This window comes from Syngnathoides biaculeatus, chromosome 16 (genome assembly GCF_019802595.1).
Source record: "Syngnathoides biaculeatus isolate LvHL_M chromosome 16, ASM1980259v1, whole genome shotgun sequence".
NCBI lineage: Eukaryota > Metazoa > Chordata > Actinopteri > Syngnathiformes > Syngnathidae > Syngnathoides > Syngnathoides biaculeatus.
The window spans coordinates 22483845-22624978 of NC_084655.1; the positions used below are offsets into that span (position 1 = coordinate 22483845).

The 141134-nt window shown below is 44.5% G+C and overlaps 8 protein-coding genes and 1 pseudogene across 20 annotated transcripts; 7 read left to right on the forward strand and 2 right to left on the reverse strand.

Moving 5' to 3' along the window:
- The first annotated feature begins 5723 nt into the window (after positions 1-5723).
- Positions 5724-14105, forward strand: notum1a (notum, palmitoleoyl-protein carboxylesterase a). Its single transcript, XM_061846285.1, has 11 exons — positions 5724-6466; positions 10407-10459; positions 10568-10663; positions 11732-11792; positions 11876-11934; positions 12020-12122; positions 12209-12400; positions 13101-13198; positions 13294-13441; positions 13533-13580; positions 13660-14105. The coding sequence occupies exons 1-11, from the start codon at positions 6108-6110 to the stop codon at positions 13961-13963; spliced, it is 1521 nt and encodes a 506-aa protein (XP_061702269.1). The 5' UTR covers positions 5724-6107; the 3' UTR covers positions 13964-14105.
- Positions 14106-17737: 3632 nt separating this feature from the next.
- LOC133514944 (myeloid-associated differentiation marker-like protein 2) lies at positions 17738-18649 on the forward strand. The gene has a single exon (XM_061847066.1). It carries the CDS (start codon positions 17738-17740, stop codon positions 18647-18649), a length of 912 nt encoding a protein of 303 aa, XP_061703050.1.
- Positions 18650-20939: 2290 nt separating this feature from the next.
- Positions 20940-26422, forward strand: LOC133514951 (pyrroline-5-carboxylate reductase 2-like). 4 transcript variants are annotated; one of them, XM_061847072.1, is made up of 8 exons: positions 20940-21020; positions 21721-21793; positions 21868-21938; positions 22048-22227; positions 22364-22585; positions 23244-23336; positions 24665-24828; positions 26155-26407. In XM_061847072.1, the coding sequence occupies exons 2-8, from the start codon at positions 21727-21729 to the stop codon at positions 26324-26326; spliced, it is 969 nt and encodes a 322-aa protein (XP_061703056.1). In that variant the 5' UTR covers positions 20940-21020; positions 21721-21726; the 3' UTR covers positions 26327-26407. The 4 variants fall into 4 exon arrangements, with proteins under 4 accessions (XP_061703056.1, XP_061703060.1, XP_061703059.1 ...); XM_061847076.1 differs by having other exon boundaries at positions 24665-24844; positions 26155-26294; XM_061847074.1 differs by having other exon boundaries at positions 20990-21020; positions 21705-21793.
- Positions 26423-27421: 999 nt separating this feature from the next.
- LOC133514952 (transcription factor MafG) lies at positions 27422-45598 on the forward strand. 2 transcript variants are annotated; one of them, XM_061847077.1, is made up of 3 exons: positions 27422-27573; positions 41838-41910; positions 42746-45598. In XM_061847077.1, the coding sequence occupies exons 2-3, from the start codon at positions 41875-41877 to the stop codon at positions 43199-43201; spliced, it is 492 nt and encodes a 163-aa protein (XP_061703061.1). In that variant the 5' UTR covers positions 27422-27573; positions 41838-41874; the 3' UTR covers positions 43202-45598. The 2 variants fall into 2 exon arrangements, with proteins under 2 accessions (XP_061703061.1, XP_061703062.1); XM_061847078.1 differs by lacking the exon at positions 27422-27573 and adding an exon at positions 27930-28100.
- On the reverse strand, positions 36387-36505 carry LOC133515150 (5S ribosomal RNA; annotated as a pseudogene).
- Positions 45599-54127: 8529 nt separating the features above from the next.
- On the forward strand, positions 54128-63126 carry LOC133514999 (ethanolamine-phosphate cytidylyltransferase-like). Of its 3 annotated transcripts, none has more exons than XM_061847182.1 (13): positions 54128-54348; positions 57014-57102; positions 57930-58091; positions 58171-58237; positions 58314-58398; positions 58470-58516; positions 58763-58911; positions 59833-59915; positions 60115-60192; positions 60268-60333; positions 60407-60472; positions 61655-61743; positions 61817-63126. In XM_061847182.1, exons 2-13 carry the CDS (start codon positions 57021-57023, stop codon positions 61905-61907), a joined length of 1065 nt encoding a protein of 354 aa, XP_061703166.1. In that variant the 5' UTR covers positions 54128-54348; positions 57014-57020; the 3' UTR covers positions 61908-63126. The 3 variants fall into 3 exon arrangements, with proteins under 3 accessions (XP_061703166.1, XP_061703164.1, XP_061703165.1); XM_061847180.1 differs by having other exon boundaries at positions 54129-54443; XM_061847181.1 differs by having other exon boundaries at positions 54130-54443; positions 58470-58517; positions 58779-58911.
- Positions 63127-63240: 114 nt separating this feature from the next.
- LOC133515000 (guanine nucleotide-binding protein G(o) subunit alpha-like) lies at positions 63241-74205 on the forward strand. Of its 4 annotated transcripts, XM_061847183.1 has the most exons (10): positions 63264-63454; positions 64704-64839; positions 64907-64998; positions 65980-66072; positions 66214-66374; positions 68428-68556; positions 71251-71380; positions 71446-71517; positions 72966-73053; positions 73946-74205. In XM_061847183.1, exons 1-10 carry the CDS (start codon positions 63416-63418, stop codon positions 74131-74133), a joined length of 1128 nt encoding a protein of 375 aa, XP_061703167.1. In that variant the 5' UTR covers positions 63264-63415; the 3' UTR covers positions 74134-74205. The 4 variants fall into 4 exon arrangements, with proteins under 4 accessions (XP_061703170.1, XP_061703167.1, XP_061703168.1 ...); XM_061847186.1 differs by lacking the exon at positions 64704-64839 and having other exon boundaries at positions 63241-63454; XM_061847184.1 differs by lacking the exon at positions 71446-71517.
- Positions 74206-74521: 316 nt separating this feature from the next.
- LOC133515001 (neuropeptide B-like) lies at positions 74522-76544 on the reverse strand. Its single transcript, XM_061847188.1, has 2 exons — positions 75609-76544; positions 74522-74885 (listed from the first exon to the last, which is right to left on the reverse strand). Exons 1-2 carry the CDS (start codon positions 75840-75842, stop codon positions 74757-74759), a joined length of 363 nt encoding a protein of 120 aa, XP_061703172.1. The 5' UTR covers positions 75843-76544; the 3' UTR covers positions 74522-74756.
- A 319-nt stretch (positions 76545-76863) lies between these two features.
- rnf213a (ring finger protein 213a) lies at positions 76864-115864 on the forward strand. Of its 4 annotated transcripts, none has more exons than XM_061847179.1 (67): positions 76864-77064; positions 78820-78937; positions 79710-79810; positions 80516-80926; positions 81004-81125; positions 81217-81378; positions 82668-82873; positions 82950-83239; positions 83325-83584; positions 83801-83983; positions 84070-84262; positions 84397-84452; positions 84543-84705; positions 84796-84945; positions 85473-85571; positions 85653-85775; positions 85926-86109; positions 87890-88063; positions 88148-88300; positions 88408-89027; positions 89370-89529; positions 89611-89828; positions 89933-90070; positions 90536-90706; positions 90942-92124; positions 92705-92886; positions 92961-93116; positions 93191-96748; positions 96831-96955; positions 97255-97371; positions 97441-97565; positions 97659-97781; positions 97856-97923; positions 98557-98713; positions 98788-98923; positions 99158-99343; positions 100528-100658; positions 100730-100887; positions 100971-101177; positions 101457-101644; positions 101712-101820; positions 101898-101998; positions 102095-102283; positions 102632-102798; positions 103393-103495; positions 103865-103979; positions 104916-105117; positions 105186-105385; positions 106335-106457; positions 106530-106640; positions 106726-106968; positions 107568-107649; positions 107747-107781; positions 107866-107966; positions 109013-109169; positions 109258-109432; positions 109730-109812; positions 109890-110141; positions 110466-110595; positions 111215-111298; positions 111373-111553; positions 111746-111947; positions 112949-113026; positions 113106-113303; positions 113413-113502; positions 113993-114171; positions 115435-115864. In XM_061847179.1, exons 2-67 carry the CDS (start codon positions 78841-78843, stop codon positions 115571-115573), a joined length of 15063 nt encoding a protein of 5020 aa, XP_061703163.1. In that variant the 5' UTR covers positions 76864-77064; positions 78820-78840; the 3' UTR covers positions 115574-115864. The 4 variants fall into 4 exon arrangements, 3 of the variants coding, with proteins under 3 accessions (XP_061703163.1, XP_061703161.1, XP_061703162.1); XM_061847177.1 differs by lacking the exon at positions 76864-77064 and adding an exon at positions 78581-78726; XM_061847178.1 differs by lacking the exon at positions 76864-77064 and adding an exon at positions 78581-78726 and having other exon boundaries at positions 81220-81378.
- The last annotated feature ends 25270 nt before the right edge of the window (positions 115865-141134 follow it).

A 141134-nucleotide genomic window follows, 5' to 3' on the forward strand; every position in this document is an offset into this window, starting at 1 on the left:
ACAGAGATCCCGCAAAATTGGCGGAACGGAGCCATAAGAGAAGACAATTACGGCATTTCAAATCAATCAATCAAGCACTGTGTGTACAAAATCTTTTTTTTTTTTACATGGATCCAAGCAAACTTTGTGTTGTCATAGCAAATCATCTGCCCGTAATCGGATTATTAGATGTGCGATGAGGACGTTTGTTGGCAAAGTCACTTTGTGCAAAAAGGGGCTAACGTACTTAAAGTCTACTTAAGAGGAAGTACAAATACTTGCATAGAAAAATAATCCTCGCCCCTCGGCACGGCTTCCTCTGGTTCTGCCTGGCGTGTTTCTTTTCACAAACGTTAATTTTCTCTCATTTTTGGGTCAGAAACTTTTTGGGAGGTGAAGTCAACCCGTGTCTTACTGCTGATTGCTAATGAATGGAAAAAGAAAAATGTTTTTTTCTGGTCAGGAATAGGGTATCGCTTTCTTTTAGGAGGTTCTGCGCTTATATTGTCACAGAACACAAATCCGGTGAGTCTTGAAAGATCGTTCGAAATGCTCCAAAACAGCTGGCAGTACGGGGAACTCAGCTTTGAAAATGCCCGGCAGCGAGCCAATTCCCGATCCTTAAATCAACAGAGCTTTTGTTTTGGTTCTAAATGTGAAGATCTGCTCAGTTCTGGGGTGGAGCTCGAAAACTGGGACTAACTCATCGGATTCAACACAAAGCTGTGACACAGCAGTTTTGTTTTGTTTTGTTTTGTTTTTTTTCCCCCCAAAATAACTGATTGACCTTAGTGTGTTTAACAAAGTCGAAGAATTTTCAAGTGGTCCTCGCGTCCTTGCATTTTTCTGCATATGCAACCCTCGGAGGAAAACTGCACTGTTAAGCGGCAACACCGGCTATTCTTCGTCCATGAACACCAAACAGCTGACCCTAATGCGAGCTGTCCGGTCTTGAAAGAGTTGGTTCCTATCAAATGGGGGAGGGGAGCGGGGGCATCATCTGCAACCAATAGCTGTGGCCCCATTTTACGAAATGAGAGCCTGCTCGACAGATGTCTCCTGCCTCACTTACTCTCCCGTACTCCCCATTTGCATGCACATCTTAGATGGCGCCTCTTGATTTCAATCGGGATCAAGGTCGTCCACAGACTCTCTGGCTAACGTCGGCGACATGTGGCGAGGGCACATGAAAGGAGCTCGACGGCGTGTTGACGCCGGGGAATCTCGGTACATGTTTGTTTTGGGTGGCTTTTGACAACAGCTTTCAACGTGAAATTAAGGGGACCTGCATCCGGAGTTCAGCCCCGAGGTGACGTTGAACAGAAGCTCAAAGTGTTCCCAAGAGCGGATGGCTTTTAAGTGCCAGAGCATTAGTAATAGATCAACGGCTTCTTAAAGGACAAGAACAAGAAAACAAGCTCGGCCTTTCCAAAACTGTGCGTCAGGGCCCAAAATGCTGGAACTATTTTATTTTATAAAGATGGGCTCATTTTCTTGGCAATGGTGTTTTGTTTTTTTTTTTTCTATTCATGTTTGCTATAATAAATGAATTTATTCTGTGTTCTAAAAGTTGGCGCATTATGGAAAACAACGTTTTAATTGTTTGTAAACACAACAGTTATGTCTCCGCTACCCTTCAATTAGACAACTGAGTCAATCTTTTCTGTGTCTGGTAATGAGCTGTTGTGAGTTTGGAGGGCTTGTGATGTAATAGTGGAAGCGAACGGACATAATCCTGCCTTCGCAGAGTTCCTCCGCCCATGACTTGGCATCTTCTCTGTGCAACGAGCTGCCAATTTTCAAGCACCGGTCAGAGCGCACTCGCTGGACCACAGCGATCCCCAATATAGTCCCAATTTGGCATTTGCAACTTCATCTTTGCGCGGCGTTTGCCCAGTTTGGTGAAGAAAAAGATGAGTCTGCGTAAATGTCTGGTTTTATCTGGGGCTTTCCTGCGTGTCACGGTCTGCACTCGCTTTTTTAAGACTCGGGGCCCAGCTAGCAAGCGCCTCAAACCTGCGTATGCACCTGTTGCCATTCCTACAACTGAATCAAAGCCCGTGTTCAACTAAAGATGCTCAGATTTTACACAAAGTACATTTATAATATCATGATTTCAGGGTATACAATTTTTGTGGTAGTTTTGCATGGTGTTGCACTGTGAGATTATTGTAACGTATGATGTCCTTTGGCTCAATAAAGGTTGGGAAACACCGATTCTGACACCTGGGAACTGTTAAGTGTTTTTAAATCCATTGAACGACAAGCCTTGTAACTTGTTAGCCTTCGGGTTCTGGAATTTGCATTCTTAATTGCACTTTCAGTGGCTAATCAGTGAAGAATTATCCAACCAAAAAATGACACACCAATGTTCTTTTGAATGACCGACTTCAGATGACATCCACTAATGATTTCTGAAAAATCTTTCAAGGACAAAATTTATCATGTACTTATCATAACTGCTCTCTACGACTTTATATCTTCTATCTTGGACTGAAAATCTGTCTTGGATCTGGATTATTAATTTCATTCTCAGTGGTCAAAAATCCATGCAGAGTCAACAGTTGAAATCTCGACGTTTTTTTGACTGCCTTCAGAGGTTATCATTTCATCATTTCTAAAGAACCGTTTAGTGATCACATTCACCACGTATGATATTTGTTTTTATGGGATCAAATCTTCCGTCTTGGAATGAAGGGTTTGTCTTGCATCGGGATTGAGCGGGATGGGAGATTACCACAATCCCCCACCTGCTTTGTCCCGTCCTGATTTTGTGTCGTTTGCGCTCTCGATTGAAAAGAATTTGAAACGCGCATGCTTTATGGATGGCGATCTCCGCTTTGTTCTCCGATTGAGGACCTCCACCTGTTTCTGATGATTTGAGCCAGAGCCTGTCCCTTTCAAGCGGCTGATCCCCCCCCCCCCCCGATCTCTTTGATGTAACTTGACCTAACAGTTCCAACTCGCCGCAGTCGACGGCCCGCGCCGGACGGACCGTCGATGACAACAGCATGTGCGCATCGACGCTAACAGGCGTACCGAGGCGGATGATGGAGGCGTGCGAGCGGAACCGGCGGGCTGCGGTGCATCGGGGCGGGGGGGGGCAACAGGCATCGGTCGCACGATCACCTCTGCCAGCGCGGTCTTAAACAGTAAAACCTGCGGATCTGCGAGGGGCACATGCAACTGATCGGGGATGAAAGAGTCGTGGCTTTGATTTTCACAGGAGGCCTGGCGTTGGGGCCGGGGGGCTCCGCGGATGCAGGGGGTGGTGGGGGGGGGGCGGTGGGAGAGGGCACGGGGGCACTTCTAAGGGACTGCAATCAGAACAGCTGGGTCATTTTCAAATGACCTAATTCCAGAATTAATCCCTGCCGACTTGTATGGTTACATTTGTGTCCACGGTACAACTAGAAAATGGGTGGGGGGGGGGGTGCTTAAAAAAGAACACGAGAATTACGGCAACCAGAGAGGCCTAACGCGAGGACTTCAAATTAGGTGCGCAGTCAACATTTTCTCAAGAATCGCACATTTTAGCGTTTCGGCAGAGAGCATTTTGTTGTAGCCTGAAATTGGCAAATTTTCAAAACAGTTCCCAGAGTACGTGCTGCACTTCCAAATGGCTACAGTGCATCTTCATGTAGACAACCAATATGGTCATTTTGGGAAAACATGATATTGTGCACCCAAAATCTCTGCTCTTTCTTGTGCGTATTTACTCGGCAACGGACACAGTGGACTACAGGCAGGAGCGGTTTTTCACAATAGGAAACCGGGGCAGTTGCCCTGGGTGGCGGTCATGTTTATGGACCATTGTAGATTGTCAAAAACTGACAAATCAGCTACTTTGCCAAGTTTTGCCACAAAGGCGCTTTTGAATACATCCTACTTCCACTGTTACGATTGATTTTGTTTTCCAGCTATTTATGTGGGATTAAAATCTTGCAAGCCAAATAATTTTGTCATTTTAACTGGTTTCTCGTGTTCAACGATATTTCCTGATACAAGCCCATCTCCACAAAGTCTTAAATCATTCTCTTCATATGCAACTGTCACTCACTTTGGTCAAAAGACGTTTGATCGCAGTGACTTTATGGTCGGCCATTTGTCTCAGGACGGTATCCATCTGCGAGTGATTTCAGGCTTACATTTTTGGGGGTGATGCGTGATAAAACGAGGGTCAAAGTGACTTGACTCAATCTGTGACAGAGTCTCTGCTTCTGTAGACCTGAGCACATGTTTGAATCTACAAAAGCATCCGTTTGAAGTTCCCCCACATCCATCCAAGCTGGCACACAATCACGAGTTCCTGAGTCACGGCAGAGCTGGAGCCTATCCCGTATGAATTTGGGTGAGTGACAGAATACATTCATAACTTAACCATTTACACTCACACTCCCACCGATGGGCAATTTAGAGCGATCGATGCACGTAGTATTCGGAAAGTTGGAGAAAGCTGGAGTACATGGAGAAAACCCACACGAGCATGGGGAGAATTTGGAACCAAGAACTTTTGAACTTTTTAAGTGTGTCGCTGTGATGGGGGAAAAAAAAAAAATCATAGAAAATGCGTGTCACACCTATGGGCAATTTAGAGTGTCCAATTAATGTTGCATGTTTTTGGCATGTGGGAGGAAACCTGAGTGCCCGGAGAAAACCCACACGCAGGCACGGGGAGAACATGCAAACTCCACACAGGTGGGTCCGGGATCGAAACCAGGACCTCAGAATTGTGAAGCCGACGGTTTCCAGCTGCTCCACTGTGCCGCCACCAACATATCAGCACAAGCAATACAAAACTAGCACGAGCACTGCAAACAAGTCCCTGCTGCGGTGCCGAGAAGTGGCCAGGGGCGGAAAAAGAGGTGGCCACCTCACTGAACCCCCACCCGCTCACCCCGACCTCACAGGGGTGTCAGGGATAATCATACCGCCAAAATAATACGTTCTCATCGGTTTGCAAAAGTTTGCATCACACTCCAAAAAATGTCCTCGAAAGTAAAGGTTGCTCAGGTAAGCGGACCCACCAGGAGGCGCCCGACGACATTCCCACGTTGTCCGACACTCGGGATGCTCTGCTCAGCTTGGAATCAACGTCACCCAGGAAACTCGGGAGGGAGGGGGGCGGGGGGGGGGGTCCGAAGACCGATGGCTGCTTTGATCTTTGGAAGCCCCCGTCTGGATCAAAAAAGAAAAACAAGTTTCCAAGTCACCACCATGAGAGTTCACCCTCTCTTTAAATCATGAAATGAATCTCACGTCGATGTGATATGAATCTGCATATGGCAAATAAGATGAGAATTGTTGCTTCATAAATTATTGTTGCAAGGGGGAAATTGACATTTTTGTCGGGATTTTGTTTTAAAGTATGCAAGGTTACACGATCAAGCAGAGTACACCAAACGTGAGTTGACAAACTTGAATTGTGATTTCATAAATTCATGTTGCAATGGGGAAAAAGGACACTTTGCCTGACTAAAATAACAATAAGATAATAATTAATAAGAATTAAAGACAGTCGCCTCCCCCTGTAAATGGCTAATGTTACTTTTACGTGATACAAATGTGCAAAAAAAAAAACAAAAAAAAAACACGTGTACTGTCACTTAATAAATTGATGTTGCATCGAGGAGATCCAAGTCAGAGGTGCCCCCCCCCCCCCGGCACTATTAATCTTACTTTATTGTAATGTGAATGTGCAGATGACAAACATGATGTTTATTGTCATGTCACACTAAATTGTTGCTGCAATGCGGAAATGAACATTCCAAGGCCAATAAAAAACACCACATCCAAAAAACATCGTGGATCAAAAGAAGCATGTGTAAAAAAAAAAAAAAAAAAAAAAATGAAAGGGTTGTGGTGGTTTTGGTGGGTGGGTGGGTGTTGTTCTGCCACGCTTGATCGTGTCCCGAGTCCTGCCCCGCCGCTGCTGATTGGCTGCACGCGCACCCAAGGGGGGAAAGTTTGAATAAAATACAAGAGCATGGCACCAGCGTCGAGTGGAACGTCTGTGAGGATTCCACGAGTGATCCAACAGGACTTCAAAGTAAAATTGTCTTCGGTCATTTCAAATTTCAAATTTAAAAAAAAAAAGGACACTCGCGTTAACGATCCGAGGAAAAAAGATGACAGCAGTCCGGGTCCCCTCATCGTTGCTGCCGCTGTTGGTTCCGCTCCTCCTGGTCGTGATGCAGTCCGGAGCCGGGCTGTGCGCGCGGAGGTTCCGCGGCGGCCGCAACCCGCAACCGCGACGCGCGCCGCCTCCTCCCACATACCGGGCGGCGAGCGGCAACCGGGGTGACGCCACCGAGAGCTTCCCACTGGATTTCACCGCCGTGGAGGAGAACATGGATAACTTCATGACGCAGGTCAAGAACCTGGCGCAGTCGCTGTACCCGTGCTCCGCGCAGAAGCTCGACCACGACATGAGGCTGCACTTTCTGGAGAACGCCTCGGTCACCTGCAACGACGGCAGCCACGCCGGGTACGTAAAAGCGAGACGATTTCAACTTCGCAAAAATGCCCAAGTGGTCAGTCAATGTGGTCGCCGGCAACGTGGCACTAAAACACTCGGACTCCCCAAAACGTTTTCCGGGTCACAGGTTGTCCCAAGAAAACAGATGCGACAAATACATTTTTAATCCACGTCTCTTGTTACGAATGATGTTATGTCGTTCTTGTCGCGAAAGAATTAGGTTTACGGTATATGTCTATCACAACCAACAGTGTTTGCCAAACTGTGGCTCGGGGCCCAAAATGGGTCCCGTTTCATTTTACCAAGTCACCTTCTCAAAGTGTGGTATTTTTATGATGGGCAAAGGCCTTCTTTTAAACTTGATGTCTGTGATGATAAATTCTTAAACACCTTCAGTGTTTGTGACCCTTAATTAGTAAAATTGGTCCACTTCCATTTTTATTCCGTTGCATTGTGAAATATTACCGGCGATTATAGTCTGTTGAAAAATTGGTTGCCTTTGTTGCTTATCATTAGGTTTATGACCAATGTAAAACAGGGTTTCCCAACCTGTGGATTGAGGGGCCAAAATGAGTCCATCTTTTGAATAGTAATCGGCTCAGGTCTTTTTGACCAAAGTTGTTGTTGTTGTTGTTCTTAAGTCGGCATGCCATGTCTGGCACGTTCCTTATCATTAGTGCATGCATATTCCAGTGTTGGGAATAATAAACCAATGCGACTGGACATTTGTTCGTAAAAACAAGAGCTACGACTGTATCAGTAGCAGACAGTATTGTCAAAAGAAAGTTTGCCAGGAATCCTTGGATAGTTCGGCCGTAGGCCTGTGGACCAGATATCGTGAGGCCAAAGATTGGCTGCATGACCACGAGAGAGAGCACGCATTACAATTGTTGAAAATGAAAAAAAAATAAAAAATAACAATGCGTGTGTGTGTGTGTGCAGTGGCGCTCCTAGCTTGAATGGCTGAATGTGATGGACCACCCGTGGCTGGTAACTGTTTGTTTATGCAGATGTTCTTCACAAAATAAATGACTGTGGACTATTTCAATCGGGCTTTTCACGATCACAATTTCTGGGGCCAACACTGATCAGCGAGTTTAAAAAAAAAAAACAAACAAAAACACAATAACCAATCACCGATCTGATCACAAGATGGAGCAATTAGTCAATTTAAATGACCTGTTCATTCAATACTAGTGTACGTAATTGCTCAAAACATATATATTTACAATAAATGTATCTTTGTTCATCTATCTATGCCAGCGAGGTACACCAAGCACATACAGCAACTAATGTATCTACTTTTTGTGACATTTGTTGGTGTATCGTGGGATTTTTCATTTGTAAAGTATGTGCATTGGCTCCAAAAAGATTCAAATTTATTGCTCTGGTCACATCTTTTTTTTTTTTTTTTTCCAACAGAATGGCAGCATGTTTACACAAAACCGCGAGTGCTAGCACTAGCTTGTTAGGCTATGTAACGTTTTGTTGCCTGCTTGCGAGCCGTATTGCATTAAAAAGTATGTGAACATACCTTTAGTAAGCGTTACACGAACGTCCTTCTCCTGTCCTGAGCACGGGTGACCACCAACCCCAAAGCCCCCCCGGCGCCATTTTCTTCTTACAATGCAGTCACGGTAATCCACTCGCGTTGTCATCGCCACGGTAACGAATGTATCCGAGCGCATTTGAGTTGACGAGAAAATCCAACGAAATGGGATGCGGTGGCATCGGAATACGAGATTTTATTGCAGTAGTCTGGCATTGTGCAATCGTGAAAGAACAAATTTGTCTTGTAGTCTGATCTGCGACATTCTGTGTCGTCGCTCCCATATCCTGCAAGCATGTTTTTTTTTAAAAGAACTTTATTGGCTGTCAGGTATTTTTACATTACTACATAAAAAGACATGAAAAAATATATAAATAATAAAATGTAAAAATAAACTAGCTTTTGGATTCAGATATAATGTGCACTACGGTAACGTTAAGTAAATGTCTTTAAGATCAATGATCGATTATGGGTGAGATGATTGTTATTTTATAGAATTGGGTTAAGTCAAATCAATTTATGATTAACATCCGTCCAACCGTTTACATCATAAACGTTAACTATCGCAGTGTTTCTGCCCCAAACCCAATGGGATCAAATAACCGTATCGCTCCTACGATGACCCGTATCGTATCGTTCCGCCCTCGAGGTAGCATTTTTTAATCAAATCGTTAACCTGTGCATGTAGATATGTATTGAAATTCCTTTGGGTCCGTCCCGCTTGTTCTTAAAAAGTTTATATTCCGCATTGGTGGGTCAGAATACAAGGCTTTCGGGTATTTTGGGTCAGTGGATGTTCTGGTTTTTGGCTCAAGAAGTATGGGACACTGGCCTTTTTTCGGTTTTGATCTTCGATCTCACTACTTGTCTATTTCGTGGAGCTTTCACACAAAAATCCAAAATGATTTCAATTCTAAAAACGGTTCATCCACGGAACTAAATGCATGATGACGTCACACATGTCTCTTTAAAGTAAAAAGCACTGGATTTTTTTTTTTTTTTTTAATTACAACTTTCTGTCTCGAGTAGGGAACTTTTTCCTATCAAGTGCCACTCTTTTTTTTTTTTTATGAATAAAACATTTTAAGTTTCATACAGAACTTGGGAAAATACGAGCATTTCTTTGTTAAATGTTATTTGCTTGGAAAAAAAAAAGTTTTAATTCTTCTTAGAATTGCATTGCAAGCCAGGTCAGATGCTCTCATTCCCCATAGACATAATCATAAACAAAGAAATTGTACTTCTCTTTAGTCAATGCTAAAATATATACAAAATTATAGCTAGCTGTCTTCATCGTGTACTTTTTTTGTCATTTGGAGATCCACGCTTTATATTTGAATTGTTACCAACATTATGATGAGTGTGATATTTACCGGACCGGAAAAACGATGTGCAGACATGACTAAAAAGAGTTGATGATATGTTGTCTACTCGTGGATTTAACAATAATAACTCTACGTAATTCCTCCTTTATCAGGAGTGCGGTAATGCTAAGCTCTTTAGAGACATAGCGGGAGTAACGGTACGGGGGGGGGGGGGGGGGTCGACAGCTTACTGGCAGATGGTCTTTTTTGGGGGGGCATTCAGCACTGTGGTGGTTCTCAGTTAAGATGCTAAACCCACCAGCTCACGTTTGCTGTCCAATCACATCATTTAGTACGTGTCGGTCGTATCGAGTGCTTGGACGTGAACAGCGCCGACTGCGGCTTACTACAATAGCGTAAAGTCATTCCACGCGGCCAAAATGTGACTCAGCATCCGAGCAAACAGATTTCTATGCAGTCACTGAAATGTGTTTGGCCGTCGCTGGTATTTAGTCACGGGTAGTTAACTGCTGCTGCCTCATTGACACACCCGTCCGTGATCGTCCTTCTGCTTTGCCCTCGAATTTGTCGCTATCTGCAATGGGACAGCATCGGTGTAAATATTGAGTGAGCTATCGTGCGATTAACGCAATCTAAAATACCAATCAGTGCTGTCATAGGTGATTTTGTGAGATCACCCCCGAAGAATGATGAGCTCAAAGAAACATCCTACTTGGTGTACCGGCATTTGGAGTGCGAACAGCACAGGGGAGATTGAGATAAGCAACTTCTGTAGTCTTCCGATGCAGTTTCCGTTTTGCCTTTGCTGCAGGCTGTTGTCACCTTTTTTGGGAAGACCATAATCAACAAAGCAACAGGACTCTAAAGTTCAGGATAAGAGTCTGACTGACTGACAACACAAACGGTGAAGGTATTGCCGCAGTTAGTTATCTCCCCTGAAGAATTGGAAAGCACACCATAGCAAGACTGGAATGTGTTTGTTTAAAGCATGTTGTCACACTGGCTGAAAATGAAAAGGTATCGTGTAACTAGAGATAGTACATGACAAAATGGTGTATTCTTGGATGTCCCTTAGGTACTACCTGAAAGAATCCAGAGGAAGCAGACGCTGGTTGATATTCTTGGAAGGTCAGTACAAAGAATGGATATCAATGAATCCATTTTCTAAACTGCTCAGTGAAATGTTTCTCATTTGAAAATAGTTCCATGCTGACTCTGTGTGCGCCCTCTGTACAGGCGGCTGGTACTGCTTCAACAAAGAGAACTGCGACAGCCGATATGAGACCATGAGGAGGCTGATGAGCTCGTCCAAGTGGCCTCAAACAAAAACAGGTCAGCGTCACCTCACTTGCCCGCTGTGTATAAGGTCATTGGATTGAAATCCCTGCCAAACTAATACCACCTGACTTCAGTCTCACAAAATGAAAAACACCTCATCCCAAAGACAGCAATGGTTTCTGCGAGCGCTGATCCAGTCCTGAATCCCTCGGGTTAAGGACTCACATGTTCGGAATGAATCGGGAATCACAACACCGAGGTCTCTGGCTAGCCTCTGCCAAGTAGCTACATATGGCAAGTTGAGCAAACTCACAGAAAAAGAGCAGCCTCGCTGGAAACAATGCAGGCCGCGAGGAGTCTATTCCATTGGTTCACTGACTCTAGGTGGCTGAAACATGGCTGACTTAGTGGAAGTCTACCAGTTCCTGGACTTGAGTTGGGAAAGTCAACAGAAGCGCAGTGGATTCCGATTCCATTGACTCAAGTTGCACGCCAACACTAACTCGAGTCAACTGGATCACTTTTGTCAGGCAGAGTAGCCCATTTTACCACCGCTAGTTCTCAGGTGGCATCCCCCAATGGAACGACAAAATTCAACTGTCCGTTGAATAGTGTAAAATCAATGGCCAAGGCATAGATCCAATTTTCAAGACCAATGTTGCTGTCTCAAGTGCTGCTATGAATAATGTCCTCAAAGAGAACCACGAGCCATCATTTGTTCACCAAAAAAAAAAAAAATAATCAGACCATGAATCTTATGGATCCCCCAAATTCCCCCGTTGGTCTACAAGAACCTTCATATGCACAGCACTAACTGCAATATGCAGAATTATACCCACGACAATTCTTCTCCCAGACCAACTTCAAGGTCATGTAGATTTCGCGTAAACCTGCTCACTATCAGTATAAACACGGGCCTTGCTTTGCTCTCGTGACTCTGAGTCAATCGCTTGTGTCTGCGGTAAAAGTCAACTTGGCGCCCACTGCTCCAAGAACGTGGATGCTACCGTCTTTCGTTGTGGTGTAATAACTATAATCCATGTGGTAATGATGATGAGGCGGAAGAGGATGTGTCTGGGAGTACCGGAATGCCTAATGATGCATGGTGATCTGTCTGCACAGGCACTGGGATTCTGTCTCCGCTGCCAGAGGAAAACCCTCACTGGTGGAATGCCAACATGGTGTAGGTTGACTCGTGTTTATTTATTCGTTTCTCAGCAATTATTTTCAATCACAGGGTTTGACTTGAACAGATTTTCTGTACAGGTACATCCCATACTGCTCCAGTGATGCGTGGAGTGGCGCCACCGCCAAAACAGAGCACAGTAAGTCATTGCTGGATAGTTTGAATCGTAGCACGGAAGGGAAACCAACTCCAAATTCCACGTGTTGCATCTGTGTGGTGAGCAGGTGGCTATGCATTTATGGGCTCGCTGATCATTCAAGAGGTTGTGAAAGCCTTGCTTAAAAAGGGTCTGGACAATGCCAAGGTTCTACTGCTGGCTGGGAGCAGGTATGTTCACAAGTTGAATGACAAACAAACGCGTGAACCTTCGAACTGGTGCCGCGTTGGCCAATATACGTCACATTTGCGTGCAGCGCTGGTGGTACGGGGGTGCTGCTGAACGTTGACCGCGTGTCAGAGCTCCTGGAGGGTCTGGGACACACTACGATTCAAGTGCGAGGCCTGGCGGACTCCGGATGGTTCCTGGACAACAAGCAATATGATTTTACAGACTGCTTGGATGCGGTCAGCTGTGCCCCCACCGAGACCATCAAGAGAGGCATCAAGTAGGCAGCTCGGCACTCACAATCCAGAGGCTATAAACTGCTGTCATGTTAAGCATCTTACACCAACTAGATCCAATACAAAGTGACTCGCAGCAGTGCTCATTTGAGTCCTCAATTTTCTGGAACTTAACAGTAACCCTCACAATATACTTGCAGTTCCACTTGAAGTGCTCATATTTCTGTTTTCATCTACTCTCCAGCTATTGTGAAATGAGCAGGAAGCCACCTGGATTCTAGTTTTTCCCAATCACTGATGAGGTTGGAAGGACTTCTAGAGATTGGTCCATGTGGTCCATAGCCAAGAACTAAACACGGAAAAGTCTGTTTCTTGGTCACGTGGCGCATTAGAATTTAGGCTTAGGAACAATCATTTAGAATCGAAAGCAAGATTGACAATAATCTATTTGGAAAAAAAAACCTCATCAAGATCAATATGTTACGTAGCTTCCTTGAAAACTGCATTACTTTGCAGAAAAGGACTGAGGGACCTGTACTGTCGAATTTGGACCGACACACTGTAAGATTACTTACTGTAAGCGCATCCTTAGCATTTTGTTCTATTTCATTTCTATTCACGGCGTTAATTATTAGCCATTTTTTTTTTGTTATGCTAGTTCGCCATCTGCTGGGTCGTATGGGGCACTGCCAGACATGGCCGTCATAAAATAGCACTGACCATTTTATTTGACCTAATCAACAGGTACTGGGGAGGAGTGGTACCAGAGAAATGCAAACAAGCCCATGAAGGAGAGGAGTGGAATTGTTTCTTTGGCTACAGAGTCTTCCCAACCATAAAAAGTATGCTTCAGCACCACAGAAACCACATTCTCTGATGAAGAGAAGCACGAATGATCAGTTTGGTTGAAATCTGCCCCTATCAAACCGGTCCCTAGGCCCAGTCTTTGTGGTCCAGTGGCTGTTCGACGAAGCCCAATTGACAGTGGACAACATTCAGTTGACGGGACAGCCGGTGCAGGAAGGCCAGTGGCGTTACATCCAAAATCTGGGCATTGAGCTAAGGAACACCCTGAAAGATGTACCGTAAGCTAACCTCAAGCGTTGAGGAGGAAAGGGGAACAACGTTGCCGACAGTTTTAACACTGAGGCTGACTGAAAATGTCTTTCATTTTAGGGCTATGTTCGCCCCAGCATGCCTCTCTCATGAAGTCATCACAAGAAAGTGAGTTTGAAGCTCCACTGAAGTATCCTTCGGTGGGCGTACTTTTGAGTTAACAGCGCCCTCTTGTGTCGTCTTCCAGCTACTGGACGGACGTGCAGGTCAAAGGTACTTCCTTGCCCCGGGCGCTGCACTGCTGGGACCGCAGCCTGCACGACAACAGGAACAACAAAGCCCCGCCCAAAGGCTGCCCCGTGCATTTGATCGACAGCTGCCCGTGGCCGCACTGCAACCCCACTTGCCCCACCATCCGAGACCAGTTCACGGGCCAAGAGATGAACGTCATCCAGTTCCTCATGCACATGGGCTTCGACGTGCAGAAGATGGCCCAGCAGCAGGGAATGGACCCCAGCAAGCTACTAGGGATGCTTAGCAGTGGGAGCTAAGGGCACTCGTATAAACAAAACAAGTAAACGAAAAAACACACTTAACAGTACCTTCAAGCTAAAGCCCAACCAGGGTTGTGGCTGGTCTCTCTGGCCAGTGTCTAGACCTGATACCTCCAACCAATCTCTGTCTACCTTACTCTTCTCTCTCTCTCTCTCCCCCCCCCCCCCCTTATGACACATTGCTTAATGTTGCACCTCAAAAAAGGAAAAAAAAAAAAAAAAAAAAAAGCTTACCGTATTTCCGCATATAGTGGCGGGGGAACTTTATGTACTCAAACACTATTATGCATTTACTTGTACAAATGCATTTTTGGAATAACATTAAACCATGTTGTTTGTATATTGCGCTTATTAACACAAAATGACAGTTTTGGAGAAATGCAGCATAAAAGTAAATAACCAAGGCAGGAGGTAGTAAGTCGAGTAGCTCCCCAAAATGGACGCTCGCAATATTGTGAGCAACTACGTGCCGGTTTCATGGCATCGACAGCTAATCAATGTCTCCAGATAGCTCAAGATAATCATTAATATTGTGCAGGGAACAAATATAAGTGGAAAAATGTTCTCTGCTTCGGTGCTGCTGTTTTGGTTAACCCCTGCATGAGCAGAGTTCGACGCTTATGAACTGAGACTTTTCACTGGCGTCTATTGGACTTTATTTGAGATGGATAATCTGATCTGGAGGGAGGGGGGTGGGGGGGGGGCGGCGTCAATTACAGGGACGGCCACTAGTTGAGGAAATACGGTATACTTGTCCCATAATCTCTCCCGAAAGACTCCCTACTGGTCAGAAACGATGGGGCCACATGCTGTAAAGACAACTACTCAAACTTGTAATCCAGGTACTGATGGACCTGGAGGCGTTTTCGAGACATTTTGTTGCGCTACACACATACACGCGTACCATAGTGCCGTTTAATCGAAAGTGTACCTCTTGCTAGTGGATCGTTCAAGATCCAAAGAGCGTTCTGTAAATTAGGCTCCCCGCTAGTTTTCCCAACCCTCAAATCAATGCAATGAGCATTTAAAGTGAGACAAATATTGTCTATTGTATATGTTTAGAGTATTTGTATAGGTTCTTTCACGATGTCAACTCCATGCTTATATTTCATATTAGAGATTACCTTTTAATATAATGGCAAAGCTCTATGGACTTGTGTTTTTCTAAGGACCTCTTTCCTCACACCAACCGCAGAAGGAACGCTATTACTAAATGTAATTTTATTCTGTAACATATTTTTAAACAGGAGAAACTCCAACTACGTTGATTATTTACATATTTATTTTGTTATGTAAATCATATTTATAAGTGCTATTTTTTCACAGAGAAGTGATTCTTTGTACAATTGTAAATACATGGATGTTTTTTCTTTCTTGTGTTGACTGCATGTCTTTGTATTAGACCTGAAAGAAAAGACACATTACATACGTACAAAGGGGAAAAAAATGTTCTGATACTTTTTTTTGATGATCAGTCTCAGTTTCCAATTTATTGCATACATCATCATTTTGTGTGTGTGTTTTTTAACCCCAGGATTGACAAACTTATAAATAAGTAAATGATAATGATAAGCTACGCAGGTGCATCTGATTGATGTAAAATCCAACATGCATCTACAGAAAAGACCGGACGGACGAAAATCTCGAAAAGAACTCGCGCTGTTAAATGCAGTTGGTGAACTGGTTTGAAAGTTCCAGTTTTTCAGGGGATTTGGCCCATTACCTAAGGTCGGAATTTAATAAACTCTGACGAGCTCCCAATTAGCTAAGTCGAAAGGCGAAGCTCTCAATTTACCAGTCGATCTACGTTCCTACCCTCACCTATAGGCATGAGCTGTAGGCCGCGACCAAAAGAACAAGATCCCAGATACAAGCGGCCGAAATGAGTTTCCTCCGCAGGGTGTCCGGGCTCTCCCTTAGAGATAGGCTGAGAAGCTCGGTCATCTGGGAGTGTCGAGCCGCTGCTCCTCCACATTGAGAGGAGCCAGATGAGGTGGCTGGGGCATCTGATCCGGACGCCTCCATGGTGAGGTGTTCCAGGCATGTCCCACAAGAAAGAGACCCTGGGGACGACCCAGGACACGCTGGAGAGACTGTGTCTCTCAGATGGCTTGGGAACGCCTCGAGATCCCTCCGGAAAAGTTGGAAGAAGTGGCTGGGGAAAGGGAAGTCTGGGTATCCTTGCTGAAGATACTTCCCCCGCGACCCGACCCGGAGAAACGGTACAAAATGGATGGATGGATGGATGGATGGATGGATGATGGATGGATGGATGGATGGATGGATGGATGGATGGATGGAGTTCCCAATTTGTGAGCTGTTAGCATATTAGCTTGGGTGCTTCACAGCTAATGTGTTCGTTTTCTGCAGCCTAGCAGTTCATAATGACCCCTTTGAGATACGGTGCTGGTATGCTAGCTGGTACAAAACTGCCTCTTTCAAACTTAGCCTCGCCAAAGAGTAAAGCAGTTGGTAGTATTTATTTATTTTAAAGGAATAGCTATCAGCAGACTAGCTAACCACCTTGTTAGGACGGTGGTGCTGGTGCTGTGTGTCACCAATTAGTTAAAATATAATCTCAGAACTACAGAGATGTAAGTTAATAAATAAAATGTATTCTCTTAACTGCACCTTTGCAACATTGTTTTCTTAACTTGACCAATTTGTGGTTCAGGTATACAAATATCTGTCAATATTTCATATGCAATGAAATACAATCCGATCATCTCCGAGTGTATCGTCCTCACATATTTAAGAAAGCTGTAGACAGGCCAGTATATGATCACAGGAATCCCAGGTACACAACGTATATTCCAAATCCTAGCATACAAGTATCAGTCGGGTTAAGTATTCTCAGTAACTACTAATTCGCGTTCACTTCCCAGCTCAAATCTAGCATTGCTTCTGTATAATTTTCCTGTTGGATCGTGTGTAATTGCCGTCTCTAATGGGCGTTTCAGCCTTCTGCCCTGTCATTACACGGAGTATAAATGCTGGTTTCTTATGGCAGGAGCTCTGACTCAGCCTCCCGAGAACGACAACTCCTCTACTGGCCACCACATGTAGCCTCCCACACCGCTGTGGAATATAGAGCTCCTATTTATAGCCCGAGCTGGGGGCCTGTAACCCTGGGCATGGCTGCAACTTTCATTTAAACAGCCATCTCGGAACAATCCACCACGACAGCCGGTCACACAAGAGAGCGACACGGGGACGAGGGAGGACGACCACATTTTGACACTTTTTCGATGGAGGGCTACAATGAAGACGCAAAAGAAGTTGACTGACAGGAGCATAAACAAGCGCACCTGTTGGCCGCTCGGGGCTATTGTTGGATGACCGATCCGTGGATATGACGTGAGGAAAGCTTGTGGAACACGACCGACCTTGTAATACGCTGGAGAACGTTTTAAAAGCGCAAGTAAAGAACGATTTCAATGACAGACCAGCACGATTTTCAAGTTTTGTTGTTGCTTTTTGTAACAGGACTGTCAACTTTATTGGTTACAGACATGATTAATACTAGATTACTACTAACCTAAAGATATTTATTCTCACGTCCTCATCGAGTTGCTTTAAGTTGTAGAATCTACCGTAAAGGGTTCTCAAGAGAGAAGCTGTAGTGTGAGCTCAGGAGGAGGGGGTGGGGGTGGGGGTGGGATACAGACCCTTGTAATTAAGGACCACGTTTAAAAAGCTACCAGGAAAGGAGCTGAGACTGTTTACATAAGAATTTTGACAGCGGTTACCGGTGGGTAACGTTTATACATAATGGATGCTCACGGTGGGCACTACCTCAACAAAGAAGCCGTGTTGTCACCTTTGGGTGCAGCCCGAATGTGCCAACTGCTTTTCGGCTCCACCATCATCGCCTTAGTGTCGCACAGTGCAGACTACAGCGCCACCTACGGGTACTACTGCATGTTCACATGGTGCTTCTGCTTTGCTGTGACGCTGGTGGTGTTCAGCCTGGACATAACGCGACTTCATGTCTGCGTACCCATCTCGTGGGACAACCTCACGGTGGCTTTCGCCATGCTGGCGACGCTCATGTACATCACGGCCTCCGTGGTGTACCCCGTCTACTTCCTGGAAATGGACTGCCCCAACGAGGGCTGCGAGGAGCAAGCCTACCGCATCGCCGTGACAGTCATCTCCAGCGTCTGCGTCTTCCCCTACGCTACAGAAGTGTTCATAACCCGGGCCAAACCGGGCGCTGTGGTGGGCTACATGGCAACTGTGTCTGGTCTACTCAAGGTGGTTCAGGGATTTGTGGCCTGCATTATTTTCGGAGCACTGGAAAATTACAGCGAGTATAACAACTACTTCGCCACAGAATACTGCGTGGTAGTGTACAGCCTTTGCTTCACAATCACTGTGCTGGTGGTCATACTGACAATATCTGGGAGGACATCTTCCCTGGGCTTCCCTTTTGACCGGTTCGTAGTCATCTACACCTTTATGGCGGTCATCTTCTACCTCAGCACGGCACTGGTGTGGCCAATCTTCAGCTTTGACAAGAAGTACAGCTCGACGACACGCCCGGAGAACTGTCCACGTGGAGAATGCCCGTGGGAGAGCAAGCTGGTGGTGGCCGTGTTCACCAACGTCAACCTGATCCTGTACTTCATTGACTTGATCTACTCACAGAGGATTCGCTTTGTCACCAACGCTGCTGTCTGAATTTTCCATTTTAGACATTTGTTAGGATCATTCTTTGAACCACGACAGGAACTCAGCAGAACTCGGCGTGACATCAACCTAAAGAACTTCAGCCAAAACCGCAAGGTATTTACAATACAGAGTCATCTGATCGCGATATCCAGCACAAAAAAATGATCTTGAGTTATTATCCAGGGGTGCGGGGTGTCTTAAGAGTGATTTTTCCTGCCCCGTATGCTCGGTAAACAGTGACGGCTGATAATCGTAAATGATAAACCTGCTTAATATTTCGGGAGGCAAATCCTCATGTGTGGTCAACAGGAAATTGGACTGAGGCAAAGACTCTGTGATAGTGACACGAAACGCAAATGGAGGAGCAACTGGTTATGCTGTTTGTATAATGTCTCACAAGTCACACATAGCCCAATTTTTTTCCATTTCAACATTGTAGGACCAGCAAGCACACAAGGATTTTTTTTTTTTTATTTTAGCACTTGCTGTCTCTACTGTTGTAAAATTGTTTCATGTTAAAAATCAGTATGTGTGTAAGCCCACTTACTTTTTTTTATCTTGGTAATGATTACAATATCAGTATTAATATTAAACGAATGGATCTACGCACTATGTATCTAACTGTTGAGCACATATCGCATACTTGTACACATATATTGATTTGACAGTTTGCACTGAGCATAGCCTTTGACTTTTTGGCTTCTGTTTCTGTTGTCCTTCTGCCAAACGTTAATATTAGCATCATTTTTCTATTATCCACTGAATGTTTTGTAATTTTGAATGCAATAGTTTTCCTCTGGATTAATTTGTTTAGTTATACAGTGTTACAATATTTAAAGAGCAATTTCCTTCTCTGTTGGATATTGATGAATACCAATAAATTACTGAAGTAGATTTTGACACTTTTTAGAGGGCAGATCGAAAGATTGATAAACAACTTAAATATATCTGATTCTGAAGAGTTTGTGGCAATAGGAAACGTGAAAAATCTGTTCCAGGGTCTGTCTTAAAACCGATGTGAACTCTCCTGTCGTACAAGTTACCTGCTACACATAACAAAAATAAAAACCAAAACTACTCACATTTTGAAGAGGCCTTACAAAACATCAAAAGGCGATTGTAAAGAAAGACAATCTCTTAGTATTGCTGGAATCGCTTATTGTTTGGTGTATGTAAAATAAGTGTATTTACATTATTTAAACTACTTTGCTGGTGCAATTTATAGTACTAACAAGAAAGATGCTGCTTTATGTTGCAAAAAGTTCCACTTTGGGTTCTATATTTATTAACATAACATCAGGAAGCCGCTTCAAAAGGGACAGACTGGAAACCAAAGCTCCATAATCAGGTTTGTGGAAAACATTGTCTCTCAGGGAGGTATAAAATCTTTTTTTTTTCCAAGTGTCTTTGAGTAATTTAGTTAAACATAAAGGTTACCCTGATAATTAAGGTCCACCATAAAACACGCTAGATACACGTGTGCCATTCATCTGGCCAAAAGGAAAGTCAATGAATTGACCCGTGACTCAGTGATCATGTTAACTTTGTCTAAATTTCCACCATATCTATTTTTAATTCTATTTCCCTGTTGAAATGTAAATTAAAGCCAGCTTTCCAACGTCCTTTCGAGCAGTTTACCTCCCGCAAGATCTTACCCAACTGACACTTTACACAATTAAACAACAGCAAGAGGGAATAAGGCTAAAATTCAAGTCTGTTCGTGTTTTCTAAATTACTTTGTCTTAGTCAAATAACAGAATGATTTGTTTCCTAATTGTGCCATCACAGTTTTTACCACCCAGATGTATGTGAGGTCAGGTGAAAAGGTCAATTTTCGAACCCGAAACAATTGAAAATAGTTAATAAAATAAATATAAATAACAATTTGGATCCTTTGTTGACATTTTAAATAGTTCCTTGCTATTAAGGACTTAATAAGAATACAGTATTACGGTTAGCGACATTACGTTTTGCTAACTCCAATCATAACTAACTTTGCTAGCCCATTCTGAGGCATAAATGTTACTTTATTTACAGCTGATACGGTTTATTGACTTCCATATTTGCTTTGTAGCGCAGGACTCTGCTGCGATTCCCACATTCCACCAGCAGATGTTCGCATCGCTCTGGCCGGCCGGCATTTTCTTTCCCCGCCTGGGGCACAAACTGATGCAACCGGTTGACGCCTTCAAATTAGCCCGCCCACAACTTGTCGTTTGCGGCGACGTCATTGGTTGTTTCGGTTTGCGTTCGAGAAGCGTGCGCGGGTATTGGCCGTCGTACCCGTCAGTCAAAAGTTTCGCCCTCAGGTACAACAACAAAGCGAGAACGACGTGGAAAGTACTGCAATACTTCGGAGGTACATTTTATCTTTATATCGGTAAGTTTCTGCCTTTTCTATAAGTGTACTGTATTTCGGTATTTGGTAGTGTTGCTGCAAGTGACATGTTTAGGAACGATTAGCTGAGATGATCTTGTTATTCTTCAGAAAAAGCTAAACTGTACAAAACTAAATAGTATTATTATGTATACTTATATTTACTTTTTTTTTGCTAGGGATGTAATACTTGTGTATTTTATGGCTTTTTTATAAAACAACTATAATATTTAGAAAACTTTTTTTTACACATTTTAATATTTTTCTAGCCTGAATATTTTTCACCTTTAAAATGTAAATACATACTCTCCATTTTATTTCCAATATGCGATCATATTTACATCTATGTTTTTGTAATTTAACTTTCATAAACTATATTGGTCCAAGGGCTGTTTCGAGAGGCGTTAGAACACGGGTGTCAAACTCGTGGCCCGGGTGCCAGATCTGGCCCGGCACATGATTTTACGTGGCCCGCGAAGCCAAATGTAGAGTGTCAATTTCTGTAATTCTTGTAAAAATATGTAACAAAATTTCCAATTGTCATATACCATAAATGATAAAGTTGTCAAGTCAGTGGTACAGACAATGCGGCTATCTGATTGGCTATTATTGTAGGAGTGATTGACAGGTCCGTTTACAATCGTTGGCCAAAATACCAAATTCTCAAGTGGATTTGCTCATTTCCAGTGGTGTCCATTGGCAGGTAAGGATGAGCGTGGGCTTCATAGGAGCGGGCCAGGTGACTCACGCACTGGTGCGAGGATTCACCGCGGCGGGTACGTGTGGCGTCCGACGCGCTCGCGTTCGTGTTGTTGATGGCGCCGTGAAGTGATCTTGTGTACACGCTCAGGTGTAATTGCAGCTCACAGAATCACAGCCAGCTCCCCAGAAACCGATCTCCCCACCGTCCAGAGTCTCCGGGTGGGTGCGAGTTTTAAAATTTAAAAAAAAAAAAAAATTTTTTTTTTTTTTTTTTGTTTTTTTTTTGGCGTCCGGCTTGTTAGCTAACGACAAAATACTGCGTGTGTAGAAATTAGGGGTACATTTCACGACGAGCAACAAGGAGACAGTGAACAAGAGTGACGTCCTCTTCCTCGCCGTTAAGCCCCACATCATTCCGTTTGTGCTGGACGAGATTGGACCGAACATCGAGGAGCGCCACCTCATCGTCTCGTGCGCCGCAGGTGTCACTATCGGCTCCATCGAGAAGGCGAGCCACCCATTTTCTATCGCGCTTGTCCTCATCAGCGGGTGAGCTGGAACTTTTACTCGGCTGACTTCGGGCGACAGCCGATTGCGCGACGCACAACCGTGAACGGAATCGTAACCGGCGTCCGCCATTGCAGAAGCTGCTCCAGTATCGGGCGGCTCCCAAGGTCATGCGTTGCATGACCAACACTCCGGTGATTGTGCGCGAAGGGGCTACCGTGTACGCCACGGGCACGCATGCCGAGGTGGAGGACGGAAAGCTACTGGAGCAGCTGATGGCCAGCGTGGGGTACTGCACTGAGGTGGAGGAGGACCTCATTGATGCCGTCACGGGCCTGAGTGGAAGCGGACCTGCTTACGTGAGTGGCTGAAGACTGATGTCGGTGTGTGTGAGAATGGGAGGACAGACGTTGACATTCCGTTGTCATGTAATTCGATCAATAATGGTGAAGACATACAACACGGGGCGGCACGGTTAAAGCGTTGGCCTCACAGCTCTGAGGTCCCGGGTTTGATCGCGGATCCGTCTGTGTGGAGTTTGCGTGTTCTCCCCGTGCCTGCGTCGGTTTCCTCCCGCATCCCAAAAACATGCAACGTTAATTGGACACTCTAAATTGCCCCTAGGTGTGATTGTGAGTGCGACTGTTGTCTGTCTCCATGTGCCCTGCGATTGGCTGGCGAGCAGTTCAGGGTGAACCTTGGCTCCTCCTGCCCGTTGACCGCTGGGATAGGCTCCGGCACTCCCCGCGACCCTCGTGAGGATAAGCGGCAAAGAGAATGGACGAATGGAATTTCAGACAGTGAATTGTCGCAGGCTGAACCTTCAAAATCCAATTCAATAAAACTGCGTATGTCTTTACCGTTATGCTCCTTTGTTATTTCCGTTACGCAAGAAATGTACTTAAGTGGGCTACCACCGGAGGGACAGATATTAATTTTCCTTGTTTATATGACTGGACAGGACCTCAATTAAAATTTCGCCGTGCTTTCACTTGAACCCTGACGGCGGTCTTGCAGGCTTTCACTGCCGTGGAGGCTCTCGCAGACGGCGGAGTGAAGATGGGCCTGCCCAGGAGGCTCGCCGTGCGCCTCGGTGCTCACGCGCTGCTGGTATGAACGCCAAACGATTATGCATGAATGAATAATGTATAAACCATTTTGTAGCAAATTCAATCACATGTAATCCACATGATATCGATAAATATAAATATAAATTCACATAACTATCTGGTATGGTGACCTTTACCAGTACGTGCAATGCAGATGAAAGTTCACCACATTACTTACCGAAATTTCCGGCCTACAGAGCGCATCTGGTTATAAGCCTCACCCAGTACATTTGTAAAGGAAATACCATTTGGTACATACATCGGCCGCAGCCGTGTAAAAGCCGCAAGTGCCCACATTGAACCGCCGTTGAAACACGAGATATTTACATTTATTTAAGAAAGACGGTACACAGAGAGTTTAACGCGAGCGCCGCAATGCTAATGCTAGAGCAGATGCGCTGACGCTAACGCCAGCGCCGCTGTGTTAACAGGGCCGGTTAAAAAAAAAGGTACTGATAAAAATCACTGAGACACGACAGTAACGCGCTAGCGCAGCGCTAACAGGGCCGGACCAGTAAAAGCCACTTCCTCGGCACATACATTAGGTCTCACTCTTTACCTTTTCCGCTCGAGTGCCTCCTTGCGGCCAGTAGAAAAAAAATGCACAAATTAGGGTTACGCAGAGTTGAAAGCGTGTGAAAAAAGTTGCGGTTTATAGGCTGGAAATTCTGGAAATTCCGGTAATACTGTACAAAAACACAAATACATCGCGCGTATCTGATAGTACTGACAGATGTTGAAATAATGAGTATATTTATGGACAGACAAATGTCGCCATTTTTATGTGAATGGAAGGACGTGTTTACGTCGTGTGTTGAGGGCTAATATGAGGCTGACATACTGTAAGTGAAGATTAGAGCTGCACAAAATATCATTTGAATGTCGTCATCGCGATGTACGCGTGGTGTATTGATATGCAGCAATCATCTGTAATATTAATCAGTGACGAGCAGATGGACCCGGATGGACATGCCAATAAGATTAGCATCGACGTGTACAACCCATCGAAGATCAGACACAGCATAGCCCAGCGTGATATATTTCGTTTTTGTATCATAACGATTACTGAGAACGCAGGAAAGAATAACTTTGTTTACTGTGTCCCTTGAGAATGTGACTCGTGGCCCGGCACGTTTGGATGAGACGTACACCCTGACGCCGGGCTTCACTTTGTCATCTTCCACTCGAACGAACGGGCATCTCTCCCTGAGTAGATACTTCTTTCGCCCCGACGCGATCCCGGAAATCCAGCGGAGAGGAGTCAGCTGTCATCACTGGCACATTTAGCCCTCTTCAGCTTCTTGTTTTTGTGGCTTTGTGTCTTGAAAGGGCGCCGCTCGGATGTTATTAGACTCTGAGCAACACCCCGGGCAGCTCAAGGACAACGTTTGCTCGCCGGGGGGCGCCACCATCCACGCCCTCCACGTCATGGAGCGCGGCGGCTTCCGCAGCCTCCTCATCAACGCCGTCGAGGCCTCTTGCGTTCGGACCGGGTAACCGCGACAAAATGTCCGTACATTGTCAGTTTTGGAAGTGAGCACGCCTCGGTCGTCCTCACTTGAGACGAAATCGACGGACAGACGGGTCTCGTGCATCGTAGTCCGTCTGTTTGTGACGTTCGACGAGAAAACGTTAGCTTATGGTGATAGCTGCTAGCTTCATTAATCAGTGTCATGATTTCTGTAAAGTCATGTTTGGCGCCGTAACGGTAATTTTCGTGTTTTGGTTCCCATTCCTCTTGGGTTAGTCACACTATCGGGTAGCTTTTTATGAACCGAGTACTTTGATTTGGATCTGAGTAGTAATGTAGGCTGCTAAGTTATAAACTGACACGCTACACGCTAGCGTCCCTATTGTTTGAATGTCACGGTAGTTGAGCTACGGATACATTTCCAATGACGTCACCACAGTCCTTAGACCAATCGGATAAATTAACGATAGAAAAAAACTTCACGCTTCACCTCTCACCTGTGTTCTCTGACCTCTATGACACACAAGATGGCGTAATTGGAAAGCTATCCGTTGAGTACAGCCATGTTTAGCGCAGCTTTAGATTATTACATCTCACCCAGCCTTTTGTGAACGAAGGTCTTTTGATTTAGAACTGCATTTGTTTGTGTTGTTTGACGAGGGTTAGGACAGGACAACTGCACTAAACTGAAGAACGCTAAACAGTAAAGCCTCGGTTTTCGAACGTCCCCCTTTTCGAACAAATCGGTTTTCGAACGAAAATTCGAAAAAATGGTGGCGAGCGACCAACCCGAAGACATTTGATACGTACAGTTGTTGAAGCATTTCTGCGTTTTTGTTTTGTTTGTTAACTTCAGTTACAAATGTTTTTGCGTTAATTTTTGTAAAAATGAAAAAATGCTTTTTTTTCCCCCTCATTATTGTTTGTTTAAAGTTATTCTGCACTTTTGTTAAAAAAAAGCTTACAATGGTGGGTGCCGAGTCGCTACAGATACGCCAATGCATTCCAGCAAGCCCATTCGTCAGCCAAGCAAAAAATAAATATATTTCTTAAATTATTTTATTATATAAAGTATTTAAACTATACATGTATTTCTACTATGTAGTTTATTATCAAGAAAAGCTAAAAAAAAATGCTTTAAAAACCCCAATTTTTTTTAGGCTTGGAACACATTATTTCTTTTTCCATTCATAGTAATGGGAAACATCGTTTTGGTTTTCGAACAATTCACTTTTCGAACTGTTTTCTGGAACGGATTGCGGTCAAGAACCGAGGCATCACTGTATAAGCTTTCCAAAATAGTTGCTATCTTCCTTCTGACTAACTTCCTTCCTTGGGATCTTTTAAGGGAACTTCAGTCGTTGGCAGACCAGGAGAGGATCTCCCCAGCTGCCATCAAGAAGACGACCCTGGACAAAGTGATGCAGCAGCCGGGGGTGACTGTGGAGGCCGTGGGCGTGCGGTCACGTGGAATCAGCATCTTCAACAACAGCAACAATCCCAGAGCAAAGAAGAATTGATCAAAAATGAAGAGAAATCACATCAATGAGACACTCAAGAGAAATAACATATACACTATGAGACACTAAAAGTGCTTTCATATTTGTCATGTTAATTCACAGCATTAGTTCTGAAAATTGGTTCATTAAAATGTCCTTTTTCATCTGAAAAAAATTTGTTCATGAACATTGATTTCTTGCAATATGATAACATTTAAAAGTATTTGTAGAAAATACAAGTTAACATTTTTTTTAGCAATTTAATGTAGTTTATAATTGGTAAAGTAGTTGTCATTGAATTAATTGAAATAAATATGGAAATGGCCTCGCCTCATAGTTCTGAGGACCCAGGTTCGATCCCGGCCCCGCCTGTGTGGAGTTTGCATGTTCTCCCCGTGCCTGCCGCGTGGGCACTCCGGTTTCCTCCCGCATCCCAAAAACATGCAACATAGATTGGACACTCTAAATTGCCCCAAGGTGTGATTGTGAGCGCGATTGTTATCTGTCTCCATGTGCCCTGCGATTGGCTGGCAACCGGTTCAGGCTGTAACAGCTGGGATAGGCTCCAGCCCTCGTGAGGATAAGCGTCAAAATAAATTGGGTGGATGGATAAATATACGAATATTATATTAATAACTTTCCCTCCTGACATCTCTCGCCGTGCTTTGTTAATCACCGAGCATCTACAAAATCACGGTTTCAGCGGCATTTGTTGCTTTAACGATGCATTTCCCCCCACTAACATTGGTGAAATAAAAAAAAAAACTTATTTTGTAAAGTTTATTCATTTCAATCTCAGGAAATATTTTATTTTATTTAGAGTTTATATAATTTCAAATATTTTCGTAATTTCATTGATTAAATAATTGAGTGGTTAATTCATTTGACATCACGCAATTAAAAAGATTGAATTAGTCACACAGAATATTTTGATATGTTGATGGGGCCCATCTCGTCGTTTAAAACAATCAAACGTGACCGTTGAGGCCAAATTTGGACTTTAGTACTCCGTGTCCTTTTTTTTTTAATGAACAGAAGCGCGTTTCTTTTTTTTTTTTGGGGGGGGGGCTTCATGAATGAAGTCACGTGACCAAACACGATGACGTCCGCCCGAGTTACAACAAGCAGTCAACAACGAGAAGAAGCGTGCCTTTTTCTTCCCCTTCCAAAAAACACGAACGACGGACCTCTCAAATGTGAACCCTGCGCGCTTCGAGAAGAAGCTACTGACGGCTTGCACCTTGAAGGAAACGTCCCTTGCATGTCAGGTGGGTGTGTTTTTGTTTTTTGACAGTTTATCATCGGTTAGCCTCGCACGTTAGCCACCTACCTCATTGACATCAAGGTTGCGCAATTCACGGCGGGAGACGACTTTCAAAGTAAGAGCACGAGCTTCCTTTGGCTGGAGCCACACGCGCCCCCCCCCTCCCTCACCTGGCTGTTCTATTTCGAAAGCGGAAGTGTTATTGCGCCTTGCGAAAGCGAAAAATTAAGTCCTAATTTTATGTAGAAAAATGTCATTTGAAAAATAAAAAAGCTCGTGGGCAACGGGAGGGACGCGACGCTGAGGAGCTGTGGATACCTTCCGAATGTGAAGTGGGTGTGGGGGTCTCCTCTTGTTTATTAGAAGGCGGGGGTGGGGAGTTGTTTGACACTTTGACGCGCGGCGGGGGTCGTGGAATGTCCAAAGTGTTCGGCTAGCATCAACTCATGCGAACCTGCTGCTGCTGCTGCTTCATCACCTCGCCGTCAAAGCGGGAGCGGTCGAAGCGGAACATTCCCAAAGCGGAGCCAGGTCGGTCGACTTTATGATCCCCTCCTTCACAACACCCAAACCGCGATAACCTCTTTTAGGGTAATTTGATTTCTAATCAGCACTCTTTTTTTAAAAAAAAAAAAATTATTATTCTCGTGACGAATCTGCTATCGCATAACGCCAAATTGGAAGGACGGGGAAGCAACAACAACAACAAAAAGCAAACGTCTTTTGTTGTTGTGTAGCGTGGTTATTGTTATTTCGAGATGCTGAATCATCACATAGGACCGTTTGGAGGCAGGATCAAGGCAGGGGGTCTTTCGTTCGAGATGAGCGTCCTGTGGGAAATGTGTCTTTGTCGTGAAAGGCTTCAGACTGCGAGTGCCAAATCGGTGTCAAGCTGTCACATCCATTTAGAAAACGCACGCCGAGCAATTTATACCGCGGGCCGAAAGTGAGGATTCACTCCTATTTTTTTAAAATGGTATTTTATTACATTTTCAGTCATTTCTGCCGGGCATGTATGGTTTCTTGGAGTGTTTTTTTATTTTATTTTATTTTTTTATTTTTGCATGCTTACTTCTGTCTGTCCTTCACTGAAATCTCCCTTCCTGTTTTCCTTCCTTCCAAACTGTTTTTATCCACATGTCCTTCCTTCCTTCCTTCCTCCCATCTTTCTTTCCTTCCTTCCCTGTAGTCTGCTTTTTCCCTTTGTTTCTCAGGAACATCCTTCCTTCCATCAATTGCTTTTCACTCTTGCCTCCATCATTCCTCCGCCGAAACAGTTTTTGACATCCCTTTCGTCATTCCTCCTGCCTTCCCTTCTGTGCTCCTTCGTTCCTTCATGATTCCCTTCTTTCCGTCACACCTCCCATCACACTTGTTTTAACTCATTCGTCCTTGCACCCTTTTGATAATCTCTCTTTTCTGACTGCCTTCATGTGCTCGTTCCTTCCTTCTGTCACGCCTCTGTTTTGCTGCGCTCCAAAGAAGTAAATGTATAGTGGTAAAACAAACGAAAAAAAAAAAGTATTTCTATTGCTAGTTTTCTGCCCCCCCCCTCCCCGTTAAATGCCTTACTTATAGTATTACACATTTCTCTCTTACTACAACAACTTTCTACTCGCATCAATCCTTTTTTTTTTCTGAAGGAAGAAATTAACATTTTGTAATAGTATTACAACTTAATTACCATTTTCTTCCTTTGTGTTTTGCATTCTTTTCTTTGTGATTCGAGCCAGCTCTCCGTTGACAGCATTTCACACAATTTAACTGTCCATTTCTCTTATTTTGACGGGGCAGATGGTCTCGTTTCCTCCCCCTCTCGAGCTGCGGAATGACATTTTCAGCCCATTAGCCTGCACGGAGGCTCGGTAATGAATTATCTGCCACTGTTTCTCTTTTAAAGTCACCTTGGAAACTGTTGAGCATTTATGAGCAGATTGAAGTTTCCCCTCTTTCGTTCTTGCTCGCCTAGCCGACTTATTTCATCATCGCGTGCGTCCGCGGGTGTGCGATGCATTTAAATGCGTTTTAGAAGGCAGGTGCTCGGCTTCGCAATAAAGCACCCAGTCGCCGCCTTCCAGGTAACGACTATAAATGAGGGCCCGTGTAGGAGCCTGGCGATGCCGAAATGAGCCGGAGATTGCCTCAGAAATATGTTCGCTGTTAAACTCGGTCAATAAAGTCAGGTTTTGAGTCGATCATTTATTCATCAGCAGATTTTTTTTTTAAGTGCCTTATGTAGTTTAAAGCAGGTCTTCACTGATGTGCACAACTTCCAATAACAACGTGGCTGCAAAAAGAGCAGACTTAATCAGCTCCTTCAATTTTGAGATGTATTGGGACTTTTCCAACCCTCTATAACAAATTTCATTCAACTGTAATTCCCGCTAAGAATCAACGTGACTCGAATCATTTTCTGGCCGACAGTAACGAGAAAAAATGTATTTCAGAGCATGTTTGGTTTCAGGATACTCAAGAAGTTGCCAGAAGGGGGAAAAACTGAGCCAAACTTGTTTTGAACAAAGTCGTCCTTCCTTCCTTCCATCCATCCATTGTCTTCGCCGCCTATCCTCAAAAGGGTTGCGGGAGTGCTGGAGCCTATCCCAGCTGTCGACGGGCAGGAGGCTGGGTACACCCTGAACTGGTCGCCAGCCAATCGCAGGGCACATGGAGACAAACAACAGCCGCACTCACAATCGCACCGAGGGGCAATTTAACGTGTTTTTGGGTTGTGGAAGGAAAACCGGAGTACCCACCCGGAGAAAACTCTCGCAGAAAGTGCAAACGCCACACAGGTGGCTCCGGTATTGAACCCGAGACCTCAGAACCGTGAGACAAACGCTTTCCAGCTGCGCCACCGTGCCGCCGAGCAAAGTCTTTGTTAGCAAAAAAATAATATATATATATATATTCCCCCCCCTGAGAACTTAATTTGTTGTCCAAACTACCCCGCAGTGTACTTTCTGCAGGAGAGAATTGGACAGAAGATTTGACGAAACCCCGAACAAGACTTGGGACCACAATGCCTTCCCGTATGGCCGACACGCAGCCTCGTGCCCTGGGAGCGGTTGCGCCTATTCAGGACAATTAATAGCCTCGAGGAAGGAACACAAACGTGGGATTCGTCCGCAAAAGTGCTGCTTAAGCTGCAGAGGGGAAATGGGAACACATGGAAACAAGATCAATATATTACGCATTATATATAATATATATATATATATATTTTTTTTTTTTTTTCACCCTTAGCAACGGGGCCGGTGATGAAACCTCTTGCAAGGGTGATTGCTAAGCGTTGCGATATGCCCGTCGCAGATTCTCTCAACCCCAGCGTCTTTGATGACTTTGCGCCCACAACTTGAATGAGACTCGCCGTTTTCTTCACTTGTTGGGGCACATCGAACATGAGACGATGTTTAGACTGTATGTGTGCATTAAAAAAAAAAAAAAAAATCTCAAATTAGCGGTGACTAAAATTGGCATTCGCATCTGTTTAAAGAAAAAAAAATGACACCGAATCAGAATTTTTGGGTTGGTGAATAAAGATGATTCTGTTTCAAGATCATAAAATTACAACTGTTATCTTGTAATATTACGAAATTAGCCGTGTAGCTGTATATGTGTTTTCTAAAACATATATAAAACATTTCCCCTTTCCGATGGCGATCTTAAGCTCCGCCCCCTTAGCCGTGTCCCACAAGCTTCCAAAATGGCGATTGAACAGAACATGTTTGATGTCGATTCTCTATCTCGTATTCCAGATAATATTGGGGTATGTTTTTTGCCAAATGCCTCAGGCTTGTCCAAGAGGGTTCTACAGAGAGGTCTGAACTTTTTCACGCAAGGATATGTACACGGAATTGAGATTTTGGACGGAGCAGGACGCAATGTCAGAGTTACAGCGAAACGTTGGGGATCAATGGAAAAAAGTTTGACGCCTCACAAACTTCATATTGAAATCCACCTGGATAGAATAGTGGAATCGTACTGCGCATGTAAAGCAGGGTGAGTACTTTTTTTCGTTGGAAAGATCACGAGTAATATCGTTGTAGTCTTTACAGGTAAGTGGGTGTATTCATTTGACTATGGTCGTAATCGAACCCAGAATTCATCAGAATTGCACTTTCCCCAAGCACAATCTGAGGACCATTTTCTTTGTAACATTAACTTTTCCAAGCGCATGCTACTGGCAACCGGCATTGCTTGTGGGACAACACGGCTGGAGGGGCGTGTCAAGCCAGGGGTTCAGACAATGCAGCTATCTGATTGGCTATTATTGTACGCGTGATTGACAGGTCGGAAAGGTCCATTCTCATCTCATTCAGACTTTATTTCAATTATGAACATCTTGTTCTAAGTGGACAACCCCAGTACAAAAGGAGTCAAATTTAAAATATGCAGAAAAATAATCAGCAGACATACATGAAAGAAAGTTGCAGCGTGACAAAAATAAGCGTCTTTTTTTGTCGTTTCCTTTTGCATTTTAACGACTGTGGGAAGACGGCAGGGGGCTTCTGTGTATCGCTGCAGAAAAGAATGTTGACGAGTCCTCTGTGGGTGGAACGGCTCCCGCGGGACGCGCTTCACACCGCCTCTTTGAAATTATATACGCTTTTGTCATTTACTTTCCTTTGCGTTTATTCAGCGGGTCGTCGCAAAGAGGAATCTCTCGTCGCCTGCAGGTAGACCTCATCCCTCGTGGTTGTAATAATATATTTGAAGTTTTTAACACTCTTCGCTAAAAATAGACACTTCGATTGGATGCTTTGACAATACGCTCGAAGCGTTTCAGGTCCACGATCTTGCGTTTATGTATTTTGCTGTCATATAATCTAGGAGCTGCATACACAGTCCATGGTTTACGGCAGTGGTTCCCGAACCTTTTTTTGCACCCCCCTATTTTTAGAGATGAAATTTTCAGCACAGCCCCCATGCTTGTAAATCCCCCAAACCCCCCACCCTGCTGCTTGCAAACATTCCTTGGGCATCAATTAAAAATATCAGTAGACTGTTTTCGACCACGTGACTACATCCGGCTCGCCTGGCCATGTCGGATGGGTTCGCTCTACTGACACGCCGTTGTTTTGCATACAAACCGGAGTTTTGCAAATGTTTGTACGACTGTTAAAAGTGACGCATGACGGCTACAAAGACTTTGGATAGTTATCGGGGCTCATTAGATGTTGTTTCAAGAACCCGTTACGGCAAGAAGTGCGCTTTGATGGACAGTATTGACCCATATGACTCGGAGAAACACAAAACGGAGCAAGAACTTCGAACTGTGGGCGTCGGTAACTTATCCAGACATCGTCAACTATCTCCTCTTCTCGAAAAGCGCTTATACCATGGACCAACTAAAGAATTACAAAGGTCTGGAGGCCTACAACCAATTCATCAATGGCTGAGTTCGTCATGCGGGCGGTCTCCACACTCCTCAGGTTATGTACCGCACAATGCAATTGAAATATGTACTGCGTGATTACAGTCAGCGTGGCGTTAAATTATGTTGATTATACCAACGAAAGAGGTGTAGATTATTCTTTTCTTTTTTTTTTTTTACCGAGAGGGAGAAAGAGAGGTTCGACCGTTATGAGTCCCAAGTGGTGCCCGCACCTCTTTCTCCACTTCCACAGCTACATTTTTAACTCACGAAAAACAGCTAGCGGTGCGGTAACTCGTTTTTGCAAACTTATGATAATTAAACAGAAAATACAGATTTTGGAGACATGCATTGCATTCACACACGAGTATTATGTAGGCCCTTGGCCCTAAAGAATACTTCTCCTTCCCAGAACTTAGTTATCGCTAAGTAGGTGTGAAATTTTAAAAGGTATCCAATACTTACCAAGAAGAAAATGCTCTGAGCAAACTGTGACGTAAAGGAATGACTCGGCTGCTAGATCGGCTCCGCTAATTCGAGACAGGCGCAGTTGTCGCCGTTTGGTTGCGAACGGCTCCGTTTTCTCGCACTGGTTCTTGACTTTCATTTCAGCAACCGATAACGCAGCAGAGCGCCCCCTTTCATACGCTTTTCTGAAATGATTCCTGCTCAGTTACGGTTTGTTTACGCGAATTCACCTGAGCAAAATGGCGACCGCGTTCTCAACCTGAACGTGTGTGACGTATAACAGCTGGGTGGGACTCAATATTGAGAAGTGCTCACAGCAGTTCATGGTAGCCCTGCACCCCCTAACGTGAAAACCCCTGATTTAGGTGAATATTTCATTTTTTTGAAAGCCATTATATTCAAGCAGAATTGATCTTAAGGCAAATATTTTTTTTTTAACGCACAATAGCAATGGATGCTTTTGATCGGTTACTATCGATCCAAATGATTTAACTTTGACAAGAAACCCGCTGTAAACGGCTCGAGTTCGGCTTTACATCACCGCACCTGGCGCTTCTTCATACTGTACGTACGCGGGCATCACCACCGTGCAGCTTGCGACTGTTTTTATTTAGTTTTGTTTATTTGCCAGCGAGTGGGCCGCCTACAGACCCCTATACCTCTACCGGTCCAAAGGCCCAGAGTCTCCCGAGCTGTACTCTTTTTGTTTAACCGAGTCCTCCCCAGGCAGATACGGAGGCGAACCGACAAAGTCTCTCCGCCCGCTTACGCTAACAGAGCAGCTACGGCAGCTGCTGAGCTACCGGGGGAAAAACATCATTTTCCGGCGAAACGTCGGAGGATACAAACCTGTTGAACCTGAGTCCCTTCAAATAAGACTCACTTTAGAACCGACTGTTGTCCTCCCTTGAGGGTGATGAGTCACCTGTTTTAGTTTTTTTTTTCAACAACCCAATGAACCAGATACATATTCCAGACATTAATGTTCCACTTGGACAGTCACATGTTTGCAAGAATACTGAATCGTCAATCTGCTATTTAAAACCGTCGGTATAATATTACATTTCCACGGCCGGTCCAAGTGCTTAATTTGGATTAACTGCTTCTTTTGGATTTTTTTTTTTTTTTTGGGTCTATTTTGAGTGAGACGTATTCGATACAACAGCTTTTAGGGAGGGAGCCTGTAAAGAAATTGAAATGACACATAAATAACTCCACGAGTATGTATTTCTTTCGGCTTGTCCCGTTAGGGGTCGCCACAGCGTGCCATCTCAGATGAACGCCCATATTTGTTTGGTGTCAGTTTTCATTTTTTTTCTTTCTTTGTACCTGAGTCTAAGTCACTTGCGTTTGAGTATGTACTGATACTGAGTCCTGATCCAATAATCTTTGCAATAAAGTCGCTCTTTCACACCTACGATTAAACGAGGGTTGATTGGTCCTTCTCGACGAGTGAATCAGAATTGCCAAGGTTACAACAGCGTCATAACGTACCGTAGACATTTTTTACGTTGGCTGGGCAGACATTTCGGTATGTTTGGCAATAGTGTAGTCAGTATTGTGTGACGTAAATGAACCCCACTGTTGTGTCCCAAATCGGCGAAATCTGAGCGGCTTACTCACAGACTATTTTGAGAAATAGGCAGACGGCAGTAGCTTTACTTGGGTGTTTAATTTCGCACTTGAAGGGGTGGGCAGGCACTCCCGAGAGCCAACTATTTGAACACACGCATACATAAAAAGTCTTTCTGTAATGTGTCCCCTTGAAGAAACTACTGTAGTTTTGCAGGCTCTGGTCTCTAGAAATCCAAACCTTGTGTGACAGGTTACACTGTCGAAACAAAGTAAATGTAGGCTACAGATGCCAGTGGCCCAGTATCAGCACTGATAAATGAGTCCAATCGCAAGTGTTTCCCCTTGTGTGACATTATGGAGCAGGTGGCGACGACGCCTTCATTTTGGAGGATAAACGGCACACATCAAGAGTGACTGAGGGGGAGATCGCTCATTGCTTGTTTCTGAAGAGCTCAATCGACGGAGTCGGAATCTAAATTGTTCTGAAAACGATGTGGCGAATCACACAAGCTGTCTGAGCACATCGCTACATCTCATTTCAGCCAGCGTCAAAGTGTTAACGCGGGCTCGTGTGACTGCTGTCGCGCGTTCGAGTCCCTCGGTCTGGCTCGAAGGAGCACTGAGTGCCTGTTGACTGCTACATTAGCTTCTCGCACTGGCTGGTGGCTGGGGAACCGCTGTACGCTTGTCACTCGTGAAAAGCCTTGTGTCATTATCACTGTTAGCGCTTTTATTTTATTGGGTGTCTCCTTAGTTTTTTGTTCCATTCCTGTTGGCCTGATAGGACTCGCAGCTTTACACTTTGATTCTTTGACTTATGTGTTGCATTCGGGTCCATACGTGCGACATGCAGTCACTGACTGGAAGATTTAGAGCGCTACGTTTGCGTCCCACTTGCCACTGCTCGGTTAGCTCCCACATGCGCCGTGTGAAAATTCTCATTTCGCTCTTAACGGCTTTTATTTTGATTAGTTTTTCCTCTTAGTTTTTGTTCCATTTGTGTTGACTCAATTGAACAGGTAACGATCAGCTTTTTGTGAGCTGAGGACTTTAAATGGGATCTTCTGCGGTGGATTCGCGTTTGAGCGAGCACGGTTTGTGCTTTTTCACAGTGAAGAACACTGAGTGAAAATGTTGACTGGATAATTTAGCCTGTCGTGCGAGCCGCCGAGCTGTCTACCTGCCTTATCCTTGTTGCTTATGATCAAAACGTTTCTTGATCATGTTGTGTTTGTACATTTCATATAATGTAAGGTTTTGTGTTGAGGACAATTTGGACTCTGGATCACATTTCTTCCTCTTTTCCTTACGACTTGTCCCATCAGGGGTCGCCAGAGCATGTCATCTCAGATGCACGCATATTTGTTTGGCACAGTTTTATGCCAAGTGCCGGGGAGAGAAGCCTACAGCACCTGGTATTCCCAGGCGGTCTCCCACCCAAGTACTAACCAGGGCCAAAGCCGCTTAGCTTGCGAGATCTGACGAGATCGGGTGTCCTCAGACTCGCATGGCCGTAAGCCTGAACCATTTCATATTTGCAGTCTAATAAAATTTAGGCTGCTCAAAGTTGTCTGTAATGTTTCCTGTGCGCCCTTCAAGTGTTCCACTTCTACCTGAAAGTTGAACGGTTTCCCCTTTGCCTATTTCTGTCACCGTTTTTTCACGCTCTGAATACTGAGTAGTTAATAGTTTCTCTGCGCCTTTGCAAAGCCCACAACTATTTATTTTGCTCTCCCGCCTCTTCTGTTGTCTGCAACTTCACCCGTCCTTCCTCTTCCGGAGCTATCGTAAGCATCGTGTTTTGAATTTACTGCTAAACGCCATGCAACATGCCCGATAATCGAATGCACTCCTCGGAAACGATGAATGATAAGTGTCTGAATATCCAGATCTGTTATTTGAGACCGCATATGAGGACAAGTAATATTTCTGCGGTATTGTCTAGTTATGATATTGAAGACGTAAAACAGTATTTTACAGTAAACACCTGAACCTTTAACCACAAACTTAAATGTACCCGTTAACCGAACACCTTACCCTTAACGCTTTACCTTAACCCTACCTACCCTGGAGTGTACAACATGCAGTAATCCTCCACTGGTTTGTGACAGTTAAAATGGGCTTCGGAGTTAGCTATTTCATTTTAGATGTGGAGTCTCCCTATTTTTTTATTGGATGGTCAACAGTTTTTTTTTTTTTTTTTTGCCCGGTAGAGCGACACGACTAATCCCCGTCCAATCCAATTCCACATTTCAGTTGGTTTTCTCATAGTACGCTTTTTGGCCAGCGCTCGGTCGTGGCAGTTTTCTAGGTGTCGAACAGAGTTGCTGTCCAAACACGTTTTTGATCGGCGTGTCCTGCCGCTGTTTGCTATTCATCCGCGTCATTAGCCAGCCGAGCGAGCGCCCGGGACTCGTGCTTTTCAGGAATCGATGGTGACGTGCCCAATTCCTTATTGTGCGGGGTCCGCTTGCCTCTGCGTGGAACGGTAATGATGATGTGCAAGCCCCCTTTGCATCCCCCACTTAGCATTCAGAGGAGCCCTGCACCGTAATCTAAATGTGAGATGCAGGTTCCATTTTAAAAAAATACATATTGTTGTTGTTCTTTTGGCGCCGAATAATCCTGTTAAGACGGCTGTCAAGGTGGTGATCGCTCCCCCTGCGGCCCCCTGAGTGGCCATCCGTGACACCTTGAGAAATCCATTCACCCCCTCGCAACATCCCATCACTACTGCCATTTTGACACCGCTGTTGATGGAAGATTCCCCTTGCTTATATCCTTGAAGAATCACTTCTCGAGCGTCTTTATCTCCCCGCCACTTGAAGAAAGATTTGAAGGTGATGAGTATTCATCATGTGGTGCCATGCGTGGCAACAAAGTGTCCCCCGACTAATGGCGACTATCCTTGGAGAGAGACACCCCCCGGCTGGGATGAGATCATTAAAGCATGACATAGGCTCAAGACCGGACTGCCGTTTCCCATCAGAGGGTCCCCCCCCCCCCCATTTGACCTTCAACCTTCCTCCGTGAGCTGTCTATGCATTTCGAAGGTTGTCTCGTCCCCTCTCTTCAATCCAACTTCCTAATTGGAACTTTGGTTTTTGTCTGTGATCCTTGCTGAGATCGGTGCTTTTTTTCTCCCCTCTTGCCCATTCCTCCCAAGCTCCTCCAAAATATGTCGAGCGGGCGCTTTCCCCTCTGCCGTGCACGCCTTCTTCTCCATCACATCCCTTCCTTTTTTACCTGTGTGGCCACACTCAGCATTTTTTATCTCCTGTGGGTGTGATAGATCTCGCCTCGACCAGCAATCAGTGCTGATTTGTCAGCATTCTTCCAGGCGATTCATAAAAATTTAGCAAGCGCCTACAAAAAAAAAAAAAAAAAAAGCTTTCCACGACCCCTGAGCTCTAAGCCCGGCTCTACGTCCTCAATTATCAATGTACTAGTTGCATTCTTTCTGTCTTCCGTCTTTGTTAACCTTGCAGTTTTGTGATTACGAGGCGTATCAGAGAAGTACTCTGTACTGCATATACTCAGGTGCGTAAATATTGGGAAGGTAACACAGTTCCGATCTTTTTGGCTTGAAACCCAGCCACGATGAGGATGGAAATGAAATGAACAAGCTGTATTTTAACTACATACTTCCAGCTTTCATTTGAGAATATTTACATCCGCATCGGGTGGATGCTGTAGTAACTGTATGCCTCTGACTTTTAAGATCCCACAAGTAGTGGAACAGATTAATCAAACTTTTGCTTTTGAATACTCGGTGACAAAATTCTATGCAGGCAATTTTCCCCTGAAGTTTGGAAGCATCAGCGACATCACCATACCCCGGATTTCATCACTGGTGATGCTCAGTCGGCCCTCGACTGCAACTATCGTCAGTTCCTGCTTGTTCTTGAGATATTTTCCCTTCATTTTTGTCTTCAGCATGTAAAATGCATGCTCATTTGGATTTGAGTCAGGTGATTCCTTAGGCCGTTGCCTAACATTCCATTATGACTTGCAAAACTCTGGTCATGATCTATCTGCCCTCTGAAGCAAACCTCCAATAAATTGTGAAGCATTTGGCTGGAAAAACATTGCCCAACACACTTCAGAATGTATCTTTTGTCAATAAATACAAGGGAACCAGTTCTGGCAACCCTAAATGCCCATGCCGTGAAACTTCACTAAAAAGCAGGATGGCCAGATCACAGTTTGCTCGGCAACCTCTTAAAAAAAAACAAAAAAAAAAATCTTTAGCGTTCTGGAACAACAGCCTACGGGCAGATGAGGGTTGAGATCAATTTGTGCCAGAGTGATGGGGAATAGGAGAGTGTGGCAAATGAAAGGAACCGCTCATGGTCCAAAACATAAATAAAGCATGCTGGGGCTAGTGTCATAGCCATTATGCCTGCAATGGAACTGGTCCCTTGTATTTATGAAAAAGGTTTGTAACAGTCATTTGCTTTTGTAAAGGACCGAAGGGTTTTTGTCTCGCCGAGGGTTCGGTGGGAGCGCAGACTTTGATGTGCAAGGCGCTGGTGAAGCGTGCGTGCCAGTTTGAGTCAATGGCAGTGTAATAAATTGCTCTTTATAGTATGTTGAACTCGCGACTGAACAGGATTTTGAGGTGATGTTTGTTGATGTTATTACACGACGGTATATAATGGCAACATAAGGGATATCATTCTTTTCTGATTCTGGTCATGGCAATTTGAACAATGCGGTGTTCAGTAACTCGAGCTAGATTTTTTTTTTTTTTTTTTTTAATTATCTTGGAGACGTGATGGTCCCGCCCGACGATATGCGAATGAGATCCCGCTTGTCTGGCGGTGGAAGGGAGCAGCTGGGCTTGGGCTGTGCTACCACAGTCTTGTCATAGCGCTGGAGGCTCGCAGCTTGGCCGCTACACTTGTACACACGGGTGGCCACGTTGCATTCCCACCCGTGCCATCACCCCCCCACCCAGCCCCGCACTGTTGTGCTGCACAGCTGCTGTAATACAAAACACTTCCCTGGCACAGCATTCCAAGAACGGGACTGATTCGTTCCCCGTTGTTTCCAGTCCGTATTAGCTGAGTACTTTTCAATCTATTGTTCCATTATCTGCGCCTCATCAGGCAGACCATTATCCCATTATATTTTGCGTCTGCGGTCCAAATGCTTACTGGAAATGAGTCACCGCAAGGCCATTGAGTGATAGGTGCAGCTAACCCCCTGCAGAATGCGAGAGGCTTTTTATACGGGCTACATTGCACTTTTATGAGGAGAAGCCAGAGGCCTACACCCCCCCCCCCCCCAATCAGTAGACGGCATCAGGAACGCAAGTCACAACGCGACCTCGTGTTACGTCCCCAGCCCGTTTGATGGTGTCGTATTCAGGTCAGTTTTAACAAGTGTCTGTCTCTCTCTGCGTTTGGATCATCCGAGCAGCCCACCTGTAGCACCCTTTCTTTTGTTGCCATGGAAATAGGCAGGCAGTCTTGAGGTTTTTTTCTTTTTTTTTTGTGTCCTTCGCTCGCTGACGTGCATGCCTGCACATGACTAATCCAGACGCGTGCGCCTCCTGTCTTCGGAGGTTCCTTTTGTTGTTTTTAGATTCTTAAATAAAACATCAAGACCTGCCCCCCCCCCCCCCGCCCCCCCAATGTGGATTTGTTCCCGTGCTTAGTTGCAAACATGCCACCAGGTATAAATCAGCTTACTGAAGCGATGCGCTAGCTGGCTTCACGGCGGTAGATCGCCCGGGTCGCTGATGCAGCACTTTGAGGGGTGCAGTGGTGCTCCGAGGGCCACACGGCTGGAAACGTGTTTGCGTGTGGGTCGGTGCAAACACGCTGGAGGACGCCCAGCTTCCTATTTGTCATACTGAGCCCCAATGATGAGCTGTCCATTTCCCACCTCGGGCGCTCACCTTTCCTGCCCTATTGTTGAAAGATATCACAGCATGCAATCTGTTGGAATGATGAGAAAAAGAAAAACAGCCATTTTCTACCTCGCAAGCTCGTGTCAAATCCCTAACGGAGACCGGACTGCGCCAATATGAGACAATTCTTCCATGTCAGAAATGGAATGTGAAATTTAATGCCCGACACTCACTTTTTCAATTCTGTTGTCTGTTCAAAGCAATTGTTGCTTTTTGGAGATGAAATAAACCGAGCAGTTTTCCACCTTCTGAGGTCGTTTCAAATCTGCAAAGGAGACCGGATAACGCCGTGGTGAGAGAATCTTACAATCTCAGAAAAGGGTGTTCAATATAATATCTGACTCTTCTCCCACCCAGTTGTGTTGAAAGCAGTTGATGTGACACAGAGGGAGCAGGTGGTGAAAACTGACCACACATTTCCCCAGGATTTGCGGTAGTAACAAAGCTGTAACTTTAACAAGACGAACCAGTTTGATATAATTCTGAAATTTCTCAACCTGACACGGGCTTCGCCTGTCCTTTTTGTGTTGAAAGCAGTTGTCACAACATAGAATGATGCAAGATGCCAAAGCGTGCCCGTCATTTTTTTGAGGGGGTATGAAAGCCGTAACAGTGGCAGGACAATGCCAGGAAGGGAGAAGAAGACAATGTCAAAAATGCGGGTGGGACGCTCCCTTGAGCCAGCGTATTCTTGTCCATTTTTGCTGTAAACCTAAAGCTATAAACCATCATAGATTGGCGTGGGCAGGAAGCCAAATGGACACTTTGAGGTAGTGTCCGAGCCGCGTGTGAGAATTCCGCAAAATAAAGCGTGAAAATGATAAATGCCCCCTTCTCCACAACCAGTTGGATTCGTCTAAATATTGTGCGTTGTGCACAATCATCACTTTTCTGACACCGTTTTACTCACTTGTGTTTTTTCTCATTGGCACAGACGAGCCAGCAACACAGGTGGACGTGATTCTCGGGGTATGACGACTCCAAACAAGGGAAGCAAGGCCCTAAAGGTAACATTTACAATTCTCATCTCCGGGAACCAGCACAGTGAAGTGCTTCTACTGTTATGAAGTACAAGGAGTCCTCGGTCTGCAGCTGGGATCCGTTCCTACAGTAGCGACTTTACTCGAATTTCGACCTGAGACGGATCCCACCATTAAAGTATAAAAAACAAATAAATTGAAATAAACGAGGTGACGTACTGAGCATTACTGCTGAGAGGTGGATGGAGAAGAAGAAGGGGAGGCTGTGCTTAGCTATTGCCAAGGAACCTGGTTGGTCCTCAATCCTCTCCATCTTGACAAGCATCAAAGAACCTTGTCTTGTGACCGTTGTATCCGACATAGGAACGGAACCCTTCACATTCGTTAAAATACGGGCGCTGTCTTTAATAATTGTCACCACGGTCGACCGACTGAACCCTCGGTGGTGTTGGTGTCTCTCCTTTCTCCAATCTTTTCATGATCTTGAGCTTCGTTTCCATGGTCACGGATTTTCTTTTGGCTGCAGAAGCATTGCTGAAAGACACCGATTTCTTCTTTGGGGCGATGCACAAACACGGACAAAATGGGAGACGGGGGACGGGCGTTGTAAAGTTGAAACGTCTTTGGTCGAGACCTTCTTAACCCGAGCACTCCTTGTACAGTTTTTTTTTTTTTTTTTTTTTTTTGTTTGTTTGTGGGTGTGGGGATTGGTATGCTAACTCTATGAGTGGGACCAGACCGGCGAACATCGAAACATCTTCCAAAGATCCATTCAAATTTTTCAAAGCAGCAAACCAGTCATTGGTCGGTTGTTGGTGTCCTACAAGCTCCTCCTGCACTGACAAATCCCCTATCCCCCCAGGTGAAGCGGGAGCCGGGAGAAAATGGCACCAGCCTGACGGACGACGAGCTGGTGAGCATGTCGGTGCGCGAGCTGAACCAGCACCTACGAGGCCTGACCAAGGAGGAGATCCTGCAGCTGAAGCAGCGGCGGCGCACGCTAAAGAACCGGGGCTACGCCGCCAGCTGCCGGGTGAAGCGTGTCACGCAGAAAGAGGAGCTGGAGAAGCAGAAAGCTCAGCTGCAGCAGGAAGTTGACAAGCTGGCCACGGAGAACGCCAGCATGAAGGTAGAGCTGGACGCGCTGCGCTCCAAGTACGAGGCGCTGCAGAGCTTCGCCAGGACTGTGGCGCGCAATCCCGTCGCCTCGGCCCGCGGGCCCGTGGCGTCGGTCATCGGGCCCTTCATCCCCGGTAAAGTGGCCGCCACCAGCGTCATCACCATCGTCAAATCCAAAACGGAGGCGAGGTCCAAGTAGCGGGAAAGACCCCCAAAAAATAGTCAGTGCGTTGTAACACGGCATTCCAATGGCAATATTCTTTTCGACAACCGGTGCAGCTATCGTGGAGGTTTGCGAAGACCCGATCGCTATTTTTGTCTCTTAGCACTTCACAGCCAGTACAATCCTCTCCTGATCATTTTGAAAGGTTTACATGAAGCATTCAAGCCGCTGCGATGATCATGCACTGACTGCCTCGAGTAGATTAAAAGGCAGATTCTGCTTTTCTGTTCACTATTTCAAACAGTTCCCAGGTGTCTTAACAACAGGTCTGTGACATGCTCGAGTCGAAATACCCCAAGGATGACGAATCATAGCACATATTTCTGAAAATAGCCTGTAAAGAGCCGGCGACTGCATACCCGGGCCCCGATCGCCGACAGAACCGAGGGCAAAGTCCAGCTCGTAACGACAACGAGAGCAGCAGTTCACGTGATAGGCTGCATCCGCTTAGCAGTTTGTTGCGCCCGGTCCGACTGATCGATCGAGTAGGTACTGATTACTGGAGGCTAACGATTGTGCGCCCATCTGTTCGCCTTTTCGGACGTGGCTTGAAAATGGCGGATCTTCTCCCGGCCGAGCTTTCAAGTCATGGGTGGAGAAACTTGTGGGTGATTTATTTTGTTTCTTTGATTTACTGTAAAATAGCAACTATTACATCACAGCGGGGTGGAAATTGAGATCAGCTCGCTCGGGCACGCAAAAAAAGGCACTTGGTTAAATTTGACCTTTGGATGGGTAAGAACTCTCTTTGTTAGAAAGTCAATTTTCTGTAATATGTCCCCCTTTTGAAAAGACACAACTCAAAAACCGCAAGTGTGAATTATTGCGCCTCAAATTTTCGGATTCTTTTCCGCTCCTCGCCCCGCGACAGCATTGAACTGAACCAGTCATGGCCGAGACGACCGGTAGATGCAATAATACGTGTATGCACTGAAAATACAACGAAAAGAGGAAAAAAGATGCAAACTTTGAATGTTCTTAAACGTTTAATCTACTAGAGAATATATGGTAGAGTTGTGGTTGTTTTTGTTTACAGGGCCATCAGATGCGTGTGGGTTTTTTTTTTGTTCTTGAAAGAAATCTCACACAAGCTTTACTATTTTAATGGTTAAGATGTGGATATTCTTTTGTCTTAATGTGACTTTCAGTATGGGTGGGAGAAATCCTAAAACTCCCAAAGCACCAAAATCATTGAAACCACGAATCTTTCGCCCAGTCGAGCTCGTGCACCCACGTCATCAAATCACGTGATTTTGTTTACCTCGCCATATTGCAGGTCAAGCTAAGCATTGCTCAATGCTAAGTCGGTCGGAGATGACACGGAAATATGTCTTGTAGCACGACGCCCAGACTCTTGCCCGATACCGTCAGACATTTAGAAGACAATAAATGACGGTACGTGGAAAAATTAGATGAACTCGGCATAGAGGACCCGTATTTCATGCCGAAGTCGATGTTTTCGGCGATAAGAAATTGGACTGTTTATTCGCTTCCGCTTGTCTTGGACAACCGGATCTACACGTGGATCCGGTGAGTAAGTCGTCGAGATTTACACGGAAAACTTTGAAAGCGTAGAAAAGTCTGGACGCATACGAATACTTTGTTGCTGGATCTGTCGTCATCAGGAATAAATCCCACATAGTGACGCTTTTGACGGCTACTGAAAACGGAAGCGTGTTCGGCTACACGTTAACCTGTGCTGGAATCCATCGATTTTTTTTTTTTTTTTTTTCTGCGAGTATTCGATACAGATAGCAATATTTAAATAAATGACCCCGGTATTACACAAAGTCACAAAAAAAGAGGACGAAGTCGTCTCCACGGGACGTACACGGAAGCGATTGCGGCCACACGTTAACCTCTGTAAACCTCTGCGACAGTTTTTTTTTTAAATATGCATTGTCCTCAAATGAGCCAACTTGCCGTTATAAATACTTTTTGGTAATTTGCGATTGAGAAGAATAATTCCTACCTGAAATGAAGCGATCGCTACACAGGCGTGTGCGTATTTTGGTTGGGCACCATCCATCACGTTTAATTGCCAAAATCCGATCAATATTTTCTGGTCTTTTCAGCTGGTATTCCAAAAAATGATCTATTTGAAAATCTCTCTCGTCTGTTGTGACAACCAACAGCACAACAGGTCTCGGGTATTGTAAATATCCTCCTCCGGTTTAACGTCGCCCACAATGTCGAGCAGCTCTGTTTGACCGGCAATATGGCGCCGTGAAAACGGTGACGTCACGTGCACGAGCTCGATAGCTCAGTTGCCCAAGTTGTCAAACACCCAAAAAAAAATAAATAAAAAAAAAATGGAGACAAATTTGAACAGTTGCCTCGAGTTAATCTTTGGACTTCCGAGACCTTGGTGACTGACAATCTACACATTCATCAAGGCGGGGGGGGGGGGGGGGGGATGCTATTTTTAGCAAGACGGGGTGGGGGGGTGTTTATTGAGATTGTTACAATAAGTTAAAAGTTTTAAAAAAAAACAACTCCAAAAAAAAACCAAGCAATTATGTTATTAGGTTGACAAAATGCTCTTAATGTGTGTTTAATAATAGCTTTTGGAGGCTCCCCCACTCTACGTGTTTTTATTTTTATTTTTTTTACCAGGTAAAATACCCGCATTTGTTGAAAAAATGCGTCGGAGTGGGGGTAAAAAAAAATCTGTGACTTGACTTTTTTTTTTTTTTAATTTTCTTTTGCAATCGTACCGAAAGTGGCTTACTATGAAGTCTGATAGCTTTTTTTTCTAGTGACTCTAGCCGCGTGCTGTGAGGTAGCGCGTGACGTGACGTGTTCTTGAAGTGACAAGTTTTTGGCAGTGTCGTTCACTGTATAGATGTCAATGCCGTGCTATTTTTGAAGCCAGTCTGTAGAGCTAAACTTAGGTGGTGTAAACAAGGTCAGCTTGTCGTCGTGGCATCTGTGCTATCCTCCTCTCGCTTCTTCTTCTTCTTCTTCTGTGGTGTTTACTTCTGAAGCCTGGTGATGATTTATGCTCCCTGAAGTTCAGAGCGAGGCTGCTGTTTGGCGCTGTCCAATGAAAACTGGATGAGATTTTAAATTACTTTTAAAGACGATCAAGTTTATCAAAATGCCAATCCCGATTGGTGAAACATTTTTTTTTTGCAGGACAGCACAGATTAAGGGCACGTATTATTATTATTATTTTTAATAACAGCACTTTTCGATTGGAGATTTCACTGGTGTTACGGAACAGGGTTGCAAAGATTTCCAGACGATTTCCAGATCAGTTCTGGAACTATTCTATGGGAGCCAATGCGACCGAATTGGAAAGAATTTGAAATTGTAGTTTTCCACCCAAAAACATCCATCCATCCATTTTCTTTTGCCGCTTATCCTCACGAGAGTCGCGGGGAGTGCTGGAGCCTATCCCACCTGTCAACGGGCAGGAGGCAGGCTACGCCCTGAACTGGTTGCCAGCCAATTGCAGGGCACGTAGTGACAAACAGCCACACCCACAATCACACCTCGGGGCAATTTAGAGTGTCCGATGAATGTCGCATGTTTGTGGGACGTGGGAGGAAACCGGAGTGGCCACCCGGAGAAAACCCACGCAGGCACGGGGAGAGCATGCAAGCTCCACACAGGCGGGGCCGGGATCGAACCCGGGTCCTCAGAACTGTGAGGCCAACAGTTTACCAGCTGCTCCACCGTGCCGCCACCTAAAAGCAAATGGCTAAAATATGCAAACTATTTCTAACTTTGGCTCCAATCATCAAAGGCACTCTAGTTAGTGGATGGTCATAATGTCGCAATAGAAATATAATAATATAATACTTTTTTAATTCCATTTCTTTCTCCCAAAAATAACCAGACTATTTTTATTTTAACAATATTTAAGTCCATGTTTCTTGACAAATACGTATGTATTTTCAAGTTAATTTCTCTCAATATCCGGCTTCCTATTCACAGGAAGCCTCATTATTTCCAGTACTCATCTGTCATACACATTATAAGGTTTCATAATCATATAAATGTTTTTTTTTTCCTACCAAAAAATAATATGTTTTGGGATTTTTTTTTTTTTTTTTTACTTTCAACTACGATTTTAAAAAGCAGTGTCAGACTTAAATGTGGATTTCAAGTTGATTCCTTTTATTATGCAATTGCGTCTTTTTTTCATTTAACAATTTTAGCATACTTGTAACATTCTTGCTTAAAAATGACTTAATCCAAAATCCAATTTTGAGCCAAATTTGCAAGAAGAAAAACTATTAACGAACGCAGTGTTTCTCTTTTTGCAGCAAGTACCACCCCCCAGAAAAATACTTGCCAATCCAGGTATCACCATCATGACCAAAATGAAAATACCATAGCTTATCAAAATCGTCAAAAATGAGGGATGAGGTTTTCTTCCTTGAAAGCATTTTTAATATTACATTCTGCACATGTTGAACATTTAATTCAGTTTTGTGTACCTCAAACTCAAGCTCATTTTTCTCCCCGGCCACATTGTGGGGCCGTTGTGACTGTGAAACAATCAAAATATTTAATCTTCGTGAACTAGTTTTGGAATTGGAAATCAAGGGGAATGTGCTTTTCAACTGGTAACACAAAAATGCTTGTAAGATCTCAACTTCATCATGTATGACGATGACATTTTGAAATTTTGGTACAGATTTTGCGAGAATCATGAAAATTGACACACTAGGTTTGGCTCCGTGGGCCACATAAAATCATGCGGCGGGCCGGATCCGGCCCCCGGTCCTCGGGTTTGACACCCGTAGATCCTAGCGTGAGCCAGAGTAGCGCACGTTGCGAACCACTGGACCCAACCAACAAATTAACAGCGTGGAAACGTGACGTAATTTTGCAGCCCTGCTCCAGACTCCCAAGACGCCGACATGAAGGAGCGATCGAGCTTTCGAATGTCGTTTTATTAGGACACAAAAGAAAGACTTTAGCCAGTCAATTAAAAATGTCGGTATTCAGTGTTTTGAAAAGCTTTAATTTTTGTTTTTTTTTTTTTTGTTTTTTGGGGTGGCTGGGGGGATTTTTGGGGGCTGTTTGTGTGCACTACGTTTGTTTTGCTCAGGACAAAACAGATCGCGATGAACTAGAACGCAAAAAAAAAAAAAATCTGAAGACGCAACGAGGCAGCTCTTGTTCCCTATTTTATTGAGTATTTATTTTTCATAATAATACGATCATAAAGGGCTCCAATCCGCAGCGTTGACCACGTTTTTGCAAACGGTTCCTCGCAATCATTTGCACGCCTCGTCTCATGCTGGCCAAGCGAGGTGTTGAGTGGGGATCGGATGTAGCTCGCCGTCGTCCGCCGTTGATGCGTCTGTGTCGCTGTGCCCGTGTTGTGGCGTCTGCATCTTTTTTTTAATTATTATTTGCGCCTATGCGTGCGTGTCAAGTGTCTTCAAACTGTGCTCACAGTGCCACCGCAATCTCCTCTACAGATGATGCCTTGCTTTATCACTGACACACACACACATATATATATATATATATATAAATATGTAGAGAGAAATATATATTTTGTCAACTCACCAGACACAACATAAGGTACACCTGAGCAAGCAAAATGAGCCGCACGGCGCATTTGCAGCGACCACCTCGAGGATGGAATTGGAATTAGAATGGGAATTGAGTCGAATTGACCAATTCTGATCGCTTTATAGATCAGATGTTTTATGATTCTCTCGTTGATTGTCATCGGGCGGAGGAATGAAATACAGGGAAACCTTATCGAGATCGGAGTCATCATTCGGCTGTTTTTTTTTGGGGGGGGGTGCTTTAACTTTGCAAGCGCAGCTGTTTGGTGTCAGTGAACTCAACTCAGTTGACAATAAGCAGCACTTTGGCAAATGGACCTTTCAGACCTGTCAATCACTTTTACAATAATAGCCAATCAGATAGCCGCGTTGTCTTAACCCCTGGCGTGACACGCCCCTGCCGCCATGTTGTCCCACGAGCAATAGAGGTTGCTAGTAGCGTGCGCTTGGAAAAGTTCATGTTACAAAGTAGATGGTCCTCAGATCCGCTTGGGGAACGTCACTGACCTGCTGAACGAAGTGTGTCATGTTTAATGCCGAAGAGTCGGGTTAGTGATACATAAATGAGAAATGTCTATTTGCCGATTAGTATCTCATCAGACTTTTAAGACAAAGCACTGGGTTCCATTACGAGCCAAGTCAAACAAATACACCCACTCACTTCGAAAGACTCCAATGATATTACTCGTGATCTTTCCAAGTAAAAAGTACTCACCCTGCTTTACACGCGCAGTACAATTTCCACTATTTCATCCCGTTGGATTTCAATACGTCAAACTTTTTTGCATCGATCGCCAACGTTTCGCTGTAACTCTGACATTGCGTCCTGCTCCGTCCAAAATCTTAATTCCGTTTACACATCCTTGCGTGAAATAGTCGAGACCTCTCTGTAGGACTCTCTTGGACAAGTCCGACTCATTTGGCAATAAAACATACCCCAATATTATCTGGAATACGCGATAGAGAATCGACTACAAACGTGTTCTGTTCAGTCGCCATTTTGAAAGCTTGTGGGACATGGCGGAGGGGGCGGAGCTTAAGATCGCCATCGGAAAGGTCCGTTGAACAATTCTTCAAAACGTCACCTACAGGCACACTGAGTTGAAGTTTACTGTCAAACTAAACATCAAACCAGGAGAATGAGACGGGTATTCGGAACAACCACATATCTTGTCCCGTTGAGACTGCTAGCTTCATGCTAATGCATCGCAGGAAATGCACATTTCCACATTCAAAATAACAGCACTTGGTCATGTCTTCATTCCATTCTTGTAATGTTACAGCTTCTGCCCAGAAATTTGATGGCTTTGCTTTTCGCTGGTACCACTGCCCAACATCCACAAAAGTGATAAATTTGGCAGAGCGCCCCCCCCTCCCGCCCCATGTTTCAGGACGGGATTATTAATTTGTGTAGGAGTACCTCATGAAGTGACCGTGTGGGTATACGCAGGTGAACGGTATGTAGCTTACCGTAGGTGTTGAAAATGTGGAGTGAGGGATGGGGATGGGGGGGGGGTCGTCGGCAGACCCTTAATCAGCAACTCAGTGGAAATGTGTGAACGGAGTAGTAAATCAATGTTGTGTTGTCTTTTGTAAGGGTCTTCTTTTTAACTTTCTTATAATTTGCTGTTATTTATTTATGGCTGCCGTAAGATTTGCCAAGTGACACCAAAGTCCAAACGCTGCCTGAACATCAGTACTGGAGCGGCTTTTTGTCAGCGTTACAGTGACGCCTTGACATACACGTTTAATATGTCGCTGATGTGACCGCGTATCGTATGTACAAACATCTTGAATCATCTCCCCTCATGAAAATTAATGGGTGTGCAATTAATGAATTATTTTTAAAAATTAATTAAACGTGCTTTTAATCTGATACATGTTTTTCTGTCATAAGATTTATATGAAAACAGGAAATAAAATAAGGAACATTTTTCTGTAAAATATACTTATTTTATGTGGAAAAAATATATATATATTTTTTATTTTTTACAAGAATAGCATTGTGAGGAAAAGCATACTTTTAAGAAAAAGATTTGTAAATTGTGGGGGGGATGACAATTTGTGTTCTTACTGAAATTATATATTACAAGAAAAATGTTTTTAACTCTGAGGGAAAATATTGTGTTGCTCTCGTCACGGCAAGAAATGTGATTTCATGTGGAGAAATTCATGAAAACATGAAATGAAGAATACCCCCCCCCCCCCCGCCCCCAATAATGCCGCATCAGCGCCACGAACTGATTTTTCCCTTTCCCAGTGAGTAAACTATTGTGAATTTTGCTGCCGCCATCTTGTGGTGGGGGTCTGACATGCACTTGTAGGTCAAATTTTTGCTCTTATTTCAAGACCAAAAAAAAAAGGTCAGGCGTCGTATTTCAAGGCACCACTGTACATATATTATTTCATATCTTGGGGACTTGTGTGTGAAAAACTATTACGGACACTTCGGATTTGGACAAATATTTGAGGAAAAGGAAAAAAATGTCACTCCTAAAATGATTCATATTATCACTTTATTTCTGTAATATTACAAATTTGATTTTTAAAAAAAAACAAGCTTCTAACATTACAAATTGCCCCAAATATTACAACTCTATCTCATAAATGAATTAAAAAAACAATCATCTCCATTCTCGTGATATTAAAACTCAATATTTATTTGTTTCCCCCTCAAAATAATAACCCTCCATTACAATGTTTGTCTTGTAAATTTAATTTGATAATATTATGAACAGGTTGAACATCAACACTGCCCTCCAATACAGTAAAATACAACTATACTTCATGAAACAATATTTATTGCATTTGAAGGTTAAAGAAATACCCAAATTTTCTAAAAACTGAGAAATTTGAAAGAATGGACAGTGATTTGTTTTTGCAAAATATCTCAAGGGCCACTTGCAATATTTCGTCGTGTACTTTTGTGCATTGTGTTTGTGTGATTTTTGTACGAGCGAGGTTCCATTGCTGCTACACCGCGCCACAATATTTTCTACTTTTGTTTTTATGTCGCAACATTTTTTAACACTGTCTGATGATCTTTTGTTTTTATTTTGCAATTTCAAAAAAAAAATAATGTTCAGAGAGCATAAATAGCAGCACTTGTGCATTTTTTTTTTTTTTTGGGTGAACTTTGCACATGGCTGTGCAATTATTAATTTTTTACTCTGTGCAACTTGTCTGTAATTTCAAAGTTTCACGAAAGCAAATAATAAAAGGGTAATCATTTTTTTGTAATAAAATGCCACAGTATTTGTATGACAACAGTGAATTGTAACTATTTATAAATTAAATTATTGTTTGTTTTTGCAATCTGTAAATAAGTCCCGTATGTACTGATATATACAGTGTGGATTAAAACGTGAGGTGTCTTAAATTATTGATGTATATATTGTCTGTTTGTTGATACGGCTTCTTTTATTTTCTATAAGATCAATAAAATGTTGGAGCGGGAAAAATAATCAATTCTGTGCAGCTTTTGTCATCCTCGGTGACCCAGTGGGAATGCGGTGAGGGAGATTTTTCTTTTTTTTTTTTTTTTTAGGATAGTGCCATCTTTTTACACGGCATCATTTTAATTTTTTTTTTTTTTTTTTTTTTATTCCGTGATCCAAAAAAAGCCACCGGGCGACCCACTTCAGCTAACCTCTGTGGACGTTTTTCTGGCGCCGAAAACGCAAGCCATGAAGGATGTCTAGGTGCGCTTGTCCTAGATTAGGTGGGCTGGTGAGTTAGTCATTCCGGCAAGCGCCCCCCCCCCCTTGGGGTTCGAACAAGCGGCGACCCTGCCTTACCCCATGGGGGGGGCCTCACCAAACGGTGGCCCAAAATACATTTTTGTGTGGAAGCATGTGTGTACAGGTGTGTGTCTAAAATGATCTTTTATATTCTGGCGTTTGTCATCCTTGGTCGTGGGGCGGGGCGGGGGGGGGGCAAAATCGGGACGTAAACTCCCCAATTATCCTCATGTGTGCACAGAGCCTAATAATAAATTGTTGAAAGGTCAGGTTGCCACAAGATAATAGAACAATAACCTCTAAAACGAGATTATCCGAAATATGTCCATGAAGGGTCGGCGCTGCGGTCAGCTGGTAAAGCGTCGGCCTCACAGTTCTGAGGACTGGGGTTCAATCCCGGCCCCCGAATTTGCATGTTCTCTGCGTGGGTTTTCTCCGGGCACTCCGGTTCCCTCCCACATCCCAAAAACATGCAACATGAATCGGACACTCCAAATTGCCCCTAGGTGTGATTGTGAGTGTGGCTCTTTGTCTTGATGTGCCCTGCGATTGGCTGGCGACCAGTTCAGGGTGTACCCCGCCTCCTCCTGCCGGTTGGCAGCTGGTATAGGCTCCAGAATTCCCAGTGCCCCTCGTGAGGATAAGCGGCAAAGAAAATGGATGGATGGATGGTTAGAGGGCAACATTTGTTGAATTTTACTGTTGTCGTTTTATTTGGCTTTTTTGTTATCTCACTCCATCCAGCGTTGGCCTCACAGTTCCGAGGACCCGGGTTCGACCCCGGCCCCGCCTGTGTGGAGTTTGCACGTTCTCCCCGTGCCTGCGTCGGTTTTCTCCGGGTGGGCACTCCGGTTTCCTCCCGCATCCCAAAAATGTGCAACATTAATTGGACACTCTAAATTGCCCCTAGGTGTGATTGTGAGTGCAACTGTTTGTCTCGTTGTGCCCTAAGATTGGCTGGCGACCAGTTCAGGGTGTACCCCGCCTCCTGCCCGTTGACAGCTGGGCTAGGCTAGAGCACTCCCTGCAACCCTCGTGAGGATAAGTGGCAACGAAAATGGATGTATGGATGGATGAATGTCCATGAAAGGCAATTGTCTTGGTACCCCCTTGTGAGGATAAGGGGCTCAGAAAATGTCTGGATGATTCAAGTCTAACTGCCACCTTAAAGACGGCATTGTGGATCTTTTCTGCCATCTGCTGGCAATGAAGCGCAAATACTACGTTCGCAGTTTTTAGTTCGATTATTTAACATACCTTAAAGCAGAATGATTGTTTTTATGATGGACATAATTATAGTCTCGTTATTGCTCTACATATCGAAGGGCCCTCGTCACCTCCACGATATCATTTAAAAATGTATATATACATTTTAATGCTCATGCCGTTAATATCACGGTATAATCATAATCTCTATTTTCACATGACAGTAATTAAAAACACAGTTGTGTCACGTGTCCGTCGCAAACCTCGCGTTACGATGTGACGCGACTCGTCGCGTGACTCGGACCGGCATCAAGTTAACCGCTCGAAACATTCGACTTCCGGTCAACGCGCTCGCAAAACAAAAGTACACAAGTCGGAGAACTTAGAAGTGGTCTTTATTGCCAGTGCGCTATTTCCTGTCGTTCGTCTGACGCCAAATGACCCAAAGCGGGCGTAGCAATCGAGGAGGACGCGGCGGGGGGGTTGGATGGAGGCGGCGTTGACGCAGTCCGCCACCGTCACGACTCCCCCCCCCCCCCGTTCGACTGAGCTGGAGGTAGCGGTCGCGGGTCTCCACCCGGGCCATTCAAACATGCTCAAAAACGGACATCACCACCCCCACAGCCACCACCGGCACCAGGTGAGCAAGGACGTGGGCCCCGGCTTAGCACCCGGAGCTCCGAAGGCCAGTCCCGGGAAGAGGAGACGAAAGGTCCGCGTATGGTGCGATGGATGGTAAGGGGGGGGGGGGGGGGGGGGTTGTACCTCACTTGCAGCTGCACTCTACTATTTGGGCCATTCCATTAGGTACACCTGCAGAGTTCAGTACGAGAGTTGTATCAATAATTAATAATCAGCCCGTGCTTATTTGTGTACAAATGTGTGTCGGTTAAAGCGGTTCCTAATGTTCTGTCCCTGTCCTGGAGTCCAAAGTCAGACGGACAGAACATGAGGGACACCTCTGGGTCTTGCCAACGCAAACTACGGGACGGGGCCAGCTAAAGGCAAATTCACCGATAGACTGTTTTCAACCATGTGACTACATCCGGGGGGCACACGGCCATGTCGGATGACTGATGCGCCGTTCACTTGATTGCTTTTGCGCCCACACCTGAGTTACACAAATGTTCGTACGACTGTTAAAAAAAACGCGTGATGGCCAAAAAGACTTTGGAAAGTTATCGGGGCTCATTAGATGTTGTTTCAATGTCCACTTTCGTTTGAGCAGCCAATAACAAAGCAGTTCACCCCCCCCCCATTCATACGCCTTTCTGAAATGATTCCCGCTTCGTTACGGTTTGCTTACTCACCAATTCACCAAACCAAAATGGCGACCGCGTTCTCAACCTGAAGGTGTGTGACGTCAGTCTTAAACCGTCTATTTGTGCTCAACTGCAGTTATTTGGGAAAAACTCGCCAATTTTGAAATACCTTTTAATGCTACAAAATGAGAGAGAAAAGTAATATGAAATCAAAAGTACAGTATTCCCTCGCATATCACTGGGGTTACGTTCCAGTCTGTCCGCGGAACATTTGAAATCAGTGAAGTTGCGACCGCGTATTTTTAGTGTTATAACAAAGTAATTCACAATGTTACCAACACATTTAAGTGAAATGTTCTCATTTTTCAATATTTATTTAAGTTGAGAAGTGTTTTATTTGACCACGCACACGCAAAATACAGCTTTCCCTCAAAATTTCGATTGTACGTGATAATGAATATTTAAAAAAAAAAAAAAAAAACCCAATGTAGTGAATCCGCAATGGGTGAACTGTAATATAGCGAGGGAACACACTGTCATACGTTAAAAGAAATTACAGACTTAATGTGAAGTGTTTTTGCCCTCGTTAGGGTGACAGATGACTTGTAGGCTATTTGATCTGAGTTTGGGCTGTTGGACAGTCCATTGCAGGTCACATGTAGTCCAAAAAGAAACCCACACCTATGGACAATTTCTTCAATGAGCCCGCGATGGGTTCCAGCTCACCTGCAACTCTGCGGATCCCGTCGCACTTTTTCGGACTTTGTTGTGCAGCAACAAAAAGGATGTTTTTCCATTTTCGGGCCCCGGATTACGGCGCCTTTCTCCCCGTAGAATTCGAGTTATGCGCACGCGGCTTTGGACGGTGTGCTCGCCTCCCCCCAGGAATGTTTCCGAATGTTTGGGATGCCATGAACGCTACGAGCGGCGGGCTGAGAGCGCGAAAGAGCGCCGACGTCAACACGAGCTCTCGGCCCACGCGACGGCGTTCCAAGGAGGGCGCGGCGCGGTCGTGTCGCGCGTCGTCGGCGTCGTGAATGCCGCCCCGTCGGTTCGAGAGCTCTGCTCTCATTGGTCAACCGTGTTGTGGAAAAACTAGATTCCGCCTCCGCGTTGTCGTCTGCAGCGGCGGACAGAAAGTGATGAATTGCTTGCTATTGTTCAGATGAAATTGAGATTCCTTTTGACTGTCAGCAGCTGGCAAAGCGTTGGCCTCACAGTTCTGAGGTCCCGGGTTCAATCCCGGACCCACCTGCATGGTTTTTGCATGTTCTCCCCGTGCCTGCGTGGTTTTCCTCCGGGTAGGCACTCAGGTTTGCTCCCACATCCCCAAAACACGCTACATTAATTGGACGCTCTAAATTGTTCCTAGGTGTGATTGTGAGTGCGGCTCTTTGTCTCTATGTGCCCTGCGATTGTCTGGCGACCGGTTCAGGGTGTACCCCGCCTCCTGCCCCTTGACAGCTGGGATAGGCTCCGGCACTCCCTGCGACCCTTGTGAGGATAAGCGGTGAAGAAAATAGATGGAATGTGATTGGGAGGCAGTGTACGTGTATGATGGTGTAGTGGGACACACGCCTGACTGTGGTGCAGGCAGTATGGGATCGATTCCCGCTCAGCGATGGTGTTGCTGCGGGCCCCGTGACTGCTCGGCGACCGGTTCAGGGTGTGCTCTGCGTTTTGCCCAAATTTTGCTGCTCCAGTGAGGATAAGCGACTTGGGTAACGGATGGGCGGATGAATGTGACTGGTTCACGCTAAACATAGCATCACTGGTTGCAAGTGATGTCATGTCAATATCCAAGCCGCTTATCCTCACAGGGGTTGCGGGAAAGCCGGAGCCTTTCAATTGCTCAATCAATTGGTAGCTTCGGGCGAAAGGCGGACTACACCCTGAAGTGGTCGGCAGTCAGTCGCAGGGCAGATGTCGCCACCATCACTGAGCGGGAATCGATCCCACTGCACCATCAGCGATATTAACTCAAATCGAACATAAACTTATACAAAAGGCGCTTACGTTTGATTCCCTTGTGTTGTCTTTCAGCTACGACATGGTCCACTACGGCCATTCCAACCAGCTGCGGCAGGCCAAGGCCATGGGAGACTACCTCATTGTGGGCGTGCACACGGACAGTAAGCCCCCGTCGGCGCTTGGTTGCGCACACGGATACAGTACGAAAAAAAAAGTCAAAAAATGGATTTCTCTCCCTTCCCCGGAAGAACTGCACCGATCCCCGCTGCCTAATGGAAGCTAACGTTGCCCCTTCGCTTCCTCTTGGAACTCGATACGGGTCATTAAAACGCGGACAAACTAGCTTGAAGATTGGAGGAAAAGGCGACTTTATGAATCCGTGGAAATCGATGCATACTTGATTTCATAAGAGGCGAATTGATGGTTTTGTGACATTTAGGTTCTTTAGGCAACATTCTTTCTTTTTGCACAGACATTTGGGCAGTTTGAATTTGGTTGTACTTGCTGGAATGAGTTTGACTGAAGTCCTGTAAATCCAAGCAAGATTTCTTACGATAAAATGAAAATGAAAGCATAACTCAAAAAAGGGCTCAAGAAACAAAGGGTCACATGACAAACCAGAGAGATAAGCAAATAGAAGCAAGAAAGTACCAACAAACTGTTGTTATAAAAGGTCCACACACCCCCTGTTCAGACGCCAAGAAACAAGACGTCTTTTCAACGCGGGAAGTGAAAGTAAACAACCGAGGTCGTCCGGTTGCGCAAGTTTTCACACCCCCGCGTAACTGAAAATGGTGCTGCGTTCGGAGTGAACCATTCAAATTGGAGTCAAGGCCGGCCTGACAACGTTGAGAGCGCGTTAGATTGACCCCACGTAAAGTTCAGATGATCTGGTCGGCGTTTCCTGACATCTTTGTCGTCGCATCTTCCTCGTCGTTGTTCGGAGGTTATTTTTGGGGTCACTTATTTCCCCGTCGTTTATTTCCAGGCGAGATCTCAAAGCACAAGGGCCCGCCGGTTTTCACCCAGGAAGAGCGCTACAAGATGGTGCGGGCCATCAAATGGGTGGACGAGGTGGTGGAGGGCGCGCCTTACGTCACCGCCCTGGAGACCCTCGACAAGTACAACTGCGACTTCTGCGTGCACGGCGGTACGCCGTCCCTCTCATTCGGGGCCGCCGAACAAAAACCGAACCGTTCCGGGGCGTCATTTGCCGTTTGTTTCCGTAGACGACTTAACGCTGACGGTCGACGGCGTGGACACGTACGAGGAAGTCAAGAAGTCGGGACGCTACAGGTGCGGCCGGCCCCTCTCTTGACTGCTGCTATTGCTAACCGCCAGAAATACGAATCGGTCACTTGGCTTCTTCCAGAGAATGCAAGAGAACACAAGGAGTTTCAACCACCGACCTGGTCGGTAGGATGCTTCTCATGACCAAAGCGCACCACAGCAACATCGTGAGTCCATTTCTCGTCGACTGCGTTCAAACCAGAGTACAGATGCGACTGGCACCTCTTTCCTTTCACAGGACGCATCTGACTACCAGCAGCACACGGACAACTTTGGAAAGGGAAAGGTTGGCACTAAATCGTAACAAAACAAACCAATACCGAGCAATTTCTGCAAATTTTCCAAATCTGTGTGCATTACGGAGTACCCACTTAGCAGGTATACGATATTCTGACCCCCCCCCCCCCCCAAAAAAAAAAAAAAAAAAAAAGAACAGGAAGAGGAAGAAGAATAATCTCTTCCATTTTGGGTCAGATCAAATGTTTTTCGCTTAAGTTTGCGTGTGCGTTCATGTGTCTTATCCGGATTACGGGACTCCAATGGTCAGAACAGCCACAGTCCCTGGACGGGGGTGTCCCAGTTCCTGCAGACTTCCCAGAAGATCATCCAGTTCGCCTCGGGCCAGGAGCCGCAGCCCGGCGACACGATCATCTACGTGGCCGGGGCCTTCGACCTCTTCAGTATCTTTTTCTCCGGGGTGGGGGCGACGCCTGGGAGGAGGTAATACTCTTAACCAATGTTCCCTCTAAGCTGCGCAACTGCGCATTTGCGCACTTGTCGCGCACTCTCACCGCAGAGGAAAACAGATCCAGCGCAGTGAAAGCCTGATGTCTTTTTTTTGTGTGTTTTTTAAACACGGCACCACACCGCCTCTCACAAAGAGCTGCTACTCGGCCACACTGGGCCACACAATCTACTTCCTAGTTTACCTGACATCGCCCCCCCCCTCCATTTTAAAGGGGTACACTCATAATTAAAACACCGGGGTATGTCAATAATAGAAGAAAAAGTGGATGAGATGGATGAGATTTTCCATTTTTTTTTTTGAGTAAAAAAAGCTCTGGTCTGATGCTAAAGTAGAAAGTACAGGATGAGATGGTGTATAATGTTAAAATTCCGACGATACATTGCCCAAAAAGCTGATTCTGTATTTTTAATATAGGAGGCAACATAACATTAACCTTAAAAGTGTTTGGGAGCATCATTCAGCATTCAACATGCATTGCGAAAGATATTCTGCAAGCAATAATTCAGTTTTACACCAAGAAAAACAGATGGGGATCCAATTCTGGGTTAAAAAAAAAAAATAAATGAAACGAAGTTGGAAGCGACCTTTCAAATTTGGTTTGTATTTTTATTGTTATGTATTTTTTTGTTTGTTGACATTTTCAGTGTAAGTTAGCAAAAACACAAAATTGTTCTTAAAAATGTTCTGATGGGAACCTTTTGCTGAGCCGTGTAACTCCGATGGACGACACCGATTGACTACAGTGCGCACGTCTGATGTTGCTCACAGTGGTCAAAGGGGGCGCTCACGTCCTTTGTGTGTTTGCTAAGACATGTCAAAAATTCGAGGGAACATTGCCCTTAACCCCTGTCAGACATTGGCCACGTGGACTTCCTCCGGGCGACGCATAAGATGGCGGACAAGCCGTACATCATCGTGGGGCTGCACTTCGACCAAGTGAGTGTTTATATAAACTCCTCATCAATCTGCTACTGGGTCAACTGCAACTCTCAACTCATATTGGTAGGCATAAGCGCATTAGCATTTGTGTGTTTAGCCGCAAAATGTACCCAAAACTACAGAATCTGTCCACACGTGTTGTGACTGTTTTCTATATATTTGTTGTGATTATTATCCTGTTATTTGTTCGTGACAGGAAGTGAACCGACACAAAGGGAAGAACTACCCCATCATGAATGTCCACGAGAGAACGCTCAGCGTCCTGGCTTGCCGGGTGCGTTTCCCATTTCTGCTCTCCGCCCTCTGGCGGCTCCTTCTCGCGTTAAAAGCGCTCTGGTTCCGCTTGCAGTACGTGTCGGAGGTGGTGATCGGCGCGCCGTTTGCTGTCACCAAAGATCTGCTCGATCACTTGAAGGTAAGATCCACATTCCGTCGCGTTCGCCAAACCTCAGATGATTGAAGCCGCCCCACGCCGCCGCCCCCTGCAGGTGGACCTCGTATGCCACGGAAAGACGCAAATGTACCCAAAGAAGGACGGATCTGACCCATATGTTGTAAGTCTCCTCGACAGTTGTCAGAGGTGTGAATGCCAGTCACACTTTGCATCCATTCATTTCCTTACCCGCTTATCCTCACGAAGGTCGCGGTGAGTGTTGGAGCCTCGCCCAGCTATCAACGGGCAGTCGGTGGGGTACACCCTGAACTGGTTGCCGGCCAATCGCAGGGCAGAACGAGACAAACAGTCGCAATCATAATCACACCTCGGGGCAATTTAGAGTGTTCGATTAATGTTGGATGTTTTTGGGATGTGGGAGGAAAGCGGAGCGCCGGGAGAAAAGCCACGCGGGCACGGGGAGAACATGCAAACTCCACACAGACGGGGCTGGGTTTGAACCCGGGACCTCAGAACTGTGAGGCCGACGCCAGTTGCTCCACTGTGCCATTTTTCAACATTCGATGATATTAATATCCATTCATCCATTTTATTTGCCGCTCATCCTCACGAGAGTCACGGGGACTGCTGGAGCCTATCCTCGCTGTCAACGAGCAGGAGGCAGGGTACACCCTGAACTGGTCGCCAGCCAATCGCAGGGCACATCGAGACAAAACAGCCGCACTCACAATCACACCGAGGGGCAATTTAGAGCATCCAATTAATGGGATGTGGGAGGAAACTGGAGTGCTCACCCGGAGAAAAGCCATGCAAACTCCACACGGGCGGGGCCGGGATCGAACCCGGGACCTCAGAACTGTGAGGCCGACGCTTTACCACCATGCCACATTGAGTGACATTAATATTATTGTTTAAAAAAAATAAGTAAAATTTTCAACTTGACACAATATTTAAATATATTTTTACTTTTTTTTTCAAAATAAGAGAAACAAATAATATTTTTAATTAATAAAGAAAACAAAAAAAAAACATTTAGCTGACTTTTCATTGACTGCGATCTCAAAATCCAGTCTACAATACACAATTTGATCATCTATTATTTTTTTTAAATTAAAAACTGATCAAATAATTGTTTTGTAACAGACCAGGAGAATATCGAAAAATAGCCTCAGACAATGAGCCACATGCTGCGTCATCAAGTCTAAAGGCAAGCAGCTGGAATCGTTATGGGCATTTTTTTTTGGGGGGGGGGGTGTAGGATTTGCAATTTCACATTTTCACAATAATGTGACTTCCCCGCTTAAAGCCCCCCCCCCTCCCCCCGCTCTCCTTGACACATCAGGTGCCCAGAAAGCGAGGAATCCTGCGCACCGTCGACAGCGGGAACAGCCTCACCACGGACGCCATTGTGCAGAGGATAACCAAAAACCGGTGAGCCGCCGCCCGCCCTTTCGCGCGTTCTCTTGAACACGAACGCATCACCATTTTCCCGTTTGTGGCTCAGGCTGCTTTTTCAAGACAGGAACCAGAAGAAAGAGACGACGGAGATCGCCGCCATCCAGGCCACGCAGCGACACCGAGTAGCAAACCAGTGACGGCGGCGGACGCCGAATCAAGCCAACGTCGTTGAATCCTCCCAATCCGGGAAGCCTGAAAAACGCGCATTTTATGTGGACTGGCGCAGGCCGAGTGGGAATCTTTTATGCGGATCCGTTCCCTTCCCACGCTTGTGCGAGTGAACGACGTGAATAAGTTCACTTTTTGTCAAATTCTCGAGGGCTGTGGATGTTTCAACACCTGCACTTTGACTTTTCACCACGTGGCATCCCTCGAAAACCAGCACGAAGTGGGAGAACTTGCAAAACAGCAGGGTGTTCAAATACTTCTTTTCTTCGCTGTAATAGAAGTGGGGGTTTTCCTCTGTATGAAATTGAGTTACTCATGAAACATAAGCTATATTTATTGGGTTTTTAAAACACATTTGGTTACGTAAACATGCACGGGTCCAGTTGGCCCAGGCGCACGACTCCTGTTCGTCAAGAACTAAAGTAGCAGAAGAGTTCATTTTGGGGTGCACGTTACATTTTTGTTTGTATATTTGAACTCTCCATCTCGCAATGCTGTATGATATGATGTATGAGTGCAGTGAGCGGCCACAGCGTCATGTTGTCATCATATTTATTTGACAATATCCATTGCTATAGTTTATAGAAAGAACAGGCTGAAGTTATTATATGCTTAGTAAAAGTAGTTCAATAAATATAAACATAATCAAATAAAAAAAATAGTTAAAGAGCCAGTGCAATTCTACTCCATTGTAAAGTGCAAGCACAATATTGAGCATACTGTTAAATATCATTGCAGTGTTGTTACGTGGAGCGTTCATCATGTTGTGGGCGGCTGTTGCATTTATACATACACTATATGTAGTTACTTTTTATTTAGATATAGCTTCATATATATTTGATAATGATAAAATGCCTGCATGTTGATTTGGGATGTATATAACCTGGGAAACGTTATGCAAATAATGTGCAAACTTGACCTCATTAGATGTATTGTTGACAGTTATAACATGATTTCGTTTGCAAAAAAAAAAAAAAAATCGTGGAGATGTAATGATTGAATAATTTTGCTTACAATTGAAAGTTGCTTTCAATTTTTTGGTGAGGGGGGAGGGTGAAGGTTTCAACAACCATACTTCGTCGCACCAGCAGGGGGCGTAAATGTTCAAGCACTCCTGAAACATTTTCCAACATTTAGAAACGATAATATTAGTTGAAATAAAAAAAGACTTTTGAGTATTACATATGCTACCCAGAACACTTCAGTTATAACCATAATAATAATTTAAACTTTCCTTTTTTTGAAAAAATGTTTTTTTTAGCTATCTACTATTTCGCAACACAACATTCAGCTTTACGGCAATTACGTTCCCGCTCGCAGCTGCGTCTCCATTTTCCACAAATTAGCTGTGTCGTCATCCTTTTTTTTTTTTTTTTTTGTAAAACAAGATCGGGACACTTTTCTGTTTAAGGTTTGTGATTTTTGGACAGTAATTTCATGATTCACAACACAACGGAGCGCCTGGAGCCCTTAAACGATGTTTTGTTGTGTGAATATTCTGCCGGCACCCCTGCAGGTACTTAAAAAATTGAATTACGTTCTTCCCCTTTCCTCCCAAAATGTGTCTAAATTGTGTGTGGTCCTTTCAGGTAAGCAAACCCTTCCCCAAAAAAAACAAAGAAACGCCAAATACGTCTCCAAGAAATTGTTTGGGTTAGTTGGCAACTAGTTGGTTAGTTTTTGTGTGTGTTACAAAAAAATTCAAACTCATGAAATTGACAAAAACTATCATTGGCATTTGGTGCTATCATTGGAAAGTGCCTGGAAAATATTATCTCAATAGCTCAAATAACATAAAAGGTATGACCATTTAAAGATTGGGAATATGGGCTAATTATGGTATTGGTAATGCAACAGATAAAAAGTTGTGACCTTCCCATTTAATTAGAATTTTCAAAATGTTGTCCCTTATTTTGTTTCTCAGCGGATTTTCATGAAATTTCAGTGATAGCTTGACTAAAGCATTACCATTTGCACTTATTTTCATTACAATTCCATATATTTGCATATAAAGCAACAAATCGGGCAATTTTTACCGATTTTGCAATGTGACCAAAATTTTTTGTGAGCGTTAAAAAGCACAGTGTGAGCGCTCATATCACCTTCAAATTCATATAAAGCATAAATGAAATACTTTAGAGAAAATATATACCTACCGACAGGTTTTGAACATAGAATTTTTTTAAAAATAAAAATTACGACAACTTCTTTAGCCATTTTCAAAATACAAAATGGAGGTTGTAGATGGAAACGTGGACTGCGTTATCAGCTTCTGTGTGTTTTGGTGCATTAATATAGTGATTTCCAACCTTTATAAAATTGAATTGAAAAATCCCACAGCACAACAACAAAAGTAAATGTCACCAAAAATGGATCGATTTAATTACTATATGTACTTCCTGCCATCTAATAGAAGAGGATTTTTTTTTTTTGTTTTGTCTGTCATTGTACCTCACTGGCTTAAATAAATGAATAAAGATACATTATTTCTTGGAAATAGATGGGTTTGTTTTTTTTTTTTTTTTTTTTAGCAACTACATAAAATTGGATAACTTCTCACGGCACACCCGAAGAGCGCTCGCGGCACACTGTTTGGGAATCACTGCATTAATAAACAAGCCTTGTACACGTAAAATATTGACACACATCGTAATGCAAGCACGGCCGGATCCATCGCGCAGTGGAACGAACGGCCGGGTTGTCGCGTACCTACTGGCAGCCCCCTGAGTTTAAAGTATAAAAAAACATCATGAATGTCTTCTCAGGCATGCCTGGGAGTATGCCTTCGCCGAGCTGTCACAGAGGAAAGCAAAGAGGCCAAACTGCAGAACTCCAAAATAGACCAAGACCTGTCCGAGCAGGCCCGGGCTGAGATGAATGTGGTCAAAGTTCTCATGCTTGGTAGTGAGGGGTTTGTGAGGGGCAGAATAACAGACGGACAGTTTTCCACAACCTCCTTGTGTTTTAGGAACTGCGGAGAGCGGAAAGAGCACTCTGGTCAAGCAGATCAAGATCATCCACAGTGGTGGCTTCTCCAGGCAAGAGCTCACCAGCTTCAAGGTGCGGCCGCATCTTGCTGTAAACGCTCTCAGCAGTGCCAACGCTGTCGCTCATTTTAGTTCGGGTGCCACATTAATCCAAACTTGAACTCAAGTGGTCTTGAGTGCGTAATTCATATCAATGACGAGAAGTTGGTGTTTCCCCGCTTTTTCAGTGTGTAAACAAGCAGTTTGCTTCAGTTTATCATCTACATACATACATTATCGATTAAGCGAAGTCTGAAGGTACAAAACTTTTAAGTTGCAGGTATTTGGGACAAAATTATGTAAAATAACCTTGATTAGTGCATTTCGCTTTAAAATTAAATCAACTAATGATGATCTCGGACTTGTTTTGTTTTGCGTGCATAGTAATTCTTATAACAGAACGTAACTGACTAAATGAAGAAGATGAGCTTTATAAGAAACTTGCATTAAAAAAAAGAAAAACATTGTAGTACGGTAATTCCCGGCCTACGGCGCGTACTTGGTTATAAGCCTCGGTATGCAGAAAGAGTTTAACGCTCGCGCGGGGCCAGCATTAGCGCGGCGCTAGCGTTAAACGCTTTCTGTGTACCAAGGCTGAGAACCAGGTGTGCTAATGCTAGCGCCGCGCTAACACTAGCACTACCGCAGGCTTGAAAGCGTGTGTAAAAAGTCGCGGCGTGTCGGCCGGAAATTACGGTATATGGTCTTGTTCTATCCTATGTATTGTTTTCACCTTCAAATTCTGCATCCTGCAGGCCGGATAGAACAACCTAGCGGGAGAGATTTGTCATTTAGTCTTCTTGTTACAGGGTCCACTCAAAAGCCTGAAGGAGGTTACACAGGGAGTTGGCTTTTTTGGTTTGAAGCAGCCATTTCAGGAATTCCAGTGCTGATGAACTGATGAACTCTTACTTTTCAGTTAAGCCGAATGAGCCCCATTCGGAAGGGGATGTGTTCATCGCTTCTCTTACTATTATGATTTATTTTTAAATAATCTCTTTTGGTGCCCTTGAAGCCTGCAGTCCTCGACAACCTCCTCACTTCCATGAAGTTTGTCCTCCGGGGAATGGGGATGCTGAGGATAAACCTGGCCAACAAGAAGAACAATGTGTGTATTTTGATCTCATTTTGTCAGATGAAACCAAACGGGTCCTCCCAAAATTGAACACCCCCAAACTAAGTCAGTTTACCAAAAGTATTCTGTTTTTCCGGTGTAGCTTTTCATCGTCTCACGGATCATTTCATTTAGATTCACGCCCGGGCCATCCTGTCGTGCTGCCGCTGTTTTGGGGACGACCAGGAGCTCCTTCCCTTTGTGGCTCATGCTTTCTGTGCGCTGTGGGCCGACCAGGGGGTGCGAGCGGCCGCAGCCAGAGGTTACGACTTTCAGCTCAACGACTCTGCCCTCTAGTGAGTACAGTGACTGGGTCAATTTCAAAAGTTACTTTGCGTGATTGGCCAAAGTGGAACTCTATGAAATGGGTCCACCAGATGCTCTCATTGGTTGTCGGTGAGACGCAGTAAGAGAGCGAATGTAATTTCTCAAAAATAACGCGCAAATTTTCCCCAAAATATTTTCAAAAAGTTAGTAGAGCGCATTATATTTAGGTATGGATGAAAAATGAAAAAAAAAAAAAATACAATCACATTGTATAGTTGTATACAGGTACATAGTTGTAAAAAAAAAAAAAAAGCTATACATATCCATTTCAATATGATATTTGACGTCTTATGTTACACATTTAGATTTATTACAGTACTGTGCGCCCTCAACCCTAAAGTCTGTGACCTCTTCGGGGAGCTTGCATTTTACGATTGTTAGCGTTGCATGTTTGTTGCTACTGCACCAAAGATCAGAAACGATTCCCCGTGAGATTTTTTTTTTTTTTTTTTTAAAACTTAAACCAAGACAAAAAAATGTCGACTACAACAGCTAGTTGTTCAGCCGCGTTTAAAAGAAATGTCAACACTCGTGCCGATGACGCTGCCAACCCGGAAGTAAAAAAAAAAAAAAATACAAGTACAACCCTAACAAAATATAAATACAGATAATTCCCAATATTTTAAACATATGCGGAGCAGCAAATTGGGGATGCGCATTGTACATTGGTAGGAGGGTTTTCCAGATTTTCAGGTCGACTTTGAGGGTGCGCATTATACTTGAGAAATTACGGTACATTTATTTATTTCTGCAATCCACCACTGTGGGAACTTGGTCGTTTAATTGGTCATGTATTTTGTTTCTGCACTATTGTTTGAGTCTCAAACTTTCATTTTTTTCCATTTAGATTTTAATTCTGTGATTAGCCTAACGTGATAGCATGAGCCAATCCAGAAATCTCGAACAAGGCTTTTTAATGTGGTTGCTACAAACATGTTCATTTTTTGCCTGCTTTACACTCAAGACCTTGTATTTTAGGATCGTCATTAACTGGGGACCCATGAGGTTCTAAAAAAAAACAAAAAAACGGTGCTTTAATTTGTTCAACTTAAATTAAAGCAGACGTGTTGACCTGCCATTTTGCTACATATTGTTGGACGCCCCCCCCCCCCTAACGTGTTTGTTTAATTTTGGGTAGTGAGAATGTTGGTGATCCAAATACAGGCTGGAGATGATGAACAGTTTTTTCGAAGCTTTTTACTTACAGAATATTCCGGGCACTTATGAGTTACAGAACATGGCTGTAGGAGATTAGTGCAAAGCACATATTTTTATCTTGTGAGAAGGGCAGACCTTGGGCGGTATCAAACCTGTGGCACGACATCGGGGCTTTCCACTTGGACAAAGGTTTTCTGTCTCAACCGGTTCTTGCTGGCAATGGATTATTACAAAGTGTCCAGTGTACAGTTCAGCAAGGTTAGCCTACGTGCAGAGATGCGGATATCACTCATCTGGGTACAGGAAGAGGAAATTATGCAATCATGACTAAACATGGGCATAAGACATACTTCAATATTCAAACAGTTCCCAGTTCAGTCACAAACACACTTGGTCCGCTCTGGGCAGCCGCTTTTAGGCAATGTTTTTATTTTGCCGATGCAGATGAGCCACACCCGACCATGCCCGGTTCCACTGCCGACGTGTGTACGGCTTTGGAAGCAAGCGCAGAAAGCGTTCATCTGTCTGTCAAATAACCAGAACGTCTGCTTTGGTCTTTGATTTGACATGACAGTGGTTTCTGTATAAACAGGAGACTTTTTTTTTTTTTTTTTTTTTTTTTTCCCCCATTTTTTATGGCGGCTCTTCACCCAGGTAGCTACAAAGTCATTGGACGACATATTTAAATTACCCCGACTGTGAGTTAACAATAGGGACCCTAAAAAAAATCTTTCACAAAAACGTGACATGGTTGTACAATTTCACAACCGATGGATGGGCAGGCACCGCGTACAAGCAATTAGAAAGTTCCCCTTCTTGAACACGACATAAATGGCAAAAATATGACGGTGATCGCTTTCCCAGTTTCTTCGAGAACATCGGTCGAATCATCGCCCCCAATTACACCCCCACGGAGCAAGACGTTCTCCGAGTGAGAGTGAGGACCTGCGGAATCATCGAGACACAGTTCCACTCGGATGACATGATATTCCGGTAAGACCTTTTGGAATGTTTGCTATACATGCAAACAGTAACCGCCGGCAATTTGAATGACACACGATGGTCGGGAAACATTTGCATCTTATCTCATCCCTTCAGCCATCATTTCTAGAGAGGCAACGTACAATCTCAACTGCTACTAAAACCCGCCCCCAGATATTTGTCATGCATATTAACGTTACTGGCGGCACGGTGGAGCAGCTGGAGAGCGTTGGCCTCACAGTTCTGAGGTCCCGGGTTCAATCCCGGACCCGCCTGTGTGGAGTTTTCATGTTCTCCCCGTGCTTGCGTGGCTTTTCTCCGAGCACTCTGGTTTCCTCCCACGTCCAAAAAACACACAACATTAATTGGATACTCTAAATTGCCCCGAGGTGTGATTGCGCTTGCGTCTGTTTGTCTCGATGTGCCCTGCGATTGGCTGGCAACCAGTTCAGGATGTACCCTGCCTGTTGACAGCTGGGGTAGGCTCCAGCACTCCCCGCGACCCTTGTGAGGATAAGCTACGAATAAAATTGATGGATGGATGGATGCATTAACATTACCATAAGTATACCATTATCACCCAAAACACGTAAATATAGTTTCAAACTCTTATTGTCATAGCAGGGGGGGGCTTCTGATGTGTGCGGGAACGTGCAGCGATGGCTCCCCTGAACTTCCACTAACACTCGGATAAACTGAACCAAAATTATCGTTCGGGTTGTCATTTTCATACATCTTTCCCTTTCCACGTTCCCCATGTACTTTGTGCGATATTGACAACAATAAACACTGCATTCTTCCGATCGTCTGAGCTCGCTCTCACGAGGGGTCCTGCATCTGTCACGTCATCGTCGAGACGCTTCACTCCCCCCGCCTCGCTTATTGCAACTGCCGCTCGACCGCGGCAGATAAACGCGCCGGTGCAATCACAAACACAACCTGGAGACGCTTTGACCCCGACGGAAACTCATTACCCGTGTCACCAAGGCCCTCCATGCCGCTAAGTGCTTCATCATATTTTGAAACGATTTTCCTCTTGCCCGCACTTCGACGTCGTTACATTGCCACAGAAGATCAAGTCCCACCTCAGAGTGGTTGACACGAGCAAGACAAATGGCGGTTTCATCAATTTGAATGGAGTGAGTTTTCCCATTTCTGCTAAAGTTGAGATGTAACATAACTTAGTGCAGTGCTTCTCAATTTTCTGTTTCAAAGGAAGAAGAGAAAATTTTGTGACCCTTCCACTGACAACTCTCCTGAGTACTATTGACTAGTAGATCTATATAATAGTATGGAAAGGATAGTTTCATCTAATCCTTATAAATATTGAAGTACAGAAGGGATATCCGTTACTGCCATTTATTACAGCGGATATGCAAATAATTTTTTTTTTCCCTAGTGTGGCAAATGATGTTCTTCAGGGTCTCACGCGTCCCCCTGGTGACGTAGGGGCCGCACTCCACTATTTGAGAAGCACTGATCTTGGTGAGAGAGTCCAGCTTGAATCAATCCCACTCGAGCCCAATGACCATCTTTGCATGGGACTTTCAGCCCGATTTTAAAAATAGGCTGCGTTTTCTGGTGCCAAAGAATTCCCTTCCAGGACCAAGAGTTTTCCGAGTTTTCTCATACAAGAATGTTCTCCAGTTTCAGTCTTTTTTGCTGATGGAGGTAAAAAAAAAAATGACTAAGATGAACCTGAGTGTAAGCACGAGTTAATGTACACAGTCTGTCTTTTTTATGACCAGTTATGTAAGTAAACTTTATGTTCACTGCTGGTGTCATGTCTTGTCAAACCTCCTCAGTTTCCTGGAGAATTGTTTATCTTGACCTATTTGTACCCTTACATGGTGATTTGTCCCTTATCTAACGTGGCCACTTGCTTTGCCCCTCTGGCCTAATTTTTTTTATCTGTTGCGTGGTCTACTCAAAAGGATCGAGACTTGATGTCGTTTGAGAGACTATTTGAAGTTTTGAGTTCAATGATTCTTGGGACATCTTGTTCTTTTAAGCGCATCCGTATACAGTAATTTTTAAGACCGGCATAGACTGAGTTTCAAAATTTTGATAGGTTTATAAAAAAATAAAATAAATAAGACAAAACTTAACACATTGACAATATGTTGGCGAGACTTCTTGTTTTTGACTTTGGAGCTTCCAGTGTATTTCAAATCTTTTTTAAATTGTAAATATTCATGATTCAGTAAGCTAGCTTCTTTTGAATGGACATTCAAGGTTTGAGTGGATTTTTGAAACATTTTATGTCAGTCCATTGTCATGTTATCAGTTTCAGAATTTTTACAATTCACTTCAGAAAATTTATATGAGCGGAGAGCCAGCCTCGCCGAAGCTGTATACACACCTACCTAACATGAAGGAACAACAAGCTACCTTACCGGGGGTAAAACTAATAGATACCAAACGAGTTCACTTGAGGGCGGTCCCGCCATTACGTCATTTCCTGCTTCTTCTCGAAAACAAATCCCCTCGAGAGGATTTTCATGGCGGGAGTTACAAAAACCTGTATACGTCAAAATCATGTTTTGTGGTGGGGGGAAAAAAAACGCATGGGTCCATGTCTGCTTCCGTTTTTTCACGAATAACATTAAAAATCTTGCATTTCGTGGCAGTGGCCCTTTAAGGGCTCGTAATGAATTCTGCGCACTTCCCATTTTTGCGGTCTAATCACGCTTCCCTTTTCGACAGGTTGTATGATGTCGGCGGCCAGCGGAGTGTGCGAAGGAAATGGCTGCGCTGCTTTGACGGCATCCAGGCCTTGTTGTTCGTTGTGGCTCTGAGCAGTTACGATATGTCGCTCCCCGGAGACCCAAAAGCGGTACGTTCCGGTGCGAGCTGCAATATCGAGCCGCGCTAACTGACTTCCATGCCTGCAAAGTCTAGAATCGGCTGCAGGAAAGTCGGGAGCTTTTCTCGTCGATCTGCGCAAACTCCATCTTCAAGAGCACCTCAGTGGTAGGTTGGCCTACAAAACCACAGTGCCTTGACTTCTGAGTTTAGTTAGCTCCGTGACCCCACTCGTAATTCAAATCATCTTTCTCCATTGAAAGTGGATGCAAATGACTACAGTAATCCCTTCTAGCTCCCTCAGAATCCAACAAAAAATGTGACTTTTTTTTTTTAAGGAAAAATAGTACTCTATAGTATTATGCATTATAAAGAAAATAATTAATTGTTTTTTGTTTTTTTTATTTTAATCTTCCCACCATTCAAACAAGTATAAAGAGAATTTGACCACTGTACAGATTCCGTATCATAAAGCAAACCTACTCACCCTGGCAGACAAGTAAGTGGGAAGTAACATGAAAAACGTCTACAGAGCTGTCACCTCGTGATGTTTTTATAACACTTCCTCAAATGAGTGAAGTCCTGTAATATTTACTGCATCCGTTTTTTTGGGCTTATATCATACTGGGCATCGAGAAGTCTTCCTGTGTCATCGTAAGGTAAATTTCAAGTTCTTCTGTCCCACAAGTGGTGCCCTTGTGTGGGGGTAGAAAGCAAAGGAAAAGATCTAATGTTGAGTTTAATCTTTAAATGTACGATTTTATGATACTCCGGATTGTACCACTTTTGGGGTGATCCATTGCAGGTCAAATTCCTACTTGCACATTTTAGCCCTTACTTTTGTTATCGCACCCCACACCTCCAAAAGGCAAATGACGACAAACATTTTCAACTCGACAACAAATAGAAATTTAAAATGGGTTCCGCCCCGTACTGTTACACTCATTGTGCTGATGTATTATCATCTATTTATGATGATTAAACATATAAATTACTTTTTCGAAGCTTATTGAGGCAATGGAAGCAATATATTCAACGTTTTTTTTACCCTGCCGAAGCATGCTGCAACCCTCCATCCATTTTCTGATCTGCTTATCCTCACAAGGGTTGCAGAAGCGCTATAGCCTATCCCAGCTGTCATCGGGCTGGAGGCGAGGCACACCCTGAACTGGTTGCCAGCCAATCGCAGGGCACATGGAGACAAACAACAGTCACACTCGCAATCGCAGCGATGGGCAATTTACATTCTCCCACGGGTGCATGTTTTTGGGATGTGGGAGGAAACCGGAGTGCCCGGAGAAAACCCATAAAAGTACGCCAAGAATACGCAAACTCCACACACGCGGGGCTGCGATTTGAACCTTGCTCCGCAGAACTGTGAGGCAAACGCTCTACAGCTGTGCCACCATGCCAAGCATGCTGCAATAGAACTAAAATGTATAAAGTTCAGATGACATTTGACTGGTCTCGCTATCGGTTGTTCTTCTTGGCCAGACCAGTGGAAAGTGAATGGAGTGGGAGTCACCGGGCTGCCAAAGTTGGGAGCGTTCTGGATTCACCAGTGAATACGTACCGTTGGGTTTTAAGTTGAAACCTTCCCACCTTTCATCTTACAGATTCTGTTCATGAACAAAACTGACCTTTTCCAGGAGAAGATCCTCCACTCGGGAAGACATCTGAGAGTGTACGTTGCCAATTTTAAAGGTATGCTGCCTGTTCAATTCCTCCGGAGGGACTGAAACTATTGTCCCGCTTTGGAAAAACTGCGGCCGGTTGAATACTGTGTGGGTGTCTACAATTATGCATTTCTTTTTGATTCTTTGGGTTCTGGTGACATTTAGTCAGTCTGGTACTTGTTTGTCAACATTACAAATTGTTTTGATTTTTATGCGTTTCCTGCCCACCCCAGTGCATTGGAAATGATTGAGAAGATTGGTTGAAGGGTCAGCGTGACGACGTAAACCTTTTTAAATGTACAGACAAAGTTTAAAGTCACATTTTAATACCAACCGACATTGCTCGTCTGCGTACATTTTTGCATTGGAGGGAAAATTAATGGGACCTGATTTAATTCCACCATATTCTCCTCCTCCTATTCTTGACAGTCTCCACTTTCTTTTGAAACAAGTGTTGCAAAAAGTTATGTAGAGGAGGCGGTTAAACTGAGCTCTTGGGATGTACAGCGGGTATAAAAAGTCAAGACACCCACGTTTAAAGGCCAAGTTTTTTGTTTTTTAAGATATTAAAAAAAAAGATTAATAATTGAGGCTTTCCCACCATGTGATTTTCATTCAAACGGGTGTGAGAGTAAATGAAAGTTGGTCCATACGGGCCACCATTTAGTGCCTCTGATTAACCCCAAATAAAATTAAGATGTTGCAGTAGGCCTTTAGTGCCCCCCCCCTCCCCGGCAGTGCTGGCACTTACGATTTTGAGCCATTCACAACGGCCTCCACTTTTCCTGAGACCTCAGTTCCAGTAGGGGAGGGGGGACCAAACATTCCCTAAGCATGACGCTCATCACCTCTCAGCCAGTTTGTTTACTTTGTGGATTTCCACTCCATCTTTACTTTCTTCCGTCTTGGCTTCCCTCCAGGGGCGGATGCCGATGTGGACGCCGCGGCTCGACACATCGCCGCCATGTTCTCGACGTGCGGCGGGGGCGATCGGCCCTTGTTTCACCACTTCACCACAGCCACGGACACGGCTGACGTCCGGGCGGTCTTTCAGGTTGCCACGGCGCAGATCTTGAAGCGGAACCTCGCAAACGCTCGGCTCCTCTAACCGGTTATTTTAAATTGCACGTGTTAACGCTGCACTTGTTTTTATATCATTTTAAATAAAATATTTGTGTTCGGGCCCTTGTTCCCCATTTTGGTGAAAATTTAATGCAGATCTCAAAAGTTAAACCCGTGTCGCGTATAACATTTACACCAGTGTGGATCTAAAGCAGGGCTTTTCATAGGTTGAATAAATTTTGTAACTCGGCACACTGTTCACAGGCAACCGAGAAGGGTTGCGTCAGGAAGGGCATCCGGCGTAAAAATTGTGCCAAACAAATATATGCGTTCATCTGAGATGACACGCTGTGGCGACCCCGAAAGGGACAAGCCAAAAGACACACACACACACACTTGTCGTAGGTGTATGACGCCTATAAAATACCACAAAGTGAAAGGAAGAGTAGTTTTATTTGGCTTCGGCTGTAATTTAGGAACACAAGGATAATGGCAAGAGTTTAAGATGGTAAAACATTTTTGCTAGGTGATTTTTTTTTTTTTTTTTTTTTAAGCGGAAAATTCTACAGCTCGCTGATTTAAAACAAACGTACACATTGAAATGCATAATTTGTATTTCATAAAATTGAGCCAGAAAATAAATAGATTAAAAAAATAAATAAATACTGCTCAGTCCTCCACACAGTCTGCTAAGTCCAGAGAAAGGAAGATGTCCGCGTTGCACTTGAAGGTCATCTTGTCGGCGGGGGAGAGTTGACAACTCAACAGGTTTGGCGCGATGTGTCGTATACAGGTGGGCTGAAGAACAGAATCATAGATTTTGGTACATCACAGTACGTCGACTACATCGCATCGTCGCTCATTTGACCAAATCATTCCTGTGATCCTTAAAATCGCAATCGCCATAATAGAGTCGATGGGATAGGAAGGTCAAGCAAGCAAGGGGAGACCGCAAACTTGATATGAACCCAGAACCCTCAAACAAATGAATTCACTGAAATTATTTGACAAAATCCTACTTTGATTATTAAAGGGTTTGTTTGACAAGTTAATCGTTAGTTTCAAGTTGAACAAAATGCATGAGTACATCTGAGGTGCTTTATTGAAAATCTACAAATTGATCTGGCATTTGGACATGAATTTAAAATAAGAATTTGAGGTTCTCAATGTATCCTCACGTCAAATTTTCTCACGTTCTGTGAACGCAGACTGACCATCTTTGATTTTAGTCAAATTGAGACATTTGCGTATATCTGCTTTGGAAAACAATGCTCAACCCTTTTGCTTGTATTGTGACACATTTTGGGCCAAAAATGAATCACCAATTTGCATTTTCCACAATGTCGATCTAAAACAATGTCTTTTTTAATCATGTGGTGACAAATTTCTTGAGCTGCTTATCCTCACGAATGTTGCGTACAAACCGGTTTGTTTTTTTTTTTTTTGTTTTTTTTTTTTTAAGAGAAACACGTTTGCAAACACTATTTTTCACTATTTCATAGCAGTCAATAAAACACTGACCCTCGTCTTCAGGCTAAAACGCGGCGCTTCTGTTTCAGGAAACAAACTTTCCGGCGGCTCCGCGTCAACTCCTCTCCGGACGTACGGTGACCTCCGGAAACCGGACAGCAAGCCGGACGCCCTGCCCACCGAGTGGTAGCTCGGAGCGGCCACTTGCTTGTACCACGCCTCCGTGGGGATGCAGAGCACCAGAGCGGAGACCACCGCGACGGGCAGCAGCAGGTTAGCCGGCATCTCTGTGTTGAACCTGGACGCTGAGAACAATGAAGCGGAGGTCGTCGTGTGCGATTGTGTGCACCTTTCTCACCATTTCTCAGTTCTTATAAACCCCCCCCGGGTCATCGTTCTCATGTGACGTAAATGCATTTATTTCGAACCCGGAGGCTTGACGCCCTAACTACTACAAGTCCCAGAGTGCATCGCGTCGACATCCTCACGCACGGCCTGTTTGGAACAGTTTGTCGTGCGTTCGCACGGATGCGTTAATCGGTTCGGTCAGAGTGGTTCTTGCGTGGCGAAGTGAGAGAGACGTGTCAGAGATTTATTTAACCAACTCTGTTGACATCCCAATTCATCTCGAGTCCTCAATTTTCAATATTTGCTTTTAAGATGCTTTAAAAGCATTTAGATTTTCATCTGAGCGGCACGGTGGGGCAACTGGGAAACAAAGTTCTGAGGTCGCGGGTTCAATGCCGGACCTGCATGTTTGCATGATCTCCCCGTGACTGCGAATCCCGTTGTTGACTTCGACAGAAATTCCCCAGCAGGCTCCAGTTGCCTTTTTTTTAAGTTTCCGATTCCCAAGATGGCATCTTCAGCTTTGTGAAAGTTCGTCCCAAAAACACCCAACTTGTAGAAGGTAGATAGAATTTCAAATAAGAACTGCATTGACGATTAGATTAAAAATTTTAGAATCTCCATACGCAATTTTACAATTTGGTGCATCAGCGCAACCTCTGTGAGGATAAGTGGCTCGGAAAATGGATCGATGGATCGCTGGCACCTTTCTGGTTGCTCCTGTGACCCGCTATGGCAGAATTTAAGAAGACTTGAGAACGTGTATTGTTCAAAAATGACTGGTAAAAAAAAGTATTTTTAAACGTACTGACTTGTGCTTACATACTGAAAGTGCCTGTCAGAGCACTTTCTTACTAATCTGAGGATGAACATAACTGCCTTCCAAAATGTTCGCCACTGAGCTCCTCGATTTAGGATGTGCAACGTCAAATAAGTTTTGTTATATTTGAAACGAAGGCTGGAGTCACAGTCTGAATGATGCCACTTGTTTTTTAATTCAATATTTGGCGATGTAGTAGTATATTCGCATTTTACGCCAGCATTTCATGTAAAACGAAAGTGAAAGAAAAGTCCCAAGTGAAATTGGCGAGCAGCCGTCGGCGCCCCTCAGTCGACCCCAAGCGGCGGAGGGACGAGGACCTCTCCGTTCCCGAGCCAGGTAGGAACTCCAAACTCCGACAGCATTTTAGCTTCATTTAGCAACGACCGTGGCTTCCGTGTCATTTTGTCTGCGTTTAAAAAAAAAAAAATTGGGGTGCGGCGTGACTAAACTTTGTAACGGCCCCGTCGGAGACGCTCGCTGTTCGGTGCAGTAGGGGGGAACCGACGTTCGCCCCGTCCTACACCGCGCTCGGTGCTGTCATTTTGAGCAGCAACGACTTCCATTTCCTGGCCGGTCGACACCACATCCAAAGATCCTATTCTTCGAAGCGATGTAGCACAGCGGCTGCTAGAGATCCGTTCCCCGACTTGGAGGCCGCGAGACGCCACTTTGGCCTGAATTGCGTTTTATCGACGCTTCCGTAAAATATACAAGCCTTGAATGCGATGCTAATGTTTATTACGATTCAGATTTGTTTTTATTGTGGCCCCAATGATTTACGCCCTTTTCAATAGGATATGTATTTTTATACGCGTGTGTATGTATGTATGTGTGTATATATATATATATATATATATATATATATATATATATATATAGTGTGGTAATTTTCCATTGTTGAAAACGAAAGTGAAAAAGGACCCCTCTTGGTGAGGGAGACAAAATGCAGCATTTCTACTTAACAGAAGCTCATGTTGCATTTCTGATATTCCTGAAAGAATAAGTCTCCCTGTTTGATGGTCATATGACTCAACAATTTTGCCAGGTTCACAATTTATATTGTTTTGCACTTTCAGGCCACCGTACTTTAGGCCCACAAATCCCGTTTTTAATAGATCCACCCCACCCCCAATTTCGCCTATACAAAAAGCAAATGACAGTGATAATCTTTATTTTTCCTGATCGACCCCCCCCCCCAAAAAAAAAAAAGTTTTGAAACTGCCACATCCATCTTCAACTTTTAGAAATGCAAGTGAATAGTTTATTCACTTTATTCATTCATATTATTTATTCTTAAAAGACAACATAGTAAATTTGGACACTTCATTTTGGGAAAACCTCCCATCTGTTAAAATGTAGGTAAATTTGATCTGTAATAAATACATTTTTAAATATAAAATAAGATGTCAAATTGCATATCTAGACAGATCGATATATCAGAAATTGAAAACCACACCCTACCTTTGTTTGTCTTTTTATTTTTTTTAATCCGTAGTTAATTGATTTTTTTCGGGCGGCATTGTGACGCTGCTGTAAGGTTTTGGCCTCGCAGTTCTGAGGTCCAGGGTTCAATCCCCGGCCCCGCCCGTGTGGAGTTTACATATTCTCTCCCTGCCTGCGTGGCTTTTCTCCGGCCACTCCGGTTTCCTCTCACATTCCCCCCCAAAAAAATCATGCAACATTAATTGGACACTCTAAATTGCCCGTAGGTGTGATTGTGAGTGCGACTGTAGTCTGTCTCCATGTGCAGTGCAAATGGCTGGCAACCAGTTCAGGGTGTACCTTGCCTCCTGCCCGATGACTGATGACGGCTCCAGCACTCGCGACCCTCATGAGGATAAGCTGCTAAGAAAATGGATGGATGGATGGATGGGTGGAAAGAACCCATTTTCCACACTTGCATAACGTGTCCCAGATGTTTGGCCTAAGCAAAACCGCCAATCTGTTTTCCCAACGCCATCCGATGTGGGCTGATTGTTATGGTTGTGTCAGTGAATGGTAATCGTTATGAATATTTGCTGTTAAAATAGGGTTGCACGGACCTTTTCATCCCCGCTTGCAATCTCAATTGTTTTTATCCCCCCCCCACAGATAGCCCTGAACACCACGAAGATGCAGTGCTCTAGCTGTGGCTACGTTTGTGTGGAGAACGCAAAGTTCTGCAGTGAGTGTGGCACCAAGTTGTCGGTCCAGTCCGCCAACAGCCAAGGTGAAGGAGATTTGCTAATCGAACGGCCTATGCACAATTTGAGAATGGTGGCCTTTGTGTCAATGCACGTACCGTGCGTAAGATGCAGGATTGCATTATTTATGTGAAAATAAAATTAAGACGGAAACGCTTAATACTTGCCAACCTTACAATTTCATTTGATTATTTTTTTTATGGGGAGAATATTTATCCTTTCACTGCATACGTCACATACGACGTGTTGGTGACGTACTCTCCCCAGTAGTGAAAACACAGTCAATACTTTGACTGCCCTTACGACTTTGCATCCTGTCTGTCACCCCGAGTCGTCACGGTAACAAAAGCCGTTCATTTGTACGCAGCCCCAGGGGACGGCGTGAGCAGTGGCGGATTTGCACGAAATGTTCAGCCAGGCTAAAAAGCTGTAAACTGAAATCCCAGCTTTACTTGATTTCTTGCAAGGTGGAGGAAAGCGTGCATAGAAAGTAAATGGAGAAAGAGCAGAATAAAAGCAAGAGGAGGTGTTGGCTTTGAAAAGATGTAAAGACAAAAACATTGTCAGCGCGTGTCGCAGCCAGCGCTGGTCATTTTCCATTGAGTCCAGTTGAGTGAATGTCCGATTTTCTGTCTTTTACCAGAAAAAGGGCTGGCAAATGTGAAGAAGTGTGAATAATATAACCCACTGGTCACTCATTCAAAAATCCCATCATTATTTCTGTTGCATGGATTATTTCCATGTATTTTCACGTAAAAAGTGTTGTAATGGAACCTTCTTCTTTAACCTGCAATGAAGGTAGTCAACCGAAGTCCTTGGTACCAGATTTGACAGACTCTACTGCTACAACACAGAACCCCATTATTTCCGCAGATGACAAAGATTGTAACAAAAACTTGGTGAGCATTATTTGCATTCCATCTCACTGAACATATATTTTGTGAATAATGGGTGCAAATGGGATAAGAAATCTGCCTTCACAAAATAATGATTAGTCTTGAGTCATTTGTGTAAACTGTCGGTATTGTTAAACCTTATTTAAAAGTCCTCTTCTACCCAAATACTACATTTTCCACTGTGTTATTCATAACCCCGGGTTAAATGAGTCTGTGACGCGGGTGGTTTATGTTTTGACGGTTTATGCGGTTTGTTGATTCAACGCAATAGACTTTTAATACCAAAGCGCGTGCAAAACGGGTGAATTTGAAAAAGCTAACGCGCTGTAGATGTGAACAACTGAAATCAGGTTTTAGCGAAAATGTCAAGTTAAATCGAAATTGTACTTAGCTACATGTTTGAAAACTGTTCTAAAAGATTAAATATTTATTTGACTTAAATACAACCGACCAAGTTTTCAAATGTATACTTGGTGATTTACAGTTGAACCGACATTATCGTGAACATTATGCAGTTTTGAACATTCAATTTAGTGATTCATTTGAGTACCACTAGAGGGAGCAACCACACCACAAGTAGTACCTGTACCACACTTGCTTGAGATATGGAAGAGCTTTTGCTAACTTTAATTGTTATGTAATAAAGTTCACGACGTATACTCGATTTTTCTCTTTGTAGAATAGTTCTCGCACTCTTTTTATTTGTAGAAAAAAACAACCGCACAGGAGAAAAACACAGCCGATAATTCCTCACGAGAGAACCAGTCAGGTTCCTCCGGCGATACCAACAATAATGCTGCACGGATTCAGTCTGAAGTCACACCAGAAGATGACAATGACAACAATGCACAAAAATCAGTTCGAGATTCGACAGTTGAGCACTCCATCTCCAAGGATAGCGCAGGTCTGAACGTTAACTCAGCCACAGGCACGGCGTCCGAGGCTGGCAACAGCAAGTCTAAAAAGTCCAAAAGGGGCAAGTCGAAGAGTGAGGATGCACAAGCCACAAGTGAGCAGCCTCCATGGGACCAGAATGCCAATGTGGATCATGACAAGGAACAGAAGCAGTCTGGCACTGCAGACCAAGCAAGAACCTTTTGGTCTCAAAAGCCGTCTGAGGTAAGACTTTATGCAAATGAGCCCCTTGGGTGACACAACGAATTCCCGTTCTGAGAGAAGAATTTGTATGCTTGCAGGTGCTCGCTCCGGATCCAGGCTCCAGTGTGGACCCGCGTGCAGTCGAAGACATGGAGACCCAACAGTCTGATGCAGACTATCACGCACAATACGATACTCCGCCTCAAGCAACATCCATGAGGTTTATCTATTATCTGTTGAGAACACTCACAAGCAATAATATTAGCAACATGTTAAAAATCTGCTTTTCATTTTTGGCTTTGCATTTCAAGCAGGAGCAGGAGCATACCTTCCAGAAACAGGCTCACTATTTACTTCCATGCCATCCTCTCAAAGGATTTTGAATTTAACCTGGATGAAGATTGCATCTTCATCAGAGCCGGACCTCCTCTAGCAACGTGGAACGTGAATGCATTGCGGCTAATGGCGACCAGGTACTTCTGGATGAACCTTTCAAAATGATTTGATCAGGTTTCAGTGCCCAAATGAAACAGGAGGTGGCAAAGTGAATTTTGCCCACATCCGCCACATTGGACAATCCAATTTAACTGCGTCAAAACTTCCACTCCCTGATAAAAGTTAAAGTGATTCTGCCGTGTGTAAAGAGTGTTCACGGTTACGTTTTTTTCCACCCCACTTGGTCAATATTTTGGATGGCAGTTGCGGGAAGCGGCGCATCGGGGAAGATGAGATTTGATGCCACGCGTTGCCGAGCTAAAGTATCCATTTTTATTACTGCAACGTAAAGTGTCAGTGGTCCTTGTGTCCTGCTATGCACATTCGTTCTCAGCTCACAGCTCTCTATCCGCCTTCCTCATCAAGCTGCCTGTGCCCCCCGTGGTTATCAAGCAGGGCCGTACTTAGCAAGCGAGTTATTTGGGGGCACGCGACAAACAGTCAACCCCCCCCGCCCCTAATTTAGACCAGAGATTCCCAACCAGCGTGCCACGGGACACGATCAAATTACTCTTAATTGGTCAGAGTGGTTATTTATTTACAACAAATAATGTGTCTTTCGTCATCTATTTCTCTCAGCGGTCAATAAAGACAGACAGAACAAATTAAAGTTCTTGTACTGGATGGCAAAAAGTGGATCCACTTTTTGTGACATTTTTGTATGTTGGTGTGCTGAGATTTTGCCAGTGCAAGATGCGCTTTGGCTCGATAAATGTTGGGAATCACCGATTTAGAGTCGGTGCGTGTCGCCTATAATTATCTGAGGCTACTAATATTATTATTATTACAAAATACTAATATTTACCAGCAAAGATTTAGAATATTAATGTTTGTCAATTACAAAAGTTTCAATTTGAGAAAATTAAGAAAATAAAGCCCTTAAAATCCTTAAAATGTCAGCGTAGTAGTTTTTAATAATGGCGGCACGGTGTGGCAGCTGTTTAGGGTGTATTCCCCCCTCCTGCCCGTTGACAACTGGGAGACCCCCGCGACCCTTGTGAGGATAAGCGGCAAAGGAAATGGATGGATGGATAGTTTTTAATAATTAAAAAAACATGAAATTCCCCGCCAGATTCTCAAAATTGCCCGTGGATGTGTACGTGAGTGCGGCTGGCTGGTTGTTTATAAATTTGGACTTTACGATTGGCTCTTGACCAGTTTAGCTTGCACCCGGGCTCTTCCCCAGGGTCAGCTAAGATAGGCTCCAGCCCAACCGGTACCTAAGTGAGGAAAAATATGTATTGACGTTTGTCTCCCTTTTGTGCAGGAATCTCAACGAACATGGGTTTTTGGTGGAAGGTTGTCTGGAGACAAACAAAACGGAGGTTATGTCTGTGCCAATACCTTACAAATATATCATATACAAGAAAGAAAAAGGAAAATACATGTTTGAACACATCTACAAACAGGACTGTGATCAGTCCAAAACCAACAGATGCTTGTTTGTCCAACCTCGGCTGCTCATTGAAGACGGTATGAACAATCCTAACCCAGGCCTGTTATGTAGACTTCTTTGATCACCAATAATATGTTGTTGTTTTTATTGAAGGGGACTGGCATCAATATGACGACATAGTGTGTGCGAAGCCAACAAAAAACATCATGGGACGCATTAAGGAAATGATTTGGCCGGACCAGCGGAAAAAATTGATTCAAGGGCGAGAGATTGCAGGGAAAATAATGATGGACACAATATTTGATCTTCTCAGGACCTGGACGAACACCAATTTGAAAAGTTTTCTAAAACAGCTGAATCAGTTCTTTCAGATCTATGCAAACCCATGCACTCATGAAGGAACACCTCAGAACTGGCTCTCCTTAAACTACAACGAGAAAAATGTAAGTTATCTCGCTTCTGTCATCAATGAGTCCAGTCGTAGCCAAAATCTTCCTTACCCCCCTCCCCCCACTTTGCAATCCCCAGATACGGACTTTGATGAAGGACTTCATGTTAAAGGATGTGTCTCCTCGAGTAAATGGGGATGAAAATGCAGCGAGTCTGTACATTAAAGATCCTCTTCGAGCGGCGGTGCTTGTGCTCCAGCTTTGTGGACAGTACCGTATCACACTGGATCCTGTCCAAAACCGCCATCTCTGCACTGAGCTGTGTTTACCCAACCTAGACCGAGACAGCTTCCTCCAGTACTGGCAAGATTTTGCACGGGATGTTGCTCTTTTTCCAAGGTGAGCACAGTGGCACCTTGAGGGCTGGCCAGATTGCGAATTGTCCCGCTTTGATTTAGCTGACCTTCAACACAATTTTAGGGAAAAAGGATCTCAGAAAGGAAAAGAAAAAACACTAGCAAGAACCCTGCGGTTCCGTGGCCATTTTAATGCATACATTGTTTCTACTTTTGCTTTTTTTGTTTGACATGGCTTTTTTGCTGGTCTATGTTGCAGCCTCCCAAGCTCCTTGTTGTCTCTCATCAAAACTGTGAAACAAGATGGGAAGCCCCATTGGATTGTGGCATTACCACTCTTTCACTTCCTCGAAGGCAAAGCTGCCAAGCCCTATCAGGTGCTGACATTTGACCACGGTCTGGAAAACCTTGGAATGCGCGAAATGAGCAGCGGTGCAAAGAAGTAAGAACACCCCTACTCAATCAACACATCCAACCCTGGATCTATTCCCAAATGTATACATTTCTCATCATCTTCTACTTTTCAAGGGACCTGCTCAGTATGATAAAAAAACATCATCACTTGATGAAGGTAGATCCACTTGTAGCTCGATCTGGTTTTTACCTGATGTCTCTCAGTGAAATGAAGGATTACAGCATCAACATGAACATCCAGCTTTTGGACATTCTTCGTGTTCTCCACTTAAAGGCACCAAGGGACATCAGCTCTTATACCTTTCAAGTATGTCATGATAAAAAAAAAAAAAAAACAAAGTGGATTGTGTGCATTAAAACTCTCCACATCCCTGTTCAAATATTCTCGAGTAAAAAAAAAAAAAAAAAAAAATGAATCGTTGATGCTGGTTTTCATTTCAGGATGTATCTGACATTCTCTCACACATCCGAAATAATCTCCTTGAGGTAAAATACAGGTAAACTGAACTTTTATCTCAACATGGTATTGTTTTCTGGAGTTCCTCAATTTGCATGTTAAACTATTGTCGCTGCTGAATGTTTGCCAGTTGCATCTCCAAAGATTATGCCAAGTTGTGTCTGAGTGCGGTGGTAAACCTCTTTGAGAAGGTCTGCAGTGGAGTCAAGTCCTCCTCCTACAAGGATATTCCTCTAGCATGCATGAACGTGGCTGCGTCCGTGTTTGACTTTGCCATCCCACACATGGGACAGGTATGCAAAGTCAACTCTTATGAAGCCAGCGGTACAGCGTTCACCAGAGGTGGGTTGCCAATCTTAACTGAAAAAATGATTCCCTCTTAGGTGGCCGCAGGCGACGGACAGCAGACCAAAGCAACGGCGATCGCAAAAGCGATTCGCATCATGAGAGATTGGATGAGTTTGCATTTCAAGGAGAATTTGCTGTCCAGGAGTCTTGTCCTTCGCGAGCTTGGTGCTACGGAGGGGATGGAAGTGAGCATTGTGATGTTTTCAAATTAAATCGCTTGAACTATATATCAATATGTAGATGAATCTCTAGATAGTATTTCTTATGGCTCATGGTACAGACGCATCAGATATTGGTAGCGTCACTGGCTAATGTACAAAGCCAAGCAAATTCATTTGTATAGCGCATTTCATACACGAGGTAACTCAATGTGCTTTACATGATTAAAGGCATTTGAAAACAAAGAGATAAAACATTTAAAAATGGACAAAAACATTAAAAATGACAAACACAATATTAAAAAAAAAAGGATAATGTGATGTGAAAGACGCACTGAAAGGGTTTGATTTGGTTGCGTTTTTATCGTGATTTGTCTGCCCCTCCGCCTCAATGCTCTTTTCGCTTTGTATTCATAAAGAGCGACAATGAGTTAATATTTGTTTATTAGTGTATATATTTTTGAGATTTATGCCTAGTTTTCCTTCAAGTTACATTGATAATGTGTCGAGTGCGAGAGAAACCTTCCTTAATTAATTAGTTTATTTATTTGCAGGTATGGAACCGCATACTTAGCATCCACTTCACTGATAGTGAGTGTCAGGAATTGTGGAAACAGAAATTATCTTTGGATTTTGAGGGCAAGTACAGAAAGGTAGCGTATATACAGCCCAATGGTACATCAATCCGGTACTTTCTTGACCACATATTAAGTGTCTGATTTGTTTGGTTTAAGGAAATTCCAGTGGATCAAGTTCAGTTTTATTGCTTGAAAATAGAAGAACTTGATTCTTCACTCCGACATGTCGGGCCTACCATTGAGATCTGTGCGCTCGAAGCAGTTTCGTCTGTGTGCCAGGTATTTCCATGTTCTCTTCGCAAATGATTCATCTTCCAAGTCTTTGCGACAACCCCAAAAAGTTAAGCGGTCAATCTGAGAACGTAGCCTCGGGGTGAAAATGGACAATTCTCAAACTCACTATGTCGGGCAAATGTCCTCCTTATCCAGAGCAATTCGGAGGGCCAACTGTTCAAGAATTTCAAGATGAACAACAAGTTTGTGAAACTCGTCTCAGCCATTGTCACGAATTCCTGGCCAAGGGACCAACAAGGAAATTATGAAGAAAAAGAAGAGATTGTCCTTCTGCACCTGCTCTCATGGACTGCTGCCGTACATATTTTTCAGCTATATGGTAATCCCTCATCGTTTCATTACTTACGTTCGAGGAAAATCAACACCCAGTTAATGTTACACACTAGATATGAGATGTTTTTTTTTTTTTTTCCAGTTTCGAAACAAGTCGTGGAGTTCATTTTCCTTTTGTCCCACATACAAATTCTCACAAATTTCATATTCTTGTTAACCCATTCATGGGCAGGGTGGCAATTTTTTTTGCCTTATTAAGATAAAAGTCTCCAAACAGGCCACAATCAAGGAAAAATAAACAGTTCTTTTTTCGTTTATGGTTAAATTACACAATAACATTACTAATTTATAATCTCGTCCCAAAAATGGGATGCTGCCCGCGAGACGGTACTTGGGTTTTCTCAGTAGATCGTCCCAAAAACCATAATCAGAATGAGATTTAAACCCCTAAATATTTGGATGTACTGAAGGATATAATGCATGAAAATTATGATGTCCCAAAAATGGGACCCTGCCCACGAATAGGTTAAGCAATGAATCAATTCTCTAGTGGAAAGCCATTCAAACCACAGCCCAATCAATCAATTATATTAAATGGGGCCAATTATAGTGCTTCACCAATAACGCGACATTGGCCAAAATTTAACTGATGCATTAATATTTTTGTACGCGGCGGTTGTATCTCACCACTAGGCTGAGAGAAACTGCATTTTGTTTCCCCCCCGTAATAAGCTGTGAACGATAAAATTGCATTTCAATACCCCATGAATTTATCCTAGCAGAAACGCTGTTAAGTTGTGTATGTCTAGGAGAGCATTCTATTTTTTTCTCACAAATTTTTGTAGTTGTTTGAGTAGCATCTTTTGTGAAATGATTCCCGTGTGCACCATAATAACTTTACAGAGCAGTTTTAAAAATGTATACATTGTAAAATATCAGTGTGCATATGTAAACATCACAGTGGATACTGTTTACCATAGTGGCTCCAAAACTTTTTTTCCAGCAACTCCCTTTTTAGAGGTAAAATTTTTCTGCCCAATCTCCCCCCCCCCACTCCCTTGCATATTTTCAACCGCTGCTTACACACTGCGTTCCTTGGGAATCAATAAAAACATAAACAACAGCTGGGCGTAACACGATAATGAATGGTGTTATTGATAGTTCATGGTAGCCTCCGCCAACCCCTCTGTCATAACGCAAAATCACTAGGTGAGCAGAAGCCCTTCACAGTTCACCGGGGTCATAAGGGTTTAAACGTGGCTGTCGCATTCCTGCATGGCGTATGCATGTTCTCCCTGGGCCTGTGTGCTTTTTATCCAGGTACTCTGCTTTTCTCACACATTTCAAAAACATCCAATTTATTAAAAACTGTAACTCAGGGGTGAACAACGAATTTTTGTCACTGGCCATGCTGCAGTCTCCTTGGACGGCCATTATGAAACTATAAAAGTTTAATCGCCTCCTGTTATTGCATATGCACAACAAAGTTGGTGGAAAGCCAAGTTTGAAATTCAAAGTCAAGGATAATACGGCAGGTTATTCAGTTCCTGCAAAAAAAGAAAAATGATGATGGGTTACAAAAAAATACTTGCAATACTTAACAGAATTTATTACATATGACCAATTTCAAAATTTTTGTACAGATTTGGCCAAGAATGATGGAAGTTGATGGACATGATTTGCTTTTGTGGGTCTCATAAAATGACGTGGTTTCGTCTGATATGGCCCCCACCCGGCCTCGAGTTTGAGACCTGTGCTAAAACGTGTCAGTATGTAGACAGGCAGTTTTAAAAAGGCTGCTAATGTTCAATTCCTCACCTTTTCAGATACAGAAGACGGCCTCTTTGACAAACTCACCAGTGATGCCAGAGACAGAATCAATTTTGCGGTGTCAACACTGACAAACATCAAAAATCGGTTTATTAAGGGAAACATTACAGTGAAGCTGCTCAGAATCCTTTTGGCAAATCAAGAGGCCTTCTTAGAGCTGCTGAAGATCGGTAAGAGTTGTCTCCTTTTCACGGAAGAGCCTGCTGGAGACATGATAAAAGGCACGCGTGTTTTGTGACGCTTGTCATCTTCAGATTGTCTGTCCAAGGACGAGCAACACAGGGACACTGGAAAAATGTCACGGCTTCTAAAGTGTAGAGAAGGTGAAGTTCACGCGGTCTACAAGCAGAAGGAGCAAGTGGACTCCCTTCTCGCAATGATCCGCCACCTTGACGAGAACATGGCGGGTACGAAGACCAAGTCGAGCGTGTTGGGTCGCGCTAAGCGTTCAAACTCTTGTTCGGTGTTGTTGTCAGTGAATGTAATGTTTGTTGTATCCCTTTTTTTGTTTCAGTTGACGTCCGTGACATGGACGACAGACGCCGTGTCAACATCGAGTTGATGCACCTAGACCTTTTCATGGAGGTTCACCCGTTTGACCAACTTCCCCCTCCTATGGCCGGTGTTGTGACTTACTTCAAAATGACTCAAGACATCAGACAAATGTCCGATATCTTGTACAAATTCAAAGACAGCCACATATTCATATTGTGCTGGAAGGAACAAGGCAAACGCTGGGCCAGTGAAAATGCCGTGCATGACAATCCCGTTGAGGAAGACGTACAGTGCAAAACACTGACACTTGATGAGCTTCATGCAGAGATATTCAAGCCTTGCGTTGACACTTACACAGATATTTACACACATCTGAAGAACGGTACTATAAAGCTCAAGCAGGTCAACCGGCTTTTCAGCAATTACAAGTCCAAGTACGCAGAACTCGCGCGAGACTTGGACATCATGAGTAAGGTTGACCAGTCGACAGATAAGCAGTGGATCCACACCAGGGTTCAACAGATCGAGCAATATCACGAGCTCCATCTTGCCGTGACTTCAGCTGAGGTCATTATGGCGGTCAAGAGGACCCTCTGTCTTGAAGGAGATTTCACCGTGCTGGAGACGTTGTTGAAAGTTGTAAGTGTAATGTTCATTTGTTGTTACAGCGGAACCAAACACAATCTGACTAGAATTAGAATTTCACATTGTATAAGTGAGAAGGGACTCTATATAATAAATACCAATACCATGAGCAATTTCCTTGTTTAGTAACCTGGGATGTTTTATTTGCTCAGCTGTTGATCTTTAGATAATATTAAACAATATATAAGGAGGTCTTTCACCAAACTGCTATTAACCATGTTCATGTCGCAATCCTAATCAGACATATTTATTTTGCCAACTATGTCGACAACTCAATGCAGGCTTTTCCTCAAGCTTTCCTAAACATTTGTTTTCTTCACGATGTTGTTCTTTCAGAGTCATGCAGACTTTGAAGTGGAGGAGCTAAAGTGCATTGACAATGATTTGATAGGGACCAAGAAGGATTTGGTGGACATCACAGAGGCTCGCAGACTTTGTTTAAATGAGCTGACACACAGAGGCCTATTTGTAAAATGGGTAAAAGATGCACTGAAAGGTAACAACCGTGCGTTCCAGGAAGTATCTCAAAGGTCTTCCAGGTCAGGCCATTTTAATAAACAATACTGACTACTTTCAGATCTCAAAGAATTGAAGGTGTTTGTCGAACTGGCTTCCATCTCTGCGGGAGAGAATGCCATGGAGGTGGACCGCGTGGCTTGCTTCCATGACGCTATTCTCGGCTACTCTCCGGTCCTGTACGAGCTTCAGCCGGACTCGGGGTTTTTGGCCCTCCAAAAAGTTTTGAACAAACTCTGGAGAGCTTTAGACAAAGACAACAACCTTCCCAAAAAAATGGTCATAACAATAAAAGAGATATTTACTGTTTCTCAATAAGATAAAAGTACAGCCAAGTGGTTGTGCCGTGGGACAATAATTTCAAAAAAACTGTTCTTTTGCAGCGTGACAGTGCCCGCCATTTGGAATGGCTGAAGACCGTGAAGGATAGCCATGGCTCAGTGGAGCTGTCTTCTCTGTCTCTGGCATCAGCCATCAACAGTAAGGGCATCTACCGGATTAGTGCACAGAGTGGAAAAAAGGTAAGTGAACAAATCACCGTTAACTGTGCACTGCTCCGCCGCTACTTAGCCTTTCGCTGGAATTCCCACTGTATCGCCTTATTCCACACTTTATTGCAACTGCTTTCATGTTTGTTTACTTCCTCACTGCACCGTGTTGTAAAGTCAGTTTTCTACGCACTCGTCAGCTGATTAACGCTTGGGATAGCAATCAAAATACTTCAACTCAATGTGCACACTATGCAACAGGTGCTGCGGACTGCACCAGACGCTCACACACAAATTTATGAAATGTATCCTTTGCAGTTTTTGGTATTTGAAAAGCGTCTTTTAATAAGTTTGAAATGTGAAAGCCCGTGATATTAATCTTTTCAACACATTATGGTCTTTAAAGTGCAGATTTCACCCTATTGTGTCTGGAACATATCATTCGCTTTGTCTCAATATTTGTATTAATAAGGGACCTGTGCTTTTCGTACCTCACAGGTGAGTCTCCACACCGCTTTGAAACTTGAGATTCTGGTGGACAAGGAAGATGAGGAAGAGTGCGAGACGCGCTGCTATTCTCTGGAGGATGTGCGAGAGCTGCAGAACAAACTGATGCTCATGTCTGGCAAAGGCGATCAGGGACAGAAGGAAATGAATTACTTCACAGAGGTACGAGTGTGTTTCGAGCAGGGGGCACATGAACACAATGGTAGGACACTAACAACTTGAAAAAAAAAAATCCACAAAATGAAAATTATAGTCGTCTCTCAAATCTTAACATACACTTTTTTTTTTTGCATTTCACGTGATTCAGTCACAAAGGACGAATTTGTCACTGAAATTAAAAAATGTGGCCTTTATAATAAACGTAGCAATCTAAGCCTGTTCAAATGTTTCATTTCAGGTCTTTGCTTGTGTTCAAAGACTAGCTGAGGCTTTCATTGCTCTCTATGCCGCTGGAAACCCTCTGTTCAGGCACTGGAAAGCTCAAATCCAATGTTGCGCTAGTGAGAAACTCAGCATTGTTATGGACTTCAACCTGGGGGAGAATTTTAATCTCATCACCATTGAGAAACGCCTTCCGGAGCTTTGTATGAAAATGGAGACCATCCTGAACGTTTGGTCGGCTTATTTGGACAAACAGAGATCTCAGCATTACTTTTTGAACTACTTCACCGCAGAACAAATTTTCTACCTATGCAAGAACCTGTCAGAAGAAGGCGTCAAACATGTGGATGATCAAGTTCTCGTGATGCTGTCCTTTATAAAGCCACACTGCACGGCCTCTGATGTATTGGGTGTCTGGAACCAACTTCAAAAGGAAATCCTCACCAAATCACAAGAACAATTTGAGGAACTCAAGTTCGACTTGTCGGAATCAAGTATGCAACTGGATCCCGCGGAACAAGCAGATGGATTTCAAAGGTTTGATCTGATGTGGAATGATTACATGAGAAACCCAGAGGCTGTCGTTCCCCATATTCTTGACATAAAAAGTCTTGGAAGACTGCTGGAAATACTGGTTGAGGACGATGATTCTGAACAGCAAATTGAGAGAGAGTTTCCGAAAAGCATGACGGATGGAAATCCAAACCTCGTGATTTGCCCTCACTCGGCGATCTTAACTTCTTGCATCTCTGTTTATATGGTCAGCAAAGATCAGCCGCTGCCAACTTACGACGAGGTCCTCCTGTGCAATTCCTCCACAACTTATGAGCAAGTGGAGCTCTTCCTCAGACGTTGTCTCAGCGCAGGTTGCAAAGGGAAGAAGATATACTGCCTCCTGTACGGGGACCTGCTTATGTACGATGTTAGCTGTAAAGTTGTGAAATTTTTTCAGCGCTTGAACGTACAGACCTCGACAGATTACAGGCTTGTTATTCTCTGTAGCTCAGAAAGAGAACAAAGCTATCTTCCTTCAGCTTTCAGTCAGTACCGGCTGCAAATTGTTCCTCAAGCGTCACTGGATGACATCAGGACATTCCTCCACCAGCATTACGTTGTCCCAGCAGATCAATACAGTGCAGCAGCTGTATTCAAAGATCGCCTCTGCGTTGGCACGGTCTCATCTGAAAGAGCCGGTGTTGGTGAGTATAAGGCCGTGTTGACACTTCACGTTTGGTTCTGTTTGAACTCACTTTTTGCATGTGAATACAATCATCTGAACCCCCAAAAGATGAGTAGGACCACTAAAAGACGTTGGTTTCCATCCACATGGCGCTGAGCTCTGGTGATTGCAGCGTTCAAATGACAGCTAAAAGTAGAGACAAATTGCTAATATTTAATAATACGATGCCGGATCAGGGCTGTCTCGCTGCCTATTACCTTAATTTATGACAGGCTCAGAGACTTTTCAGTGATTTCAGCTGGTGTGGATAGAAATATTTAATTACAATGAGATCAACCCAGCAGAAATGCAAATACAGTCCAAACAGGTTTTTTTTTTTTAAATTCCGCTGCCTTTCATCTCTTTGATTTAAATGCCAGTGTGGCAACTAAGTGAAGCACACCAAATATGATCATGTCGTCTCTTTAAAAATGGTCCAGAGAAGAGCACCAAACTGCACATGAGAACAAAATACAGGAGCTTGACATTTCTTCATATGGAATTGCCACATGATGAAACCTGTCGCATTCTTTTGACAATGATGGTTTTCAAAATTTCAGGTAAATCACTTTACATCCGGAGGCTTTACAAAAAACTGAAGAACTCAGCCGAGCAACGCACAAAGATGAGATGTATTCGTTTGATTGAACCCAGCGTCGATGAGGATGCCATCCTTCGGACTCTTTTGAACGGCACCAAAAAGAAAAAACTCACAGTGTTCCATTTCGACATTACTTCATCAGTAATTCTACATTTTGTTATATTTTATGCCTGGTGTTAGTATTGTGTAAATTAATATTTCTACTGTTTTAAAAGGTAAAGAAAGGCATCCATGAATTTCTATTCAAGTTGTTGATTCTGCGTTACCTAATGGACTCGGAGGGTAACACCTGGAAATGCAGTGATGAAGATCTGTATGCCATAGAGTTTTTAGAAGAAACTGTCAAGCCAAGCAGAAATGTTTCAGCGCAGGTAAGAGGGATGACACCATACATGGTCATCTGAATGTAAAACCTTTCTTACCTTAAGGACTTTTCTTGTCTTAGACTAATACCTCAGTCAGCTCAATCACAGACGTGTTCCCAAGCATTATTTGCCGGGCACCAAAAGAGGTACTGATGCGCTTATCAGAGGAAGAAGATCCTGATGACAACCCGCTGATGGATGACGAAGTCTTCAAGAGTCCAGACTTCCAGCGACCATACCAGTATCTCAAACGATTCCATAACAACATTAGTCTTGATCGATTCACCTATTCGAACAAGATCACCGAAGGGTCGCATGCGGAATGTCTTCAGATGCTTCTCCTTGACTATGGCAATCTGGACCCATCCTGGGCAGAACTCAGAAACTTTACTTGGTTTCTAAACTTGCAGCTGATAGACTGCGAGACATCTGTTTTCTGTGATTACAATTTAACTGGAGACATCCTCAATGGATTTAAAAAATTTGTGGTGGGTTTTATGATTATCATGGCAAGGGACTTTGCAACACCCTCGCTAAGGATCTCTGACCAGAGCCCCGGCAGTCTACAAATGGGCCAGGCTCTGCAAGATATGGACCTGGGTCCTTTTTCATTCAGAAAGAGATGGGAAACGGAACCACATCCCTACATCTTCTTTAATGACGACCACTCTTCCATGACCTTTATTGGGTTTTATCTTAAACTCAATTCACAGAAGGAATATGATGCAATCGATCCAAGATCTGGAGAGATTATCAAGAAAAATGTTATGTCAAAGGCATTGTTTGAAGGCCTGCAGCACCAGGGCGTTCCTTTTAACATTGACTTCGATAGCCTACCCAGAAGTGAGAAAATACAGCGACTCTGCAATGTTCTTGGAATCAAAAAGCCCCTTGACCCAGATGAAACATATGAGCTTACGACTGACAACATGCTGAAGATGCTGGCAATTCACATGCGCTTCAGGTGTGGCATCCCTGTCATCATCATGGGAGAGACGGGATGTGGAAAGACAAGACTCATTAAATATCTTTGTGAGTTGCGCAGGAGCGGCGTTGTTGCTGAAAACATGAAACTGGTCAAAGTGCACGGAGGAACATCGTCAGAAATGATTTACGACAAAGTTAGACAAGCAGAAGCTATTGCTAAAAAGAACAAACAACACCACGGATTTGGCACTGTTCTCTTCTTGGATGAGGCCAATACCACAGAGGACATAAGTAGTATCAAAGAGGTACTTTGCGACAAGACAGTCAAGGGCGTCAGTTTGAAAGCAGACACTGGACTCCAGATCATTGCAGCATGTAACCCATACCGAAAGCACACCGATAAGATGATCAAAAGGCTGGAATCTGCCGGTCTTGGGTACAGAGTCCGGGCTGAGGAAACAGATGAAAAACTAGGCTCAGTTCCTCTCCGTCAGCTCGTCTACAGAGTTCAAGCATTGCCCCCAAGCATGATCCCTTTGGTATGGGACTTTGGCCAGTTAAATGATCAGACAGAGGAAATATATATTAAGCAGATCGTAAACAGAGTGGTTGAAAGCCTAGACATTCACCAGATACACTTCAAATGGATTACTCAGGCTCTTTCTACCTCACAGAGGTACATGCGAGGAAGGACTGATGAGTGTAGCTTTGTCAGCCTGAGGGATGTTGAACGTTGTCTGCAAGTTTTTTTTTGGTTTTATGACAACCACTCTTGTTTCTTTGCAGAACTTGAGAAATTTCACGGTGTTCAGGGGGAGCGAGATCCTGTAATGTGGTCTCTAATCATGGCCTTAAGCGTGTGCTACCATGCTTGCCTTGAACAAAAGGTTAAATACAGACAGTGTGTGAGCAAAAGTCTACCACCAGAGTACACTCCAGCAAAAATAAGGGAGGAAATCACACTTATGCAGGATTTACTCCTCGGTGGTGTGCCAATGCCCGACACAATTGCAAGAAATGCTGCCCTCAAAGAGAATGTTTTTATGATGGTTCTGTGCATTGAGCTGAGGATCCCTCTCTTCTTAGTGGGAAAACCTGGTACTTCAAAATCTCTGTCGAAAACCCTGGTGGCAGATGCAATGCAAGGCCAGGCCGCACACTCTGACCTCTACAAGATGTTTAAGCAGATTCATTTGGTGTCATTCCAGTGTAGCCCCCACTCGACACCAGAAGGCATCATCAATATATTCAGGCAATGCGGACGCTTTCAGGAAGGAAAGGATCTTGATGAGTACATTTCAGTCGTTGTCCTTGATGAGATTGGGTTGGCTGAAGACTCCCCAAAAATGCCACTTAAAACCCTTCACCCATTGCTGGAAGAAGGCTGCATTGACGATGAGCCACTGGAACATAAAAAGGTTGGATTCATTGGCATTTCCAACTGGGCATTAGACCCCGCAAAGATGAACAGAGGCATATTTGTTTCTCGGGGGGACCCTGATAAGAAAGAGCTGATTGAAAGCGCAGAAGGGATATGTTCATCTGATGTGATGGTTTTGGAGAAGGTCAGGGAATTGTTCCACTATTTTGCAGTCGCCTACATAAATATTGTCCATAACCAAGGCAAAGGATTTTTCGGCCTACGTGATTATTACAGCTTGATTAAGATGGTTTACACAGTGGCCAAAACGTTCCAACGGAAGCCCAACATTCAGGAGGTCACAAAGGCCATCTTGAGGAATTTCAGCGGCAAAAATGATATGGATGCAATGTCTGTTTTTAATGAACATTTTTGCATCGCATCTGACCTGGAGATCATCAGTCCTGTTGACTTTGTGAGAGAAAACATTCAGACAGTTGGGCAGGAGGAAGAATGTCGCTATTTGCTGATCCTTACCCGAAATTATGCCGCACTCCAGATCTTGCAGCAAATGTTTTTTTCAGAGATTGGTCAGCCCGAAATCATCTTTGGATCCAGCTTTCCAAAAGACCAGGAGTACACTCAAATCTGCCGCAGTATCAACAGAATCAAGATCTGCATGGAGACAGGCCAAACTGTTGTGCTTCTGAATTTACAGAACCTCTACGAAAGTCTCTATGATGCCCTAAACCAGTATTATGTCTACTTGGGAGGACAGAAGTATGTGGACCTCGGTCTCGGAACACACCGTGTCAAGTGTAGGGTCCACAACGACTTCCGGCTAATTGTCATCGAAGAAAGTGAAGTGGTTTATAAACAGTTCCCAATCCCTCTTATCAATAGACTGGAAAAACACTACCTGGACATCCACACCGTCATGACAACTGCACAGAAGAGGATGGTCGAGAAACTAACGGAATGGGTCAGGCGCTTTGTTTCAGTCAGGAATCATGTTGACACGTTTCAGAGTTACAAGTATAGTCCTTCAGATGTCTTCATTGGCTACCATGCAGACGCCTGTGCTTCTGTGATCCACCAAGTGATCAAGAAGAGTAAGGATGGGATTGAAATCTCTGACGATGAGCAGCGAGTTCTTCACGAAGCTAAACTTGTACTGCTCAAGTGTGCCACACCAGATTCAATGGTGCGGTTGGACTACACAGACCTTCCCAGTGGGGATACCGAAGAGCTTGCAAAGGTCTATTTTGAAGATCAGAACAACAGCTGCCTGGCTGACTTCATCGTGTCCCATACAAGACAGGAAGTTCATAGCGTTTCCTCCTTCACAGAGGTAACGTTACCATCCCAGCTCCTGACATCTAACACAGCTTTTAATCTTCTGAAGTCTCACTGACGTTCTTTTTAAACTACAGGTGACAACGTTCTCCAGACTTCTCACTGCACCGGACTTAGAGCCATTGGAGGGAATGTTCCAAAGTGTCGAGCTTCTTTCACTCCAGCAGTTTGACATGGAGCACTTCTTCTTGAAGGAAATTAGGTTTGTGGATCTAATCATCTAATATGATCACGGTTTAGGGATATATGATGCACACAGTAACCACAAAGTCATCCTGCTGTGTTAAATTCAAGGTAGACATTTGAATAGGCACAAGATCCCTGTTTGTGTTTGTCCACAAACTTGATTGCGGACATGCGTCATTTCCTAAGTAATTGGAGTTGGAGAACAGTTGATTTTTGACAGTACAACGTAATCATGGTATTGTACTGTATGTTGCAAGGATGAGTTGCATACTGTCAATCAGTGATTAAGGCAGTCCAAATGCTGTTTTTGCGTAGAAACTTCCTCACCGCTGACAGACACCTCATCCACGACCGACCCGACAACAAGGTCCTGATCATTCAGAGCGAATTCAAAGAGGCCACTCGTAGTGCCCATCTCATTGCATCTGCAAAGTAAGCATGCACACTTTTTGCCATGGTTTTTGTGGTTGTGAAATACTGAGCTCTGCTACCCTATCGTAGGTATTCAGCCATAAATGAAATCACCAAGATCACGCAAGAGGGCTTGGACTGCAGGGTGTTCGTCTACTTTATCACCAGGCTTCCAAGGATTCAAGGAGGAACTTGCTATGTTGGATTTCACGGCGGTATGACTACTTTATATTGCACTTCAGTTTTTTGGTTTTTGTTTTTAATATAAATAGCCAAAGAGTCATTTTAGAACATCTTAACATTGGCAGACCCCTGGACTTCAGTGCATATAGATGACCTCAGGCAGCCAACAGACATCGTTACAAGCATTAAAACTTTGCGAAACACAGCAATTTGCCAGCTGTTTGAAACAAAGAGAAGCGAACTGCAAGGTCAGGGGTATTTATTCATCATTTTATTGACTTCCAATATTTAGTGGCGCTAAACAAACAAAATCTTGTAACAGCTCTGGAGTCGGGTGAGGAGAGTGAGTCATGTGGCGCGAATGAGGAGGAAGCAGAGACAATAGAAGATGTGAGTATGGAGAGCTAATTTCGCAAACTTCTCTCTAACTAGTTCTTATCCTTTTCTTACAGCACAACACGAGGTGTGCTGTGCAATTTCGGTAGTGTTGTTTTGTATTTTAAGTCAGTCATAATTCAAAGCACCACTGAGGTCATTGATGCCCAGCCACTGTCAATGCACATTAATGTGCGCGATCACAAGTCATCCTCTCAGAAATGAGCAACTGTCAATTAATTTATTTACTATTACTTTAATTAATTTTTTTTTTTAGCACCAGTTCACAACAGATGTTATCTCAGGACCCCACGCGGGTCTAGAACCACACTCCTCCCTCATTGGGAACTCAACTGAACACCTCCATTAGCAAGCAAAATGCAACAGGTGGGAAGAAACCTCAAACAGCCCCCGAGATTCAGTGTGAGGTGCCGGTCTGCCTTGACCTTTTGAGTTGAGATACAGTAAGTGGTCGTGACAGGAACAAAATCCAGGAAGTGAGGAAAAACACGAGAAAAACAGAGAAGTTGAATAAGGGCATTCTTCCAGTCGATGCCATCAACGCAACAACGAGCTGGATGAAAAGGGCTTGATATGAACAGTTTATATGGGTTGCTTTTTCTCCACCACAATGTTGTCACGACGCAGTACCAAGATGACAGCACCATCGACACGACAGCACTGTTGCGAAGCTGTGTGCAGAGTGCAGTCGGCATGCTCAGGGAGCAGCAAGGCCGCACTGGCCGCGGCACTCAAAGACTCGAGACTCTTCTGATGCTCCTCAGCGACAGTGACCAGCTCACAGGTAGTATGCACTTGCTTTGTTATGGTCGCCCTGGTTGTCAACGGTGTCCTTCACACTCCCCTTACTCTTGGCAGGTGACTTCCTGCAAATTTTGAAGAAGCGTCTTTACGTAATTCTAGCGAGTGAAAGCAACTTTTCAGCTTCCATGAGGGATTGGGTCATCAAGGTGGCCTGTAATATTGGTGCATTACAAGAAGGGGGTACATTTTGGTGAGTGGCACCCCTTCACAACGTAACATTTGTGTTTGCCTCTAGAGGGCTTGATCATTTGAAGAGTTTGTTTTCAAAACGAGACGTAGGCATTTTTTTCAGATTTACAAAACTCGCGCCAAAAATTATCCAGCTCCGAATGGATAATTTTGGCGCGAGTTTCGTAAATCTGAAAAAAAAATGCCTATGTCTCCTTTTGAAAACAAACTCTTCATTTCTTTTTGGACATTTCAGCCACTCTTTGTGGAAGCGCATTCAGGCTGTGGTGACCCCCGTCTTGGCTCAAGTGGTTTCAGTCATTGACGCTGACCGAAATCTGGACATCTTGATTAGAGACGACTGCAGTCCCTCTTTGAAGAGGCTGTGGTTGCACATCTTTGCCAACGAAAACTTCCTGGAAATTCCACAGCCATCGCTTGAGTAGGTGGAAGCAATAATAGACAGCATAACCTCCAAAATAGGACACATCAGTGGTTTACCATTTCCCCTTCAGATCAATTGTGGTTCCAATAATTCAAATGATAAGCAGAGGCCTTTACCTGGTGTGGAGAAAATTTAAAGATGTACCATGCAAATGGTCACGATTTGAAACCGTTCCACGGTGTTTTAATAATGGCTTTTAGACCTGTTGACCTCAAAATACGCCAGAGGAGTGTAGATGAAAATTATGAGCACCCATGAGGGAGTACAGTGGTCCCCCGTTTATCACTGTGGATACATTTTAGCCCTACCTGAAATACGTGAAAGTCTACGATTTAGATTTTTTTTAAAAATTATTATTATTTAGGAAAATTTCACCTTCCCTACAGATCTTAAACATTTAAAACTGTGAATACACTTTTCAAAATAAATTGTAATCATACAGTATTTGACCACACCCCAAAAAAATTGCCAGCACAAAATGAAAGTGCAGTAATTGATAAGTGCTGTGTGTTGGGAATACTTCTAGACTGCAGTGTGGAGGATGCTCAGATATTTGTGATTCATTATTCAGGAATTCTGCAATTCGGGCTCTCCGTCTGACACTGGGGCTCACTACTCGAAGCCTTCGTAGAGCTTAAACCGACACCGTTTTCTGTCGATCCAAGAAGGCGTGATGCTACCGGTGGCCAATCAGCCGAAGAGAAGGAAAATATTGCAAGAACATCTTATTTCATCACCGTACTCTGAATACATGTTGGCTTCTTTTAGTCCATTTTAATCAGTTTGATGAGGGTTAGTTTGACATAAAAGCAGTAAAAGCTCCCCAGAAGTATCGCAGGGCGTCTACAATAGACAAGTAGATATGTTCCTCCAAAAATTTTTTGGAGATGTAGTGAGACTGTGGATACTTCAACTCCAATCAATTGGAGGAAGCACTTTTAAAAACATTTTAGGCACAGACACAGCATTTCTTATGCCACAGTGAGGGAATATGCAGCAGGTCAGCAAAATCAGATACTGCCCCAGCAACGGTGAGGAATCACGTTTATCCATTATTGAAATTTCCCCAAAAAATTTGAGAGCGAGAATCGAATGTTGACAGGTGACAGTATTTTATTTTGAACATGTGAGCCGTTTGGGGATATTCCACTCAAGTTTGAGCGACTTTCTTTCTGAAACAGCTCAGAGACGAGAACAATTCTTGTACGAAACTACTTAGCCCAAGGCAGGGACTTTACCTTCAGCATGCCTTTCAGTGGGAGGATCAAGGACTACTTAGAGGAGCTCTGGGTTCATGTGCTTCAAAATGAAGGTAATGGCCCGTGAGAGAGAGGTATATTTCTTGGTCATTTTACTGAATTAACCTAGGATTTGTCTTGTTAGGTGATACTCAACAAAGATTCCTAGAACACTTTTCCAAAATACCATTGGGACAGTACATAGAGAACGAATCTGCAGATACGCAGTACGAGTTCTTTCAGCTCTACCTACAGGATTTCCTCCTCTTGACTATGAATGTCACCCGTGAAGAGGACGCGCAGGTTGATGTCTTTACTATAGTGATCACATCTGTCATACAAGTGTGCCCATCCATGCATTCATTCGTGCTCTTCACATGCTTCAGCTCCTGGTTGTGGCTTTGAACAGCTGCGTCAATGAACTGCGCTCGCAGCTCGGTTTAACGGATGCAGTTCTGTCCCTCCCGTGGGTCCATGCTGCCTATCACGAGTACAAGAGCCGACTGCAGAACCTCTATAGAATGGTCTGCCTTGAACCGCAGGTGACTGCTGAACTCTTAAAGAGGCATCATTTCAGCGAGGGAGCTAAGTTGGTGAGTTTATACAGTATTTATTGCTGCGTATAGTGAACCGTTGCTCGTAATTCGTGATTCAATAAGTAGACTAGAATCAGTGACAAAGAAGAGCCTTGATTGAGTCCAACCCTCAGAAGCAGGACATTCCGGGGTCATCTTACACTGTTTGAAAAATACAAGGATAAGGGCGTTTTAAGGGAAAAGTTCTGTTTTAACGAAGAGGTTTGGGTTTAAATGAGTTTGCAAATTGTCCGTCACAAATCTGCGGGGTTTTAAATCGATTGCTATGTCTTCAAGGTGCTTGACGTGCACGCCACTCTTGCTTGCCTGGAGTACCTTGAACCCAGACGCTTGGAGACGGATGCCCAAAGACCAGCCTGGCTCAGACGGGTGAACAAGCTGAAGTTTCCAATTGAGTTGGTGTGCTCGGAGTACGGTGTGAGACAATATCAAGACAAGAGCAAGACCATTGTCGACAGCCTTCGGTAAGTCGAGGTGAAAAGAGAGGAGTTTATGAGCAAACGCGTTCATTTCTTTACTCTGACTGCTCAGCGATCGCTGGAACCGGATATTTTCTTTGTCCTTATTTGTGGAGCACTTTGAGACCCAACACAAGGAGATAGCAGATTTAACTATGGAGCACATGAAAGTATTCAACAAGGTTGGTGAGGGATTTGTCTCTATTTAATGGATAAAGTCAAGTGGCATAAAAAGAGAAATGAACTTTTCTTTTGTCAGGCTCTCGAGAACAATTCTGACCTTAAAAGTCTGGAGCCATTTGAAGCGATGATTCGCCTGCTAAAAAGTTGCAAAGATCAAGCTGTCCAAAGAATTTTCAGGTACGTTTTAATGATCTCTGTTCATATTTAGCGTCTCCTACGGTCTCAGGCGCTCTATTCTGTAACTGGTTTGTCTTTTTTTTTTTCTCCATCCAGATTCCGTTCGGTCCCTTGGTGCTTGCTATGTCATGGAGACCCACAAGATCCCATCAGCCTGCCCTGCGAGCACATTTTCTGTGTCTCGTGTATCAAAAAGTGCCTGGCTCCCTGTCAGATGTATGTCTGTCCAGACTGTAACCAGGTCGTTCCTGACGATATTAACCTGGTTCCCTCTGAGGACTTGAGGTTGGTGATGACGGAGCTTTTCTCAAAACATAATCAAATTCATTTCAGGTAGCTGTGTGACTGGAATTTCAAGTTCTAGGCTCAAGCCCTGTTCCACACGCATTTGTCAAGTCTTAATTTAAAAAAAAAAAAAAGGAAAAAAAAACTGTAAACAAAGTTCTACACTCCTCGTGCTTTCACCTTTGTCTCCAAGATAATCTATCTGCTGACACTCACGCCAGCTGACTATCCGAAGGGAAGATGCATTTTCCGGGTTTTTAACTGACGCGAATGAAAAATCAGGAAAGCTCTTTATATAAAATCTTTCACAGGGCCTACCCTGCATTCATCGTTGTACAATCTTCGCAGGGTGCGAGTTGAACAGCACGCTTTGTTCAGAAATCAGTGCAACGCTTTCTTCATCGACTTGGTGTCGAGTGTGTGCTTCAAGGACCACTCTCCTCCGTGCCCAGCTGTCATTCACCACTTGCTTTCCTTTCTGATGGTGGAAGCCAGCGCCGCTCCTATTCTCAGGGGTAGGACACCAACTTGCTTGTTCTGCGTGCATCCTTTTTAGGGGATTCCTCGGTCCAGATTCTTTAAACACTTTAACTGCGGTTTTTATATGAAGTGAACAGCTGATTGAAAAGTGTGAGAGACCTGATTATTATTATTATTATTATTATTATCTGAAGCATTGTTAGTTGGGTTGGTTGGTGTGTTTGTCGGTTGTTTTGACAAACACTGATTACGGCTACACGTTTAGTTTTGGTGGACATCAGAATAAATGAAAGTTTGCCGTGAATGAAACCGTCAACGGCAATAGGAAGGATTACTCTCTGAATGTTCTGAACTCCTGAACTTCTCTACATAAGATCAAATTGTTCTTTCACTGACAACAACTCGGTTGGCAGTGACTCAGCAGTGTCTGTGCAGTTTCCAGCCAATTAGGCCATGCATATGGCCGTGTTTGGTGCACCATACGATTCATCAACAATCAAATTCCAGAAAAATGCTCAATTCCCCGGTATTAACAAACTGACCCATCATTTATAAAGCCCATCCCTATTACACACGACCTTCTTTTCACTGCTATATTGGTTCCTAATGCGATGTTCTTATTTCAACAGCGGATGAACATATCAGAACAAAGGTGCTCTCTCCGTTTGATGACTCAGCGGATAAAAACCCAGTGGTTCGATCGGTTGTGCTCAAACTCTTGCTGAAGTACAGGTGAGGTGCCAGGGTGGCAAAACAATATTTGTTTGTATCATCAGGTATACACATAGCAATGACCAAAGTTTGGGAAATACAGTACATTGCAGCTGGAAACTCTTTTCCCCTGTGATGAATGACACACGTTACATCAACATTGAACACAACCAATTCCTTCGCTCGGTATTTCAAGCTTGAGGTCATTTCCTTGTTGGCTATCGTTACGTTTCACATCACGATCACGGAGTCCGTAGCTGGGCCCAACTCGCTGGTTGCCACACACATAAGGACTTGTAATCTGAAATATTGAACAGGTTTAACGTTTAACTGGAGTACGTATATGTGTTTACCCCAGTTAACCATGCCGCCAATTTCAATTCCTCACAGTTTTGACGATGTGAAAGATTACCTGCAGATGCACCTGCTGTCTGTGGAGTCCTGCCAAGTTTTAGAGGAAAGGGACAAAACCAAACTCTACTGCCTCTACCTAAAGTGCCTGCAGGTAGGCATTTGATCTGTTACACTTCAAGTTTCCGGTTGACGGAAATGAATTGATCATTGTTATGATCTGACATGATACTCAACGTAACTTTTTCAGCGTCATTATCTCATTCATCTTTATTTTGCCAAGTACACCCAAGGAATTTATCTCCGGTAGCTGGATACCGTAATTGCTCGAAAATCATGCGCAATTTTTTACAAAAATATTTTCAAAAAGTTAATAGAGCACATTATATTTAGGTATGGATGAAAACTAAAAAATACAATCACATTGTATAGTCGTGTAGAGGTACGTAGAGCGGTAAAAAAAAGGTATAGACATACATTTCGATATGATATTCGATGTCTTATGTTACAAATCTATATATATATATTACAGTAATGTGATCACCAACCTGAGCTTTATGACCCCCTCGGGGAGCTTCGCATTTTACGATCGTTAGCGTAGCATATTTGTTGCTCCTGCGCTAAAGATCAGAAGCGACTGCGTGTGAATTGTTTTTAACTTAAAGTAAGACAAAAAATGGCGACTACCACAATGTGTCATCGCTGATGCGTGGAACCCGGAAGCAGCGCGGCAGTCCAAAACAACGAGAGCCCAATGGCTTTAGGTGCGTATAAAAACAACATGAGCTCAAACTACGTTATAAGAGCGTAATGAGTACATTAAAAAAAAAAAAAAAACGGGAGAGCGCACACAATACGAATGCTTGCTTTTTTTGGGGGGGGCTTTTTTTTTAATGTGCCCATTACGGTCGTTTCTACGTAGTTTGAGCTGACGACGTTTTGATAGCCACTTCCAGGTTGTCCGGATAGAAGACGAAGCCAGAGTACTCTCAGCAAACCCATGTCCATTTCCTTATTTGATACGTATATGCAAATCCCGTAGCACACTGGCAAATAGCTCATCTCTTATCAATCCTGTTCTCGCATGCAGGACTCCATGTTTGAGAGTTTCCAGTTTAGGTCGGACTCTGACAAGCATGCGTGCATGCGCCGCGAAACGGACTTCCTGTTTGAGGTGCTGCAGTCGCTCAGTTTTTCGGAGGCACAGGAGGAGCTGGTCACAGTGGAGAATCTCCAGCAGGTGGCGAGATTGCGCATGAACTTGGACCTAGCGGCGGACATCATTGCCACTGGTGAGCCATTCTCGTCGATGAGGGACTGGTGCACGCTGTGCCATGTTTGACCAATGCCATTATGACAGAAATGCCACACGGAGAAAGTCCGAGTCAGAGCGGCAAGTTCTTGGAGAGTGTGATGAATTTGTGTTGCGGCAGTCGCAACAACTGGTATCGCGTCTACTTGGTTCGTAAAATAATCAGCCAACGCGGAGTGGATTTTGCTTCTGAACTTCTCACAATGGAGGACAAGCACTGGCTGTTTCCCGAAGAAGTTTTGAAAAAGGTCTGTTTTGCCGACATGATGGCAACTTTTCATGACAAAGAAAAAAAGGCTTTAAGTCAACGGTGGGCAAAGTATGGCCTGGGGCTGAAATGTGATCTGAAATACGTCATACTATTTGCATTATCAAGAGTTCTGTAATGTTTGTTGCATTCATTGCAGTTTTTTCTTTTCATCAACTTAGTTCATCAGAATCCATTTATTCATTTCTGATTCATTTATATTATTAATTATCATCCATCCATTATTTGAGCCGCTTCTCCTCACAATTGTCGCAGGAATGCCGGAATCTAACTCGGCCATCTTCGGCCAGGAGGCGGGGTACATCTTGAACTGGTTGCCAGCCAATTGCAGGCCACATCCAAACAATCCTTCCATCCTAAAATTCAAACCTATGGGCAATTTAGGGTCTTCACTTAACCTACCATATATATTTTTGGGATCTGGAAGGAAACCGGAGTTCCTGAACAAAACCCACACCAGCACCTGGAGAACATGCAAACTCCACACAATGGGGTCAGGGGTTTGAACCCCGGCCCTCCACAACTCTGAAGCAGACACTAACCAGTTGTTTACCGTCCTGCTTGCTCTTCATGTCTTTTGAGTAAGTGAGTCATTTGTGTACATTGTCGACTAACTTTACAATCTATTATTGTAAATACTTCCATTGTGAAATAAATTGATATATACCGTATAGTTAATGATTCATTTGATAAAACTAATTTTCAATGAATTGAAATTATAAATTAAAGTAAATAAAGAAAGCCATTTTACTTACCCTCGTCTTCGAATGGCCTTTTGCATCTGTTCCTTTCAAAAAAAAAAAAAAATCAAGTGGAGCCCCTGAGCACAAAAATTTGCCCACCCTCGCTGTAAGTCTTTTTTTTTTTGTTTTGTTTTGTTTTTATTTTCCCCCACAAGAATTCTTATATTTCATTTGATTTCTACCCAGATTGGGGAACCAATCATGGTTGACCAATATCTCGTGTATGGGGAGAGATACAGGCAAATCAGAGATGCATTCGCCAAAGCAATGTCAGAGGGCCAAATGGACTCCCTGGATGAGATTTGTCAGGTAGTGTTCTTTCTCTTTCCTTTGGTGTTTCCAATTGAATCTTTTCAATTTGCTTTCACTTTCACCTTCTAGGAGTGCACAACTTCGCCACAGAGGGCAACGCTTTACCTGCTCTTGGCACTGCACAGAGAAGTAACCACCCTCTTCAGAAACAGCAGTTTAGTTTTGGGCCAAAATACAAAGGTAGATTCCCACACGAGCAGAAAAGCAAGTATCAGATCGGGTGTGAGGGGTTTTTTTTGTGTCTTTCCATGTTTGCCCCTTCCAGCAATTCAATGCCCTGCTGAATTTCATCAACACTTCCCAAGTGCTTGCTGACCCAAAGGTCAAGGCATTTGCTCATAGCCTGGTAACCAACCAACCGGGGTCTTTGGAGGTCACTCCAGCAACGTCCGGGGACTCTTGTGCGTCCGTGGCGTTGGCCGTTCACCTGGCCGCGGTCTTGCTTTGCGCAGACCAAAGGATTTTTGCACCTCTGCAACATCTAGCGATGGAACCCGCAACCATGCAGGTACAGTGAAACCTATTACTAAAGGTTTGTGTATTCCAAAAAATGGCACAGACATACATACGCATGGCAACAAATGCGGCAGTTGATCAGTCACATTGGGTGGGCTTTGGTACGGAAATATGGTTCCAATTGATTTTATGTGATTTTTTTTTTACTTTGCTCAGTTCTTTAGAGTTCTGATTTTCAATACTCCTCCCCAGGACGCATCCAATATCGGGTCTTCGAGTGATTCCTGCTTGTGTAAACATTTTTGAAATGAAAAAAAATAATACAAGCGCTGTGTGGGTGTTCAGGTCGTGGATATTTGAACATTACGGTATCAAAACATCACAATTGTTCTCTAAACAGATGAGCAATAAACAATTAAGGATAAAGAAGAAGAAAATAGTAAGTGGCAAAAATGTCCTTTCGAATGAGCAACTATATGGGGGGGGGGGTTGCCCAGTTCAACGACAATACCCTTGAAAGTTGTGCAGATGCAGGAGCACAAAATTTACAGTATCAGGACTGTTGCAAAATTGAGTTTGAAATGGGATTCGAGTGGGTTTTTTTTTTTTTTTTTTTTAATGGAAATTCATGGCTTCCTCTGTTAACATCAGGCTGCCTTCTTGCCTACGATGCCACAAGACAGGTTAGCAGAGGCTCAGCAAGCGCTGGACAATTCAGGACTGACGTGGTACAGTAAGTCAAATAAAAAGCATAACATTGATTGAAAAACAAAACAAATGGGTTTGAAGAGATGGAAGACATGTAAACTTTCTCGTCTTTGTGTTCTCAGCCTGTCCAAATGGTCATCCCTGCTTGGTCGGAGAGGTTTGTTTTTATTTTCTTCTATATATGTATATCCCTGCGTTTGTATTTTCATTCAGTCTCCCCCCCCCCCCCCCCCCCATCTAGTGTGGCAAACCTACGGAAAAAAAGCTTTGCATTGACTGTCAAGCCCCCATCGGTGGGGAACGTCATGTCCCTGTGGCGGGTTTCAATCGTCTTGGGAGACAGTAAGTGACCGACTCTTCGAGAATGACGGCACACCTCCAGGATGTGATTTTGCCTTCATTTATGGCCCAATTTTTAAAATGTCCCTGTCTTTTCAACCTCGTGAGAGCAAAAGATTGCTTCATGTAATTGAAAACACATATTGGAGGATGCACAAAGCACATTTGTACACTATTTCAGAACAGATTTGGCCATAGGTGAAATTAATTAATTGCAGTGGATCGAGAGATAGCAGGTTTATCCCTACGTATTATCCCAAAATGTTTATTTTTGCAAATAAGTATTTTCGGGATTCGTCGTGTGCCCTTGCTGATGTGCTCTGCTTCTACAAACAACGTGGCCTGAACGAAGTGTCGAACTATTTTGCAAAAGCTGCGATTGTTGCCAAATTAGTGACTCGATTGAAATATTTATTCATATTTGGTGAATTTTGCAAATTCATTGAGTCAAAAAGGATTTTTGCGGGGTAATCTCCCTGATTGCCCAGCGTGAAGTTATCACGTTTGTCCTCTATCGGTACGTTTTATTTATCTATTCATTTACAGTGGTAGCTCGGTTTTCGAACGTCTCTGTTTTCGTACAAATCAATTTCGAATAAAAATTTCGAGGTGTTTTTTGCCTCTGTTTTCAAACGGCAACAACAAAACCCGGAAATAAGCGAACGCGCGCGGACACACCAGCTGACCTACGACGCGCTCTTTTGTAAATTCCCACCCGGCGAAAAAAAACCCGGAAATAGCCGAACCCGCGTGGCCAGACCAGCTGGCCCACCCGCGAGGCGCTTTGTTATTGTCAATTAGAACGAAGCCCCGTTAAAAAACAAAACGGAAATAACATAACTCCCGCGGCGGTTGATTCGGTTTTCAAACAGATCGGTTCTCAAACCGCCTTCTGGAACGGATTGTGGTCGAGAACCGAGGCACCACTGTATTTACTTTGAGGTTCTTCGGCAGTGTATCATAATTTGTGACAATGGCATTTCTCTGAATCTCTAAAATGAAGGTGTGACAGAAATGACAGCGCAGTTATCGTTCATTATTGTTTTCAGTGCCGATCGCACTCAGACAGGCCACATCCTGGGCGACCCCAGTCGAAGGGACAATGCCGATATGATGGACACCAAGCACCTGTCCCCTGTTCCTTTCACACTCCTCCGTATGCTGACTCACTTAGCCATGCTGATCGGCGCCTCCGACCACTCGCAGGTGTCGTCCTTCGACCTTTGCAGCACGACCGCATCTGTTTCGCGGAAGGCGACATTCTGGTGATCTTTGGTTGTTCTTGTATTGACAGAACATCGCTTCAATCATCAACCCTCCAGTCCCTCAGCCAGGTCCATTTCTACTGGCTCATCTGAAAAAGGACAAGGAGCATCTTGGGAGATGCCTGGGCAAAGGGACAGATGACACCGTCGGAGCTGTTCACCTGCTCATCAGTGGCCTCCTTGAACTCCAGCACCCGCAAAGATGTAAGATCGCTGAGTCGGTTCATTGTCCGCTGTTGAGTACTTTGATTCTGATTCTCGGAACAGCTGAGGGCTGGTTACACACGTCAGAAGTTTTCAAATCTCAAGTGATTAACTATTGCAGACAATACACATACAGATAAAGACTTGGGCATTTCATAGTTTTGATCGCACGATGTGGGGTGTGTTCTGATAATCTCGACACAGAACACCACACCCGCAGAGATCCTGTTACCGAGCCGATCTAGAATCCAGCCCGTGACCAAATGTGATTTGAAATCTCTCTGACAATGCTTTCAGCCGACTCCTGGGTGCTTTCCAACAATGTGAGGAGAAATGATTGGGAGATGCAAATGAGCCTCACCATCACACCCAAACTGAAGGTGGCGTACTCGTGGCTGACTAAGTAAGGTGTAAGCTGCATGAGCAGTACCGGTGCTAAATTCTGCCACCTCTGCAGCACTTGGACAACCAGTTGAAGGAAATGAACGCATGCATCCAGACGGACTCTCAAAACTCCAACAATCCAATCTTGTGGCTGCTGAGTGACAATCCAGCTTTCTTCATGGTCTCCCTTCGCAACAATCCCTGCCTCCATAATTCTGCGATGTGGAGCTGCAGGGAGCAAGTGTCTCTGCTGCACCTTACCCACATGGTGGAGCTGAACGATGGCAAAGACACGCTGCCTGTACTGTGGAGATTTCTCAACAAGGTCGGTCAACGGAATCCTGGCCTATCGTTCTTGGTATCAAGGATACTAACGGTTGGCATGTGGTTTTATGCCGTTCGTCAGCTAGCATTAGCAGCTGCCAGCTGAGATGGGCGTTCATCGCATTTGTGCTTTTGTTATATTATCTGATGGATTTGCTGCTCGATTTGCTCCTGATTTCAATTTCAAGCTAACGGTCGGGTTAACCCCTTTTTCACATCCATGTCGAATGCTATTGAAACTGCAAACCTTTGACAATGAATATCAATGATATGAACCTCTTTTGGAGGGATTTAACAGTGAGCGCTCAATCATTTCCACTGTCAGGAAGCAGAGCTGCGACTGGTGAGGCACCTGCCTGACGTCGTCAGCCTCCAGAAAGGGCTGATCAAGCAGTTTTTAAACGTCGCCGAATCTTCATGCGGCACCATCGCCGAGTTCCTCAGCAGCCTGACAGGTGCGAAAACAGCGGCTCCGCTCACAGCGACGGAGCCCTCCTGCTGCACCGCGCCGCGCTCATCCCAGTTGGGACTTTGTAGATCTTGTGGCTCATTTGGGGTCCTTCTAGTTGTTTTCTTTTTTTAATTATGCCAATGACATTATACATACCTTGGTTGGGTTTTGGGTTTTAATGATTAATTATAATTTCTCCATTAGTTGTGGAATGTTTCTATTGTTTTAATGGGGTGGGGGTGGGGGGGGGACTAGGCAAATTTAGAAATTGCAGCTGCTTTTTTTGGGGAGGTATTTTTATGTTTTGACATTTTTTTCGCTCCAATTATTACTGATGCAGACCAGTTTTTCTCAATCTTTGTCAAGCATATTATTTGATTAAAAATAATAGAAAGAGGGGCACACCACCAACCCCAAAAGTGAAAATTTTAGTTCATATCATAACCTCTACGTGATTGTTAAACACGTCACTATATATTGCTTGCCTAGTAACTTGAACAAAGGTACATTTGTCTTCAGAACCATCAAGTGGAAGTGGGTCATTCCTTGTGGCTCGTCTGCCCTGAAGATCCCTCACAATGCAGTCGTTGGGAATCCCTTTTATCTTTGACCTCTCTGTGTAGGTTTGTCAAGAACCTGGTTCGGGAAACACATTGACACCTTCTTGACGACCTGGAATCAACTCCGATCTTCTTTGGCCATCTACGGTAAATCCGAACCCCTCCTTGTAACCGCGACAATCGCCACCGCGTGACCCGACTCTCGCTGAATTGTCGCTCAGACGAAATCAAAGTGCCCGCCGAGTTCTGCCAACGGGACCTGGGCACCGACACGGACCTAAAGGTTCTGTTGCCCCAGCGTCATGGACCCGGTTTGTGCTCGACCGCCCTGGTCAGTTATCTTATCCGCCTGCACAATGACATGATCAAATGTGTGGAGAGTCACACGGGCGAGAAAACCAGGTGAGGGCGCTCTTTACTCACTTTTGCAAGCATGAACATTCTAGTTTCTGCACAACACTATGTTTAAAAGTCCCGATTTTTTTTGTTTTAAAGATGAGATAAGATAAGAGGGTAATGTGTATAAACTTGGTATCCGGCGAGGAAAATAATCCTACCAGGACAGGAGTGAAGACTGAGTTTCTCCTCCCCCAGCTACGAAGTTAGCCCTGTAGATTTGACTGACCTGCACGTGATCCACTACGAGCTGGAGAGGGATCTGATGCCCCTGGTCCTCGGCAACACCCAGTACAGCATCCAGAGGGGCCAGGAGACCCTTCACGAATACGATTTGCCCAGGATCCAGAAGCAGATTGTCTCCCGCTTCATCCTGGGAAAGCCAATCATCCACCTCAATGTGAGAGCAGAGCCTACTTTTTTCTTTTGAAATTAGCGGAGAACCCTCAAAATGTCTGCATCAATTCCCGAATAGTTGATATATAGCGATTGGCCGGCAAGCAGTTCAGGGTGTAACCTGCCCCCTGCCCGATGACAGCTGGGATTGGCTCCAGCACTCCCTCTGCCCTCGTCAGGATAAGCGGCACACAAAAGGGATGGATGGATATATATGTATATATCAATGCATTTTACACAAAACCAGTGCAGTATAGTAAAGCCCCCCTAAATTGGATGAATTTACAGTAGAGCCTCTGTTCTCGAGCACAATCCGTTCCAGAAGGCGGTTCGAAAACCGATTTGTTCGAAAACCGAATCAACTGTCACGCAAGTTATGTTATTTCCATTTTTTTTTTTCGGGCGTTCGTTCGATTTGACAATAACAAAGCGTGGCGTGGGTGGGTCAGCTGGTCAGGCCGCGTGCGTTCTGTTATTTCCGGGTTTTGTTGGGGGTGTTCGAGTGCCGATTTTCCTACGAAAACAGAAAGGGGAAAAAAATCTCGAAATTTTCATTAAAAAAACAACTTTTTCGAGAACCGAGGCTGTACTCTACATGCAGATTTTTGGGGGGTCGGAATATATCCCCTTATATTGCGGCATTTTGCTCCAAATCTCCTGCTTATTAGCATAGTGTGCTTTTGCTTTTTTGAGACGATATATTAAAAAGAAAAATTCTAAAGGGAATCATTTTGAGCTTCAGTTATTTGTGGATTTTTGCTATTTCCGGTCAGGTGCAGTCCCTTTTCCTACCCGCAAACGGCAGCGAGCGGCCGACCGTATGGCATCCTCAAACAATAACCATCTAGTAGAAGAAACTTTAAATCTCCCGCCTGCCGCTAAACGTCGTTGACATTGATTCAAGCGAAACTGGATAATTTAATAATGCAGTGGAGGCAGAAAAATTGATAAAAACTGCTTTTGCGCCGACACACCTCATTTTCCATCATGTCTCCTCCACTCCAGGGCATCCCGACACTTGTGAACAGACCAGACCGCAACTATGATGTCATCCTGAAGGACATTAAAGAAAAAGTCATCCAAGTGAGTTCCGCCGCCATCCGGGAGGCACGACACGAACGTCTCGACGGTGGCCGAGCGTTGACGAGCTGTGTGGCAACAGGAGTCTCTGGTGACCCAGACCATGCTGGCGGTGGCCGTGGAGCTGCACAACTTCAGCGAGGCGTGCGAGGCCCTGTCCGCTTTGGAGGTGGCCTTGGGCTTCGTGGCCATGGATGGGGGAGACCCTCACATGCAGCTGTCCACCTACCTGAAGGACAAGCTGCAGATGGGAAGCCAGATATCAGACTCTGTCCTCAAGGTCGCTGCTACTTTTGATTGGTTCTTGCCCATTTGCTCACTTCCTTTCCGGACCGAGTGGCACCAGCTCGGTCGTGCTTCCAATCATGTCCGCAATTTGTGCACTACAGGTTCTGAGTTGGTGCTGTTTGAAGCATTGTGTGGTCCTGTGGCAGCTGCTGACAGCTCTGAAATCAGAAATGATGCTGAAGCTTAACGGGGTAATGTTTTTGTATATTGGTGAAGCAAAAGAGTGCATTAATCTCCCACTGTATGCAGGGAATCGGGCCAGCGGCCGGCTGTGAATATCGAAAAACCGCGAGGAATTATATTCATAACTGCCCAGAGAAATAGCTTAAACCTGCGTTTCTTAAACACTTACAAACCCAGGTTGCACCTCACTATAGTGGTTTTGGAGTTTGCTTTTATGTAAGCATTTATTTGAATCTGTCAAAATAGAAATGACATTTTATTTCTTTTTTTTGGGTCATGAATAACAAGAAGATTTGTTTTTTAATATTACAATATTTTGATCGATATTAGACCGAGAAGTGGACCTTTGCTCACAAAAAAAAAAAAGATTCTTTGCGACTGCTTAGTCACTACACTTGTCCCCGAGTTGCAATCTTTGGGTCAGTTTCCAAATACGGCCGTCGAATCGTCCGTGTCGACGCAAAACTTGAATTCTGCTCTTCACCGCTTCCCCCGCAGGATCCTTTTGAAAAAGTCTGTGAGGAGTACAAGCAGCCCCTGGGCGATGAAGAGCGCCACCTGTTGACGACTTTCTGCTCCGGCTGCAGCGTGGACACGCTCGTGCTGGAGCTGCACGAGTTGCTGGTGTTGGAGTTTAAGAATCCCTCGGCACCAGATGAGCTCAAACCCGAATGGAGGTACTTTAATCGCCTTTGCCAGAGCATAAGGTTACGCTCGCATTTTTTTTTTTTCCACACAACTTTTATTGAGACACGGCAAATATTTTAAGTTCGGAAAACCTCACCCCAGAACACCAAATGAAAATATATATTTGTGATTGTGTTTGAAATTCCCTCGATCAAAAACGCAAACCCTAAATGTTAAACTATAATCCTTAAATATTGATGACTTTGCGCAGCACACCTGACGAAGTCGCACAACTGGCCAATTTGCTAAAGGCCCCGTCACACCATGACGTTCTGGTCAACGTTCTCTGAACATTTCAATCGTTCTCTTTTTCAGCGTTCTCAAATGAGGATGACACATCGTGGCGTGTGATTCACGTGTGTCTAACGCACGAGAAGCGTTTAACAGCGACCAAATAAGATACCCCTAAAAACCATTAGCGTGTGCTAACGTGTCACTGGCGCGCGACGAGCCATTAGAGACGAGCGTGTTGAGCGTGTGACTAACGGGTGGATAACGACAGAATAGCGTTTTGCTGGCGTGTTAATTTTTACAGTGGAACGGGAACGAAAACGTTGGAAATTTCATAGTCACTTCAGTTGTTCTCGTGAGTTTGAACAGTCAGCATCATGCCGCCTAGACGAAAAAAAGGTGGGGTGCGGATTTCAGCGACTAGCGCTGCAAGTAAGAATGCAAAGCCTCTTTCACTAGCAATGTCTTTGGAGGAAAAAGAACACCAGGAGGAAGAGCACGTCTGAGAAGTAACCCACCATGTGACACCCCCTGGAGACCCTACACCATGAAAACCCCAGTGATGACGGTCCGACGGTAACAACCAAGTAACGCTAGAGTAACGACTGACTTAACGATAGCCAAACGCGTGCAACGCTCGGCGAACGTGAGTAAAACGTTCCACGAACGTTCTTGTACGTTCTGCAGCGTTTAAAATGAAACGTTGATGACCGCTGGCCTCGGTGAGAACTTTTGTGCATGTTCAAAACTTTTTTTTTTTTCCCGGACCGGCGTTCTCCGTCGATTCCCAGCGATCATTGACGTTCACTAGCGTTCAAACAATGGTTCTTCTGGCGCTATTTCCTCAAACGCTATAGAAAGCTGACCAGAACGTTATGGTGTGACGGGGCCTGAAGGCAACACTGGTTGGGAATGACCGGTATAAATTTCGTATTTTGGTTACCAGCGACTATGCTTAAAAGTGTTGTTTTGCTCGCGAGCGGTGTCCCACTTCTTCACTTGATGTGTTTGTGTCTTCTAAGCCTGATTTGGAAACTGGACCCTTCCGGGGAGGACAAGTACCCCGACTTCCCGCCTGCCATCACCCTTTCTCACTGTGTGGAAACCTGGAAGTTTATCAACGGCATCAGGCAAGATCGTATTCGAAGGCAAACTGGATAACGGGGGAGCCTTTTGTGCCATTTAAAAAAAAAAAAAAAAAAAAAAATCCAATATTGCCTTGTTGTTATCAGCGGTAACCTTCAACAAAGTCCCCCCCCCAAAAAATAAATCTCCTGCACCATACATGGAGAAAATGACTGGAAGGATGACTCCATTGGTTCCCCCGTAGGGAACAAGTACTGCACTGCTTAATATATCCATACTAATACTTTGCTTACATGCTTTCATGTCTCGTTATTGCCTTCAGGGAACATAATCAGTTATTATACGAATAAAACTTTTCAATATTCACATGGTTGTGTTTTATCATTTGGTAAAGGTCTACTGTCATCCCTATAAACATTCTAAAATAGATATTGAAATGAAAAATGCATATAAGATTATTCAGTTCAATGCCCACACGAAAAAACAAATATGAGCGGAGAGCGCGTCACCCGTGCGCAAAGTTGCGGAAGTGTCATCCGACAACATCCAAGTGGTCGCCATACTGGCTGCATTTACTGCCCGTGACGTCACCCCGGACTTTCGCCATTGAAGACACGATACTGTGGGACTCGCCCCTTCAGGCACGGAAGCTCTTTTCGAAGACCGGGGCAATATGACGCTATTGTTTCGAGCCGTATTTAGATGACGTGCGGATAACGGCCAAACCACCTCCGCCCGGCGGTGATAAACGCCCACTTCCGCGACGGACATAAACCACCGTGGCGACGAGGCACCCCGGCTGACAAGGCCGGTGGCAGTCTCGGCCTTGTCAGCAAGGCCACGGCGGGCTCGGCCTTGTCGACAAGGCCGGTAGTGATCCACAAGCCCTGCGGAGGCCGTCCTTCAGAGGCTGCAGCATGGAAGACTTCATTCTGGCTGGCGTTCTGGGGTAATCTATTCTCCGGGTGGGCACTCCGCTTTCCTCCCACATCCCAAAAACATGCAAATTTAATTGCACACTCTAAATCGCCCCGTCGGTGTGATTGTGAGTGCGGCTGTTTGTCACTACGTGCCCTGCAATTGGCTGGCAACCAGTTCAGGGCGTAGCCTGCCTCCTGCCCGTTGACAGGTGGGATAGGCTCCAGCACTCCCGCGGCCCTCGTGAGGATAAGCATCTAAGAAAATGTACGGATGGAATATTGTGGTGGGGGTGGATCCTTGTAAAAATGTCTCCCCTGTCAGTGTCCCTTGGACCCCCAAAACCTGAGAACTCTTGTTTGGCGATGGCAATGTCACTCTCCACCTTGACATTTGACCTCTCTTCCTGCCTCCCGCCTAAGCACAAATACACAACACCCTCTCCGGTTCCACTCGATAATATTTATCCTCCGTTTTAATCGCACAGATTGTGGAGTGGCTCGTAAAGGGGGAGGGGGAGGGGCCGGCGTTGTTCGCAGACAGCGGCGGGCGACCTTGAGCCCCCCTGGCCTCGGCTTGGGCTGAACCCGAGACAATTCATATTCTCTTCGGGCGGTGCGGGACCAAAAAAATAAGCAACGTGGGCCATTAAGAGCTCTGATGCAACCGAAAAACATACGGCTGTATATTTATGCTTGCGGTGAAATGTGAAACCGGTCACAGTCCACCTCGGTGTGGGATACGTGAGACCTGGGCTTACAATCTCGCCATGATTTGTTTCTTTTTTTTTTTTTTTTTTTTTGTGGACCACCATAAAATGTCACCCAAAATTGGACTGTATCAAATCTGCAATGCATTTCATCTTTGAGAAAAGTTTTTTTTTTTCTTCCCCAATATTTATCAAGGCCACTTGTTTGACTTTTATGTGCAACGCGTTTGAATTGAAGGTTTGAGATTTTCAGTTGAATGCCCCTTTTTTCTTTTCCCACATAAGTTTTCCAGTTGGGCCGTGGATCATCCCGGTGCTATTTTCCAAACTTCAAACAAGTGGCAGTGTTTGTTTTTTTTTAACTTTTTGAGGCGTGGGGCAACGGCAGCTTCCTCTGGTCTCCACCACGTCCATTCTTGTTTTATTTTGCGTACTGTGTATTTGTCGACAGAGGGATAGGCAAATTTTAGGCAGTTTTCCTGTGAGTCTTAAAGGGATGGGCTTTGATTTTTCTTCACCTTTTTGAGCATTCTGCGCTTTGCCTTTGCAGTCAATTGCGAGTTGTACCGGTCCTCAACTAGCTACTATCAATCCACCAGTGTGGACTCGATGTACGTCAGGACATTTAGATACTTTTGTAACCCTTTCCAGCTTCGTGCAAAGATAACTTTTTATTGTTTGTCAACAGTGCGTCTTTTTTTTTTCTTCAAGGAGGAATCCAGTGCTTCGCATGAACAATGTATCCAATAGGTCATGTAATATGTACTGTATTTTGACAACAAGATGTTAAATCCTCTCTCATTTAATAGTGTTTTAGAGAAGATTTTGATCGAAAGTTACAAATTATCAGGGGCGCTGACATTTTTGCGAGTCACGTGACCGACGTGGCCGGACGTGACGTGTAACGTGCCGCTCCAAACAAATCCTCACTGCTTTGTAGCGTCTTCACGTGTGTTACCATCACGATCGGACACGGAGAAATGCATTACTGTATTGTGAAAACTTGCCATAATTCGGGTAAAAATAATCTGCGAAATGTTCATTTAAGGACCCAGTGGTAAGCGAAGTGTGGTATAAGTAGGGCAGGGCGTCTTTAAGCAGCTCCTCCAATGGACCTTTCCGACCTGTCAATCACTCGTACATTAATGGCCAATCAGATAGCCGCATTGTCTTACCCCCTGTCTTGACACGCCCCTCTCGCCGTATTGTCCCACAAGCAATGCTGGTTGTCAGTAGCGTGCGCTTGGAAAAGTGAATGTTACGAAGAAAATGGTCCTCAGATGCGCTCGGGGAATCCACTTGATTCATTTTCCAGAGCATAAAAAAACAGTTGACGAAGTGCCTACGATGGATTAAGGCTCGCGGAAGAGCGCACGTACAACTAAATGTGAACAATATCAACAAAGATGTTTGAAGGTAAGTGAGGGAAAAGTATCTTCTCTGAGTTTGATTGAATTATTATCAGTGCTTTATACATTGCAGGAGAACAACTTTCACTTTGTTAGCGTATCGCTGACCCGCTGAGTGAAGTGTGTCGCGTTTTATGCCAAAGAGTCGGGTAAGTGATACGTAAATGCGCGATGATTTGCCTATTTGTATCACATCGGACTTTTAAGACAGAGCACTAGGTTCGATACCCACTCCCTTCTAAAGACTACAATGATATTACTCGTGATCTTTCCAAGTAAAAAGTACTCACCCTGCTTTACATGCGCTGTACGATTCCACTATTTTATCCTGTTGGATTTCAATATGAAGTTAGAAGAAGTTAGTCATTAGAGGGACAGCCAAAGTTGGATGTTTTGGAGACAAGGTGAGAGAGAGCAGACTTCGATGGTTTGGTGAGAGAGTGAGTATGTCGGTAGAAGGGTGCTGAGGATGGAGCTGCCAGGCAAAAGAGCCAAAGAGAGGAAGACCAAAGAAAAGGTTGAAGATGCACGAGAGAGGCTTAGATGGAAAAAGACGACGCGCTGTGGCGACCCCTAACGGGACAAGCCGAAAGAAAAAGAAGAAGAAAATATCAAAATGAAGTTTGTGAGGCGTCAAACTTTTTTTGCATCGATCGCCAACGTTTTGCTGTAACTCTGACATTGCGTCCCGCGCCGTCCAAAATCTGAATACCGTGTACATGTCCTTGCGTAAAAAGAGTTGAGACCTCTCTGTGGGACTCTCTTGGACAAGTCTGACGCATTTGGCACAAAAAAAAAAACATACCCCAATATTATCCGGAATACGAGCTGGAGCAGCAACTTCAATCGCCATTTTGGAAGCTTGTGGGACATGGCGAAGGGGGCGGAGCTTAATATCATCATGGGAAAGGTCCATTTGATGACATCAACTGGACTCCACGTTGGCTGAGTCATGAATTTGCTCAACTCGACTCGTACACCTCGTTTCCACCCTGTGCTGCGAATATTTATTATGTCTCGTTCGATAAAAACGTGAAAACTTGTCATTGTTTACACTGTTTTTGACTATGATTGTGACTTCAGACCACATTTTATGACCAATGTATGCAGCAATTTTTTACGACAATTTTAAAAGCGTCTCCTCTGCTCACTTTACACGGCCGTGTATATTTTCTTTTGCGGGACGGCGGCAGCGTTTCCAGGCCAGCATCCTTTTTTCGCCCGGCTAGCTTGCGATGGCGTGTGTGAAACGGCTGAGCATTTATAAATACGCTCAAGTGATGCCCCCGGCCTTGAAAAATAGCCTGTTTACGCTAGCTCGCGGTGGCTGTCGTAACGGGTTTCCAAACAGTATACGTAAAGCTGCCGCAATCAGCTAAAGGCTCATTAGCATGTATCTAGAATTACATATTTAGCCGGTGTTAACAGGAGTTTCGCGTGTAATTAATGGACCTCACGACTAAAATGGATGTTGTTGCTTTCCAGTCCAACTTTTGCACCGACGATGTGTGGTTGCACGGTGGAAGTGAAACGCTCTAAAAGTGGGTAAACGTAGGTGAAAATTACCCGCCCGAAAGCCGTAGAAAACCCGGCAGTTCAAACCGCCCTCCCGGCCAGCCGCGGGATTTCAGCGTTTGGGCAAACAAATAAACGGACAGATGCGAGGACGATCCGTTCCCCAGAATCTACACGCCAACTGAGAAAGCGCCTCGGCTGACTGTGCCCTTCTAACCCGACTCGTTTCATTTCTTGTCGTCTGAAATAAGATTGAGGGACGTCAGTCTTGAGGCGACATAACGCTTCACGGCTCCCGCGGTGATTGAAGAGACAGTTAACAGAGTTGTATTTTAAACGATTTCAAGTGGTTAATATTGTAGCAACATAATAATCGGCGTGGGGACTTCATGCCAAGGGAGCACAAAATCCCCTCCACGTTGCTCTTGTCAAACGCGGACTGACGGGAAACTTTTTGCATCAATCGCTAACGTTTCGCTGTAACTCTGACATTGCGCCCTGGTCCATCCAAAATCTTAATACCGTGTAGATATCCTTCCGTAAAAATAGTTGAGACCTGTCTGTAAAGCTCGCTTGGACGAGTGTGACGCGTTTGGCAAAAAAAAAACCATACCCCAGTATTGTCTGGAATACACGATAGTGTGGCGACCCCTAAAGGGACAAGCCGAAAGAAACTCGACTTCAAACACGTTCTGTTCAATCGCCATTTTGTAAGCTTGCGGGACACGGCTGAGGGGGCGGAGTTTAAGATCGCCATCGGAAAAGTCCATTCCAATGCGGGAAGCCGCGAGCTCTGTTGAATAGCGACGATCGAGCAAACCTACCGAATGCGCCGCTGCGCGCCAATTCGAAAGAGGCCATTGACAACGCCGCACGCGCCGGCCACGTTGTCGTCACCCTCCCGTTGATGACGCGTGTCCGACGGCGCCTTCGCCGCGGTGACTCATATTCCAGTGAGCGAGCTTCTGCTAACAAACAACAAGAACCAGCGGCAGCGGGCAGAGGTTGTCGACGCCGCCCGGACGTTGAGAGGCGACGACTGCCGGAGGGGAAGTCGTCCGAGTTAGCGTATTTAGCCGAGCCGCTTGGAAAACGCTCGCGTGCGGCGCGTCTGCATCCGGTTGGCGAAAGTCTAAATCTCAGAGGGAGGACGCGGCGTATCCCCCGCCTCGTATTTTTCGCCGAGTCTGTCATCGCTGCCGTTCGTCAGGTCGTCGGCGCCGTCTTCCGGGGAACGGATATGCCAAAGGAGCCCATCGCTGATCAAGAACGAGCGCCAAAGCATCAACACCGGGCGTCGAACATCAGCCCGTGTTGCATAATCGAGCGGATTCTGAAAACGCGCGCTTGCACGTTCGTCAAACGGCGTCGAGTCGTGAAAATCAATTTTAGGAATTCACACACAGATACAGCTAATTGCAACGCAAAAAACATGTAACGTTGGAAGCTACATTGGGAGAAAATGTTGCAGATGTGTGCTCAGGGGAGGGGCTAAGTTTAGCCTGGGTTGTTTAGGTAGAGTCTTTGCAACGTGTGCATGTACTTCTGGTTGGAATGTTTTTTTTTTTTTTTTTAAAGCAAATCCTCAGCAAGCCATTTATTCATAAGTGTTGCACGGTGAGTTGAAAATTGGACTGTTTTGGTATCTTACCTTGTGCTATATGTAGAGTTTTGAAATTATTAATCAACATTTTCCCATCAATTATTTCCTTTTGGACGATTTCAGCTGAAAATGAAATTTTCATAGTCCACCTATCGCCCAAAGTTAGCCGGGATAGGCTCCGGAACTCTCTTGTGGGGATAAGCAGCTTGGAAAATGGATGGATGTTTCCTGCATTGACCCTCCTGCAGTCCCCCAGCTGACCTGCTGGCGGCAGTCTGGCTCCATCGAGCAAAAGGCGTCCCACGCTGGAGTCTGTCGGTGCAGAGTGCAGGCAGTAACAGCTCGACTCCTAATGGGGGGGGGGGGGGGGGGTGTCGTTGGCGGAGGTTTGAGACCCTCGATGCCGTAATTAACGTCTAACCGGCCCTGCGTGGTCCACAGACTACGGCCAACATATGCGCGTGTCAGCAGCCCTCCCTATGTGGAGTTTGCATGTTCTCCGCGTGCGTGCGTGCGTGCGTGGGTTTTCGCCGGGCACGCCGGTTTCCTCCCACATCCCAAAAACATGCAACATCAATTGGACACTCTAAATTGTCCCTCGGTGCGATTGCGAGTGCGCCTGTTGTCTGTCTCTCAGTGCCCTGCGATTGGGTGGCGACCAGTTCAGAGTCTACCCCGCCTGCTGCCTGATGTCAGCTAGCGCTCCAGCATCCATTGTGGGGATAAGCTGCTCAGAAAATTGATGGATCGATTATTTTTTTACATTAATTGGACCCTCGAAATTGCCCCTCGGCGTGATTGTGAGTGCAGCTGTTGGTCTCCATGTGGCATCCATTTTCTTTGCCGCTTATCCTCACGAGGGTCGCGGGGAGTGCTGGAGCCTATCCCAGCTGTCATCGGGTTGGAGGCGGGGTACACCCTGAACTGGTCGCCAGCCAATCGCAGGGCACATGGAGACAAACAGGCGTGCTCACAATCACACCTTGGGGCAATTTAGAGTGTCCAATTAATGTTGCATGTTTTTGGGATGTGGGAGGAAAGCGGAGTGCCCGCCCGGAGGAAACCCACACAGGCACGGGGAGAACATGCAAACCCCACACAGGTGGGTCCGGGATTGAACCCGGGACCTCCGAACTGTGAGGTGAATGCTTTACCAGCTGCTCCACCGTGCCGCCTAAATCGAACCATTTTTCCTTTATAAAAAAAAAAAAAAAAAAAAAAAAAACTTCAATATTCTCAAATTCCTGCAGGCAAGAACAAGACCTTCCTAATTCATCCCAAAAAAAAAAAAAAGTACTCAAGCGTGGTCTTGCTATTTTTAAGAATTTTTTTGAAAATGTAAAAGTATAATGACGACACTGGAGGACACTCACGGACCTCTTTTATGTAACATTTTTTTCCCCGCTCATGACTACACACTGTAATTCACACACACACACACACACACACACACACACAGACACACACAGTTGACAATTTGTATGAGTGAAGTCAGGGAAGGTTGAAAGGTCATCAGTTCTTCGAGATTTACCGATTGAGGTTCTTAAATGTTGACGTGGGTCCAGAACAAATCGCCCCACCAAGACACAAGCGTGACCCCCCCCACCCCCCCACACACACACCCCGGGTAGTTTATGAAGATTCTTTTGTGTATTTGTGGCACATGGTATTTGGAGTGGAATGACTAAGACATTAATTACATGTACAGTTATTCACATTATTATTTTTTACCAATACACAACACACACAATCTTTTAAAAAAAAATACTTTAACCTTCAAACTAAACACTCGTGTGAGTCTGGACATCTATAACATATTTTTGGAAGTGTGTTCCATTCTTATAGTAACAGAACTTCACCAGCGGGGTGCGCTGTGTTGCAGTCGTCGGCCGACGCTGCTCAGCTCATTCGCAGAAGAAGCTGCGGGACAAGCCGGCGTATGGCGCGTGACAACTGTCAGCGGTGCAATTTTTGTGCTGTGCGCTAAATGTGTTTTCTGTGCTGTTTACACCGATCTGGGCGGCTCATTGGCCACCAAAACTGACGTCGCCGTCCGCCATCTTGATCCTCCCAAAACAAGCACGCCGACCTGGGCGTTCATTGCCGGTTTCGTGGTTGACAGAAAACATTCCACGGGTGAGTTAGAAAGATTTACTTTGACACTGTTAATGTTTGTTTGTCAAGGTTTTTTTTTTTTTTTAATTTTCTGATGAGTTTAATTCACTTGAACAAAGTTTTGTTTATGGTTGTTGTTGTAGTTCACTGTTCACTCTCTGCTTCACCTTTATAAGCCGACGGTTTTTTGCAAAGTCAATATTTTACCAAACTTCATCAGTGGATAAGTAAAAAAACACATTTTCTGTGATTTTTTTTTTGATGAATTTCATAATACAGAACTCTGCAAATTGAATTTGATTTTCAAATGCGAGAAAACTAGTTAAAATTTTCTTTTTGAAATAGGACGTCGCAGAGACAACAAATGAACAATGTCTTTAGCATGTATTTTCCCATTATTTCAAAAAATATACCTAATTGATTGACTTAAAATTGAATGATTTTATGACAAAAACTGCTTACTTTTTTCCTATGTTGTGCTGATAGTGCTTCACAGCGTATTTTGGGAAAAGTTAACGTGTCACGGAAATCGAGCCCGAGTTAATATGGAATGGTTCTTGCTAGTCACGGTGTTCTATGTCTTTCCTTCGTCGCCTTTTTTGGCTTACCAAGTCAAATGAAAAATCCTTCATGGTACCAGAACTGAAAAAAAATGTCAAGCTCACACGTTTTATTTCTACATGCCAAACTTTGAGGGAAAAACCCTGCCACCGAGCCACCCCTGAATCTGACTTGCATTAATGATTTTTTTTTTTTTTTTTTTAAATAATGTCATTTAACATAAAGTAGAAGGGGATTTTTTTTTCATTTTTATTTTGGAAGTTTGCCACAAACAGGTCACGGAGGCCTTCATACGATCATATCGGCCTCAAAAAGGGTGGTGACCCCTTGGTGTAGACCATGAAGACCCCAAGTTTACAAAAATATGACCCGCGCCTCTCATGCACGTTTTGTTTTGCGAGCAAACATGAATATTGAGAAGCTCTATCAATAAAACGATATGTACTAAATATGTAGTTGCTACTTTTCAGGTGTTTGTCTGGTCGTGCGTGAGGTTCTGGGATGCAAACCCCTGCAATGAGTGGAGGACTACTGGATATAGAACTATATCTTTCTGTGCAAACAGAGTGACGCTTGTGAAATCCAAACTAAATGGCCTGCTCCAAACTAAGTGGCCGTTATTTAGTGTTAAATTCAGCAGAGCAAATAGGCTACGAGTGAGATTTCATACATCACGTGTGCCACCTCATTATCCAATTCGACAATCAGGTCCACGAGCCGTGGACTGAAACGAGGGCCCTTGCATCCAGTTAGGTGTTTCCATCCCTTGAAGTGATTAAACGGCCCCAGCGGCACTTAAGTGCGCCCCCTTCCCCTAATTGTCCAGCAGGCGATCCCGTCCACAGCTCGGAAAATTTCTCGGCTATCTGGCCGATATTCATCTCCACCGGTTCGCAGTCCATTTGCGTGAGGCTGAGGCGCTTAAGAGACCTGCGACCTACCCGACTTTCGCAATCCAACGTGCTCGGACCTTGCCGCACAACTAGCGTAATTCCCGGCCTACGGAGCGCGCCTGGTTACAAGCCTCACCGAGTACATCTGTAAAGGAAATACCATTTGGTACATACATGCGCCGCAGTTGTGTAAAAGCCGCAAGTGCCCACATCGAAAGGAGATATTTACAAAGACGGTACACATAGTTTAATGCTAGCTGGGTGATAACGCTAGTGCTAATGCTAGCGCTGCACTCAACTTAGCAAGAACACTAGCGCCGTGCTAACACTAACAAGGCCAGTTAAAATAAAGCTTACCGGTAAATATCACCGAGAGACGCCAGTAACACAGCAGCAACACGCTAGCGCAGCGCTAACAGGCCCGGTCCGATAAAAGTCACTTCCTCGGCACATCTATTCCACCGGTCTCACTCTTACCTTTTCCGCTCGAGTGCCCCCTTGCGACCGTTTGAAAAAAAAAAAATGCCCACATTAGCCGCATCACCGCATAAACTGCAGGGTTGAAAGCGTGTGGGGAAAAAAGTTGCGGCTTGTAGACCGGAAATTACGGTACGACCGGGTCGGCGTCTTGATTTGGAACCGGGCGTGAATTATGACGAGCCCCACGCAAACGCTGTCGGAAGCGGTTTTCTTCTGTTAGGTCAAAGAGGCGGTATCAGTCACAACGGGGGATTATTTGTTTTTTCTTTCCGGTCTGGAAATTAAAAAATTTCTGTTCTCCGCACGCGAGTCTCCATGGCGAAGTTGCACCTAAATCCCTAAAATGGACAAAATTCTCGAGATGCGAGTCTTGACGTCAAAATTGCGCAGTCGTCGCTACGTCGGACTGCAGCACAGAAGATGTGAACGACACGTCATTTGCACCTTGGAGATCGGACAAAAGGAAACAACTTTTGAACAGTTTTCCGCAAAAGTCGCCGATCCTTTTGACGTCAAGAAAACTGCTCCGTGTGAGTGTTGAAATTCCAGTCCTGCAGATTTTGGGTGGGGAAAAAATATGCATAAAACCCGTTGGAATTTGTAAATAAAAACAATCAGTGTCATGTTGTTGTTGCTTCTGATTGATTCCCAACCTTGCTCATAACATATTCCACCGAAAGCGTTCCTCTTGAAATCCCATCATAACGTGCGGCCCACCCTCAACGTCTTGACCGCTGACCCGTTGCGTCATCCCGACAGATGCCGCCCAAGCGGAATCCCCCCGCGCAGGCCTGTGTTCAAACCAGAACATATTTCATATCTCTAGTCCATATTTGTGTGTCGGGGAAGCCCCGCTGATTTGCGTTTATGGACCGTGGCGGCCTCATTGTACGCGGCCTCCTTTGCGTCGGTGAAAAGCAGACTTCCGTCTCCGCTGTCCGTGTACAAATCATAGCAAACTTTGCTTTTTATTGCCTTCACATCTGTGCAAAAGAAATGTTACTGTAGTCAGTGGGGAAAAACATTTTCCTTGTCATCTTTTCAACTAGCTAGCTGGCTAGCACTCACAAGGCCGTTAGCTAGCTAGCGCGGTTAACTTTAACATGCATTAGCGAAGGAACTTGGACAACTGTAAAAAAAAAAAAAATTGAATCGCAGATTTGCAAATGGCGGAATGCTGGCATCGGCTGAGACCGTCTGTGAGATCCCTGGAGATGCCCGCCCACGCAAAACTCAACGTTTCGTACGTTCGAGTCCCGCCACGCTCAACGCCGCACCTTCATGTCAAACCTGGAGGCGGCTCGGTCATGACCTGCGACGTTCCGGCAAATTGTCTTGAATCTGCGCGGGGCGCAGGGAAATCTCAAGAGTAAAATGGGGCGCCCAGAGTCCGAGAGCCTGCCCGTGGCTCCTTCTTCTTTTTGCGCCAGTCGCGACGTCAAACGTGCAACAGTCTCAAAACCTTACCAAGAAGATGTCTTCTATCTTGTCAATGGACCGTCGCAACCAAATCTCCGTCAGACCATCGCGGCATTTCCACCTTCTCTGCCCGCTTAAGCCGGGCCCGCATGCAGGGGACGTGTCGACGAGCGTCTCCGCCGCCCAGGGTCGTCGGACGAAATTTCGGAGACGGCGGCCAAGGCCTCGCGCGCACGTGCGGGAGGCATTTGATGTGCTTTGGACGCGGCGGGCGTACGAAAGTCCAAATATTTTCCCAACTGATTTTCTGTCGGCAACATTCTCCAAATTGCGCATTTGATTCATTCTGTCATGAATGAAAAGGTCTTTTCTTTGGAAGCCGGTCCAAGCGAGACCAAAGTGGGCACCGGCGAGAAACACTGAAGACTTTCATACTCGTTGTGTGCACAGATAAAGATTTACTGATTTGTTTGTTTTTGTATTTCACTCAGATTATTTTATTTTACTTCATTTATTCATTCATTCATACATTTCCACTGATTTGTTGTAAATGTTCAGAGATTAAATTTTTTTCAATCATTGATTATTATTCCATTTTATTTGATATATATATATATACATAATATTCTTCATAAAATCACCTGTTTTTTTTACATAGTATAACTGTATGAATACTTGATGAAGTCAGTCATAGTTTCTTAATTGAAATGTCAAAATTAAATGATTTACTTGGATTCCTGAACATTAAAAAAAAAGCAGATTTATCGGTTTAATATTTTGCTTGCCTCATAGAATGGAAATATTCAAAAAGACAAAACATTGGAGGAGTTGCCAAAAAACAGCTGCAGAGTTCCAATTTTTTTTTTTTCCCCGCCACAATATTTTCTGGTTCCGCTCGGTTCTGTTTCGGATCAACGACTACTTCCGCGCCGGAGAACGGAAGCGTTTGTTTTCTGCGGCGCTCCAAGAATAACGCGATCGCTCTATTTCGTCGATTTATTTGGTGTCGCGTCCTGGTCTTGCGCGCACGTTTGACCTTTGGTTGATTCTCAAGATGGCGGCACAATGGCCGCATTGATTTCACTCCTCCTCGGTTTCCCACCGAGTTACCGTCGAGCCTTCGTAAACAAACAATTGATTGTGTTGGTCCCGCATCCTGGTTCGGCGAATAAGGCAGAACTCAGGTCGGGAAAATGAGCTGTTATTAACTTTGACACGGAGACGCACGTACGGCGCAGGTCACCCGGGATTATTAGCCAGGACGGCGAGCGGGCGAATGCGCTAATTTACAGCCGTGCGGCGGTGCTGTCAGCGTTACGAGGTGAGTGACACGAGGCAGGCCGTGCGACCGAAACAGGTGGAAGTGGAGGTCAGGAGGGACGGGCTGGGGGGTTTTCGGGGGGAGGCTATTATCCAACGTAGAAAGCGCAGCAGGAAATTCAATTTCCTGCAAGTGCTACTGTTCAATTCCAAGTAGGCAAAAAAAAAAAAAAACACGGACAAAATTGGTAGTGTCGAAATGTTGTACGCATAAATACATAAAAACGATGTACACATTTGCTCTATAGCACCCCCACAGTGGGCACTTTGTCACTGCAGTGCGCACACACGGTTTTAGCCAATTAAAAGACAGCATCGAATGTCAGGTGACCGGTACTTGACCAAGCTCATCAGGTAAACACAAGAAAGCGATCAGGTAATGTTTTGGCAATGAGAAGTTGCCTAATTTCAAGACTCGTCGAATTTGGAGACTTTGTTTCCCTGATCTTTCCCAATTTTTTTGCTAACCCAGCACAATACCTCGAGTGTTGTACAATTAAATGTACCATTTTATATCGATCGCTAGCTGCTAATACTAGCATTGCGGCGCGTCCGTGCTGGCAATGTTAGCATTGTGAGCGATATGCTTCCAATCTGTTAGCATCTTGTTGCACAATAGCTCTTCAAAGGAAGATGGAATAATCATTTAGGAGTTTTTAAAACGCTGTGGCCTACCTGCTAATGTTAGCATCGTGCTGTGCCACACCGAGGTTAGATTAGACGGAATAATCTCCAATTAGGTACTTTTAAAGAGATGTTGCGTAGCTGCTAACGTTAGCAACGTGTTGTGCATCAGACGTGATTTTTCCGTTTATAGACGGAATTTCGGATTTCTAAATTGCATAGATGGGGGAAAAAAAAATTCAGTTTTTCTGCAGTTTTCCGACTGTAACCTGTGCCAGAATCCACACTCGTTCATTTCCCGATCCGACTTCTGCAATCGAGGCGGAAGGGATACGGTGTGTGTGACATCAAACACCAATCCGTGTCGCTGTAATGCTGGACGTCGATTTCATCGCCGATCTCTCCGAAAAGGACTGAATCAGAAACCCAAGTCGGAGCGGCAGGAGTAGTACGTGCCGACTGACTGAATGATGAATGGGGAGACCCTTCGACCAAAAATGAAGAAACACAAATCTCGGCCGAGTCATTAAATTAACGTAAAAGTGAAGTGATTGGACTATTTTAGTGTTTTCCTGACCACGTTTCTACTTAACTGGGCTCGCCGAGGCGTCGGGAATGGCCGCCGAGTCAAAAAATAATAATAAACAGGCCGGGATTATGATAATTGGCCGGCGGGGGCGCACAGCTCTGCAAAACCGCGTTCAATTAATCAAGTGTTCTGGCGAAAACCGTTTCCATAACAAGTACAACAATAACCTTTTAACAGATGGGAATCATTTTGCCAAATTAAAAACAGAAATAAACACGGTCCTCGTGACGGCAGAAGCGCCTCCGCTTGTTAAACACACTTTGGACATCACCTCGAGAATTTTCTCGAGCAATCAAGTCGGTTGGGAAAAGTGTATTTTTGTGACTGCAATCATAATTTTACGTAGGATCTCATGTTGCAGTTTTTTTTTTAAATAGCAATAATCACAACGCGGCAGACTTGTGAATGATAACTTCGGAATAGCTTTCGTGTCAATATGCTATTATCGAAAAAGTAAGACATTTCTATTTGTGCACTCCAAGCAAACAAAGTTTCGCACGTACGCATTGTAGCTAACGTTAGCATCGGCCACCTTTCGTTAAGATTTCTTCGCCGGTGCAGGCGCACACCGTCAAGAAAAAAACGTTCTTTTTGATGTCACGTTTGCAGACGAGTTCGGACAGTCGGTGACGGTTTGAAAGCGCTAACGATAAGAAGTAAGTTTCTTTCGGCTTGTCCCTTTCGGGGTCGCCACAGCGTGTCATCTCAGATGAACGCACATATATATATATATTTGGCACAATTTTTACGCCGGATGCCCTTCCTGACGCAACCGTTCTCAGGGAGTGGAGGCCCCAGTGGGATTTGAACCCACAACCCCTGGTTTACCAAACCAGTGCTCTAACCACTGAGCTACAGCGCTAACGATACATACGGTTTTTAAGATGAACCGATGCTGGTTTTTTTGTCCACCTTTATTGATTGTCTCAAAGGTGAAATCCTGCATATGGATTTTCTCGATGTAATGTTTTTCTGTAGCTAACAAATTAGCAATTTATTTAAAAATGCTGATCGGTCTGGTTTTCCCCGACGGTGTTTGGTTCTTTCTGAGTTTGAGCGGGACTACTGGCTGTGGCTGAGTTTAAACTGGATTTTGGGAGGCGACACTGCGTAATCTCACCCTTAATCCGTTTTAATCAACGATAACACACCGCGCTCAGCCCCAGAGGTGAGTCTGCGCCCAATTTCTGAGCCTCAGATTTACACTGAAATATGGCTTTGATTTTTTTTTTTAAGGTTTCATCTATCGCACACGCGGAGACGGTAAACAAACATTTGGCTCAGTTCTCCCCCCCCCCCCCCTCCAGTCCTAACTTGAAAACAAATATATATATTTTTTAGATTGCTTATCCTCATCACGGTAGCGGTTGAGTGGATTGTCAAAACATTGCATATTTTTGAATTTTATGAATATGTCTTCAACAAATGAGCTGCCCCATCATTAAAAAAATCCAAATGCGGCCCTTCGGCACTCAATGTGGAACCCGATTTGCGGTCCAGCTGCCGTTCAGGCGACCGCATGCGTGGACATCAGCGCCTTGACTGGATGTGATGTTTTTGTGTGCCGATTGTTTTACTTTGCTGTATTTTGTTTGTTTGTTTTTTTGTCATCGCGACTCCGCCGACCGTCCAAATCCGCCTCTCTGAATCAACCTCTTTGTCTACTCCAATCATCGAGTCCAATCCAGTGGCCTCGTTTGCAGTCGCCATGGGAACCGGGACTGTGGCAGATCCCCGCCATTGAACTGTTTGCTTTGGCTGCGAATCAAAGTTCTTGCGGAGGTGGGGATGGATGGAGAGAGGAGGGGGGCGGCGCGGCAGTGGGAGGCGATACGGGCCCGCCGCGGGGATGGTCGGGGTGATACACGGGGTGGCTTTGTCCTCCCAAACAGGAAGCCCCCCGGGCACTCCGGGGCCTCAGGCTTTCGGTTTTTCTGACCACCCTGCCTTGTCATCGACCCGATGATCTCTTCCTGAGCCTGACAAGACGTGCGTGTGTCGCAGCTTCAATGAACCGAGCCGCGGCCCACCTATGACGGAGCGCCGACCTTGCAGTCTCCTCGCTCTCCCCAGTCGAATTGGCGGGATCCTCGAAAAACCGATCCGACCTTCCGGTGACTGTGCAAGAAACCACTCCTCTCATCGAGATGAGTCGCGAGGTATTATTAAAAGATGGCGTACGAGCTGAAGTTGTGTATCAGCTTATCTTTCCCCATTGAAATAAAATGAAATCCTCCTTCTACTTCATTGGTTTGGTGCCACCTTGTGGCACCTTTGTGAGAAGCAACGCCGTGAAAGTAACGCCAGAAGCTTTGTTCATTCAGCAGATAGCGATACCCAAAATAAATTCTTCAGTCCGTCCATATTTTCCTGAGCTCTGTTTTGCAGTTTGACCTTTGAGTACCACCTTGACAAAGACAAAACAAATGTTACACTCTGGAGAAGTCGCAGCTACCCATTGCTGCTCATATTCCGATGAAGTTATTTGCTGTCATCTTGTTATCTATAGGCAATAGTATCTACCTAAATGCTTTTCGGGGGGCTTCAATTACTTGCTAACAGTACTTTTGTGGCTTGCTGTCAGCAAATCAGTTTTGTTTTCCGTTGGCCCGGCCCACATTTCATCCCGAGCAAGTCCATTTGGGAGAAAAATCAAGATTATTATTCGTATTTCAGCGTTCATACCATTTGTGACACTTTTGTTTGGTGATGGTTTGTGAGAATTTTCTAAAAAGTGGGTGCCTCGGTTCAGAAAAGGACGGCAACGACCGCTCTGGTATTTTTATCACTGTCTAATGACTGTCAAGGCAAGTGAAAGTTAACATTCCTCATCCCCAAATAACAGACTGTTAGCATTTTATTCCCTTCAAGGAGCACCGGGAGAATTCTTTCCTTGCGGTATGTCTTAGCGCACAAGGTCCGGGGTTCGGTATTGTCTAATGCGCGCCGCTGTACAAATAAAGTCACGGTGGACTGTAAGTCTTGTGGTTCCAAAATTCAGACTGGATGGACAAGGCCATTTATCACTGTCAGAGGCTCCGCTCGGTCGAACAAGCTGCCTGTTTTGACAGGCGCGCTGGCGGCAGGAACAGCTGAGACTCGGACAGGCGCTGTTGGGGGTCTCCTGGCGTACGAGGCCCCGACGTCCCCCGGCCCTCTCGCGTTCAGGTGTAAAAAATTGAAAACCTTGCTCGGGACTGGCAAGCGCCGCGCTGTCTGCCGCAAGCCCCTCAGCCTCCCCGCTCGCTACTAAAATAGAAATGGGGGAAAGTGTTAACCTCACACCAAGACGTTCCTACGCATCTAGCGTGTAACAATCTGAATATTCATTGGATTTTTTTTTTTTTTTTTTGCAGCTCATTCGTCATTTTAAATACGGCAGTAAATGCAGTTGGACTTTATTTGGTGTAGCTTTAGCCTTTTAATTTCACAAGGCATTCATCCTCAGGCGTCTGTTCATTTTTTTTTTTCTTGAACGTGATTCTATCACAAGTGTTGCAGAGTCCATCCAAACTTATTTTAAACCCCAATGAAAAATGTTGGGACTTCAAACCATCATCACGTCTATCATCACTTAATTTATCACAAATCTCCCTAGATTTCTGCTGAATCACGTGAGATTCCATAAGATTGCAGCTCTGTATTGAAACACGAGACCGTAAATCATACAGAACAACAAACTCTCGCGAGATTTTCACTAACTCTCGCATCATCAATGCCAAATCACGCACGACTTCCAGTCCATAATGCAAGAGCACCATTAAATCATACAAGACATGCAAAACGCAACAGACTTGTACAGTTCGATATCACACAAGACTGAGACAAATCTTGCAAAAGACCTCAGCTAAATCCTTTGAGACTCATGTGCAGTAAGTCCTGCAATACTTCAGAAACTCAGCTACATAATGCAATTCCGTGCTATGGCTAAACTAATTCAAATCACGTCAGATTTCACCAAATCTTCGCCTAAAATAACTCTTGAGCGCATTTTGCTCAAGGTTTCTGCTAAATCATTTAAGATTAAAACCAAATTTTGCAGCACCTCCACGAGATGGGAGACAGATACAAAATAGCTCGAGACTTGAGCAAATCTCTTTAAAATCCTACAAATGTCATTCAGCTTCAACAAATTTGACAAGACTTCCGATGAATCATTTCAGACTTCCACCAAACAATGGAGCACTTCCACTAAACCACGCAAGACTAATCATCCCAATCAAGCAAGACTTTGCCAAATCTTACTTGACTTACCCTAAGCCACGTTCTCCACAGGACTTACGCTAAATCACACGAATCATCAGCAAATGTCACGAGTTCCACAAAATCAGATGACGTGTGCGTCTTGCAAGAGTTCCACACAAACCAGCGAGACTTCCTCGACTTTCAACACTTCTGACAAATCTCTCAAGACTTCAGAGGCTCCTGAAAATCCCACAGGAACTCCGCAGAATCATGTAAGATTCCGGCCCTTCTGCTAAATCTCTTAAGACCTTGTCTAAATTGCAAGAGTGCCTCGAATCTCACCACTTCCGGTCAATCGTGCAAGACTTTTACAAGTCTCTCAAAAACATCTGCAAATCTCACCAGAGTGCCGACAAGAGCCGTCTCACGTGGACGCTTGTTTCTTATCGGTTCCTGTTTTGTTCCCATTCCTATTGTTGTCCGAGATGTGACTCGAGGCCAAGCCGAAGGTACTTTCTGTAAACAACTGATTTGGATAGCGATCCGATGCTTGGTGTCGTAAATTCGAGTCCGTTTGCGAGCGAGTCAAGCGGTAGACTGTTACGCTAACCTCTCGCGCTAGCTGCTGAATGCCTCGCTGCCACGCGCTCAGTCATTTTTATGCTTTTGTTTTTTGTTGTTTTTACCAGACGTGACATTCTCGTCTTGTTTTAATTCTCTGAAGAAAACCTGTTCTTTTGTAGAGCTAAGTTGACGGATTAAGTCCATTTATGAAGTCCTTCAGCCTGCGTGCATATATCGAAAGCTTGACTTCTTATATATCTAAAAGCATACTGGAGCTTTTTTCTCCTCCTCCAGCGTCATTAGTGTCACGACTCATTTCCCCGCTTCCATTGAGGACAGGTCTCCTTAAGGGACCCCTGCACCTTGGAAGCAGATCTGTCAAGCGGACTGACGGTGATGGCAGCCCGTGGACACGTTAGCACTTGTACAGTGGCAGGACATGCATAATGCATGCGGCTTAAAAACCAACATCCACTCGACTGCAGAGCTATCTGGTGGACTTTTCTACCCGAGTGAATTGGTGGATTTAAATTCCCCCCCCACACCCGACCTCGCGTGCACAGATACCAGAAGCTGTTAGCATGTGCACGCAACCGTCCCTGTTGTTCGTAGCGCTACAACGCATGGATTCGATGTCACGTCACGTCAGCATCAAGAATATATCAGGAGATCAAGGTTAGCTGGGAAATTCTCCAGCACTCCCGCGACCCTTGTCAGGATGAGCGGCTTGGAAAATGGATGGACGCACTATCTGTGTATGCAGAGGTCAGTGGGAACAACAGCAGGGCCGATCAGTAGAATTGCATAACGAACAACTGGAGGAGCGGTTGAGGTCGAGCCCACATCATCTTTTCCCATCTAAGAGTTCAGCTTTGGCCTCATAGGAAGCGACCTTGATGGCTTTTTTTTTGGGGGGGGGGGGGTCATGACATCGTAGCTCCCGAGTGTCAAATGACACGGGCGACTTTCGGCTGCAGCTTAAAACTTGGCGCCCCGCGCACAGCGTGAGCTCCTCCCGTTTGGAGACGGCCACCTCGAGTGCCGATTATTAATCACGTTTGCTAATAGTTCAAAAAAAGTGTAACTTCAGGAGGCTACGAGTTGCAATCTGCGTAGTACCGCTGAACTCAAACACCCCAAACGGGCTACAACGAGAAGGTTATCGCGTTTTTTTTAATCTTGCTTGAGCGCTCAAGATTTCTGATTGACATGAGACCTGACCAAGGTGCCTCTTGGCCAAAGTCAGTTGTGCCCCAGCTTAAACCCAACAAAGACGAAATCTATAGGCAAGGGCCCAGGTCAAGTTCCGGACCAGGGTCCGCCTTTTCAGGACCTCTGCTCATTGAGAATTTTGAATGATGCAATGGTCCCTGCTGAGCTATTTACATGGAAGCGATAGCGGTTGCATGGAGTGAGTCCGGGTTCCTTATCGGGTTTTACAAAGGATGTGCCGTGTGGGCAGTTTCCAGTGCTCAGTGCTCACTGGACTGACTCAGACAGCGTGTCGACACCGACAACTTTGACTTTCTGCTTTGTGCCAGTGGCCCCCGCCCCCGCCGGCGCGCATCACTTCCGAACAAACAGAGGTTATCGCCCAGTGGACGGAGATCAAGAAACGTGGGGGGGACGGGACGTGTAGTCTTGGAAGAGCTTGAGCGGCTAAGATAGCGATGATTTCCACTACAGTGGAACTTCTTACGCTTTTGAACTCATTAAAGGCAAAATAGAGCCAACATTTTTGAAAGAAAAATGTCTGAAAAGTTGACATCATCCTACCTCATTTTGAAGCCGTCATCAACGGATTAACTTGTTTTGCTTTTCATTTGGGTTTTTGCAACACTATTTAGGAGACAGGTTAGCAGTTGTTAGTTTTTATTGTTAAAAGGAAGAAGAATAGCTATCAGCAGTTGGTGTGCTAGCGGTCAGCCATCAAGAACTTTTGTCTCGTATTACTGGCTTCAGTTTAGTCAGTTCTTCCTGTTTTTGCCACCCATACCAGACTTTCAGCCAGTCTGGACTTTCTGTGAATAACTGACCTCGATTGGAATCTTGCGTCGCGTAACCGTTTGTGCTATTTGACACGACGGAGCGTCGCGATAATAGCTCATCACACGAGCTGACATTCTTGTTGCGGCATCATGATCATGAAGATCAGGATCTGCATTGGGGAATGAGAGTTGCGTTTTCTCTGTTAAATTACGGATCTTCTGACTGGTAGTCCTTCCGTTTGTGCTGGTTGACAAGTTTTAGACAACGCCGGTGTCTTGGCGCGCTAATATTGCCCGCTAGTCTGGTTCTTCCCGAGTGCTGACTGAGTGCGAGGAATGACAGTAACGCAGTGGAATGTCGAGGCCGCCCTCTCGCCCCCATCTGCCACTGTATGGGTTCAACTTTCAGAGAAAATACGAACATGAGCTTTTTATTTGTGTTACTCTTAATTAGTAGTGCCACGTCAAGAGCAGACCTCAAATCAGGCTGGACAAATTCAAGGAGATGGTGTGTGTGTGTGTGTGTGTGTGTGGTGTGTGTGAGGCTAATGTGGCGGCGCTGTCACAGCGCTGTTTCAGAAACAAATTGAAGGGGAGAGAAATAAGCTTTTTATGAAAACAGAATGAAAGCAAGTACTGGCTCACATGCAAACTTATTGTAGGGATGGGCACTGAGTCCATATTGCTGCGTTTATTTCTGTGGAGGATTTTCTTGCAAAATGTATATATATTTTCTGCCTTTCTCTCTGGGACATGCGCACACTCCAAAAAGACAACGAGGCACTCTAAAACAGCCGCACCAGCGGGCCATCCGAAGGGGAGATCCGTTTGTGTACGTTTGCGCCGGATAACAACTGATACGAATGAACGCGATGACGCGCTTGCATAATTGGGAAGCGGCGACAAATGTCGGCTGCGAGTGCGTCACTGGCCCAAAATCAGAAAAACTGAAATGGTGGAAAAAAAATAAATACTCTGCATCTTTTTTCTCTCTTTGCACATTTTCAGCAATTATCATCAAGCATGTATATTGTATTTGGTGAAAAAAATCTATGGATTCATTTTTCAAGGTCTTTAAATTGTTAAATACCCATGCATTAAAAAATTTGGGGGTCATTGAGAAAGATGCTTTTGTTTTTTTTTTTTTTTTTTAATGAAAACCAATTTTTAACCAGTTCATGTTTGTGTGATATTCATTGAATAAAAAGTTTTCTTTGAAAAAAAAAAAAATATTATAACTGACCCCGAAGGTTTGAAGGATAATGTTAATATCTTGACAAAACATTTTCTCCAAGAGATCAAATTGTAAATTATTTATAAGTATTTTATTTCCATTTTTTTCCTGTGTAAATTGTTGCAAGCTAATAATTGTTCTAAGTGAAAGAGGAAGAAAACAATTTATTCCAGTCAGATATCCATTTTTAAAGATTTTATTTTAGGGCTGTTTGGCCTAGCACAACGCTAACGTGACAAGACCACACGCTGTTTTGGTTGCCCCCCAGACTAAATTCCATGTCATCCTGGCACTGATGTTTCCTTGCAGCGGTCACCGTTGGTTGCCTCGTTTTGGCGGCCTTGTCTCGGTCATTACAGAAACCCAGTAAGGATATCTGCAATTGCACCTTGACATGCGGGGTAGAACCAAAGAATGACAGTGTAAAATTCGGTAAACGTCAACTGGGTAAATCCCCTCCCGTGATCCATGTTGGCGTCTCGCTGCCACCTTCTCGCTTCCAGACACACGAAACCAGAAGTGGTCTCTGGGGCTGAATGAACACCGTATGAAGGCCGTCTTTGTCCTCTGTGGTTGCGTTGCTATCGTAGGCTCGTAGGCCCCCGACGTGTCACCCCAAAGAGGTGTCGGGCCAAAAACACTGCGCTGGCGATGCTGACATCAGCGACGTCACCCCTCTCCCCCGCCCGTCCCAGTGGTTTCGGTTGCATCGATTGGCTCGGCGGCGGGTTTGCCCAAAACTCTTTACAGGCAATGTTTTAGAGGGAACATATTGGGGAAAGTTGATGTTGTCTAACGTGTATCTAAGTAGTTGAGTTTCTGGAGTGCCAGGCCACCCGTCAAGTGGGAAGGTAAAGAATCAACAAAATCTTTAGTTACGCTTCTTTTCCCAAAATGTGTCTGAGCAATCCGTTACGCACTTCCGTTCCACTTTTTTACCGCCGGAGTTTTTCCAACCTTTGACTTGGTTAGCTAGGTCGACGTTCCAGAGCAAATGAAGCGCACTGTGGAACCCAAAAGGTGACGGGTCCGTCTCACCGGCCCGGGGGTGGCGGATCAAGTCTCCGCTAGCTACGCCGACATCTCTGCGATGTTGTGTCGCCATGGTTTCGGAGTGAATTCGAATATATTCCATTTCATTGGAGATCGCTGATTCTCGGAGACGTGGCGGACACCAAATGCGTAGGGACACGTGTAAACTGGCGGGGGCGCTGCGAAGAGCACCAGATTGTAGTGTGCGTATTTGCACACCAAAATATTTTGCAGTGCAAAGTATGTGCACTAGCCACCATCACCCGGTAGCACAGAGAGAAAACTTATATTTCATTTTACTTTCATCACCATCTTATCGGCGGTTCTAAAGAGCTTCTTCATCGTGTCTTTTGGGCTATTTTGTGCTTGTTCTGGACTGTGACATTTTATTTCTAAAATGGACACATGGGCCAGGTCGGTCGTAAATGAGGGTTGAATTAAAAAAAAAAAAAAAAAAAAGGTTGAATTGTGGATGTGAAATGCGTCCTTTTTATGATAAAATACTAATTCAGTTCATAGTCACCTTCAGGGCTCATCAGACTAGCACAGATGTCGCCGCGATCGCCGGCGATGATTGGTCACGTCGACTCCGGAGACCAAAGCTTTGCTCGCACGCCCACGGGGATGTCTCGGAGACTCTCAAGATACGCTGACTAAACAATTCAATTTTTTGGGGGGGAGGGGGTGCGGGTTTATTAATGGGGACCTAGCTCACAGTTATTGACTTCTACTTATGGAAATGAAAGACGATTTTGCAATCCAATACCAATCACTCAAATCAAAATTAGATGTAATTTTTTTTTTAAATTTTTTAATACAATTTTTCATCAGAAATAAGCCTCACAAAAACAGAAAGACTGAGTGCGGTCATTGAAACTTTTGTTTTCCAATATCGCGTGCCACTGGTCTTGCTAATGGCCGGCAGGCCGTAACCCCGAAACACCTGACATTCAGCGGGGTAGCGGCTCGGAAGGATTTATGAGTAAAGGTGAGAGGCTCTTGCGTTCACCCCCAAGCCCCCACCCCTAGGAGGCAGCGGCTCTCCTTGGCGCGTTGACAGTCTTACGCCATACTGGCAAAAAAAAAAAAAAAAAAGAAAAAAATTGGCTGTGCTTTTTTCCCTTGCGATTGTTGTGACCCCAATAAAAAGCTCGGCCTGGCTACCAGTGGGCGTTTCCGCTGGGGAAATATCTCACCCTCGTCGGGGGCGACCGGCTTCATTAACTCCCCGTTGATTTGTTTCGGAACTAACGCGACTCCATGAAAAGCCATTGAGAGTCCCCGGAAGACGACGTAATTATGGGCTAATAAAGGTTTCGGTGCCTTGAATAAGATGGAATGATGTTGCTTAGGCCAAATAAATTATTTTGAGAGCTTTCACAAATGCAACTGGAATTTTTTTGTAACAAAAACTGAATCCTCTGTCACTCCACCGTAGTGATTGATTCAGTTTGACATCGAGATGCATGGCATGCATCAAGAATAAAACAACTAAGAACTCGCTGAGCGCTGTTGTGAATTGACATCTGACATCAAGGCCTAACCCGAACTTTAAGAATCGACTATCAAGTTTTCTTGAACTGACAAACATCGAAACGTTTGACTTACGACGTCCGAACGGGCACAACTGTCGACTATTTACGGACTTGGAGTGAGCACGCGCCTGAAGAAGGCTTACGTTAGCCGAAACGTTGCGCAACAAGACTCCGTCTCTTACGATGTTTTCGATAGTAGGCAGTAACTAAATCTGGAAGTTGGTCGGAAGTAATTGACACCAAAATGGATGGAAGCAGGCGCGCAAATTTTATGAATTGAATAGATGGAAACTTAAAGTTGGCTCAAATTAAGGGGGTGAACATTAACATGAGCATGAACATTATCACTAAATTTGAAAGGATGGGAAGAGGAAGTCAGTTTGGGCGAACAAATCTTTGGGTTGGAGGGCCCGTGCACCTCCCTTCTTTATCTATGGGGAAGGGTTCAGCTCAACGTATACAAGAAAGCCACTTTCAATTCAAGACAAAGACATCAAGTGTCCTGCATAGGGCATCTCCAAAACCATCACCTTTTCGGGAAACCCCCAAAACATTTCTTAAGCCGTAATATTCCCTCTTTTAAAAACAGCAAGCCATTTTCAACACTTTCGACTGGGCAATAACTTGTCAACATAACAAACCTGCATGGTTGATGCATTTGTTTGTTAAAAAGTGATCAGTGCAGAAACGAACTGGCCAGCCACAGACCAAAGTTTGTGTGCCGATTCATTAATTCTGTGATCTGGACGCTGCTCCCTGAAAAGGAGGAAATAAAGTATTCATTGCGCACTTATCCTGAAACACCTGAGCGAGGTTCCAGTAAGGAAGAGGCAGGGTTTCCCGTGGAGAGGAAAAAAACCACAGAAAACCATACTGGGTTTTTCTTCTGTGAAAAGAAATCTCGAGAATCAGCTCTTTTATGAACTCCCGTTTGTTTAACTTG

Excerpts from the sequence above, each read along its gene's own strand:
- LOC133514951 (XM_061847072.1), top strand. The coding sequence starts at position 21,727 with ATGAGCGTGGGCTTCATAGGAGCGGGCCAGGTGACTCACGCACTGGTG. Across the intron at positions 21,794-21,867 it reads GCGAGGATTCACCGCGGCGG|GTGTAATTGCAGCTCACAGA; the intron begins GTACGTGTGGCG and ends GTACACGCTCAG. Across the intron at positions 22,586-23,243 it reads GTGGAAGCGGACCTGCTTAC|GCTTTCACTGCCGTGGAGGC; the intron begins GTGAGTGGCTGA and ends GCGGTCTTGCAG.
- LOC133514999 (XM_061847180.1), top strand. The coding sequence starts at position 54,196 with ATGGAGGCGGCGTTGACGCAGTCCGCCACCGTCACGACTCCCCCCCCC. Across the intron at positions 58,399-58,469 it reads AAGCGCACCACAGCAACATC|GACGCATCTGACTACCAGCA; the intron begins GTGAGTCCATTT and ends TTCCTTTCACAG. Across the intron at positions 58,912-59,832 it reads CGGGGCCTTCGACCTCTTCA|ACATTGGCCACGTGGACTTC; the intron begins GTATCTTTTTCT and ends AACCCCTGTCAG.
- LOC133514944 (XM_061847066.1), top strand. The coding sequence starts at position 17,738 with ATGGATGCTCACGGTGGGCACTACCTCAACAAAGAAGCCGTGTTGTCA.
- notum1a (XM_061846285.1), top strand. The coding sequence starts at position 6,108 with ATGACAGCAGTCCGGGTCCCCTCATCGTTGCTGCCGCTGTTGGTTCCG. Across the intron at positions 10,460-10,567 it reads CTGGTTGATATTCTTGGAAG|GCGGCTGGTACTGCTTCAAC; the intron begins GTCAGTACAAAG and ends CCCTCTGTACAG. Across the intron at positions 11,793-11,875 it reads TGGTGGAATGCCAACATGGT|GTACATCCCATACTGCTCCA; the intron begins GTAGGTTGACTC and ends TTTTCTGTACAG.
- rnf213a (XM_061847177.1), top strand. Across the intron at positions 84,453-84,542 it reads CTCCTTGAGGTAAAATACAG|TTGCATCTCCAAAGATTATG; the intron begins GTAAACTGAACT and ends AATGTTTGCCAG. Across the intron at positions 90,071-90,535 it reads GTGCACAGAGTGGAAAAAAG|GTGAGTCTCCACACCGCTTT; the intron begins GTAAGTGAACAA and ends CGTACCTCACAG.
- LOC133515001 (XM_061847188.1), bottom strand. The coding sequence starts at position 75,842 with ATGCCGGCTAACCTGCTGCTGCCCGTCGCGGTGGTCTCCGCTCTGGTG. Across the intron at positions 74,886-75,608 it reads GTTTTAGCCTGAAGACGAGG|CCCACCTGTATACGACACAT; the intron begins GTCAGTGTTTTA and ends TCTGTTCTTCAG.
- LOC133514952 (XM_061847077.1), top strand. The coding sequence starts at position 41,875 with ATGACGACTCCAAACAAGGGAAGCAAGGCCCTAAAG. Across the intron at positions 41,911-42,745 it reads AGGGAAGCAAGGCCCTAAAG|GTGAAGCGGGAGCCGGGAGA; the intron begins GTAACATTTACA and ends CTATCCCCCCAG.
- LOC133515000 (XM_061847183.1), top strand. The coding sequence starts at position 63,416 with ATGTTTTGTTGTGTGAATATTCTGCCGGCACCCCTGCAG. Across the intron at positions 66,375-68,427 it reads CTCAACGACTCTGCCCTCTA|TTTCTTCGAGAACATCGGTC; the intron begins GTGAGTACAGTG and ends TCGCTTTCCCAG. Across the intron at positions 68,557-71,250 it reads TCGGATGACATGATATTCCG|GTTGTATGATGTCGGCGGCC; the intron begins GTAAGACCTTTT and ends CCTTTTCGACAG.